The sequence below is a fragment of the Rhopalosiphum maidis genome, chromosome 1, assembly GCF_003676215.2.
Source record: "Rhopalosiphum maidis isolate BTI-1 chromosome 1, ASM367621v3, whole genome shotgun sequence".
Lineage (NCBI taxonomy): Eukaryota > Metazoa > Arthropoda > Insecta > Hemiptera > Aphididae > Rhopalosiphum > Rhopalosiphum maidis.
Window position 1 is genome coordinate 84,816,767 of NC_040877.1, and position 121,896 is coordinate 84,938,662.

The window sequence follows — 121,896 nt, forward strand, 5'->3', positions numbered from 1 at the left end:
GTAAGTAATTTAAAAAAAGTATTTCTTAAAGCACCTCAGAGAGTAGATGTATACAAAGAAATAATGCCCAGTATACCTTTGCCGCCAGAACCAGTACTAACCAGATGGGGGACATGGATTAAAGCAGCTAATTTTTGTGCAGATCATTTTGATGATCTTAAAATAATTTTAGAGAAATTAGAAGATAAAAATGTTGTTAGTATACAAAAATGTATTAATATGCTAAATCTGGAATCTGTTAAAAGTGACCTTACATTTATTCAATCTCATTTTTTTATACTAGTGAAAAGTATAACAAATTTGGAACATTCTAGTTTAACTTTGTGTGATTCTACTCAAATTGTAAATAATGTTATTTTGGCTATGGAAAAAGTACCAGGACAAAAAGGAAAAATAATTCAAGAAAAATTGTTTTATTTAATTGAAAAAAATGTTGGATTCCAAACCGCGAAGCAGATAACAGCAATTTTGTCAGGGAAAGAAAACAGTATCATGCCATCAAACTTAACTCCTTCTATGTGTTCATGTATGAAGTTTGCACCAATAACTTCGGTGAATTTGGAAAGGTCGTTTAGTACGTATAAATCAATTCTAACTGAAAAAAGAACTTCAATGACATCAGAAAATATGGAAAAATATATTATTGTTCACTGTTTTGAAAATTATTAAAAGAACCTATTTTAATATTTTAATTATATTGTTCTGACAAGTTTTAAAATTTATATTATTATTTACTAATGTTTAAAATATTTAATTTTTTAAATATTTGTAATTTTTTTAAGTTATCAATTATTTTTTGAGAGTAATTTCAAATGATCTAAAATATTTATAGAGGATTTTAGTTTTTTTTTATTTGTATTCTCTTTTTTAAGTTTCCTAAAAGTTTTAGATTGATTTAATATATAGCAGTGGATATTTTCAATATTTTTTTTGTTTTTGATAAAATATTTAGAATTTTCTTTGGGTAAAAGTATGGGTTTTAAAAAAAAAAAACACATTTTTTAAAGTTTAAAATAATGCATATAATTGCATATTTAGCCACTTTTTCTTTGCATATTTGCATCATATTTGACACTTTTTAAATGCATATAAATCCGGGCTCTAATAATCATAAACGTTTTAAAATCATTACGGTCATTGGTAATTTTATAATTACCATAATAAATATATTTATTTGTTCATGTAAAATCAACGCGTAAATCATTTTTCGCTTAAGAACGTCTAACGGAATTTTAAAACAACACAGAAAAGATTAATCTTAAACCCGCCGGGGTTCACGTCGAATAGTATCAGTGAACGATGTACTTGAATTATCCCCGTAAACTCCGAGGAATCTTTCACAGTAATCTTTGGCTATCTTTGTACCGAATAAAATCCATGAAACGACTGAAATCCCCAAACAATACAATAATAAGTTTACGGACATACAATCACCAGACAAAATTTCTGTCTTATCTTTATGACGGGGCTAACCAAAGGAAAGTACAACGGGAAAATATAAACTTGTAGTTATGTTTTGTGTTTGAAATTAAAACATGAGATCAATCAAATTAGATACATACAAACATGAAATAATTGTATGTACTGGTGAGGAAGACCATCATCCAGTAATACAACTAAACATTTTTATTTATTTTTACTGAAGATTCTTAAAAATACATTTTGTAAGACTATACATAAAATATGATTAAATTTTAACAGCTTATCTATTGTATGACTAAAAGTTAATGAACAATTCTGAAAGTATAATTGAAAAAAAGTCAAAAGAAAATACAAATTATATAATAAATATTACAATATAATAATTCAAAAATAGTGCTGCTTTTGAAAATTCTATTAATTGATCAAATACAACCATACAAATTAGAATTAAATGAATGTAAGTTTTTATATTGGTGGTAATGAATAAATGGTGATGAATCAACAAAAATAAACTTTAAATGTACAGCTCTTGAAAATGATACCTAAAAAAAATAAGCTATTAAAAGAGCTGTATGAAAGTGTTTAAATGTAGGTAATAATAAGTCCTTTATTTTAAAAACATACATTTAAAAAGTTACTAAAAATATAATACATTTGATTAATATATAGGCATCTTACATCTCTATTTTCACTTTTGTGCCAAATATGTTTAATACCTACCTCAAAATTAATTATTGTTATATATGTCCATAGTTATTTCTTTTTGACCGTCCAGCCAATAGCCATCCTCACGGATCACGATAAACTCGTTTATTAATCGTTATCAAAATAATGATAAATCGACTAATAAACAATTTTTTTATTTTTATATTATTCTGAAAACCATAATTTATAACAGGTTCCCAAACCCCGTTACATAGGTAGTTTTAAATGGACGTCATAAACCCACTCACAAATTTACAACATACCAAATGTATGTTTAGCAGAACCAATGTTATATTATTAGTTTTAAATGGTTTAAGTAAATTGATCTATTATCAATATAATTTAAATATTAAAGACAATTTCGAACATTTTTATATTGTTTTATTTTACATAGTTGGGTACTAATTTTAAAACAAAAATGTTAGATAAATAATAGTCTTATCGTTAAATTGGATAATGAGTCATTTAAAGCAAATAACATTGGTGTTCAACTGAACTTAAATTTGCTATTGTTATCGAAGTATAATTATTAAACAAAATATTTATTACTTTTATAAAGTATAATATATTTTATATACGTTTAACGGTTTAATTGTTTAAGGAATCATAGATATGCTTTTAGGTATAAAACATAAGCCGTATAAATTCTTGGCCACTAATAGATTTTAAATTAATATTTTGATTACTGCCAAGAATGATATATATATAAATATGTAGTCGCAGCAGTAACAAAATTCAATAAATATCATCGCACAAAACACTTACACGAAATGAATTCCGTGTAATTGATTAGAAAAAAATAGTTGTTTTATCCGTCCAAAAAACATAGATATGTAAAAAAAAAAAACATTTAATAATTTATTTAAAAATACTTACAATCCTTATCCTTAATTTTCTTTACTATCTCAATCTGAAAATAACAAATTTACAAAATTCAATTGAATACGTTTTGTGAATTGTGATGTTTATTTGTGATATAATTAAAAACTTTCATACTTACCTATAGCTATAATATTATATTTTTATAAGACCCTTTTCCGTAATTATGACAAAATATTGATGGTTTTCCCCAACCTTCTCATAAAAACAAGAATTACAGTTTATTAATATTATAGGTATAGTACAATAGTACATAATATTATATTTATAGAATAAGTTTTATATTATTTGTCCGATTTATGTAATATAAATTATAACTCCGATTACGTACTGCTAACATCATTTTTATTCGCATTCCATACATAACTCTGTACTGGTTCTGTAAACGATTTGAATTAGATTAAAATAAATATTCAATGTTACTTTATTGGTGATACATATTATCTTTGCATAATTATACAAAGTCATAAATATACATGGATTGTAACTGCTTTACATTGTAAATATTTTATTGATTAAAAAATAATATTATAATTACAAATAATAAAAAATTGAAAATAATAACTTACCATCGTAATCTTCTGGATCTAAATTAATTAAGTAATATAATACAAATAAATATCAATTTATTATGAATTAGTTCCCTGTTTACTAATGCAATAGTATACGTATTTATACTAGTATTGTCGTGAAAAATTAGACTATAGTCAAAATATGCTTCCGAAGAGTACGGTTGGCCGTTTTGAAATAGTTTTGCCACTTTCTATTCCAAAGATTTAACAACTCTGTTGATAGTGAATACAAGTCCTAAAATCTAAATACTAAAAAAAATCACTCGCGACAATTGTCTATTGATAAATTTACACATTTATTCGAGAGCAATAATATAATATAATTTTTTTTTATAACTAGTAAAAAATTCTTTTAATTTATTAATTAAATCGTTAACAAATGACATTTTATTGGCAGGTTATTTTTCAGGGTAATTACGTTATATTGATCAAAATTTTAACTTAAAGTGGATATAAAAAGTTGTGCCTATATGTATTTTTAATATTTGTACATCGATATAATCTTCTTTTCACAGTATTCATGACAACATATTTAAACAAAACGCTATAAATAATAATTAATATATTATACTTAAGTACGTACTTAATTTTAAAACAATTTCTTCCCAATTACATATATCCTCAGGAACATAAACTATAAAAAGGTAAAATGTATTACAAAAAAGTACATAATAATTATTCAACTCTCAGTTTCGAACTTTTTTTATTTCATTATAATTAACTAACTGTGTACCTACTTGTATAATTACCATTTAAAAATAAATGCAACCATTTAAATTTTTTATAAAATTAACTATTTCAGAAAAATGCCTACAAATTGTCTCGATTGGTTATGGAATTTTAACATTTATTAAACAAAAAAAATAATAATCAATTTATTCAATTTGTAAAGGCGAATTTAGTTTTAAATCTTATATAGCTTTTATTCGTGACGATCGGTATGTTAGAATACTGATCGTATGTGGAAAGATCATGTATTATGCAATGACTGTTGTTCGAGGACGAAACACGACAGATATATTATAACGTTTATTATAAATTCTTTTATATTTAGTATTTGTTATCAATGATTCTAAATAATTAGGTTAATATCTATATATTACTTTATAAAGAATTACATAATGACAAAATAAAGCATTTTACATTTCACACACACACACATATAATACAATATAACTTCGAATTGTGAGAACGACGTGTGGTATATAAACATAAGTCACATATCTATCTATTTTTATATCTGTTGCTTATACATAAGAAAATATTCAGATTTCTTAGGATCCGGCGTTATATTTACTATAATTAAATTATAATTATATTTATCATTTATAATTACACTATTTAGACAACATATGAAATAGATGAATATACAAATATAGAAAACCTATGCATTTATTGTACCTAAATAAAAATTGTGCATTTATATAAGACATTTTCATAGAATTTTATATAATACTAGATAAGGTAAACCATTGCAAACTATGAAGCCAGCTGATTAAACGGCATACATGTTTTCAGTTGTCAAAACAATACATTCATTATACATGCAGAATTTAGGTCGGAATAACAGTTTTTAATGGTAAAATAAAACAATAATTTTAGAAAAAATCATGAAAATAATTTGTATTTTTAAAAAGAAACAATTCTATATTAAACAAAAAAACATAAGTTAATAATTTCCAAATATACTTATATATATATATATATATTATTTTAAATAATATAATAATACAAATGGCATTTTTTGTTGATTCACAAATTTTAATTTTTAAATTATTTATTAAAAAAAAATAATGTTCTATTTAAAGTATATAAATTACATCTCATACCATGGTATATATATATAAAATAAATTAAAATAAAAGATAATATTATTAAATAAAAACTAACAGGTGTTAACACACGACGTTTATACTAACAACCATGGAGTTTTTTGTCTTATAGCAACAAATAGTGCAAACAAATTTTAAGTATTCTTGACATGTAAATATATAATTGACACCAAATCTAATTTATGACTATCCAATAAACTTTCTTCAGAACATCTAATATTTTTAATAATAATTAAAAACATAATTTTTTGTTAAAATAATTATTTTAGATGTTAAAAGCGAGGTAATTAAAGTAAAATTTCTTGTAAATCAATAAGTAAACAAATCGAACTATTTTCGATTTTTAGATACCTAACCTAACCTAACATAGTATCTTAATATTTAAATAACCCTCCTCTATTTCTTACATCTAATCAAATTGAATACTTATATTATAATACTTATACTTATACTTATATTTATGATTATAATAATGCTCATTAATCATTATAATATTTAAAATGTAAATATGTGCCATCTCTCGCGACCTCTCAGTCCTGACTGGTTTCGCTCCGCCACCGCGAGTCTCGCCGCCATAGTGTTATGCATTACCTTTATTAACCTAAGTGCAATCAGTCCCGGTTCAAGTGTTTAAACACACCTATCAAACTAGAGTTTTGCCGTACCTTATACATGTAAATACAACACCAAATTCCGCCCTATGTATGGGCCTATGTCGCCTACCCTTTGAGTCTTGCTTGAGGGCAATCAAACTAAAATGAGTGCAATTCGACACTTCGACCTTACCCATAATATTGATATAAAATAATCACTAACCTAACCTGTTAAGTATATTATCATATTATTTTAAATCGTTATTATCATTTAGTTTTGAATAATTTTCATTATTTATTATCAATACATCGTATCACGAATATTTATTAATATTTTGATTTTACTGTCAGCATTGTGCATCTATCCCACTATCCTCGGTACATTATTTTTATTTTTGAAAACTGTTTCTAATATTTTCTATACTCGATAATTTCCTTCCATTTTGTCTCACAAAAACTCTATGAATTACAGTCCATGGCACAGCTAGTGCCATTACAGTTCCAAGACGAGCAGTAACCACCAGCCACAATCGATCGCCCGAGAGTCGACAATACCTGGTGACGTAAACTATTACGTCATCGATCTACCACAGCTCGTCACACCGCGTTGCCCCTCACAGAAATTTATTGTATCGATATTTCTAGAAAAAATTAAAATAAATTAAATATAATGTTATTATATTATTATTATTATATGTATTTTGTTTTTAATTAAATGTTTTCGAATAATAAATATAAAAATGTTAAGACACGTACACACATCATATATCACATGTCTTATGAACACTTGGTCGGCTGGTCGACTACAGAAAAGCGGATAGATCTTTGCCCGTTGAGCGTGCAGGACGATGACGGAACGCGACGCAGCCGTTACAATGAGAACAGTGAAGATGCTTCATCGGTAGTGGTCGTGGCTGCAGTTGTCGCAGTGCTCGAACTCGTCGAACTTGTTCGTGATATTTGCAACAGTTTCCATTAAAGCTCACATTGTATATATATTATCGATCCACGTGATCATTGTCGTCTGTCCTCAATCGACATAGTCCTCACTCGTCAGTGGACGATACGACAATAAACGCTCGAGCCCATCGCGGTCACCTCGCGTCGTCCCTGTCAAATACGGGGAGCGTGTGCCTACACTAGACAACGACAATGTCGTGTATTATAGTACATAATAATAATTGTAAAATATAATAATCATAATAGTATTAATTAAACTGTCATAAAAATATTTTATATTGCTAGTAAAAAAAAAAAAAAGTGGGCAAGTGGGTATCGCTCTGCTGTATAGTAGAGATGGAGAGTAAGTCACCGGTCATTATAATGGATGTGTTAAATTTGAATGCAATGACGGTATCATTATATACGAAAAACGATTCTGAACAGAGATGATTTGTCAGCCAATGATAATTAGTTGGATATATCATAATTTTTTTTTACAGTTCCTTAAAGGAAAACTTATGAATAACCTTGTATTGGATTTTTGAACCTTAAGTATAAATCACAAAAATGTTATGAATTTTCAATTTCAAAATTCCTTGCAAATTTTCGCAATTTTGATATATTTCGTAAATATTTTAACTTTAAATGCTTATAAACAAAAATTGTGACATTTTTTTTTTACTACAATAAGTACAGCTTATAATAAACCTTGTATTAAATTTTAAAGATTTTTTTGGATAGCCAAAATGTTTTTATCGGCATTTCAAGAAAAAAAATTAAAAATTTCAATGTCTATATATAGTTTAAAAAAATTCTAAATATTTTGAAAATATAATCGTAAATAAATAACGTTAATATAAATATTTGGTGAATTAAATATTTACAATGATTGGTTTTAGAGTTACAGCAAAATCAAAAAATCGATTTTGTCGAAAAGTGGTTATGCGTAAAAATTTACAGTTTTCCGTTATTTTTTCAGGGTTTTTCACGACGCTTTTGAAAACTACTTGAAATTTTTTACTTTTGACTCCCCCAAAGTACCAACTAGATGAATTTTCCTTTTCAAAGAGGGGCTGAAGTCAAAAATCGAAACATTATTATTACTCCAAAACGTGATGACAGACACAAAAATAAAAAAAAAATATAAAAAAAAAACACACACACATCATTGTAAAATCAATACATTCATCACTCCGTTCAGAATCTAATAAATTAAAAATAATGAATTCCATCCATAACATACCAGCTATTATACTACCTACGATTATCAAATATACATAATCAATTGTGTTAATTTGTACTACACGGGGTGATCTATTTAACGCAAGGAGTTTGACGAACTTTGATATTATTAAAATTACTCTTTGCTCGTATCTAGTTTATAAATATGGTTGGATTTGAATGTTTGATTGAAACTTCATCGAAACAAATGGTTGTTCCAAGAAGTATTGAAAAAAGATCTTCGACTTCGTTAGATTCAGAAAGAACGAGATTTTTATGTCCAAGATATTTTAACAACGCTTAGATTTAAAGAAAAAACATAGCACATAAAGTTTATAGAGTCACAAATCTCAGATCATTGTGATGTAGAAATCGTATTTTATGAGATTATAATATTATAACGCAGTTTTACACTACAGCCAGAGAAAAGAGACGAATTAAAATCTATTACCTAAAAAATAAAACTATACTACTAGAGATGCGTTAGTGCATTACTAACCACTTATTAAATAGTTAGAAGTTGATTACAGTGTATTTATATAGCTATGTTCTTTTAACACCGAATACCAATTTAATTTAGTTCAATACAAGTTGTTGGATACACTTTTAATATTTTAATTTGGCGCGGTGACAAGTGTTGCGTCGTAACGTTTGCCACCCTGACGATGCACAACAGGCACAGCTCCGTGTAGACTTTGTCCCTCCGGGGAGGGACCGTACCGCCGCGGTCTAGCCGATGACCGCTGATGCTGCCGCCGTGTCTTTGTCTTTTACCGTCCGTCTAGCGAAGCAGTCTTTTGTTTTCGTCGGTCATCGCAAAACCGTTGCGCCATCGCCGTATTCCACCTTTGGTTTACGCGCATCCGATCTCTCGCGCTCATCGTCGTGCCGCACACGTACCGTTTCCGCGATTTATTATTTGTATTTTGTTCCGGCTTTTGCGCCTAGCAAATAACCCTTTTTTCGCTTCGTGCCATCGCCCGTCCGAATTCTCGCAGTGCGACCGAAACCGTTCGCGACTTCAAGTGCGAACACGGTTGATTGTTGTTTTCGCCGTATTATATTATTAAGAGGCCGTAACACCTGCATGTGTTGTCTCCGTCTTACAAGTACGTAACATGGCAAATTTACGCTCAGCAGACCACGTTTAGCTCAGTTAGTTTAAAAATTAGAGTGAATCGACCTATTATGAAACTTGATGGTAAGAACATTATCTGTGTTTGCATGTGGTTTTTTACGACTATTAAGTTTTTAAGTGAGTTATAAGCATTTTTAATCTACGCTATGTTGTATACGCATAACTTGCTAAAAAAATTGAACTATCGTAAAAAACCAACATACAAACACAGATAATTTTCTTACCATCAAGTATCATAATAGGTCGATTCATTCTAATTTTTAAACTGATACGGAAAAACTGAACCGGAGCTAAACGTGATCTGCTGAGCGTAAATTTGCTATGTTACGTACTTGTAAGACGGAGACAACACATGCGGGTGTGACGCCTTCTTAACACCGGAATACAGTCAATCGCGATTCAGCTCTGTAAATCTTGTGTCCGCGATATAAGGTTTGCTGTATAAACCCCCGTACGCTCGTACGCAATACTTATACGCGGTCGTTGACCCGTGTTGCCCAACCGACGTTCGGCGGAGTGTCGCCGTATGGTCGTCCCTGCTTGCAGTTCCATCGATGTGCCGGGACAACGGCAACAACAGCCACAGTCATCACCAACGCCTGCCATCAGCTGTTATCAGGTCGTACATAAACGTTTTCTTTTGTTTATTATTTTTTTATTATTATTATTATTATTCTGTTCGTCGCCAATGCGGTACGGCATAATATATTTATGTCTTACATATATTTAATCTATCCGATCGGGTTTTGATTGTTCTATACAATTGACTAACACTGGTTATAACATATTATTTTATTAATTGTGGAACATCAATGATTTTGTTCTATTCTTTTTCTATACCACTAAATATTGTTATAGACATCTTAGGGACCTCGCACTCGACACCGATCTTGTAGTTAAATACATCTATTTGAATCAACCTTAATATTATACAGCCCAGTCCACTCTTCCCATCCAACAGAGTTACCGACAATCGACGTAAGTATTCACGTACGACGGGTTACGTGTAGGCCGTCGTCGTTGCGCGCACACACACGTACACTCGTCCGCCGGCTTCTTGTGCTGCTTCTCGCACACAAATGTATTAAACACCTACATTTTTGGGAGGGGGATTCTTGATTATTTTGACCATTTTGCTAATTCCTGTCCATCAATCCCATTAAACTGCTGCTACAGAACTACAACTTTTAGAACTTATATCTGGTTGTATACGTATTTTTCTCATTGTTTTCCTACTGTATTCTTACAACTATACTCTTCGATAGTTCAAACTACTAACTATTGAACCTACTTCACCACTTATTCTTTAAAATCTTTCTTGCAATAAAATACGAAAAACAACAATTTATTGTGTAAATACAATTTTCAATTTATTAATATTATAATAACAACTTAAGGTATATATGATTGATATAAATAAGGAAAAATCAATAACCTTCAAAATAAGCTTGCCTACAAGGTTTACAACATTATAAATTTTGATCATAAAAAAGTGTAAACGAATAAGGCACAAATTAATTTCATAAAAAAACTTGCCATAAGAGCTGTCAAAAATGTAATACATTTTGATAAGAAAAAAAATTGTCATATGGGCTAACAGTAGATATAACACATTTTGATAAATAAAAAAGTGTAAAAAATGGTATAAAAAATTTTGATAAGTAGTAAAGTGAAACGGATGAAAAAAAAAACTCCGGAAAAAAACTTGCCATATGAGCTAACAATAATAACAATGTATATGAATGAAAAAAAAAATAAAAAAATTCGACGACAGGATGACACGAAACTAGGCAGGGGGGGATACGAGATGGCGATTAGGTGCAAAAAAAAAGCAATGTACTGTAGGCCACTGGTCGCCTCCGCAACGTTTTCCGACCTGACCCACGAACAGACGAGTGTCACGAGATCGTTTTGCTCGGCCGCACGATACGACGACCACTAGACGATAAGGCGAAGCCCGACAGATTCGGCCGCGGGAGCGATGGTTGACGGCGAGCGGCTAGTGCGCGATGTCATGCGCGCGTCAGACGGCGGTGCAGGCGATGCACTCTTCGACGAGCGACGTGCACGGGGCGAGCGAAGAAGATTTGAGTCTGCGGAATCGGCGGCTTCGGTTCGCCTCGCGACGAAAATGAGAGGTATGCTCTCCCTCTCGCCACTGGCGTGTCCCGTAGTCGGCCGCGTGTCTGCCATCAGCGGTAGCAGCCGCGGGAAGTCGCGCGCCGCCGGATCCTGTGAAACGCACAGTCTCCACGGGCAACATACCGCCGCGCACCGTCCGTGCTCTGTCTCGTATCCCCTCTCCCTTATATGATTCATCCTGTCATCCTGCCGACGTCTTCGGTGGTGTGGGAGGGGTGGTTTCTGCGGACGCCGTCTCAACGCACGCAGCAGCACAAACGTAGAGCGGAACGTTTAATCCGCTGCCAAATGCCAGACGCTAAACGCCTTCTACGAGGCAACGGATCGACGCTTTCGTCTGTCACCACTACGTGCGGATCAGGCTTACCTGCCAGGACACGCACCTCCTCGCCCAACTCCTAAATCACCACCGAGCAGTCCACGTCATCGCTTACTATGGCGTCTGGCACGTTTTCTGTGTCCGAGTTATCGAAATCCGGTGTCCTCATTTCATCTTCTGGCTCACCCGCGCCTATTCGTAAGATTTCTACAACTATGTTTTCTGACGTGTAGGTGTTCGCGTCAGATGTATCACAGTTGTTCTCCATTCGTTGTACAATCGTTTGTTGAATATCATTCAAAGCGCGTATCATATGAATTGATATATCGTTCTCGTTAATGACGCCAAATCCGTTGTTAATTAACTCGAATTTTATAAAACCTACTGTAGTGTAAAGAGCTTGTGTGTTTAATATAAATAATATGAGACTGTGTAGAGAAAAAATAGTTTTTTGTCTACAGTGATCAGATCGGGTGTCACGATAATACATAATGTGCCAATAATACGTGTTTAAAACATTTGCGCGTGTATACCCGAAGTCATATAATAATTATGAAAATTAGTAAAAATGGTTTTGCTGACGAATGTGTAATAGCTACAGTGCAGGCAAATTCTACTTAGACTGAACCAATGGTGACGAGTTAATATGAACTAAAATGATATTATATTGCAGAATTCACGCATATTATATGAACCTCCCCATGCGTAAATTAAATCATTTTATCTTATGTACCTATACAAATATATGTCGATAAAACGCCGTTCCATTATTTATGTGAATACTTATTTTTTTTTCCATTTTTAGTCATTATTTCCCGTAAACTATATAATTGTTTGTGTTAAAAATTTTTTCTCAGACAAAATATTAAATTTTGTTTTAAAATAATATTAATACGGTCAACAGTAATCTATTTATCCATTTTATCCATAGATAATCAACGCATAAGACATTAAAACATTCATATTACAACGTATAACAACATTTTTATTTTTTTAATTAACAACACAAGAAACGATTAATTTTGTATTCAATTTTGTAGATTTATGTGTTATAGAAATTCACTGTCAGTGTCAAGTCGATCTTACAAATTAATCAAAAAGAATGTTAAAGACGTTCGGCGGTTTCCGGTCTCGGATTTGGTTTAATTGAACGCACCACCCGAGAACTCGGCCCTTTGACATTATCCAATTATTCGACGGTTTTTCGACGAACAGTATCCGTGAACGATGTGCATAGTACATGAATCATTCCCGGAAACTTCGAGGAGTTTTTCACAGTCATCTTTGCGCCGAATAGAAGGTATGAAACGACCAGAATCCCTCAATAATACGGTAATAAGTTTACAAACATAAAACGCCGGGCACAATTCCTGCCAAACCTTTCTTACGTGGAACAATAATACATTTTAACCCGTATCGCAGGAATACTCCAATTTGCGGCACTTATAAGTTATAACTGGCTGTTAATGCAATTATGGTATAAGCACGACGACTTCAATTCAGGACAATTTTATATACTTGGCGAACAGCTCAAGAGCAGCAATATAAAGGAGACAGGATAAACCTATGCACGACTCGACTAACTGTGTGTAAAATTTAAAATTAATTATAAAACTTTACTATTTTTAACATAATATCTAATCTTATTATTTAATCAAACGTAACAATTTCATCTTTGACGTTCGCAGTGGCTATTCATTTTTACCCATGTATAATGTGTACAAGATTGTCGAATTTCTATGTTTCTAATAAGTATAAAATATTATGGAAGTATTAAAATAGTTGAAATAGTAAACCCGTTTTATTTATCAAAACCATAAGATGTTTTTAATTTCCACACGTCTTTGTAAAAGTTATAGAGTTTTATACATTATACTCATAGTGGTTTACGAATTATTCGTAAAAATAAAATATCTTTTATAAAAATATCGTTTAATCAACAAGCATTAAGTATAGAAAAGAAACGAATACTTAATAATAGATTTATTTATCATTATTGTGGTTAACATGACAACGAGTTTACCGTGGTCCGCGGGATGGATGGACAGTCTGAAAGAAAGTACAACGGGGAAAAATCATAAGAATTTCTTATAGAATTTAATATGAAACATTACAGATGGCGTTATAAAATTGAAAACTTTGTGATGTGGCGTGAGATAATACCTATATAATATTCATATTTATTCCATTATAATAATTGTGCAATGTTATACAAAGCAGTTTAGAACTTATCACTTTAATTTTTTCGTTAATGTATAACGAATATTAATATAGTTGATTATTTAAAATTAATAAGTTAATATGAACTCAATAAGTCAATATCCAATTGTTTTAATAATAATATAATTTAGTTTACCTATTTGATAAAAAAAACTTTGTCCGTGTGTAATAGTACATATCACAATTCGTGCTATAGTTGCATATTTTATACAAATTAATCAATTGGTAATTTTAGCACTATTTATATAACTACAAAATAATTTACTTTTTAATTCCTGATTTATTTAAATATTGTACATACTTACATACAGAAAGCATATGATAAAATTATTTTAATATTTACCTTTTTATATTTTTATATGTATGTTTTTAAAATAATCGACTTGCCTACATTAAGCTTATTTCCATTCATTTAGCACTATTTTATATTACCAATAAAGAATCTGTTGTATTTGTTTTATTGTATTTTGTATCTGAAAACCTAATTTATGCAACTTTCAAAATCAGTACTTACCATTTTTTTTTTTTTTAATAATTTTGTTGTAATACTGATTATGTTATGTAATATGTTTTTTTGATTTTGAAATTATAGCTTCAGAATAAACCATTACTAGTTAATCGTTTCATAGTTTAATTGTTAAATTTTTAATAATCTTTTAAATAATATCTAATAAAATGTATTTTTAAGAACCTTTTGTAAAAAAATTAGCGTCAGGTTCTATTACTGGATAGGTTCGCTCCCCGTGTACATATTATAATAATATCATTGTTATATATTCATTCATCTTATGTATGTATCTGATTTGTTTATTATGCCTTGAAGTATAAATTTTAAATATTTTTTTAAGAATAGTAATACTAATAAAAAAATGTCTTCCTTTTGGTAGATATGTAAAAACAAATAAATGTTATGAATAATTCCATTAAATGCTTTAATAGGTACCGGTATTATACATGAAAATTGTATACTTATTTAGTGGCGTTTACTACATTTGCAAAATTGTTTTAATAAGTTTTTTTTTTATTTTTATGTTCAAATAATTTCATGTTATTCCTAATATTACACTTAGTCCATTTTAAATTTAAAACTTACCTCATCTAATCTAATTATTTACTTTACCTCTTCTATGATTGAAACCTGTAAACAATAGTTTAAACAAATCACGTGAAAAATGAATTATAAAAGTTACTTAATGGTCACGATAACTCGATAATAATTAACCAACTTGAATATTATTTAAATTTTAATTGAAAAATTAAATTAAATTTTAAAAATCGTTTCTTATAGTTTCACTCAAAATCCAAGACTCTTAACGTTTTAGTATTTTATTCATATGCTAAATTATAAACATAAAATAATATATTTATTGTAAAGGTTCATAATAATTAATAACTTAATAATTATATACCTACAGACATACAACATTATTATTAATCTTTTCTAGTTAAGCTTTTTTTTTTAGAAAGAGTCCAGTCGTTCAATATTATAATATGTGCTTATAACTTAATAATTTTAATTACATTTTCTCCATATCACTAAATAAAAGTTCAAAATCTACAATTTACATTTAGTTCAATTAAAAATATTTTATTTAATTAAAAATATTATTAAATAGATACTATAATTATTTCAATAATAAATTCGTAGGTAATTTATAATTAATCGTTTAAGAATATTAGGCCAGCAAAAGTAAAAACTATTAATATTACACACGAATACACGATTCGTTAATAATAACCGTGTTCAACACTTAAATATTAAAAATGAAAAATAGATGTAACGATTTCTAAAGAGACGAGTCCAGCTATTTATTCCAATATAATATAATTTAATATATATTTAAATACACCTTCCAAACATAGGCTTACGACTATCGAACAAACTATGGGTCAATTCCATTTGCGTAAGGTCACAATGATTCACTTACTTAGAAACCGTCCGTCATTTGCTATTCAGCATTACCATTTAACTGCCTCACAGGTAAGTGTATGTTATCTCATCAATGATTATTGTATAAAAAAAAAAATCACTGGGCAGTTGTCACTAATTGCAATATCGTGTATTATAAGACTGCATCATAAAATTAACTAGTTTTTGTATCATATTTCATTAAAACAATTTATTACTATATAAACGTATTGTTATTATTATTTACGTTGCAAATAGTCCAATAATTTTGAATGAAAAATGATTTTATAATAAATGTATAAAAATAAAATGATGCATGTTTACAGCTTTAAAATTTAATTTAAAATTATCATTTGACCTATGCTTAATCTTGGAATATCTATTTTCATTTTTAAAAAAAAAACACCTTTGGTATTGTTATTAATCATTATTATAAGTAGGTAGATACTTTATAATGTAGTACATTATCATTTTTACTACTATATATAATTCTATAATAAAATTTAAATTATATTTAGTACCACAATATAAATTTATAGGCATTTACACATACAAGTATACTTTACGTGTATTTATTGAATGCAGTATGCTAATCGTTTTAAAAATGTATGTTCGGCTAGTTCGTCATTCATAATCATGGACTAAAATGACGTCATTAAACATTTTTTTTTTTATTTCTAGTAAGATGAATGAGAAATCTTGTAAAAATGTTTAAACTTTAGGTGTTATAATCAAACATAAATCAAATGCATTTTTAAATACAAAATAATTTTCAAATTATTTCTTCTAAATTCTATCTTTGTTATTTTAATAAATTTGGTTAATACTTGAACTTTAAACAATAAATTATAAAAAAAAATTGCAACTATGTCTTTTCAATTTTTTATAGGTATAGTAGGAATAAATAGCGAGAAAAATCGTAATAAATTGTCAAGTTTCTTCGCTAAAAATAAAAATCTAATCATATTGTATATATACATATAGATCATAAATTAACTTTAAAAAAAATGAAAAATTTCAATTGTCCATAAATATTGCAAATAACACAAAATATTTTGAAATTTATATTTCTATTTTTAAAAAATGCTAATGCAAATGTTTTAAGAAAACTTAGAATCTAAAAACGTAATATCTATTTATTTTTGAATTATCACAAGTACGAAATAGATTTTGTCAAAAACTAATTTTGCATAAACATTTTAATTCTTAATTAATTTTTTTTTCTATTACCAATTAATTTGAAAAATATTTGAACTTGATTATTTAAACCTGCAGTGTTTTCCTTTCTGAGAACTAACTATTACCAATATTCTTTGTAGAACTAATACATTTATCACTCCAATAGCGTAGCATACAATATAATATTATCTTCCATTTTTGGTGTATAGATAATTTACTATTCACACACATACACTATCAGGTTAGGTTAAAGAACTACACTTTTGATGACGATTATTAAACGAAAAAAGTAACTATTTTGTATACATCATAGCGTATTATTTTATTCTTAGATTAACATTTTAAAAACAGATATCAATTTTTCAATAACTTGACTTTATTACGACTTTTTCTTTTTTTTTTTCTCTAGGTTAGGTAAGATCATAGTAAGTATTAATTAAAATTACAAAATCATTAATATTTTTGGCCTAAATTTGAGTTTTAAAATTAGGTGGGAAAGTGAAAGCATAAATTAAATTTTACATGCTGTTAAGTTTAAAAATATATTTCAATGGCATGTGCAATATTTCTTAAAGACTTGAAAGTAATAAAATTATTATTATAAATGGTAGGCATCTCTAATGAGTATACCACTCTTCTGTATATTAGTTGTCAAATAAGTTACTGTAATGGAAGTATTAAATTTAAATTCGATGATATATCATTGCATATGAAAAACGATTCAAAGTTGAGACCTATTAGCTTTTATATCACTTAGTTAATATGTTTTTTTTATATTTCTATTAAAGTAATCTGTTTAACTATTAGTATAATATAAGGTAAATTTAATTTTTACCAAAAATATTGAATTTATAATATTATTGATATTTTCTTTTGAGTAAATACTAAGTTGGTAAAAAAAGGTATTAATATCTTAATATTAATCTACATATTTCGAAAATACCATTACGTAATCCAAAATTGATATTTTTGGAAAAGCTTCCCACAGTAATTTTTTCTCCATCAAAAACTTTAAAAATGTTTAATAAGAATCTTCATAATTTTTTATTAAAAGAAATAAAAAAAAAGTTAAACGTGACTCCGTAAAAAAATCCATAAAAGTATTTGAGTTAAAAATGTTTAGAACATTGTATTTTCTCTCATAAAATAACTATTTTTATTTGACGTTGTAATTTAATTATGAATCGCCATAGATTAATACAATTTTCACTAAATGTTTATATTTTCATTTTTTATAAATAGTAGAATTTTTAAACTATTTTGACTCTTTTTGAACTATTTATACATAGGCATATAAAATTGTCTATATTTTTTTTTTCCAAAAATAATGTTGTCCAAAAATATGTCGCTCTTATATCTGTATAAAATATAAAGTATTTATATTATATATTTTAATATTTGTATGCATTTGAACAGTGTCGTTTGTCTAATGCAATTGATTAGCTCTTGATAATTATGTTGAACTTATTAATTAAAATTTGTGTGGATGAATGTATAGTTAATTAAAATAATATTTTTTGTATTAAATTCTTGATGGCCTATGTCCTATAATAAAAATTCTAAATTACCATACATTTTTAGATTATATATTATGTTATAGGAGGTATACTGTAGAGTAGGTAATTATTTAAATACCTTGCTTGAGGTTTGAAATATGATCATCACGCCACTGCATTTGAAGTTAAAATGTTTATAAAATTTGTCAAAATAACAAAAAATACAACTACAAATTATTTGCAGAATACAATTGATAAAATCTTAAATTTTTAGTAATTCATACTAAAACTAAAAAAAAAAATATCTAAGCACAATTTTTTTTATATAGTTCTAAAACAATATTCACTGGAACATAGAATTTATAAGTATGTAACATATTATTATATTGTTATTTTTTGTACATACAATAATGTTTGAAAATGCAATATTTTCGCTTTACCTAATAATAATAATAATATCAAAAAACATAACATGAAATATATTTAGTGAAAAGTTTCAATTCTTTCTTGAATTCCAGCGTTGCGTAATACCAACAAAAACAAAATACTTGAACAAGGACGCGCTGCTAGTTAGGTTATATACTATAATATAAAGTAACGATATGCGATTAAAATGTGTCATTTCTATGTTTTCAGTCCCTCGTCGCAGGTTAATGGTTAATGTAATATTCATTCATAAATTGCCTGTTAAAGTGATAATAATATAAGATCATTATTATTTATTATATATATATATATATATATATATATTTATAGGCACGGTGCTTCCATTTATTCGTTACGAAAATATGTTATTTTCGTACCCTCGGAATTCTAAGCGCCGGTCGAGATGTATATTATTCTAATATCATTCAGCGCGCGTTGCCCGGCACGAGAAAACCACTTGTAAAACAAACATTCTTCGTGATCACGGTTCCACCTTAAAACGCTTAGCTAATATTATGTCGTAGTGTCCTGTTCCTCAAAATCGTCGTCCATTATTAGTCCAGAAATAATAACGATATAGCAATAACAATAATTATACGAATATTAACATATTATGTACATTATAATGCATATACACCAATAAAATAAAAAATAACATCTCGTTATTATTTCGAACACGTACATTTTGAAAGGAGGGATTACGCAATTATCTATATAATATATTTTGTTATCATCTCGTTATGGATGCGGTACATTATCGTCTCTAACACGGAAACATGACATTAAAAATGTTATTTTATCACACCTGGTTATACGTTTTAAACTATTTTTAGATATGCTGTAATAATATAAAACACGATTATTCACACACCGACTTTTCCATTAATAATGCATTTACTCCAATTCTGATTATTGAAATTGGTAAATATATAAGTATCCTCAAGATGTTATACCTACCTCAGGACTATGTTTTCAAATATTAAATTAAATTAAATTAATACTAGCATTTTATGTATGCAATTTTAGGAGTCTCTTATAGAGTAACTATTTAATATTTTTTAATGAAAATCGTCTTTTTTATTGTAAATGTATAACAAGACATTATTATAAATCAAAACCAAAATTCTCTAATCAGTACTTATAGAAATTGAGTTAAATAGCTTTGTATATTAATGAATCATCAATAATGATCATAGGCCTGTGGTAATAACTAATAGATTAGGAATAGACATCAAGACATGAGGATTTGAAAATGATAAACATTAATATTTTAAAGTATCGCCACTTTTTATATTCTATATATATTGTGTAAATATAATTAGTACTAGACTAATGCAAAATTAAAGAAAAAATCGCAAAATATTAAATTAATCAATAATCAGCTATTTGTCTATTCATCTATATGATTTATTGACGCATTATTTGCTCATTAAATTTAAGAGATCATCTAAATAATTTGTTTTATAACATGCCATCAATGTTTCATATATTTTATATTTCATGAAAAATTACCAGAAACTTATAATTTCGTAAAACATCGTAGTACTTGTTTGAAAATATAGACAAAAAGTATACTCTAGATGATGTGAATAGGCTCATTGGATAAGAGGTTTAAATTGTTTAAAATTGGATTAAATATTTTTAAAATTACATTTCGTAGACAAAGTTTACAAAACGCATTGCAAAAGTCCCGATTTTTTGAATGGCAATAAAATAACCAAAGTAATAAGAGGAATATCGTAATTATTCGTTAAAATATCTAATTTTTTCAAAATTTAAACTATAGACTAACTATAGAATAACTAGAAAAAGAAGTGTATATGTGTGTATTTCTAATATTTTTTAATTGCTTTAAATAAAATTTATAAAAAACTATAGTGTAATAAATTTTCAATTATTAGCTATTAAAATTTAAAATTTTGTAATTTACTAACTATTTTAAATAAATAACAAATTTTTGATAAAAACCATATCGGGGATCTAGTCTTCTCGAAAACTATATGATAGTAAGCACTAAACCACTAAATATTTGTGACATATGAATATATAATGTATTACTGCAAACCGAAATATGAATATTTTTCAATTAATCTTAAATTATTTTATTTTCCAGGAGTCTGGGGAGGGGGGGGGTTCCAGAATAATTCGGTTATACCATTTGTTGAAAAAATTACTTATCCTCCTGATGAGATATTGCGTGAATCACTGGAATATTATTCAATATATACCTATGATATGTGTATGTGATTTCCGAGAAGGAAATCGTAAAATTTTCCAATAAAAAAAGAAAACACCTAACTAAACCTACAAACCAATATCATCGTATCTATGGCCGTGTGTGGAAAATACCAGACATTTTTCTTTTTTTCACGCCAAACAATAAAAATATGACGACAGTTACATTAATACAGGCGACTACGTCTGCAGTCGTATAATACCAGCTGTACGGTTTGCGGGACTTATTATTATTATTATATGGTAATTGGAGACGAAAAACAGGATAATTATTTAGAGGCGCATCATGCGATGTCTAATAATAATAATACGACGTGCGATAATATTGACCGCGTGCTGTGTCTCTTCGATGAAACATTACCTCGTGTATACCTATAACGGCTATAACCTGCATTTACCTGCAGTGTAAGACACGCCGTATGTGCACGTTATTTTCGAATACCTATCATATGAGCCATTTGGTTTGTGTGTGTGAAGGTGGTGTATTATTTTTTCCTAGAAATTCCACCAGATCATATTTTCACGATAAACGAGCGCGCCGAGCTGCTGCAACCTGTGAGTTCTGAAATGTTTTCGTGTTTCCGACGTGAATATTTTTATAATTTTCAAAACTACGCGATAAAACTTGACGATCGTATACACTATTATAATATTATTGGAACACGGCAGCATAGATAATTTTGGTTTTTTATTATGTTCTTTTGAAATCAGCGGATTCTATACTTATGTGTCGTACACGTGTACAATAGTATTAGTATTATTACGCTACACGTCGGCCGTAATACCCAATATTATTATACTGTAGTAGTGTAGTTGTATACTACGTGTATAGATACCTCCTAACAGATAATATACATACGAGCTAACGACAGCGCTGTGATACTGAAAGGAATCATTTCGAATGGCACATCAAAATATTTACAAATTATTCGAATACCTACGCGTTAACCGTCAGCCTTGGTCCCCTAACTGAAATTTATCGTAAAAACGTATAGTTACATAACAAACATACGTATCTAATACAATACAGTAATTATTTCTATTGGTATATTTTTTATCTCGTTGTTGCTCGAAGTAATCTCCGCAATTATTAAAGTCATTGTCAATGTATTTGTGTTATATAACATAGTAAACGGGGTCATGTTCCGGGAACGCGGATTACAATTTATCGCTTCCGAGTTCAGAAAAACGACACAATCGAATAATCTGGCTATAAGTCCATTCTCGCGAAACTGATATTCAGAAGTCAGAAGAAACCAGATAGTACAATAATTTTTGTGCACGTCGTTATGTGAATGGTTATATAATATTATGCTCAGTAATAATGAAACATTCTTGAAAAAATAAGATTAATGTCATGAAATCGATTAATTATAAATAATAATTATAATAATTTGTTAAAATATTATATACTTGTAATGTTTTAGCCCACATGGCATAAAGCCCGGGAAAAATTGTGACGAGTGTTAAGAGGACGTTATAATCGCATGTGTTATCTCTGTCTTACTAATGTAGATCATAGCAAATTCTCGTTCAGCAGAACACATTTTGTGATGTTAGCTTTAATATTAGAGTAAATTTACCTATTATCAAATTTAAAGGAAAAAATATTATCTAGAAAATGTCATATGTTTTTATTGATTTTATCATTTAAAAGTGAGTTATAGCTATGTAAAATATTACAGCTTAACAATATTCATAACTCACTTTAAAATGATAATATCAATTAAAACATATGACATTTTCTAGATAATATTCTTACCTTTAAATTTGATGATAGGTAAATTTAATCTGATATTAAAGCTGACATCACAAAATGTGTTCTGCTGAACGAAAATTTGCTATGATCTACGTTAGTAAGACAGAGACACCACATGCGGGTATAACGTATTCTTATGGTAAGGCGATGTCAATTTTAGATTAAAAACAATGTATACTTAATCAATATAATGTTAAAACTGACGACACGAAATGAGATCTGTTGAACGTAAATTTGATATGTTCCTTGTGGGTCAGAAAACAAACGGTACGCCGACATCCTCTTAAGTAGTGTCCATAGTAAGTATAGTTAATATTTTCAATAAAGTATAGTTATTTAAAATTTTAAATACTTTGCGGTTTTAACACAGTAAAAATGTATTCAATGCTTTAGAATCAATTTATATATTTTTTTCTATGCCTAGCCACTATGAAAAAAAAAAAATGTATGAAAGTCAAATTAAAAATGAATGTGATAACTGATAACATTATTAATAATCATGCGTTTTTAGTATATTAGTGACACTCTTTAGACGTTCAGTTATAAAAACTACAAGCAGTATAGGTAATTAAGAGTTGCAAAACAACTGTTAATAATTTAAAAGAAGTAGAGAAAGATAATGATGAAATATTAGTCGAGATATTGGTAAATATTAAAAATATATTAAAGTTATGGTAATAAATTATGACATAATATGTCATATATTATTTTTATACGAATAGTGGCCATAATATTGAAAGGAGAGTTTGTTGTATATTTACATTTTTATTATGAATTATGTATTAGTTAATATTCAAATTTGGAATTATAATAAATCACAAATGAAAATTGAAACTTTATGAAAAACTGATATAATAATGTTATTGTAAATAAAAACATTTGAGACCTACGTGTTAACCATCAACCTTAATCTCCTAACTAAAATTTATCATAAATGTAGTATTATAGTTACATAATAAACGCAAGGCATATTATATACAACAGTACAAATTCAGAAAGTTTTCAATAAAAAATAGCATAAATTTGAAAATGCCTGGTAAATAGTATGTTTTTATTTACTACGTACCACTGATTTTACTAAAGTCTAAATCTAAAAGTTCACCAAGTTCAGAATTAGCTAAGTGAGTTGAAAACTTTTCAGAACTCGACTTTGAAAAAAGGGAATCAATAAAAAGCATCCAATTAATACTATAGTAATAATTTACATAATATGTTGCATACTATTTTATACATTCTACGTGTAAATAATATTTTGTTGACATAAACGTAGTTTTATTTTAAACTAAAAAGTAATATAAATAAAAATAAATTGAAGCGTGTACCAAGAGTAACAAAACAATATGTTTGAAATATTCTCTATAAATGTTATCGATTTTGAAGTCAAAATCCGATCCTAACTTTTAAAATCAGTTATAGTTATACCTTATACACTAATCTTGTTGTATATAACAGGAATTCTATCCAAATATGTGTGTACTATTAAAGACCACACAACCGATCTTTTTATTGTATAAGAAGAATAAAAACATACGTCTGGTCGACTATGATTCGAAATACATTCATCTATCTGGCTATAATAATAAATAATGATATTTTAAAAACATTTTAATCTAAATATAAATTATACTTATTTTATTATTATGATTAATGACGGGTGTGGGATTTTGGCTCTAAAATATTTATTTTATACTTTGATTTTAAAGGTACCCTTGTGACTACTAAAATCTAATTACGTTGATAAACACGATGCAGTAATATTAATTTAATTTGTTCGTCTTTCCATGGGCAATAATCAAAATTATGTATAATTATGGGTTACCTGTAGTGATTTAAATTTTGAATTAGAATCTCTACAATTTAATAACAAAGATGCAATATTTAATATTAATTGGTGAGTTTAACACAGAAGCAATAGTGTTATTTGAAAGTAGTGTCGTAAATCGTAATGATATACATATTAAAATCGTAAATATATTAATCATTAATAAATCGTCGAGTTTAAAATTATAGTCTAAATAGAAATTGGTATATAATTTGAGAACATTTTATTTTTTAAAAGGTCAATGATTAATAATACTAATATAACTAACACGGTACGGATACAGACACTTTATATGACATAACTCATGATAAACATTCTAACGAACTTGTTAGTTATTATTATAAGTGAATATGATTATTAACAACCATAGTGATATAAAATCTAATCATAATAATTGCACATAAAATAATATGATATCAATAATACCTAATTATTGATTATATAAATAATATATGCAGTTATCACATATAATTTTTATCGGTAGGAATTCTGCGTCAATAAATATAATAAAACAATACTATAGAACACAATATTGTACTTTAGGTTATCAAAATACTTTTTTTTATAAGTATATTGGACGTCGCTTTATATGACTCGCATTGGAAACAGCAAAAAGTATCTTATAACCGAATGAATGTTATAGGCGAAGTGGTGAAAAAAAACAAAAATGTTAATTGCATATTATTATTTATACATTTTATTTTACTACATATTTAGTTTTTATTTTAATCAACTTTAATACATACTACATTGTACTATTAATAAATAAATGAAAAAATTATAATCAAAAATTAAAATTATATGATTATAGAAATTATTACATGTTAGAAAAAAAATATTAATTTTGTATGTACATATTTATTATTTCTGAAAACAATTTGTAATTTTGATTTGTTTCGAATTATGTTTTAATAATTCCAAAAATATACTCTTCATACTCATAAAAACTAATTTATTTCTAAATTTTAACCAACAATTTTTTATTTTCTTTCTATCACTTTTTTTTTACTAAGTTTGAGTCTTATAATCGAATTATTTATAATGTATTTGAATACGTTCGGATCGTTACAGACGATTTTGAGTCTAATAAGCGACTGAACCTTATTTTTGTTAGTCTTATAAGCGCACATCCTCTGTACAAATAAATATTACGTTAAAAAGATGACTTGCCCACACGTATTGTCTCCGTCTTTCAAGTAATCATATAACATTGTAAATTTGCATTCAGTCGTTTAAACCTTAATAATTTTAATACTACAGTGAATTTAATGAAGGTAGTGTTTTGATATTTTTATTTTAAATCGAGTTTTGCGCATTTTTAGATCCATCACTTCAAAATTAAAATATCAACAAAAAAATACCTTCAACAAAACACAGAAATTTTACTTTTAAGTTTAATAATTGGTAAATTCATTCTGTAACATTAATAAAAGCAAAGCTAAATGAGTATTGATGAATGTAAATGTACTATGCTCCGCACCTTCAATTTACACAAGAAATGCATCGAAAAAATTGAATTTTAAATAATACCTAATAAGTACAATTATACGATTTCGGGTGTATAAAAGTATAATGTGAAATTAAATAGCGACAAGATAATTCTATTCCATTCATGTGGTGCGCTCTGGAAGGCCATCGATCTGACTCGCTTGCCTGGATGATATTGCCGGTAGATAGCTATGTTGTTACTGTTGTACATTGAATGCTTCAGTAGCCGGCCGTATCTATCTAAAAATATAATAAAATGTAAATTTTTAGTAACTTTAAACTGGTATTTATGTTATGATTTATGACATAAAATCTCTTCACTATAAATTTTAAATTTTGAAGTAGTTTAACAAACATGTAAAAATATGACAAGTAGAACAAAATTATATAGAATAAAAATTAATAATAAAATATATATTTAAAAATTAAACATATACCCCAGGAATTTGTAGACTAATATTTTATAAAATTAAAAAGAAATTAAAAATTTCGCTTATGGGCTCCCTATAACACCCACAATGTAATTTTTTTTTAATTTAAATATAATAAGATCTGAATCTCCGATAGTTTCAAATTTAATTTTATAAAAAATATTACATTCAATATTCTTACATAAATGTATTATAAAAATTAATTTTCTCAAATTATGACATTCTATACTTAAGATCTTAATTTACTAGAAAATCATTTTTAATTCATTAAAAAAATCATTTTTCAAAAACAATTTTACTTTTTACTATTTTTTATATGCACTTATTACTTTTTAAGCTGCTTACTTTGTATATACTATTTTATGAATAATTTTCGGGGTATCTTTACATATAAAAATGAAATTTTCAACGATAATAGTTAAGTAAGCAAAGCAATAATTTAATAGTACCTATTTTACGTTTTGATGAACGCGTATACATATAAAAGCTAAAATTTAATAGAGTACCTTAATATCATTTCACACCCTTTATCGTTCGATTAAAAATTAATTTTAAGATTCTTTAACTAAATAACTATTCCTTTAAAATATAATATAATATAAAATAACTCCCAAATATATTCTTCATTTAAAAAAAAGTTAATTCAAAAAAGTAGAAACTTAAAAAACAGATAATGATCAAAAAATAAAATAAAATTGTTTTTAATGTTATTTTTTATGACTTCAAGTTATGACCATGTATTCGGCCCACCGGCCTTGTCTTATAGATTTAAAAAATGTCTTAATATTTTGCAAACTAATTGTGATTAATTGAAAATTGGTTTTTAAAATTTTTAAACCAATGTTTTATTTTTCTTTGTTGAATTGTATGTTGATATTAAATTGTATTTATTTATTTGCTTAATTTTTCAATGGCAACGTTTTTTGATGGATATACTAGTATTTAGGTACTAGTAAAAATTGAAGGCTAAAAATAAAAAATAAAACTAAATTAACTAATGTCAATAACAAATATAATCAATTGATGGAATAAATGGTTATAGGAGATAGATGATAGGGGGTGGAGTCAGTTGAAATAGGATAAACTTATAAAGGTATTTTTGCTTACATTTAATATTTTATTATTTTAATGACTTATTTATAAATTCTAAAACCAATTACAAATAAATTAATTATTTAAAATTAAAATGCAATTCAATTGCACATTTTTCAAATCCATAGAACAAATTCGATGCAAACTTACTTCACAAAACTTGTTCAAATTAAATAAAAATTTTTTTTAAACATTTATAGTTTTTGATGTAATAAGTCTTTCACATTTGAAAAAATTATTTTGATTTAATCGATAATCTTTAATATAAGCATTGAATTTAATGTACTTTAAAACTATGGGGCATGCATATTATATACCTTATACTTCTTTGGGCATAAGCATGGGAATACAATTTCAAACATAGATTATTTATTTTATTTTATAAGAACAACTTTGAATTTGTCTCTTTCTTGTTTTAAATTCTGAACAAAATGCATTAATATTATTATTACTAAGTTATAAGTTGTAAGTATGGGTAACTGACCTTAAGTGAATTAAGTAGTGTTTTATTAAATATTTGAACAAAAACAACAAATTTCCAATAAAAGATATAGGACCTTTTCAAAAACGTCTTACAAAAACTGTTGGGTTGGTTTAAATTATGTATTTTGGATAACATATACAAGCTTATGTTTAAGGGTAAAGCTATTGGTTTTGATATTGTATTGAATTAACTTAACGTGGGAATATAATTTTCTATATTTGTAGGTATGTTAGTTGTTATAAAATTAACATTTTCAAGTGAATTATATTATCTTATAAGAGTACCAACGTGTAAAATAATGCAATTTAAAAATAACTTATATTATTTTATTTAGAGCAATGTCGAAATGGAATAACAATAATTGAACAATTGTTCTATAGATTTTTTGTCTTTAATATGACTATAGTCTATGGATATCTGTTATAGTTACATATTGTCAAAGTTCCACATAAATTCATAAGAGTAAACTTTAAGATTTATTTTAATATAACGTGAGCTAAACTGATTTCAAATAAATTACGTTTTTTCATGTTAACTTTTTGATTTTTTATTTAATGAATATATTTTTATTTTTGTTATTATATTATGATTTATACAGGTAGACATTAGTTGGTTAAAAATTAGAACTTATACATAAGAAATTCATTACACAAATTTAATGATTTTAAATAAAGTTAAACAAATTTCTAGTTTTAATAGTATAACGAAAAGTGTACAACAAATCGTAATAACTTTAGCGCGAGATTTGTGAAAAATAAAATAGGTAATTACTTAACTTATTTTTAACTATATTCATAAGTAAATATTTTTCTTTGTAGTAACTTAACACTTTTTTAGCTTATTATTTAAATATATTGTTTGTAAACTATTTATAAATTATAATATGTAACATTTTAAAGTTAATTTAATTAACTCAACTTGAAAAAAAATGACTAATTTACAAGTAAAAAAAGACTAATTTGTAGTAATAACACTGAAAAAAAAATCGTGTTTCGTTTTAAATTATTTTTATAAAATCAGGATATGGAGTTTCATAATAATGAACTATACAATACGATCGAGTGCCTTTAAATTTGAAATCAAATTTTTACAATGACATTTTTTGTAGTAAACTACAAAAAAATATTATCATTATTATATTTGATGTAAGTAAAACTACAGTGTTGTTTTTAAAACCAATGACATAGTATTGATCACCCGTTCTGTTTAGAGTTTAGATTCCAATTAATCTCATGTTTTTGTAATATGATGTAATAGTCCATAATGTATCAATATCGTATATATTTGAAAATGAACAACGCTACAATCGTGTCGAATTTAGAACTCTTGAACAGTATATTGTGTACCTAATTTAAGTGGTACATATATTCTATTATTATTGATTTAAAACCCTCGTGTCGTGCCATTTGTTTGTCTTTGTACTAAAAACAACTCTATGTGAAGGTCTTATAATTTTTTATAAATATATACACATCAAACACACAGTCAACCTACTGCAGTGCAGCAGCCATGTACACGTGATTGTTTTCGAAAATAAGAGCTATTCCAAGTTTAACAAATACACAATTAATGTGCGCTATACGTATATGTTTCACAGCGTACCACATACATCGTAGAAGAAGTAATTGAAATTGAAATTGTGTCAGCTTACACATTATATACATTATATTAACTCTACAGAATGATATTGTACCCAGTATCGGTTCTCTCGTGTTATAGAATTTATTTTCACTGGTTTTCGAGAAATCTGTGGACATTTTTATCATTTTTTTTATACTGACTAAACTAGAATAAATGTAATTTGAGATTAAAACGCGAGTATAAATAATTTTGATGGAATCGCGTACTATGAAAAAATACAATTGTTAAAAATATTTTGTAAATATTAATACGATCAATAAATTAAGTGTCAAGGAGGTAATTTTTTTTTTTTTTTTGTTAGGTAAAGGTCAATTACATGTAAATTTTAAATTACAAAAAGTAAAAAAATGATCAATGTTAAATATTATTGAAATGCTGTGAGTAATTTTTTACAATATCAAATCATAAAAAAAAAAAAAAATTAAATCAATAGATTTAATTATTTTAGTTATTAATTTTAATTCAATACTTAGCAATTGTTTGAATACTTGTTTAAAAAATAAAACAATACGTTTTGTAAAATTGTATATCATTTAGAAAATTTTATCTTCATCATATGTACTTCATATATCATATCATATTATAAATAATAAATTAATCTATTACAGTGATACGTGGTTAATTATAAATAGGTATATCGTTCTCGTTGATAATTAACATTGATATGGTTTTTTTCGTGTTATATGGATTCAATCTAACTGGTTTTTTTTTTATATATATAATTAATTTACTATTTTATTTTAATTATATGTTTATATTGTATCATAGTATTAAATAAAATAAATTACACTCAACGTTTAATTTTAGATACATAGTCCTATTATAATATTCATGATAATATATCGTGATATATATAATATCGTTGATTACGAATATCAGTCATAAAAAATACCAAAACCATTGAATAAATTATAAATATGATTATTTTAAAATTTTACATTATATATATTTTAAAGTACCTAACATCTATTATGATGTGGAATAATAATTTGTATTCAATACGGTAAGTTTGTATTATTACGAATACGTAAGTTTATATGTTTTACTTTTATCCTTTACAAAATTACCAGAATTTAATACATTTTCATTTTATTTGTATGTAATACACACAGAATATTCCTATTCCACAACACAAACAAACTTCATAAAAAATAATATATAATCTTCAGATTCAGTGCTGCAATGAATGTATTGATTTTACAATGATGTACCTATATTTTTTATTTTTTTTTTTTTTTTAGGTATTTGAAGAGCGAAGAAACATTTTATATATGAAAAAAATGCTTTGATTATTACTTTGAGGGTGATCTCTAATAGAAAATGACTTTTTATTAATACTTTAGAGATTCAAAAGTAATAATTTCTCAATATGTTTCTACTTTCAAAACTATCAGGAATTATAAAAAAATGATACTAACATTTGTTAAAATTTGAATGTTATTATTAAAATAAAATTTGTTTGGTAATCTTGGTAAATCATTGAACTAATAAATTTAACACATCTATTACAGTGACCTACTATAACTGGGAACTTGGCAACTACTGTACAGTAAAATGGCTACCTATTTGTTGGCCTTTTTTTTTTATTTAAGATAAAAAATTAATAAATTTAATTTTTAATTTTCATACAATCAAAAATATAAATTCTTAAATGACTTTTGAAAGTAATTCATAAACTGTATGTAATTTATATTATAATTTTAACTATTAAATGGTACAAAATGGTATTCGATATTCGGTATACTTTCTTGATCAGTTAAATTATACTAACAAAATATTATTTAAAAATAATATAATAATTACTTACGGCGAATTTAAAATATATAAATATCATAAGTTATACGAATAATATGGTAATTCAGTTTATATTGTACGGTGTAGGTACATGACTAGTATTATCTATATAGCCATAAAGGTATATTAAAGATTATGATTATGTGCTAAATTTAATGTTATAAAAAAAATATGTATTAAAACGTGTTTGTTACTGTCCACTGCATGTGGAAACAAATCCAACAAACGAGGATATTTAATATTTATACATTAGGCATACTCGTATAATCACAATACCTGAACATTAATGCAGTAATTATTGTGTTTTTAGATAATCGAATTCAAAGATTATATTAAACAATTATTATGTTAAATAATCATACATAGTACAAAAAGTATTTTATTTTCAAACTTTTAGTATAGATATCAAATTTATAGTTTTAATTTTATTAATGTATACATAAAAACACGTGAGTACTTATTATTATTTTCCTTTTACTTTTACCATAAGAAATTGAAAATTTTGAGCAGTTAAACTAATGTTTTAGCGGTACGACATGTTCATTTTAAATAATGAAAAAAAAATCCCAATAATTTCCTTGATAAATTACTCAATACAGTTGTAGGTAAGGTGTATTTAAAATTTTGATTACATTTTGGCGGCAACAATGTTTTACTAATATTAATGTGCCAAGGACTTTAAATGCAAGTACGATATTGCACTCTCATCAAAATAACATCAATTACGTTATCGTCAAGAGATTTAATCGCGTGACAGCCACACGCACGTATGTACACGTTACAATATCAATTCAAACAATAATGATAATTAATCATTTAATTATTACATTACATGTAAAATAAACATTACTTTTTTTAGAACAAAACTATCGAACTGTTTCGATGTGGAAATTTGTCAACGTTCAGGCAGTGTCCAATCATATTAAATTATACTCGGTGGATATATACGGTTCCGTTGTTTATGCGTAAATGTACGTAATTTATATAGTTTCCAAACGTATTAAACTTATAAAACTTATCGAACTTACATGATCCTGTTGGATCACTGGACTACATGTTGAAACTGCCTATTCAAGACATTTGAGTTGGTAGATAAGACACAGTTTTAAATAGCGTTGTCATTGTAATTGCAGCATTTTATTAGAGTTGTGTCGAATATTTTTTAGATTTATCCGTAAATCACCAAATGAAGCAAACCGGGTGTTGAAAAATGTTTTACTCTTGTACACCATGGTGTGGTGAGCTATATAGTGAGGGGTGAACAAATATAACATGTTCTGTGTATACAGTCGATAAAGTAAATTTGCTACAACATGTTTCGTCTAAAACTATTATTTATACAACATATTTAACAACGCGTAGATACATTTCAAGAAAAATATAATAACAAAACACATACCTACAATAATTGGTTAATATTAAATGGTTATATCTATAAGTACTTGTTAAAGGATTACAGTAGAACAGTATATACTTGACTTGAAGATAAAACGAATAATAACTATTGAATATATCGAATTCAATAACAGTATGTACAGATTACTTTTTTCGAGAGAGAGTTTTTTTTAAGTTATATACACAATGTACAACCAAAACATAAATTATTTTTATTTCATTTAATATTTGTTTTTGAACTAGTCATTATAATATTATGCAGGTGCACATCCAATGAAAACAACACCAACATTGCAGTTTAAATGCGTAATTTTATGAACCCGACTGGTTTTAAATAATTTACAACTTGCAATATTATGTGATGACAAATTCAATCAAATTAAAAGCATTTTTTAAGTAGTCCAAAACTTTTCACACATGGTGGTGTGTTAGCTCGGTTTTCGTGACTTTTATTATAAACTGAAAAGAAAATGATTCAGTTAACGAATTCCATTCTTATAGTTTTTAACACGTACAATTATTATTCATTATATATTTTAATTAATGATAGTGTGTATAATTTATTATATATATGCTATAATATTATCATATTTTATGACTATAATGTAAGTATTATATATCAAATGTAATATCACAATTATTTTTAATTATCATTAAATGATATAGTCGAATGTGCAAAAAACCAAACTAATTAAAAAAATATATATCACACCTACTCCTTCAATAAGATTTTACTTTGCATAGTTTTGTACATGGGCCATATTTTATATTAAAAACAAATCATCCACTCGCCCTTTCATTAAAAATAAACAACAATTGTCGAATATTTATCGGGAAATGAGTGTTTTAGATGAGAGGGAAAGGAGAGGGATGATAAATGCACTGGTTTTATAGTAATGTCTGTTTATAATTATATACTTATGTTTTTTTAAATTTCTGAAGATACTTTTTATAACGAAAATAAAATGATTCATTTTTTATTATTGATGGCAGTTTTAATATAAAATTGGATCTAGATTGGAGACATTAGAGAAATACAAAAAAATAATCTCCAGTACTTTTATAAATTATCTAGAAAAATTGAAATAATAATATGGACGAACGTTAATATTTAAATGTCTATATTTTTTATTCAATAATGATTAATCATAAATAATTATTTTTAATATATTAAATTTATAGACATAATATAATCATCAAAATATTTTTACGTAGACGTTAGAAATTTTGACTTTTTAGTTTTCAATCTATTTATATTGATCGAAATTCTGCCGTATAAAAACTAAAAAAATATATATTCACAATAGCTTATAGACGTTAACATTCAAATTTTGAAAACCCTTTACAAACATGTACAAATTTATCGTTTTGTACATAGTTGAGAATTCATAACATTGTTAATTTTTATATGCTTTCATTTTTTCGTAACTTGCGTTCAGAGTCAGTCATCAAAATTTCATATCTATTACTTCAATCGTATTAAAATATCTATTCATACAATCTGCATAGCTGTCGTGTGTATACAAGTCGAGGTAATTATCGTTAGTTAGTCAATATTCGGCGGTCAAAGAGCAAAGCCCTGACTTAAATATTTTCTTGGTGACCGAAGTCCCCGTGTTTAGATCGCTGTCCTAAGTTCCTTTTGTTTCTATAAACGTATTGTAACTGTCTCTTGGATAGGCTAAGACATGGCACAATATCGACAACCACGGTAAATGGTAATGATTTATACCGTGGCAACAATTATTAATTGTAGACGTTTACGGACAAACTATACGCGTGTAGGTAATGTAGGAACACGTCATAGTGTACGGTGATCGCGCATGCAATTCAATCAATATAGAAACTTCTGAAAAAAGGAATGATTGTAATTATGATTTATGACTTAGTTGTAATTTTTGTAAATGTAAGTTGTCAAAATACTAGTGACGAAATAGTGATGGAAATTTATTATTATTATTATTATTGAGAAGAGTCATGAACAGTGCTGTCTATTGATTGCATAATTTAAAAACAAATTGAGTTACTTTCTAACGAAAGTCAACACAATACAATATTATTAAAGAACAATTATTATTTATTATTACCTACGATTTTGTTATTTTGAATTCTTAACCTAACCTGTTTTCCATAAGCAAAGAGAGTCAATAAAAGAAATAACTATAGTATTTAAAAGCCTTTTTAAATGCGTTTTAACTAGTTTAACTAATTTGATAGATCAATGACAGTATATTCAACTGAAGAAACTTTAAATTAAATAATACGTGGAGACAAATATTAAATTCTAACTAACAATAAGTTAATTCATTTGTTTAAATCAACCATCTCTATAGTGTTTTTAGAAGATGATTATACGTTTCTATAAATTGAATTATTAAATCAAAAAGCATTTGACACAACTAAACGTATACATGTTTATTTTAATTCTCAAAATCAATGTAAACAATGTGATAAGACATAGATAGAAATTATTTATTTATTTATTTATAAGTAACAGATAATATGAGTAGATTAAACGTGATTATAACTTTAACTCGTAAAACGTAACAAGCTAAATTGATGGGTGCATAATTATTTTACAATTAAATCATGTATGTTATAATGTATATAGACATTGTACGTAAAATGTACGTATCACATTATCGCAGTGTAAATAATTCGTTTAAACGTGTTTTTACACAATTACATTAATAGTTGCCTTGCACACAATTACGTACAATAAACTACAAACTATATCGGTTCATATAGGTATAATAGTAGTATAGGTTGCACTCGTATGTTCGTGTGTATATTACACAAGTGCTCGTACACACAGATAATAAGTAAACGATTTGATGTCTATATCTACGGTATAATAGTTCATTGTCCGGTCGCATTAAATTGGCTTAACATTTCGGTGTATTATTATGATATTCGACGATAAATCACGCACCCTTGAGTGTATTGTGTAAGTTGTAGTTATCATAAGGTAGCCGGCAGTTTATACATAGGTATTATGATATGTGTGCGTTAACCAGCCGCAATGCGTCCTTTGGGCCATCGAGTGTATATGAACTAGGTATACCCGGTACCGTGGTATATAATTTACATATGGGGTATCTATAGATACCTAGCTATTTTAGAGAAAAAAATTGCGTCACAATATTATCAAAACAATACGGCTAAACGGCTTATTTGAATTATTACAATTTTTATATACCTAGTTTATTTTTGGACTCTCGTAACGATCGTGAAAAATTAATCTTTCATGAGCAGATAATATTCGAGATTATGATTTTATTCGTATATATTTACCGATTAATTATTCTACTGTAGAAGATATATCGCGACTTTTATACACGTTTAACAAAAAAAAATCGAATAAAATAATGTAGTAACCAAAGTCGAATATACATTGCCAATGTACATGACAATTCATCTCCTTGTTATCCTTTCATATTAAATGTTATCGAAATCTGATTTATGGAAATTTAAACATCCTTATTGAGATAATATTTTTAAATTTTTAAATTATTTTACCATTTAAGATGTATCCTGTAGTGATTCAAATTCCTATTTTCAAATGAGAACCATTAAATCACATTCTAGGTAGAATTTCAAAAATCGAAATTTGAATAATATTAATTATTAAAGGAAAACGTAAGTGGTAAGCACGCTTGGTTGAATCATTCTATATAAAAAGACTACTATTGGACAAAATCTCTATTAACCCAATCTATATGCTGTATAGTTAAAAACGGTCTTACACCTTAATATAAACAGTTTAGTTATACATCTCTCTATAAGAAAATACACTTTTTTTCTAATATTATATTAGTCAAATTAAATAACAGTAGTACATATTTTAGTACACTTAAACTCCATGTATTATGCACTCTGCATCGATATATTACACTAGAATATGATTATATTGATTAGTATAATATATAGTATGTTTTTAAATAATGATTTATGATGCTTTGTAATGAAAACGTAAAACAAATTGCACATTGCACGCACAATGATACAATACTATGATATACTTTATAAAGGCATTATTTTCTCTTTTCATATATTTTAAAAATCTAAAAATATTTAAATTTTTAAATAGAAAATACATTTGCATTGACTAACGAAAAATAAATTTTAAAAACCTCTATGCATCATTAATAATTAAAAATTCATTTTTTTTTTTTTTTTACTATTATTAGCAATACCTATTATTTATTTTATTGAGAAAATTTGTTTTTTAATCTCACGAATCTGTATATAGTATTTTAGAAAATTTAAATTTACAAATATAATATATATGCCCATAAATTAGAATTTGGACAAATAATTTTTGAATATTATTAAACGTTATGTATATTTACTAAGTATAATAATTCCTGATAATAGGCTTGAAGATATGATTTATAATTTAAAATTCGTAATAATTTATTAATTTTGTTTAATCTATAAATTCGATTAAACACTATGATTAAAAACTATTTTCAATTTAATAACCCAAAGATTCTCATTTAGGTTTTTATTTAGATGCATTAACATTTTCAAAAATAATTTATAGATAGTATTGGTAATTAGTATTCTGTATTATCTGTGCTTGTTTATTAAGAATGATATAAAATATAATTACTAATTAACAACGATTTAAATAATTTATTATATGTGTTTGTCGTATATAATATGTTGGTACTCATATAGCTCGCAACTTTTTTAACTCTAACAGCCATCAATAAACACAAGACAATTCTTTGAGTATTTCGAGATAAAAAAAAATAAGTTTGTGCATTTTTACAATATTTAATTGACACCAGTTCCTATTATACAGTGCCACAAAAAATTACTGCAAATTTAAAACAACTTAATTGCATATATTTGATACAAACTATTTAATCGGATTTACATGTCCGTGAGATGGAAATACAAAATAAAATGTGCCTTGACATCGTATCTCCTGTATGTGACGACGTGTTCAGATAATAATATAACGAGTAAATAAAGACGACAGCATAAAATTAAAATTATAACATGACGAATAAGATATCTAATTAATACGACAAAAATAAGTAATAACACATCAATTTAGGTACAATTTGACTGTAATTTAATAATAATAATAATAGTAATAATCTAATCTTAAATTTTTCAAAAACCATTTGATATTTATTTGAGATAAGAAAAGATTAAACATATAAACCCATGTTTGATTAGGTACAATGTCCTTACAAAAGTATATCGAAAGAATGTGTTAAGTTTATAATGTGTACTGCCTGTTTTAATTTATAAAATTTAAACGAAGCCGATTTAATTAGACGAAATTTATAGTAACATTAATATAAATATTGATTACAATAGACGTATATACAATCAAATTAATTAATTATTATGCCAAAGAAATGTTAAATAAAAAATACAATTTCTTGGAAAGAAGAGACGTATTTAATATTGCAACAAATAAAAATCATTTTAAAGCTATTAACATACTATAAAAAATGAGCGATTTTACGTTAATATTTTTGCTTTTAAATTATATTATATTCACAGTCAAACAATCGCGTTCGTGTAAAAAATATATTTATCTAATTAATACTAATTAATGCACTTCAGCAGCCAGCATTTTATTTAATTTAAATTTGAAACAAATACTAACTCAGAGATAATATTTTTTACAATAATTGGCTTTGGCTAATCTATTCTTGGCCTCTCAGTGCATTTATTATTATAGACAATTTTTTACAACTTAATAATATTTTTTAAATCGGTACGCCACAAACGCCTATACATCTTAAGTCCTTCTAATCAGTATAGTTTTATTATTATAAGTTATCTACTCCGTTGTTTATATCTCTATTTTAAAGTACAATAGTTATTAATATCACTGGTTTATATATTTTTTCTCTTGATTATCAATTTAAGTGGACTAAAGGGTACTCTAAAACATAACATTTTAAACCCCAAAAAATGATGTAATAGATAGCCTTGTAAGGATATTTTTACCGCAAATGAACCTTCTTACTTCAGATCTTAAAACTAGTATAACACTATTTTACTTTAATTTATATTTGAAAATGATGTAACCCTTTGTGGCTAAACACCGTACTTAAATATACCAATGAAAAATATCTGCGTTTTTGACCTGAAATATATTTTTAAACTGGTTTTCTTGTATAATATATTATTAAATGCTTTGTTTGGCTATCGTATACTATTGTCGACTGTAACAATCAATTTAGATTTCTAATTCTTCTTGTAAAGTTTCAGTAATGTCAGTTTTCAATTTACTTTGTATGTTGTAAGTTTTCACCAATTATAAGTTAAACACGTCGTAATAATTATAGATTAATTAACAAATTAACACGTGAACGGTGTTCGTCGACTTGTATATTTTAATCACTATAAATGGCAAATATAAGACATAATTCACGGTTGCTTCAAAGTTCAGAATATTTATTTAGTATACAACATATGTACACTGTACACGTTGTCTAGTGCATACAATATAGCGTAGTACACATTTTGTAGTCTCACATTTTGTTTACTCGTGATAAGCATTATACTTATAACGATTCGATGCGGACATCGTAAGCGCTATAGATACTAATGAAACCGAGAACAAAGTTCGTAGACCTTATCCTAACCTAGCACAGTGTATTTTATTAACATGATTTCAGCTTAATTGAACAGAAAATATTATAATGCAACTTATACTACTATTGATGTTAACAATCTTATATTATAAATTAATAACTGTTATAATACAACTGTACATTTTTAAATGTAGGTAACTATAACGTTACATATATAATATCAGGTTAATTGGTTTTAATAATATGACAAATGTCCATGTATATTAAAGAAAAATTACGTTTGTTCTATAGAGCCTATATACCGTCTAGACCAAATAAGTTAACCATTTTAAACCTAAAATGTGCACTCCTTACCGATTTTCGTTTTCGCTTTCTATATTTTAATGCTTTTTACCCCTAATCATTTAGGTTTTCACCCCAGTAGCTATTATATATGTATTTTTATAAAAATGTGTTGATTAGTAATATAGGTACGCATTTTCAAGGATCTCTTGTTATTATATAGATATGCATTTATCCCATTGTTAAGGGATAAAATTATTACTAAAAAGTAAACTAGAAGTTTTAAAATATTTATAATATTTTACTACGCCAATTATATAACATTATTGAAAAAAAATATTTGAAGATCAATGAGTGTTTAATATAAATATAGATGTATAGTTATTCAAATATATATATGAAAAAATGTTAAAAAAAATGTTTATAATATTATAATCACACATTTTTTAAAAACAAACAATTCAATCAGTCGATTCATAAAACAAAAGAGAGAATGATTATAAAATAGTTCCAAACTAACAATCAGTAACAAAACTTCGGATTACAAAAATTGCATTTCGCAGAAATGTATTTTATGTTAACATTAAAAAATCTTATTAATTTCAATGCAATTAATAATTATGATTCATTGCACCCATTTATAATATACCATATACTTATATAACACATGAATAATAAACAGACTTTATTTTAAATAAAATGTTGTAAGTACAATTTTAATAACTTTTAATATCGGTAATCGTTCAAAAATATTAAAATGCGAGACTAATGAAAAACTAGTATAATATTATATTGGTTCATATGATATAATAAATAGATTTTATTTACGAAAAGGAAAAATAAACTGAAAAAACTACAAAACACGAAATTTTTAAACATTCCTTATTATATACGAGTATATATACATTTTTTACTTCAAAATTAAATGCATTTCATTTAGTCATTTAAGATCTATTTACTTAATACATGTTTTTTTCTATCTGTAAATTTATATCAGGACAATAATTATGTCTGAAAAAAACTAGGTTAGGCAGCTTCTAAGGAAGTAAATGTTGTTATTATTTAACGAATAAAGGTATAGATTTATTTCAAATTTTCAATTTATCCCTTTTCTGATATTTAAATGAACGATCATATATAATGACAAAATCGTATCATAATAAAAATTAATTTTGAGAGAAGTCAGAGACTCAGCGTTAACATAATACATATATATATATTTTAATATTTATTTTATTGATAAAATAAAAACTTTTACTTAACAACATTAAATAACGAATTCATGGTTATTTACAGACAATTATCGATCGTGGTCAAGTAACCGCATACTATTTTTGGAACGATAAGAACCACTAATCATCTGTGCGTTAACCACTAATACAATTTTGTAAAGGTGAAATTATGTAAAACAACTTTTTAACGTTTTTTTTTTTTGAAGTACTGGAAGTAGATAAGAATCTTATGACGTTCGATTGTAAAACAAAATATTAATAAACGACAGTATTTGACTAAGATCGATGACTAACCGATGCGCGATGGTGTAAAAGTTTATAAAGATTAAAATATATAATATTATTATTAGTTTAAAATTTTATAAAAATAAAAATATTTTATTCTTTATGAAAAAAAAACTGGTCAGTGAACTTTATCATATTTTAAAGTTAAGAACCTAAATAGTCTTTTTAAATTAATTTTATTTAACTTTATATTTTTATTTATTTATAAAATATTACTATATTATATTGTTATCTATAATCTATATACTAAAATATTTTGAGAAATTTATGTATTTAAATAAATCGGAAAATGTTCCTTAAGCAATATTTTTTTCGTATAGAGAGATAGGTTTTTAGTCTTAAATACGGTTTATTATTCCCCTTGTTTTCAACCTTATTATTTTTTTTTATTATTTCTCCATTCTCACGATCGTATAAATTCAGGAGTCAAATTTACTTTTGCTGTGGCAACAAATCACCAACAATACAACTAATGTTTATTTTATGGAATAAATATTTAACGATATTAATCAGTCCACGACTCCACGTTCCAATTAAACATGACGTGTTACATAATAAGCAATTTAATTTTCTACTTTATGTTTAATTTGATCGTAAATTTAGCCAGTAATTACCCACGTGACATTCAGATATATATATAGAGTGATTTATTATGTGTGCTAAACCTCTTTTACGCTTTGATAATACATTTATTCAAAATATCATTTTTGGATTTTAAAAATATACTTCATTTTATTTATTTGTAAAAGATATTTGGAATTTGTATAGGTACATAGGATAATACAATGAGCAGATAAGATAACATTGAGTACTAGACGTGGCAACGTGATGGATTATATATATAATATTCATTTCAAATGCTTGATTTTTTTATGTAATTTAAAGAGTGCCAGCCTCACTGAATCCAGGCGGTGATACGAACCTTATTTTTAGGTTCTCCATCGCCCTTTTTACTATAAATTATTTGACAAATCATTTTACTACAAATTTTAAATCATCAAAATCAAAGTTCAAACGAACATTTTTAGATGATTAGAAATTATGTATGATAACAGTCCATAAGAATAGGTTTAATAATTAATATGGAGGCTATAATGTTTTTAAAATGTTACAATATTTTTAAAATATAGACCACGGTTAACTACTCAAAAGCAGATAACTATAGTCTGTATGTTAGATACATCTGAATTTTTAAAACTTATTTAAATCGATAAAAAAAGGGTAAAAACCATTTTAAAAAGTTTCTTTCTCAACAGTACCACCTAAACTGTATAAAAATCTAAATGGTTTTGAAATTATAGTATTTAAATGTAAATTAAAAATTCTAAAAATCGTAATTTAAATAAGTTCGTTATTAAAGGATAAGATCCGGGATGGCAATATACTTCGTAAATCACACTCAATCATATTGTAAAGTAGTAACCGAACGATATTCTAAATGCTGCCTAAATTCATTGTTTTTTATGGCTCAAGCTAACTCGATCGAAGAAGATTTTTATTTATGATTCATCACATTATTGGTATAATTTTACTCGTGTTCGCTTTTAAATTGCGAGTTATTATACTTAAGATCAGTTCTCAATCGATGTATATTTTATTGTTACAGTTTTACGCGTGTACTTGTGTACACTTTTATTGTTAAAACGTTATGTACGATAGTACGTAATCGCTAATTAATTTCAAATTATTTTATTATGTTACGTCTAGATGTATACTCATCACTTGTAATTATAATAATATGCTATCAAGACGTGACAGTGAATTGTGCAAATATTGACGAAAAATGTAAACAAACTTATTTTATTACGTAATCTTAATACTCATTAGTTATTACAATATACGAAAGGTTTTTTTTGTACATTACTTGCGAATAATAATAATAACTATGTATCGGACGAAGGTTTGCATAAAAATGGCTTACGCAGTCTTATATTATGTTATATGCTCATTACTCACCTACATATCGACGTATGCATCGCGCTAATTATAACGCTAACGTGATTTAAATTTATTGAGGTATTAATCATTTTTATTTTTGATACTTTTTACTTTTTTTTTTTTTATTTGTGACGGTATCGCTATTACGGGGGCACTAATTTAATACACTTAAATAGTAGGTAGGTAGTAAAAAGTTATTACATTTTTGAACTTTTATCTAATCTCAAAATAATGATGCAATTTACATTGATAGTAACTTCATTTTACTATCGAGTATTTTTATACTTTTGTACATTAAAATATCTAATCTATACTTAAAATAATCCTAGTGCATACAGCTGATTTTACCTACTTGTGTATATTTTCGGTCAAAAAAAAGCTTAAATCTATTTTATTTATATATAACCAAATAAGATAATAAGATATCAAACTAAAGTTAAATTTTTTATTTATTGGCTTTTCAAAGTTTAAGCTTTACTTTGTATACACAACGTCATCATTAATAGTTTATAACCAGTCTTAAAATCTCACTTCCAATAAAATTGTACTGCACATCACGATTAACCATGAAATATGAATTATAAATTCTTCCAAGCGTATAATTATTAAAAATTTTCACATGCTGTAAAAAAAATGTTCATCTTGAATTTTCGAAGTTTTTATCAATTATATTAAAATTGTTAAATCTGTTCTGTTAACTTAACTATATTCATACCAACAAATAAACAATCGGTAGTCGTTATTAATTAAGGTATTTAAATTTCGAAGTATTAGTATTATTTTGAATTCATCAATTTTTTTTTAGATGAATACAAATTCCTCCAGGTTTTAGGTAATAAAATTTATACTCAGGTTTATAGCATGTAAGGTCAACCGGTACTGATTTTTTAACTTATAAAAATAAATGTCAACTCCATTAGCACTAAACTAATTTAAATCCCACCAATATTAATTACAAAAAAAAAAAAAATCCACACTTTTATGTATAATTAAAATTGGTATTTTTAATAAACAAAAACTGATTAAATTGTTCAACTAAGATTAGGTATACATGAGAAAATGTATTATTAAGCTTTCTATGTTTAATACGTTTAAAGCTTAAACAGAATAGAACGTCAACTTTATAATTTAAATGTATTTCTATCATAATCTATACAATAATAATACAGAAAAAATACGAAAAAAAATCGAACGTTTAAACAATAAATAATAATAGGCTATAACATTAAACGAGTCATTTTTTTTAATTTACTGTAATTAAGCTAAAAAACGTGATAACTGAAAAACTTGAAATCCGAACGGTCTTATACTATTGGATCGTAATTTATTAAATTATATTTTAATAAAATCTATATTTTACAATATTATACTAACAGGCTCATATATTTACCTTTTCACTACCTATATAATTATTATAAGATCTATTACATTAGTAATTCGTTTAAAATAGTTATATACCTAAGTTAAATAACCTCGAAAACTCGTATGAATTTTAACTTTGATGCTTTAAAATTTTAAGAAAAATTATCGACTGAATAATTAATATAAAAAAAAAGGATTTTTTATTTGTTAAACAGATGTTTGTCTCCTCACAAGACATCCCTTAAAAATTTGAAAATATAGTCTTAAAGTACATATAATTAAGAATTCCAAAAACCAGAAAATTAATAATTGCATTATTGAAAAAAAAGATCTGAGTATACTTGGTGAATCACTGTGTATTATGAGTACCTCTGTGTTATATAAATTTGGTCTTACATTAAAAGCTCCCTCATATACGAACTTTTTTCCAAAAATGGTGGATTTTTGAAAGTTAGAAGTTTAATATCTTACAGAACACCGTAAAATATAGTATTATATTTTTTATATTTTTTCAAAATCTACTTCAATTATATATAGCTGTTTCTACGGTGCTGAAATCATAATAATTTATAATCAATAAATTATCATACAAATATTAACTACGTATAATGCTCATCATTAAAAAATAATAACACTTTGACACTCACGATAATATTAATGAATATTATTACTATTATTTATTATTTTGGCCAAATTCCAAAATCCCAATAAGTTTGCAATGAAAATAGTTCTTTATGTGAAAAACTGATTTGGAAATAAAATAAATTTTTCTAATAATACATTTTATAGTTAACAAGTTTTTATGCAGAAAAATATTGTAATGAAGTGAATTCTCGTAGTAAAAGGTTATATCATTTAAGATAAGTTTATAAATTAAAAAATAAACGTTTTAACTCGAACTCATTATATTTATAGTTCATAGTTCATAGATTTCATATTTCATACAGTAAAAAATATATTGTTTCCAAATAAAATCATCCGTGACCTTGAGAATCGACATACATAATTTTGTAGACATACACTTGATTTTTTTTTTTTTTAACAAGTAATGTTTATGTGTTGCACGTGAAAATTTATCATATGTCAGTATTTCGCAAAATATAACTAATATATATATATGTGATACTAAATTCGCTTTCTGAAATAAAATATGTATAATAAACATTTTAAGCATATTCGCTTAATTTAAAATCAAAAAACACATCGATCGTATGCGTGAAACTTGGCTATATAATAAAATCACGTGTTAGATGTCTGTGAATATTGTGAAACCGTTTAATCCGATTATAATCCCATTAGATCATCGTGTAAATTTATAAGCAAAAAAAAAAAAATCAAAATTATAAGTTCCTCAATCCGGAGTGGTCGGCAGGCTGTTATATTTTGCGTCCGTGGGTGGGATATAGGCATTAGGCACCATAGATTACAGGGTTACTGGGTTACACACGGCTCGACAATGATACACGTAAATCGTATGGATTTTATGTGTTTCGCATTTGCGGAATAATTTAACATTGAGCATAATTGTATTCCGTTTACCTTCATGATATAATTGGCGTCAACTCCATTTCCGCATACACATCACTTGTCGCCGTTAAACTAACAGTCATATTATTATTATAGGTAGTTTTTTTTTTTTTTTTTCAAATAAAATAATAAACTCACTATATTTTACATAGGTGTATGGGATCGATGATAGGTATGTCATTTTTAAATGTCGACGCTTTTAAATTTAAAAAAAAACGATCGTGTGTAAGAAAATGTATTAAACACACGCATATCATAATAATAAATTAGACGTACAGCCGCGTCTTGTTGTTATAGGTACGCGTCAAACGAACACAATAGTAATTAATATCGTAGTACTCGCAAAACGTGCGTAAAAACCGAAAGCGTGATAAGTGATAACCCTGCAGCTGCACATGTAGTCGTTTAGTCACATCACAATAGTCGAACGAGTTCAATCGCATGATTTACGCGTATCTTTAAAACATATGACACGTATTTAAGACTATACATAGGTCGTATACAATACTACCTATGTAATATATACCTAAGCAATATACGCATATTATTCGCGTTCGACTATTGTGTACCGCTTCGACACCCGCAACACTGATACATCTTACTCGGTTGGAATAAATGCAGACGTCTGCAGTATGCGTAGATGACGTAGGTGAGAATTTCGTGAGGTGATCGTTGTTATAATATCATTTGGTATAATACGACCGTAACGCGTCGCGCGTCGTTTAAAATAGTTGTAATGATGTGTGTGTGTGTGTGTGTGTGTTTTCAGCGTTGTAGAAAAAATGCAAGAAGACAGGTTGTAACCATGTAACCTCCCTTATGCGACCGTATTATAGTGAATTTCATTTTTACCGTTTTAAAAAAATAAGAAGAAATAGAAAGTCGAACGAATTATTAATAGTGCAAGTGCAGAAGGGTCGAGCGACGATCAGACGACTACGTGTTTTTTCAAATCGTTTTATCCGGTAACACTTATTACGATAGAGACAATAATATTAATACTTATATGTTGCAGAAGCGCGTGCAAAAACCTCGTACTTCTATCGGTTCTCCGTTATTTAATGACCAAATTATTCGTAAATAATTAATAACATTTAGTTGTCTGTAAACTTCTGTTACTTGAACTATAAACATTATATGATTTGTATATTTTAATATTTCTCGTCGGATTTGACAGAACGGCTGCTGTTGCATTTTCCGCGATTAAACCAAACACCTACCTATACTCACGAGAACTGCGGGCGACGATGATATTTCGCGGTGTAAAAACCGCTGCTCGTCATATTCGCGTCGTGTTTATTATGCGTTCATTGACGATTCGCTACTATGCGATATTTTTTGTAATAATATTGTCACGTGGCCGTATCGTACCACAATTGTTTTCACGTCGATCACGCGAATCGATCGTACAAAAAAACGGTGTGCTGTCGGAATTTTTTATTTTATTTTTTTTTTCATCTTTGCGGCGCACCCGTGTGACTGGTAAAAACGTCAACGGACGAAACAAGCTGTGACTTGCACGGGATAATAAAAAAAAATCACCGACGACGAAAGAATAACCCCGCGCGGTGTGTGCGTTTGCCGAGAATTTCGCCCGAAAACGACGAAAAAAAACTGACGATCTCTGCCGCACCGCGTAGTCGGATGCGGTCTCAAGGTCCGCTAGCAATATCATATTTTTATTATTATTATTATAATACCCGTATGGCGTACGCACATACACATTATATACAGGGTGATTATTTTAAATGTAAGCATTTATTACCTCAAAAATTGTTAACGTCTTTAGATTTTTTGATGTACGTCTACATAATAATTTAAGTGATCGCATACAAATGGTTTTGAAAAAATTGTTCAAATGACAGCGTACATTTTTAATTTTTAATTTCAAACGAATATATAGTTAAATGGTTATAACTACTTATCTCAACGAGCCGTGTGTAGCAGCATTGGCCGTGGGGGGGAGTGTATCAGACAAAATTATATATTGGCCCCACACTCCGTGCTTATCTATACGCTAAATACTCATGACTAATCATAGCGATTACAATTACTGGTTTTGAAATTCGATTTTTATATCGTATTATACCGAAATTCTCAGAAAAATCACACGAAATTAAAACCATACGCTGTCATACGTAAAAATAAAAAGTTGTAGAAAAAAAAAGATCAAAAAAAAAAAATGTAACTATTTTGGTTTTTTCTATCGAAAATGTCGTTTTATCGTAACACGTAGCCGCGCGATTTTCGAAAAGTGCAATAATTTTTCCAGGAATATCAGTGTTAGTTAACCGTGATTCCATCAACGAAATCACCTTGTACACGATTATGTATCGCGGTCGAGAGATAATCCCACTACCGCCGCGGCCCAGTACGAATACACACAATATAATAACTATATACACAACTGCACTATCTATCTGCCTGTCTATATAATAACACATTGTATAGTTACGATTTGTTATTGCTATCGAATTATTGTCGGCGGGCGACCTGCGAACACGCTGTAGTAGAGCCGATACCGCCGGATTTTTATTTTAATAACAACAATATTAATTTAAACACATAAAATAATAATATATCGTACGTTGAGCGATCCGCTGTGTTCGCGCCGCACTCCGACCGCGGTGTATAGGACGTGTTTAATGCGCTTATATTGTAGTGCACATTTCAGTATATAATCGTCGCCATCGTTCTTGGACGTATACAATATCTGTATACGCGCGCACCACAGCACGCCGGCCGTTTTGTATTATTATTACATATATACCACGTTCTGTTATTGTTGTAGAGACAATCGTGAGCCCGCGCTCGCACCGGTTTTTGCTCGTCTCCGTTTATCGCGCCGATTTCACAGCAATAGCTGTAACGCATCAAAAACGAACAAACGCGATCAATTAATACGGCTAGTAAATTAGAAAAAAATTTAAAAAATACGATTCGGTCGTGCGTATAGGTTTTTTACGCGGTTCTGCAACCGGTTCGGCTGTTGCGAAAATAATAATTCCTCGTCGCACGCGATGCGTTGACCGAGACACCACCGGTGTCGGCAAACGAACGGTCTACGGCGCGTTTTATTTTACTGCACAGCGGCGACGTCCGCGCACACTTTTCGATACGGTAAGTGCTTTATTTTGTTCTCATCAGGTTTTACCTCGAAGAATAACCGAAAATAAAACTGTCTTTTCCGTTGGCCCCTGCGTGTTTCTACTATGTATTAACGTTGATAATTCGTGATATTATACGCACAACGCGTTTATTTAGGATTTAGTTGATTTTAACTCGTAATAACTAGACTTTGAACACCAATAAATTATAATTTAGAAAAATGAATTTTCAGTGTAGTTATATTTTTTTTTGCTATGAATAGGTAGCACTAATGATAGCTATTATATTCGTTGAATATTTAAATATAAGTCATAAATACATCTAAAAAAAAATATACAATAAAATGTATGATTATATATCAACCTACACCATACATAAACTACAATGTTATATAGCACATTAATTAACCTTAAGCGATTTCGTTCATAGACCAGCTACTATTTTTTCATGAAATAAAAATTACTAAAAAACCAACGTTTTTGATTATATTTAATTTAAAAACAATCAAAAGTATACAATATATTTCTCTATGTTCTACGCGTGTCTTTTAAGTATAATTGAAATTATTTTAATCTGTAAAATATCTATTTAAAAAGATGAATATTAAAAATAAATAACTATCAAGTATAAATTCAAAATTTATAATAATTGTATAATATCATGGTTTATATTTGGCTTGTTGGTACTGAAGCGTGGATCGAAACTTAGCGCCATCTCGTAATTAATAAACACCTGGAACCTATACGTAAACAATACAATACAGACCCAATGTTACACAAATCATGAAAGTTAATACAACATAATATTTAATAATATTTTCACAATAAATTATAAACTGATTAATATTAAATTATTTAAAAATAAAAAATTATAGGGTTCAATTTCGAAAAAATTTTAAAAATAAAATATGATTTTATAAAATACATTATCTTTACGTATATTATAAAATTTAATTAAACAAAAAACTACGTTTTAATGCTTCGTGTTATTCAAAAGACCTTATTGAATTCCCATAAAAGCACAAAGTTTTCAAAATATAGACTTATAATTGGTTATTTATTTATCACTATTATAATTAATAATCGGTGAAAGTTTCAAGTTATTGAAATATTTTATTCTATTGATAATTTTCAAATTAAAAAAAAAAATAACTAACTGTAAATTGGAGCATTTTTTTTCTGAAATTTATCCTTACTCATCATGTTTTGAATATAACAAAAGAGAAAATTAAAAAATAAACTCTTTAATATATAAAATTTCCTTTTGGTATCATGATAAGCGTATAACACGTTGTTACTGGTTATACCGAAAAAATATAATAAAAAATTAATATAAAAAAAATACTAAATTTATCTACTTAAAGATCTAAACATTAATTTCCGATGTTTATTGGATAATTGTATTTATAATTTTAAAAAAAATTGGCAAAGTACCTATAGCCCCAACAGATAATCAAACTTTTGTGCAATTGGAGTTTAGTGTAGATACATCATTGAACAGCTAGATCACTAAAAAAAAAAATTACCAATTAGATTCACTTCCCTATAAAAGATTGTATTAAATATAAATATTTAAGCATTTTTAATTAATTAAAAGGCAACAACCAATTAGTTACGCTACGACTTCCTTACATTTATATAATTTATGAATGAATTGAAATATGATACAAATGCATAAAAAAAATAATTTGTTCAATTTACTGAAATGATTTACACCTCAAAACAAATGAGCGTTGACAAGTACTTACTGCTAATAAATATTGACTTTTATCTATGTATAGTACTCTTATTTTCCGTGTGTAAATTGATAAATAATAGTACTTACTGTATGTAAATGAGATTTCCTATTATATGTTTGTTTCCGTCGTCAATATTTATTTTCGGTTTTTTTTTTAAATCTAACATTTTAAATTTGATTTAATCACTAAATAGACGGTGGAAATAAAATATAATTAATTTGTTTACAATTCCAAGCCAGTAGTTTTTCAAGATAGATTTGTCTATGTAAAAAAAATAAAATTTAAATATTAATCACCATCAAGTATAACTAAACTACCTAATTTATTTTAAGAATTTTCTTACGAATAACAAAAGTATTTTTCCCACAAGAAAAAATCAATTAATTAAATATATTTTAGATTTTTAAACCGAACAATGTTACAATGATGTGTGATTTTTTATGTATCTGATGTCGCCCTTAAAATCAGAAACACTGATTAGATCTAGTTGGTATTATGGGAGTTAAACATTTTAAAAAATCCCAGTCGTTTTTAAAATAATCAGGAAGAACAGGAATATTTACGCAAAACCAGTTAGTGATAAAATCAATTTTAAATGCTTATTGTTATTCAAAAATGAATAACATTTGATACAAACTTGAAATTTTTAACAATTAGCATTTACTATTTTACTAAAAATTAATTTATTTCTAAAATTTTTTGCCGTTTATTACTTTTGTGCTAATAATAGGTGATAGGTAAATAATAGGTACCTATTAGAAATTGTTGATTTTTTTAAGCTTATTTTTGATTTATCAACGTTAACATTTCTATTAGTGAGTAAAACCACTCGAGACACTTCAAATTCATAATATTTTTCATTTCAACACAAAAAGCACAAAAATTTAGTACAATACTTCTCATAATATATTGTTTTAATTGGAATAAGAAAAATAACGTATAATGTAACATACTTTCGTTTCGAGTTCAGTAAAGACAAATTCAAATATATTATATTTAATTTTGCGAATTGATGAAAAAATTCAACCATGAGGAAAACGATAGAAGAGATATAATATTAAAATAGTATATTAAACGACAGAATATTTTCATAAAAACCTACGAGGAAATTGATAATCGTAATGGTGACGGATAATAAGTATGAGCGATAAACCGATAAACGAGTATAACGGGTTCATACGTAACAAGGTATTATATAAACACACAATTATCCGTTTTTCCAAATAATTGATTTAATCGTACGTAGATAACTTATATGGCAAACAGCTGATGTACAATATATGTCATTATAACTCATGAGCAATTATAAATTTCATATATTTTACGCTTCGTTGTTTTTTAAAATGTGTGCTGTGTTCTATTTGCTAGTGGCGAGGATTTCTATTATTTTAAAATGCACGGCGCATCAAAAGTGACCGTAACGTTCCTATACGTTATACTGGGAGGCTATAATAGTAATTGGGACGAAATAATCTCAAATTTTCATAAGACCCTGTTGAATATCAATTATTATTGAATAGGTTTAGTTGATTGTCCGCGTTGGAACGTTAATATACCTACTTCAAGCACAAATACAGCATAAGTGTAAACAATGAGACTTTAAAATATTGACATTTTTCCCAAGTTTAAAAAGAAAAAAAAATTATAAATATTAATTATTAATTTACTACAAAAATAGTTAATCTTTTTCGATGAAACTACATTATATCTATGATAAATTGGTGTTTAATTTGTCTGTTTAAATTCGATAATAAATATTTTATGATAATTCACACATCGAGGTATCCGCTTTGCCCTCACATTGCTCTGCCACAGCTTATAGGTAGTTTATCAACAATAATCATGATTAAAATTCGGAAGAAAAAAAGTGTCTAAATCTAAACTTTATTCAATAAAGGGTGTGTCAAGGCGTTTTTCTTAAAAACTAATATTGACGATTTGCCATATCTTACTAATACATAAGTAATATTAACCCGTAAATAAAGAGAAGTCTACCTACATTGGTCATCTCACGTCTACTATTATCGATGGCATTTTATTTTTTGTAAATAATAAGACATTAGGTATATTCATCTATACAATTTGATAAAATAGAAATTTTCTTTTGCGTTTATTATATTAATTGTACGATCTACGATTTAAAAGTTTTATTTTTTTATCTTGTATTGACTTTAAAAAAATAAAACCCAATGGGTCATCACAGTAATTGTTTAACCCAGAACAAACTAAAACGAAGTTTACCTACTATTTATTATTATTAAAATAAAAATCGTTTAATCTTAATAAAAAAAAAAAAAAAAACAAACGTAAAAATTCCAAATATCACAAGTAGTGCACAGACTTTATATTTAAATACAATACAATGATGTATTTTTTGTATACCTACTTGAATAATGTCATTGATTGTATTTTATTCAAATTTTACATTGAAATTGATAATTCAAATACACATATTATAGACCAACAGACCGACATACATAAGAATATAATTAAAAATAATATATATGCCTCAAAACACACATTTACATCGTACATTTTATTTTAAAATAGTATAGTATACAGAAAAAGTATTATTATTATTATTATTATTATTATTATAGGCTTGTTTATTTCTTTTTCTTAAAAAAAAATAATATACATAGATGTTTATAATACATTTATACACGGTATTTGTTACTATAGATGATAAGGTCCTTACACAACAAGCAAATGTTTTTATCTATACAATTTAATAATTACAACTTCAGAGAAAAATACAAGCTAAAGTTGAAAAGGAAGAATATAGTATAATGAAGCTAAGACAGGCATTTCTTAATAACGGTTGAATAAATATAATACAGAGCAAATACTTCAAATTTAAATAAATATAGAATACCTATGCTAATCTGTCTTTCGCAAATAGAATACACTTGTTACATAACCTAAAGAAAAAGTGATTAAACATAATTTAAACCATTGCTTAAAAAAAATATGACATTTTACTTTTTTTTTCAAGTACAGATTAAATTTTCAGAATTTTTTATTGTAGCAAATTATTTTTAAATTTTATATTCCTATGCAAAATGTTTAATTTAAATTAGAAGCCAATAACGTTAAAAAAATATATTATATGAAAAGTAAAATGAAAATAAAATATAGATGCAAATTGTGGACTAGTCAATGGTGTAGTCAACGTTTCTTAATTTTTTTTCTTTGGAACACTTTTTAATGTCCACTTTTATCGTAGAACCCCTACTTTTATTTTTTAGTGACGACGTTCAAATATTATTTCTGTATACCGTATAAGCACTATAAGTACGCAATAGATTATGGAAGAACCTACATTTATTTTATAATACAAACATCTTCCCAATAGCCGCTACTAATCATTAGTAGGATATTTTAAAGTAATTTTTTTGAAAATTTTGAAAATAATTACATAAACTTCGCGGAAACCTGAAGTGATCTCCGCGGAACACAGTTTAAGAAACAATAAGTAGTAAGTAGTAGTGTTCTATCAGCTGCAATCATCCTGGGTAAGACCAAATAGTTATAGTGAATAAATTAATTAAATATTGAATGTTAATTTTTATATATTTCTTCTTTTAAGTTTTTTTTTTTTTTTTGAACATTTTTACTAGAAGTTTTGAAAGTTTATTATTTATTTATATTTGTGTTTATATATACTGAAAATAGTTTACGATATAACTAGCATAATACTTAAAATTTGTAAGATTTATTAAGATTCTAAAAAAATTATTTTTACATGTCTAGTTATATTTATTGATTAATAATAATAATAAAGGTACTTATATTCTGTTTGATAGGTATAAAATCTTAAAATTCATATTTCAAATCTGTTACCTAGTTTATTCTATAATTATGAAAGCGAAAAATCAAAAATTAAAAATTGTTGTACCAACAATATTAGAATATGTGCGGATAGTAATTAATTTAGGTACTGATTTTAGAATGATATGTGATTTTTTCTATCTACATCACCTTTTGTGATACTAAAATGACTTCTATTTTTCAATTCTTAGCATGGTTCCTGATAGAAAATGTAATTTAGTTATTGATTTATGGTGTCAAAAGTAAAATTGTATTCATAGAAAAAAATATTTTAAAATCTAAAAAAAAATGATCGAAACAATTTTCGCGGTGACACGTCCTCATACTACATACACGGTACATCACGCGTCATACCGGTATATAACCAAGGACAATAGTTATACTTCGTCATTTGGATGCTAACTGTTATAGAACGTTATCATTAAATAATAATAAATATTAAATAAACACTGATTAATAGTACAAATAAAAAAACAAAAGTTTATACAGGTAGTAGTAATCGAACATAAGAATAATTTTAAAGCAGAAAAAAATAATGATATAAATTAATCGGCCATGTTTATTGTTTTTATTCACAGTGCATACATGAGATAAATCCAATTAATTTTTACAAAAATATGCTACTGAAATGAACACATTCAACTCGTTTATCTGATTATTAAATAAAACATTACGAAAACACGTGCCGTGAGGGGAATTTACGTATTTTTGTTTGTGAGTATACGAATACAGATTGTCCAAAGTCATTCAAGATTAACAGCGTAGTCGTAGCACTGCTGATTGTATGTTAGGTTAGGTTATGGTGTAGGTATATAGCTACAATCTGTAAGATATGTAAAACGAGATGAATTTGCCAATCATACAAATGTGATTTTATTTACCGTCCAGCGTCGAAATATTTTTACGAATAAGTGTCAACCATTTACAATCAAGCGGATAAATAGCACATTATATAGATAAATTCGCGAAAATGCACAATGCACTTACAAATGGTGCCAAGATGATTATTTCATATCGTTAATGAACAATGTCTGTCTTGTAATAATGTGTTATACCAATTAACTACATGGTTAGGTTAGGTATGTGTAGTTAGTATAACCGTCATATTATTAGAGAATCAAAATATATCCCAGTAGAGTCTACGTGGATTTCCTTAAATTGTTTGCATTTAATCATTAAAAAATGTATTATTTAGAATAACAGTCTAAACGGATTAAAAATGAGGATTCAAATAAATTTTAAGAAAAGTGATTTCGATATTTTTCCACATTCTCGCAGGAAATCTTCTAGACACTGTATATTCTGACAAAAAAAAAAAATAAAATAAACATTAAGTTCTAAATGAAAGTAATTACAATTTATAATACGTGTTTACATAGATACCCATCATGAAACTGTAATAGCTATTCTATTGAGATGAATGTATTTGTTTTTTAGTAACGTATTTATGTATTTTTTTAATGTCGATCCTTGAAATATAATAACATAATACTGAGCATTACTGTAAAATTTAGAATACTAAAAAAAAAATAATAATAATAATAACAATATTATATAAGGTCATTAATACATTTAACAAAGACTCATCTTAGATATTTAAAAATAATAATGATTATCATAAATTGATAACTACTGCTAATCCAAACCACAAATATTTATTCCTATTATGTATATATATTATTAAAAACAGTCCTTGAATGGTTTACATTACACCTGATTAAAAATTGACATAGACCACGACCATAAGATTGTATAATTTGTAAAATTTTAACATTTAAAATAAAATAAATTAATACAAAAATAAAATAGAACAGTCTTACTATAAATATTTCTTTTTTTATGGTTAGTCATATTATTACAGTAGAATTTGTCTTATTGTATCAAGTTTCAGTCCAAACCGGAGAACAAAAGTATACCTACTAAAATACCATCCAAAATGCAAATACTCGATAAACTATAGATAGGAAACAACCAATATAGAATTAGTATCATTATAATATTATTACATCACAATATTATAACTATTATGATAGTGTTCAAACAATCAATCGTATTGTAAAAATTATGTAAGTAATATGCTTTAATCTTGAGTTCGTTCTATTGATTTTATTCCTTATTATTCAAGTACAACTTGTTAATAAGTACACTTATATCTTAAGAACATGTTCGCGTAGCACTAATAATGGCCTAGTTGTCAAAGCTGAATATTCATGATCAATAAAATGAAAACTATACATATATATATTTATAATACACTAGAACGCCAATTATTCTGCCTGCCAATATTATAAACACTAAGAATAATATTATATATTCTCTACTATAGGTAGTTAATGTGATAATAATATGTTTGTTCAATAATTTTAAATACGCTCTTTAAGTTCATTGATTAATATACTTTCAGAAATAATCATACTTAATCGCATGTAATAAACGACAAACATTCAGACAATATAATATGTATGACGTGTATATTATGTATGTAAATAAATTGGCATTTGGCCGACAGTCAAATAGCTGTCTTCTAGCCGACAAGGTTGAAATTGTGTAAAACCGACAGTAAATACGAAAATTATTAATTAAATCAATAAAATTTTCCTCTAAAAAAATAATAAAAAACACTGCACCACTGAGTTATCTTTTACGAGTAGATACTATAGTACACTCATAACTCGTAGGGAACATATAAATAGATAGTATATAGACTCAAACTGTTACTTCTAAGTATAATATAAGTTTAAACTGAACCGATTTTTTCTTATTCATCACACAATTAATGTTTCATGTTCAATTATTGTTATATGTTTCACTCAGCATACTTGTTTTGCACATAAAATTTTGAAAAAATATTATTTACCATATTAGATTATTATATTAGTTAAACAAAGTAGGTACAAAGTGTAGCTGTGCGCGTACTAAGTCGCAGTCGCAAATCGAATTTTTTACAACTAAATATTAATTAAAACGACGAGTACCTATAAAAACATAAATGCCTTAAAAACAATTTCTTCCAGAAATCGTGTGATTGAAAGCATATCACCTCATATGAGATTAGTATATACCATATATGGACATGTTCTAATTTTTAAAATTTGTTGCGTGTAAAATATAAAATCGATTAATTTTTCTTTCGTATTTTAGTTCATCACCGCTTGTAATTTTACGTCCGTTTTGTATTTCGACCTATTGAGTATCGGCTGTTTGTATTACACCTGCATAAATAAAACATTTAAATTAAATGCCCGTAGAAACATTAGAGTGGGTACATTTTTAGACATTGAAAGACTATTCTCGCAAATAAACTGATTGTCTAACTACTCGGCTACTCTTTATAATACCTATACACACTACTTGTATTATATATGATAATGTGTAGACAAATGTAATAAATCAAAAAGTTTATTAAAACTTAAACATAGTGAGACTAATTCACATACTATTATACTAAAATTATACGGAACTCTAATTGATAAAAGTACGTAAATAAACAGCAGAATCGTAATATTGTAATGACGTATAATCGGAGTTGATCTAGTATAGAAATAAATTAATAACACATTTTTAATCGTCTTAATTATGCGCGTTTAAATTGAATAAAACGCAACTAAATCCAATGGCTTAATTTGTCGTGTTTATTTTACTATAATTAATTCGAATTTATAGTTGCCGATAAGAAAGCTCTTTTGTCAATTTCAAAATATTAAATACTCACATAATCTGCTCAAATATTTAAATAATTATTTCAATGATAAAACTTTACGATTTATCGCAAATTGGGTTTAATAATAACTACTGTATTGACCAAAATTTACAATTTTCTACACACTTATGTTGGTGTATAATATATGAACAAAATTATTATGCTTTAAAAACAATATAGACTGCACATTATATCAATTGTATCTATTATCTATTGTTAATTATTAAAAAATAAAACAATTTACAATGGAAATTTGTTTTATGCGTAATAGCTTAAATAAAATATTATGCTGAAAATTATTCACCAAATTATCCATTGCCATTTTACGTAAATTACCTACTTTATTCTTTTATTTGTTTTTATCTTAAAACTATTCGCTGTTGATCGTGTTAATGACATGCTTACGTGTTAACTTATTCCTTTAAATTTTCTCGACGCTCCATAGTGGGTAGGTGCATTGTAGCTAAATTTAAAACAATTATTTGTCCATGCTTACTTGGAACAAATGAAAGACAATACTCAATAATCATTTCTTTTATTTTTTGCTCAGTAAACTATAAACAAATATTTGACAAATTATTTATTTTAAAAATACACTTTATACTTAACAGTTTTTTTTTTTACAGAATTTAAATTTTAAAAAATATGTATTTACATGTAAAAAGTAAAATTTCTATTTATTGTTTTAAAAGCAATCACCTATAATTGTACAGTAAACAATAGTTTAGATTTTGAATGTATATGTAGAGATGAACACGTGTAAACAGTTATTAGTTCCATTTAATTTTCAAACATTAGACGTTATACATTATTTAGTAGCATTTATAAAGACTTACAACGCCCAAAACGTGAAATTATTATTTAAAAAATTGCAACTTAAGTAATTTTAATTCATATTATATAGAATGTATGGATCTTGAGTTCTTATTATTTTATAATGTTTTGCGTATCAATAACTATGAGAAATTTGACAATAAATCGATAAAAAAAAAAACTAAACTAAATGTTTTTAATTTTTTTAGATTTAAAATTCTATATAAATACTTCCATGCACATTTCATACATAAAGCGATAACATATTATTATTAGTCATATAGATACCTACAATGTGGACTCTTTCAACAATCTTCAGTTGTTGTAATGTATTATTATAACGGACGAAATTAATTTATTATTTCGTCCGTAATGAGGTATTTTAAATTTCATCTATCCGATCTATCTATTACGTTTTTGAATAACTTTAAATATTATGTTGTGCAATCGTATATAATAATTTCGTCATACAAGAATAATAATTCAACTCGCGGATCCCTGGTTGTTTTCGCATAACATTATACCCGTATACATATTATAAATTATAAAACGATCGAATGCAATGAAAAATATCCAACAAGGCAGTAAAACTTATTGAATACACACGCTAACACACACATTACGCTTCCGTCACGCAATAATATGAGGAAAAAATAAGAAAAATCTAATCAAAATCCAACGAAACTTGGCTAAGCCATAGTGGTTCATACTACCGTCCGACGAAACTCGATGAAATTGAAATATCGAAAATAAAGTAATAATATTATATCATTTATAACACTATTCAACGGTCGACCCCTTTGAACGTCATCGTATTCGACTGGAAACAAAGCTAAATTTTGTAGTCACGGTACTGATCGCAGTAAATAAACGATAGAGAACGGTAGGCAGTTTTGATAAAACAATTGGAGTCGAGGGTGTATTTACTATAACTAATAGCTGTTTGCTACATGAGGTCATCACCGATATATATTAAAAATGTAAACTATTGTTTCATTTACAATTATAGGTAAATTCTTTTAAAGTATTTTCGTACTGAATAGCAATTTAACTTCATTTTACGTGAAAATAATATACATAAATTTAAAATTTCAAAACCAATAAGCTATAAAATAGTTTCTTTAAAATAATATATTATAATATTTGTTTGAAATTCCCTGTGCGAAAATAAGAAATGATTATTTTTCAACGACATATCAATTTTAATAAAATATGCAAAAACGTTGTTTTTATTATCCTACCGAAGTCTGTCCAGACATGTATATTACTTACGTTTTATTATTTTTATATTATAAAACCTCTATAATGTTAAAAATTGGGAATTATTTTATTAAATTATTATTTTTTTAAATATTTATATATTTTAAAAGATTAACCAAGTACCAAGAGAGGTGGATAATGATATACATTTTAAATCAAATACGCATAATGCATATCCTTTATAGCTACTATAATAATAGTATGGAACACGTGAGATTAATTGGCCATCAGTTATGATATGTAATTTGACATATTGAGTGTTCTTGTAGTATATCTAATGTCTATACGATGTAAAAATTATTCTTTCTTTTCACTTTTCAGGCATCGATAATAAATGATTAGCCGTCGTTAAACTTGTTTTGATCGTCTACCTTATCTCTTCACCTTTACTAACTAATTATAATTTACTCCTATACAACTTAATTAATCAATGACTAATGAATGATACATTATTGATTTTTATGGACTGATTAATTTTCATTAGGAAAAAAATGTTCATTAGCATTTTAGTCAACATAGTGCCAGCATACTGTGTAGTTTCGTTTTACGTTTTTACGTTAAAGATAATATTATATTTTATTATTTTTGTTAGCGTTTACCGAATATTTATACTGTAAACTGTTTTTTATTGTTTGCGTGTGCGTTTGATACAAGTTTTATTATTATTTTTTTTATTGATACAAGTCGAACCGTTGCTTTAAAATAATTGATATTGCCATTGAATGTCTGTGAAATGCATTAATTGTTAATATTTAAGTTGGATACAATAATATTTAATATTTGTAATATTTATTTTAACCTTTTTTAAGCAGAAATAGTTTTATTGAATTTTAAAATAAAAATCATATTTCAAATGAAAACTATTTGTATAACAGAATCTTTGGACAAATTTAATTCAAAAGGTTAGTTTCTAGACTATATTCTCATTAAAAAATATTAATTTGCTATTAATTTTTTCTCTTTCTATCACACACACACACACACACACACTCTCTCTCTCTCTCTCTATCTAACCTAACAAGACATATATACTAGACGCATTCGTGTAAAATTGTAGTTTATGGTTGAAAATGACTAATAACAATAAGATAGTAATATTTTTAAACATTTGATACATCGGTTGTATTTTTTTTTTTTTTTGAAATTAAAATATGTTTATTTGTTTTTTTAATTTAAATAAGTATAAGTATTAAGAATTTTTGAGACAATATTTAGGCAAAGTGACATATGAAATCCCAACAATGCTATTCTTCATATTTTTTTTTATAAGTGTTTTCTCTCTAATCATCTAATCATCTATCTAAAACCATAAAATCAATTTTGCGTAAATTAATTTTATCTAAGTGGTGGAGGGTTAGAGAAAGCAAATAAATAGTGGGCAGCTGACATCCTCTTAATGCCTTCTAATAGTTGTTAGGAATTTCAAATATTTACAAGGTAATTTTTTATCAAAACATTTCAATTAAATTGTTGTTATTTTTTATAAATCATAAATTTTTCAGTTTTATCTAATTCAAATTCAACATGTCCAGTAATCCAGTTTAATAAACACAAATGTTTATATTAGATAAAATAAAAATACCTATTAGAAATATATTATCTTTTTATTGTTTCGTGTATGTTATATACCTATTATTTTGGAACATAGTAAGTTTAGAATTGCAAAATTTTTTTTTGCTACGAATAAATCCAACAATTAAAAATTATAATTAGAGAAGCATGTTTATTATTATTATTTTGCTAAGTTATATAAGATCTATAGTGAAAAATATAAGACTTCGAGCTACATAATGAGATTACAGTTTTAAATCTATGAATTTTATAATTCAGCATTCGTTATATTATAACGAATCAGGAGTTTGATATTATGATAAATTAACTGTATATGCAGAATTTTTCAATATTTCTGCACAAGCTATTGTAATCATTAGTTATTTAATTTTATTGTATTAATACAAGCTATTATACAGCTATTATAAAAATAATAAACAGTGTCTTTTAATATATTATGCGGAGTACGATTAATCGGTTACGTGTAAAAATACATTAATAACATAGGTTATTGCGACGTTTATATCATTATTAATTTAATGATAATAATAAATTATGAAAAGTATTATAGGATTAGCTTATTATATGAACAATTTTAATTGTTTACGAATTATTAGTCGAAGAAACGATTGAAATACAAATTATAAATTTATTTTTCTAAAAAATAAATAAACTTAGGTCTGTTTACCCATAGTATATAATATAATATACGATATTGTAATGTATAATATAATCACATCGAAAATAAATATTATAATACGAAAACTATGGCATTAGAATCGTTAGGTGATTAAATATAAAGTTTTAAATTTAAAACTATTTATTTTAATTAAAATAAATGTAACTATAGTTTAAAAAAAATTGTCTGTTAAAGTGTAATAAAAATTACAGACATGCAAAAGGCTATAGCAATCTAATAATAATATTCAATAAAATATAAATGCAACACATTTTATAAATCATAATATACATTTGAGAAGAATACGAAGAAAAATTAATAACGAAACGTCAACACATTATCTTACAAAAAGTATTTTACTTAAAATCGTGTAAAAAATTAAAAAATATTTTTAGTATTATTTCATTTTTAGTTAAATAGTTAAACAGTTGCTTCGATGAATTGCTGAATTTTTAATTAATAATTATTATAAATTATTGCGTTTTAAATTTAAAACATTTACTATTAAAATATATTACATTATTATGTAATGCCTAAAAACACTATTTACACGTCGATAAAGAAGGAAATAATAATAATAATAATAATAATATTGAACTCTGAACTCAAATACGATTTAGAGTCCCGTGGAATCGGGTTGCCTTCTACCATTAGAGATTTGGTTTCAATAAAATCATAATTCAATACATAGTTACATTTTTAGAGCGATAATATTCCATGATGAGTCCACCACTTTCCACGGATATCGCTTTTTATTGATTATTTAGTAATTTTATATATATTTTAAACATAAAAAAAAAAAAACAATCTACTCTGTTCGTAAACAGCGATTGTTTCACCGTCGCATTTTTGATTTTCGATTTTTTTTTTTTCTGTTACAGTCGACTGTTCGTACGGAAACCGCTCGTCGACATCGCCGTCCGGAGAATTGGGCGCCGTAACACCGCACGACCAGCGAGCGATTGATGCGCAACGGGCAGTGCGTCGCTGCACCAAGGAAAACAACACGCCATCATGGTGCACACGGGATCTTGTGGCGACCGACTGCACGACATACTGGTCAGGTATTTGCCGATACTCACGTGGATGCCCAGGTACAAGAAGTCGGACTTGCTGTACGACGCCGTGTCGGGTATCACGGTCGCGCTCACGCTGATGCCTCAGTCCATAGCGTACGCGTCGCTGGCGGGACTGGACCCACTCGTAAGTGCTAGTGCCGCGTACGAGTAGCACGTATACACCCGTCAGGGAGATTCGTCATCCGTCCTCTTCGTCCTTTTTATGTATTCGATAAGAAAGATTTTTAGAGTTTAAAAATTCTACGTTTTTAAATATACTTAAACGCCATATTTTCGAATGCTCGAGATTTAGGCGGTGTACAGTTCTGTTTTACAAATCAAAACCAATTTTTGTTTAACCAATTATTCGGCAGACGATTTTTCTGTAAATTTTGATGTATTCAAATCCGAATACTTTTCGATACGTCATTGCTAGTCTTTATAATATTTTACTACCTAGAATTTATAATTTCACACCCACCCCCACACGAGGAAATTCTCTGTTGTATGAAATAAAACTGTAAGAAAGGTATTTTAGTTTAGATTCCTTTAGATTTCGATTTAATTGGCTTATCGATACATCGTTATAACGCACTCATTCGCATTAACTTTTTCGACTTACACAAGAAAAACGTACAAATTTACGTTCCACCTTTTCAACTCACTAGTTTAGTAGTTTTTGTTATTAAAAGAAATGAACTTGCTATGGAACTCAAACACAATATAGTAATATTTTTTTCGTTCTGTTGTTGGTTTTTTTCGATGCTTATTTTAGTTTCAAAACAAATTATAAATATTTTTAATTGCTGTTCTGTATATACTCATAATTTACAGTATAAACTTTAAAGTTAAAGAATCGACAATCATAACCGATGAGAGAAATAAAAGTTCATTTTCGCAATGATTAGGGTGCCTTGTTATTTCTAAAATTATAAATTCTCGGTTGAAATATGTCCCGCTGTAAATGCGTACATCATATTATGTGTTGTTTTATCAAATTTTTGACCATAAAAATATATCAATATTAATAGATTAAAACAGTTTTTAATAATATATAAGCTATTTAAATGATATTATATTGTAAATATACTAATATTTCAATTTTCATCCAATAAAACCAAATTCTCATCAACCGATAATTTTTATGGTATTTATTACGTAAATTTATGTATAAGAACATAAAAATATAATAATAATTGACAAATACCGATTTTCGAACGGATTATAAAACTTAAAAGTGATTTAAATATTTACAAGGAATAAAAACAACAAATATACCTATAAATTTTTTTTTTTAATGATTTATCAACAAAGAGCATGTACTATTCACGCAGATTAATCATTATAATAACTAAAAATATTATTCTAACTTTTCTACACATTATTATTAAATAAATTGTCTTCCACGGCTTTAATGACGTATTTTAAAATTTGACAAAATCGTGTCTAAATAAATTCGACACAAATTAATGCATAATCAATTTTAATATTTTAATTACTTTCGATGTGTTATTGATCATTATGAATTGTTTTGTTAGTTTGGATTGTATGCTGCATGCTTCGGTAGCGTGATGTACATAATATTTGGATCAGTACGGCAAATTACTATCGGTCCTGCGTCCGTCGTTGCGTTGCTCACATTCAACTACGTCAATCCAGCGTTACCAACTACGGCGGTAATTCTCTGTTTCGTGTCTGGAATTGTCGAGCTCATATGTGGACTTTTGCGCTTAGGTACAGCAAGTTTGTTATCGAATAAAATTCGATCGAACCACGATTTATTTCCATTCCATTTGACGGTGTGGTTAGAAATCATAATAACGTACAGAAAAAAAAAAAAATTGAAAAATGTATTGTTTTATCAGTGTAAATATCATCGTTTATTGATGTCGTTGTCGTTACGTCTCTTCGAATAGGCTTAAACGAATCGCATGTTTAGAGACTGATTAGATACTACGTCTCAATAATTCACATGCGATTCGCATAGTTAGTGGTTTTCTAAATAATCTAATTCTCTAATCGGGTATAAGACATATTATTATAAGGACATACATTAAATAGTAGCGCTCGCGCGGAATAAAACAATGCTCTCCGACTGTGCCGACTCTGTGCCAGCAACCGTGTAAAATATTTTATTACACGGTGCTACACTTGCTAAATAAATTCATACGGCATTTACTCTATTGGTTCGCGGAAGACTATAAAATAATGGAATAAAAATCATCACGAAAATGATCTAAAAGTGCTATAAAAACACAACAGCGGTCACATGCAATAATTATAAGTACAATTTCACACAGATAACACGATGGCGTAATACACCGAACAATTTACGTAAATCTATAACTGACTAAAGTTACATGAAATTCCCTCGTTTTACGTATCTGAATTAAAATACCTTTCGAGTATGTTTTTCTAACCTAATCGGTTTTTCATTAATTTTTGAAATGAATCGGTATACTCGTAAAAGTTCCACATAGCCCTTTCATTGATCGAAACTCTAATGCGGAAGTTTACTTTCGATTTCCTCGACACTATTTTATAGAGTCTGCCTGACAATCCATCACATTTCGATTCTCTAGCCTGTGGACAATAACTATAAAAATTAGCACGCGGTACGCGGAACTTATTTACACCGACCCGTACGCACTTCTATTCACACACTAAAGTAAATAACGTCTAAATCGGTTTTTTTTTCTTCTTCTTCTCACGTGTTGTGTAGGATTCGTCGTGGAATTCGTTTCGATGCCAGTGACGGGTGGATTTACATCGGCGGCGGCTATTATCATGGCATCGTCGCAATTGAAAGGATTGTTCGGCATTTCGTTTGACGCCAAAAACTGTATGGAAATGTGGATAAAGTTTGTTGAAAACATTGAACACTTTCGAATAGCAGACACCGCTATGGGACTGATATGTATATTCGTACTGATAGGACTTAAGGTGAGTATACTTCGTGTATAAATATATATATATATATATATATATTACAAGTCAAACGTCAGATTAAAGACCACGCATCGTTTGTAGAGCTTAAAAACAATAAAAGTCAATGCTAAAGGAATGAAAGCAAAAACGTATTCGGTGTTATTGTTTTTATTGACCACCGGAAGCAATGTTCTCGTGGTCATCGTATCGTCGACAATCGCATATTTTTCAATTAGACAAGGCCAGTCGCCATTGGTATTGACAGGTAGATATGACGTTACATTATAGCTATATAGTACTTGATTGTAAACAAAATATATTCATTACACCGTACGCCGTTTCTTTTATTTAGGTAATATAGCTAGTGGGATACCACAATTTCGGTTTCCGTTTTTGGACTATGAAGACGAAGACGAGAAGTTTACATTTTTCGAAGGTCTGTCCAGGTTATGGCCTGGTGCGATAGTTGTTCCGTTGGTGTCAATTTTGAGCACGGTGTCAGTCGCTAAGGCATTCAGTAAGTTAATCCTATTTTCAATATTTAAAATCAGCGCCTAATTGTATACACCGTGTTAGGCAAATCCTATATGCCTGTATGCCTCCAAGCCATCTTGAAAATAATATGTCTGTAGTTTTGTACCTACTGGCTACTTGGGTATCGTCACATTCAATTTTTGTTCGCGATACCTATTCGACTTTACTGCATCACCCATTTCTCACGTATTTTATGTCATGTATACAAGCCTAATATAGTTTTAGATTTAAAACTACGCGTTGTGTATGTTTACTAAAACTATATTATACGAGGACTGCCAGACGGTAGGTTTGATTCCCTGACTTTCAATTTTAAAGTTCCTCAGCGCACCACTCGTTCGACTACAACATTTTATGTTCCTCTGTGTTTCACCAACTACTTGTCAAATGAGTCCATCAGACGTATGATGCGTAATGCCAATTTGGACGCAACTTTTCTTTGATAACACCTTTTAGTTAGCTCTTTTATCATATTCAATTGTATTGTAATTTTGTTGTAAATTAAGTTCACATCCGTCTTTATTTATCAATTATTTCCACTTTGTTGTAAAACACTATTAACATCTTCACGTATTTATCTATTAATAAGTAATTTTATGTATTTTTTTTTCTTCTTTTTGTTTTGTAAACCATAATATTATATATCTGTCATGTTTATATACAAAAGGGCTCATCCCGTATATTTTAAAATAAAATAAAATAAGTAATGCTAAATTATAATAAAATGTATACTTGTTAAAAGACTACTTTCAAAAGTGTTAACCTAACTTGTAGTGTATCTAATGAACGATAAATAATATTCGAAATCATCTATTGGGCATAAGAACTAGTTCATTTTAATATCACATTGACAAATCATCATTACTTATTAATAAAAGAAAAATAATTTGACCATTTTTTTTTTCGTAGGCGGTGGAAGGGTCGTCGATGCATCTCAAGAGATGATAGCGTTGGGTTTTTGTAATATTTTCAGCTCGTTTATGGGATCCATGCCGGTCGCGGGAAGTATGACCCGGTCTGCTCTTAACCATACTACCGGTGTCCGTACAACGTTCAGCTCAATATTTACCAGTAAATAACTAAACATTAAACGGAACGTTTTGCACACTTTTAACGTTTTAAAAACCGATTTATAGCTATACTAGGCATGCTGTCGTTGTTGTTTTTAACTCCACTTCTCTATTACATACCCAAGTCTAGTTTGTCCGCTGTACTTATATGTGCGGTGACTTCAATGTTTCGATACGACATGGTGATTTCGTTGTGGAAAACCAACAGTAAGTAACCGTTAATTTTTGTGTGATCTGAAACAATGCAATCGACCTAAAATTAAACCTGCAAAAGTGTTTAGCTCATTCTTGAGTTTATACTTTAACAATGAATAAGATCTTCATGCAAAAGATTTAAAGGCTTTCTAATATTTGATTTATAATTATTTAGTGACCAACCGTCTAGACCAAAACTAAATTGACTACATCTATATAATTAAACTTGTAGGTAACGCATTTCAACATTATGTAAACTCGTTTTAAGCTGGTCGCCATGATAAAAAATTAATAATTAAAAGTTTGATTTGTTTATGTATCCGAATTTTAGGTATATATATAATATAATATATAAGTACTTCAAATTATACTCAAATCAATTTTATTAAAAATCAATATAGGTACTTACTACAATATTAATGGAAAAAATTAAAAATATTGCTCTTTACAACATTATCGCAATAAAAACAGTTTAATATTGGATAATTTGGAATATAATTTAAGTAATTTAACAGATTGTTGTTATATAAAAAGTTTTGTAAATTATTACATATATTTCTAACTATAGTACCTATTGTTAGAATTGTTAATTGAATTTTATTATATAATAGTAAAACCATACATTTATTCTTTCATTTATTAACTTCACAAGTTTTATAATTCGATGTAATTTTAATTATAACATCGTGATTTTAAAGGCTATAATAATCTTTGAACTAAGAACAAAATGTATATTTTTAAATTAATCAAAACTTAAAAATGTTATTTGTTATCCATTTATTAACTTTTTTCGATTTATAATATAAAGTACCTATATTTATTACATTTTATCCAATATAACTTAATTACTTTTCAACTAAGTAAAGGTAGTATTGTTATTATATATATATATGAATAATTTAATAGCAGTGTACGAGTTAAGTATTGAATTTACAAATTGAAAACAAAAGTATACAACTCAAATATCGCGATCACAATAGGTTTCTAGATCACGTTGTAAGTTTGCTTCTATATGAGTTCTTTACGGGTATAATGTATATGATGTCTACATACATAATGTGTACCTACTACTATCTCCGTCCGACGGGTACTAAAAAAAAAATCAAAATTATGTCATCTACGAGTATATTAGAGTCTAAAGACCTTTTATTACTTCAACTTATGAATACTATTGTCTAACGAAGTAGTTAAAGCGTTGAGCATTTTACGTTTTCTCGTATCATTCGCTATTATGCTTTCAAAATGCAACATTTGACAAAAATTATATCATTATGACATTATCTTAAAATTATAATTCTCTCCAAATTCAGAAATATGTCTTTAGACTCTCCTCCCTTGTACATGCCTCTATTTGGCATAAATGGAATTTTGATATATATATATAATTGTTCATGATAGATATATGGTTACGAGGATATATTATTACGTCTTCCGAATTTTGGACTTATCTTTTTCTCTATTACCATAATACCACTGTATATTATAATATTACTTACATCATTGATCTTTCGTGTATAATAATACATTGTTATAATATCGTATGCAGAAACACAATATGTACCGTATACACATATTATTATATATTAGGTACGTCACTGGTTCGTGTAATGGGACGCTTTATATACTGTTCGTTTATTATAACAAATGTATATACGTACAAATATAGTTTGAAACGGAACAATGTTAACAATGCTGACAGTACACGTTAAGGCTTCAATTATATTATCTAATACTTTGGGTTCTATTACACAGGACGTGATCTAATACCGTTTGCCACCGCGTTCGTCGCATGTTTGATATTCGACGTGGAACTGGGACTCCTGTTCGGCATCTGTGTCGACTTGCTGTGCGTGCTCTATCGCAGCGCCAGACCATCGATTTCTATCGAAAAGGAAACTGTGAGTAAACTCAAAAATTAAGTCTTTTTCGTTTCTACCGTGAATTGTTTTATATTTTACCAGCCTTTTAATTCACGAGTTTTCTTTTTATATTATTATTATTCATGTCAATCTAAATTTTTTTTACAAGTAATTCGCTACAACTAGTAAAAAAAATTCTAGTTCAATCGTATACAGTAAAAGTTAAGAACTTAATTTGTTATGTATTTATTACTACTTAAATTTAAAAAACAAATTTTTTTAAGTCTTACAGATAAAACAGGCGATTTTATTTTTATCAACTAAAATAATAATCGCAATATAATTTTAGTTTATACTTATTTTTAATGTTCAGACAAATAATATAACTATTTTAAATTATAATTAAAAATATAATAATGTTACTATTAAATTGTAAGTGAAATAAATTAATGATTTTAAATTTAAAAATAAATACGAACAAATAATAATATTTAAAATACTACCATTTATATTAAATATATATTTTTTTGGTAGACAATTGTGTGTTCTACATGAATTAACAATAATACCTGATTATAATGTTTCAGCTGTAATTACGAAACTTTATTACAACATATTAATATTATTACATTGTATTATAACTGCATAATTTGAACAGTAAACTTATTTTTTTTTTTTTTTTTAGAACTCGGGTTACGTAAAATGGGTGGTCAGGCCCAGCAGCGGACTACTATTCCCAGCCGTAGACTACATGCGACAGAGGGTGATTGCCGAGATGTCGTCTTCGGAACGCCCGAACAAACCGAATCTCATAGTTGTAGACTGCACGCATTTTGACAAGACCGATTTCACGGCTGCCCAAGTACGTGCACTTGCCCTGCCCTTTGTAAAATATTATTATAATAGAGCCGTTTTAATTAACCCAATTATTATTATGGTGACCGTTCTCTTGTCAGACGACCCATAAGAAAAATTCTAATTGAATTGCTATATTTTACATTAATATTGGTTTTAGTATAACAATATCGTAATATGTATAATACAGCTTAATATTTTATTCTTTTTATCGTCTTGTGACAAATCAAAAAAAAAAAAAATCACGATCCAAATTAGTTGGAAATCATAAGTGTAAAATAATATTATATAATGTGATTTGTGTTATATTTACAACCGTTAAATTTTAATCTCTGATTTTTTATTTTGCAGGGAATCAAATCCTTGATAAATGAACTAAAATCCGAGTCATGTCAACTCGAACTGATGAACGCCAAAGAATGTGTAGCGGCCATACTGGAAGCCACGCTAAACATTAAAATCTTATCTATGGCTCCGCTACAAGATTCCACTAAGAAACTTAATTTTAGTATGTGCACATAATAATATACTACATACGATGCATTTCGTAGTCATCGATTAGTAAACTCAACTATTTCGCTGAATCTGAATTTTGAAACTTTGTAAAATATGAAAAAATCTATAAAGTACACACTTTTTTTGCGAAAATATAGCTCAAATTATACATCATATAGTTTTTTGTCGAGTTATCCGTCTACTTCTCATTATATGGTTTATTATTTTTCATCAAGTCGCTGAAATTCTTGTCTTTCAAGAGAATCTTTGGGGATATTGAATTTCATAATATGTAAATTAAAAAATACTGTTATTTCTATGCAGCAATTCATAATAATATATTATTATTGCAGACTTATGTATCTCACATTTTTATTCAAAAACAATAAGTATTTTTAAATTTTAAATTTTTAAGAGAATAAAGAATGTAGGTATTAAGTTTTTTTCTATTTATCACAGCATTGGAGCAGAAAATTGCTTTTAATCTTCAACTTTGATATTGGTTTTTATATGTAGCAAATTTTATCAAATGCTTTTAAACAAAATTTGTGACTGTTGATTCTCGGTATTTTTTCATTGGAAGTTGTTCTCAATCTTAATAATATTGATTATTTTGAAAAGTTGGTTTAGTAAATTTTTGATTCTTGAACCCAAAAAGTACCAACTAGATGCAATTTTGCTAGAAACCACTAAAAAACTGAAAATTATTATTGTTTCAAAAGATGATGATAGAATAAAACAAAATAAAAAAATAAAAACACACATCATTATAAAATCGATAAGCTTATTACTTCATTCAAACTCTTTAATCTAACCTTTTTAATAATGGTTATTTATTTATTTTAATAACGTTGGAATTAATATAACAAAAAGTGTATGGCCAAATCGTAAAATAATTTCAAATATGAGCGTTGTAAATGTAATTTTAAAAAAACGTCCACGCAGTGACCTTTTTCAAAAACATTGTTTTTATTTCACGAAATAGTTATTTTAATCTGAAAAAGCCTTTCACTATGTGGCTCTGACATGTCACGTGTATGTATAATAACTACATAATACACAATCGATTAGAGCCATAGACAAAAGTAGCGAAGAGAGACATTCCCCACATTTTCCTAAATCTGTATTTGTTCGTGATACCTAATAATTTAATTCCGATTTATAGGTAAAAATGTATGTTCTACGATAACTGTTTCATAACTGAAACTAAAATAACTGTATGATAGCTTATAATATTATATCTTCAACTGCAATCAATGTGTACATCATGGTTCTACTATTTAAATATTCAAACTTATTTTTGTTCGGTTCTGTCATCATCACAATATTATTTAATACATATTTAACCCATAGTCACTGGTTATTATATTGTTTTAAATAATTAGATTACATTTTCGCATTTGATCGGATAACTGTCTTCCAGTTTTCAGACACTGACTTTTTAACTATTTATATTCGCGGTAGGAAATATGTTAGATCAGTATAATTGAGTGAATTTTAGTGCACCCAACAATAAAGTTCTAGTTTAATTTTTATTCTTTAAACTATTCGTCCTCTTCTCCAAAAAATAGATTAAACATTTTGGCTACCGACAGCCTATACTACAATTACATTTCATGATTTGTATTTTGATATTTCTATTTCAGTAATTAATTTTACTATTAAATTTTTACAAAAATCGTTGCATTTATCATATTATTTGTATTTATTTATTATAATAATTTAAATGTATACCATATTATTAACTTTTAAGTTAATACTACTGTGCTGTAGAACAGTTTGAATAGATTCTTAGTAAAAATAAATAATATTTTAAAATTAATCTACGTATTTTAAAAATGTCATTGCGTATATAGTGAAATTCATAATATACATAAAAGTTAGAAGTCCCCAAACTAGATCCAATTTGTTACCGGAAACCACCCTCAAAGTTGAAGATTGAACAATTTTATCGATTACGCATCATGTATACAGACACAAAATAATTGAATAATAAATTGATAAAAAAGTAGTAGGTACCAATGTAAAAAAATGCATTCGATAACATTTTAATAAACACATCGATTGACTCGAAATCCTTAATTTTTCATTAATTAAAGGCATAGTTTATAATAAATATGTAATTTATTTCACGTATTTTTAATCATTCATATGTTTTTATTTATACAGTTCAACCTGATCTCAATGGAATTGAATCGATGACATTGCACGAGATGAAAATGAAAAATATTTGTGAACGTAAAACGTGATTGTTTCTCTTATAATGTAATTTTACTTTTGTATACTATATTTATAAACTTGTAAGTTACTATATATTTTTTTTACTACTTTACTTATTGTTAACTTATTATTTATATTCTAGGAATATTTATAAATAATGTATATTATTATAAAATATTGTGAAAAACTAATAAATGTTTTATTATTATTTTTATGTTTTGTTAGAATTAGTATTGATAATGACACATTTAAACTACATACAGACTTTATTTTATTTCTCGAACTTTAATGGTGTCCGCAAAATGTCAAAATATGAAATATAATCCGTTAATAAACTTTTAAAATGCACTTATTAATCATGGTACGTTTTTTATTCGGTGTTTATATTACTTTTTAGAATAATATTAAAGTGTTAACCTGACTTGTGAAGCATAATTAAATTTATTTTATTTTATCATAGAAAATATATATTTTAAAATAAGTTTAAAAATTGATTTCTATTAAAATCGATTTTATAATTTGTATATATATAGTTTTATTTAAATTGTCATTGTTATAAAATTTGAAAAAACCCTAATCTATAACATGAATAGTAATTATTTTAATTCGTATGTAAAAATATTGGTTTCTTTTAAATATTAACTACATATTTGTTCTTTGGATCACTTTAAAGTTTTAAACCCAATTCATAATTTAAAAAAAATAAAGAATACATCCTCTAAAGTATTTAGTTAATTTTATATTATATACGAAAATGGTTTATTTAAAAAAAAATCTGGATATTTTTAAATAGAAAAACATTTAATCATATTAAAACACATCATAACTTATATCATATTCTTATCTGAAAAACAATATTAAATGTATAATCAGAGTATTAACTAATAAATTATTGCCTACAGCTCAACAATTTGATTGCTTAACATGGCTTAGTAAAATTATACGGGAGTTTCCTTTTGCATCAATTGTCATCCAGTATTGTAAAATATATAATTTAAAATTATTCGTTGATGTTCCGATCACATACGACTTAAAAGAAATTATACGTCAGATACTCATAAACAAAACTTCATAGAATTATTTTTGGCTTTTTTTTTATAATTCTTATAATCAAAATCTACATGAAACATTGTGTTACATTTCAAAATCTTAGGTTTGAATATTAAACAATTTATTAATCCAATAGATATTCATCGTTCTTAACTCCGATTGCGATTTTCCTATACAGTATAAGATTGTAGATCAACACTGGGCAGTATGGTTGCTATATATTTCCCGGATTTATATAAACTTGTGACACGTGTTGATCATTAGCCTCAATGATATAACACAATGTTTTTTTATATCCTGGTTGTAAAACAATACAGACAGTTCTTTGATCGGTCATTAAATACAATTAAACGCTTATAGACGTTTTTGTTTTTTTCCCCAAAATAAACTCGCGAAAATAATTAAAAATATTATTAGTGTAATTTATTTAATTACGGTTATTTCTTATTATACATTTTTAACGTATAACAATAGTTATTTTTACTGTATTTAAACGTTCAGATAGGCACATATTATATACATATTTTCTCTGCAAATGATATCCGAAAATATATGTCCTTTGTTCGTTTAATTAATTATTAAATAATTTAATAATAATCGATATTCAAACTGTAAATAGATATATGCGCTTTAGTCATTAATCATTATTTAATATTTTAATTACATAAATGCTGGACATAATTCGTTCATCGGTGTTACGAGTTTTCTCATTTCTTAACGATAAGACGAGCCAATATGTATGATATATCCCTACCTTACTAGACCTTAAACTTTGACTTACTAATGCTGACGTGCCACTGATTACTCAACAGTTGCAAACATAGTAACTGTCCGGCAAAAGAAATAGACTCTATAATATTTTAAATAATCAAATTGACAAAATTTTTTTTTATATATTTTTAAATATCGTGTTTAACAGTGCAGATGTTTATTATTCCAATATTATTATATATTTTATGAGTGACAACGATTAAAAGTGGTAACAGTAAACAATCTCAGACTTTGTATGGTAAGTCCATTGAATTTGTACTTCAATATGAATCCTATCATTATGTTAGACATCTGACAAATAATATAAAACAATTAAAACTAATCAAATATTTTTTAGCCAACAAATATTATTGTTTAAATAAGAAAAAATGTTTGTTTTAATCAACAAATTTTATTTTGTTTTTATTTAATAACGATAAACTTATTAAAAAAAAAAAAAACATTGCATCACTAATAATATCGTAAATAATTTATTTTAAAAATGAATAAATACATTTATATTATTGCTATAAATAATGCCGAAAACTGATAACAATATTGATAGTATGTTGATACTCAGACTGATAGAATTGATACTAAACAACATTTAAATTTACAATATATTCATATGATCAAATATAATAATATAATATCGCAAATATTGTTAAGAACCACTTTTTTAAATATGGATAAGGATTTTGGGTATTGATAGTTTAAAAAAAATGATCCACATACTGCTCGATTTCTAGAAAATTTAGATTCTATGTTTACAACGGCAGATAATAGCGAATGCGCATTTATTTTTCTTTTATTGTATTTTATTAAGAATTAAGAATTCAATAATTATTATGGTTATTAATTTATTATAGCTTACTTTAAATACTTTCCATACTTATTAGGTCGTATACACTTTAAAGTCCTTTTCATAATGCTGATTTTGCAAAAAAACTTACTCCTCTCTAAAGCTATGTTTCTTCAGTAAATTATAAATTATTCTCACTTTGATCTCTTTTCTGGTCCATTAAATATGAAAACTAAGTATCTGAAGTATCTCATTAAGTTCTGATACATTATATTGTTTTCTATAATCTTACCATTACATATATATATATATATTTATATATTATTACAAATTACCTACTGTAGTTTTATTTTTCATATCATACTATACCCAAATTTTCTGCTGAAAATCTATCGCGACCTACGTGTTTTCAACTCTTAAAGGATCAATAAGTAGTTCTAAAAAATCAAACTTTGTCTATTCCTTTATACTATAAAGTTTATAGGCTTAAAATGAATATAATTTTACAAATGTATTTATAATAATGAGGCCTACAGTGTACAAATTTTTCTTCTATGTCCATCTCATTTTATTTATAAACATGTTAGATTTAATTTAAGTGTATTATCCGTTATTAAAAATAAGGCTTATGTGTTCATCTATTCGTCGTGTTTAAATGAATAATTAAAAAAAATTTGTATAACTAAGTTTTAAAACAAATTACAGTATTTAAGATTTTTGGCTCAAGTTAATTTTTATGTATTGTTTAGAAGTTTTCTTCCTTGGTAATCTATTAGATAAAAATGCTTGTTTTTTTTATTATTATTCAAATTATATTTTAGATGCATCAAACATTTTGAAAAAGATTATTTTAATACGTATTCTGAATACTTTTTTTTAAACTTTCATTAAATAATACTGATAAATGGTTTTAAATTTGTGACAAACAGATTTTTCCGATAAATTTATTTATATATTTTTTTTACTTACTAATATTATTATTTATATTTTATTGTGATATAAAAACAATACTTCTTTGTTCTTAACCTTTATTTAATATTATATTATCTATAAATTTTAATTTACAACCATTCCAAAACTAGCATTAATTTTCAATAAAATATATTTAAAAGTATTAAAATTCATTTTTAACCATTTATTCAATACAAAATAAAAAAATTAGATAGCTTAGTTATTTTGATTTTAATAATGTGATCAGTTTCTAAAATAAATATCTTACAATTTGGCCTTTTTTTTTTGTCTTTGTTAGATAACCGTATTATCTTTGTGTAACATGTGCTAATGTGTGATGAATATATTCATCTCGTATTAATGATATTGAATAATGCACATTTATTCGTCTTGCTCAAATATTTTCCTTAAAATATAATACGATACCTATTATGTTTTTTTTCAATTTTATACATAATATCTATTCTTATTCTATAGGTATATGTTTTTGGAAACAGTTGAATTTTCAATAAACGTTGATCATATAATTACTTATCACTAATTACGATCTTCGATGACATTAAATATCTATTAGAACAGAACCGATCGTTACATTCAAATTAATTTGTATTGCCTATTAAGTTAATATAAAATTAAGGTAAACATTATTAAACAATAACAACTCGAATTTAAAGCATTTAATTATTATTAAATAAAAATAAAAACAATATAAATTATTGAACATTAAAATGATTAGTAGTAGGCTAATGATTAGACTAATGATATCTCTGATGTATGTGATTTCTTCTTAATACATTCGATATCCAAGAATAATTTTACTGTCAAAAACATTACGATATCGCTAAAAGTTTTATTTTTTTTCTTAACAGTCAAAAACGGTACAGAAAATATAATACAATTTATAACAGCCAATAAAAATAAATATTTACATCTAACACTCTAATCTTAAATAGTTTTCATGGATTGTGATATTGCTAGATAATACTATTACGTTTTGTAAATTTATACAGCTATAACATACAATTTGTGTAATATGTGTACTGAGTGATTTTTTTATCAAACAAAATATTATTTCAATACATATTAATCTTTTTGATATTGAATAATATTTTCACATAATTTCTAGTTAAAATACAACATTTTTTTTTTTAAATAATATTTTTTAATATTTTTTCTATCGTTATTGTTTATTAAGTTTTTACTTTTTTGAATAATAACATACATTTTTATTTCATATTCTAAAACTAAATATATTCCAGAATATTTCGATACGTCGAAATCGAAATTCTATCAAGGAGTTTACGATTTTTTTAAAGTTTACTCGAAATGCCCCGCAAAATTTTAGTCTATTAATCAGTTCACCTTAATTTCAAACACGTCTTACAACTCGCCAACTACTCGTCAAAATTTCAATATCAACAAAGAAACTCATTATTTTGAATTTCTACGATGTATTTACTATTAAATTATTAGAACTATTAATAAATATTTATAAATAAACTCATTATTTTGTGTTTATTATGGAAGGCGAGGAGATAACAAACCTGCGTGGCGGTGCTATAAAGTTTTCGCTCGCCGCAGCGGGGTTATAACAAACCACCACAAGTGCGTATTTAGGGGGCTGATATGAATGTTAAAACACCACTTTCGGCCGTATTTTGTTATATTTGATCAAACTCCAAAATTCCTCACGGAGTGCAAGAAATAATCATTCATAATAATTGTAGTTCTATTTTTCCCAGGTGATTTTTGTAAACAACGCATTAAATGTCCTATGCCCCTCTATCACAGTTCACAATTATAACTCTCCTCTAAATGTAAAAATATTTATTAGATAATATAGTTATTTTATATTAATTTTTTTTTCCCAATAGCTTTTTTTGATAATATTAAAATTAATTAATTTTTACTCATCATGTACCTAAACTACTTATGAATACTTTAAAATAATTACATAATAGTATTACTTTTCAACAGATTTTGAGATTATATGGATTTTAATAAACTAATTCATATGTTATTAATTAGTTTATAAAATATATGGATGGATTTCGTGAGAAAGTGGTTATCAGATTTTAAAATTTTTCCATCTTAGATAAATCAATTTCATTTGAAATTTTCTTGATTTAGTGTTATTTTGACTAGAAATTACGTAAAAATAATATTTTTAAAAATGCAGATTTTTAAATAATGATTTTCGTACGATAAAATAATCACCCTGTATATACCAAATATATTATCTTCATATCGTAGCTCATTAGTAAGAAATATATTTATTAATATTAACTTATTGTCGTAATGTTATTTTTACTTGACAATTATTTGTGTTTAATGTTTACTATTATATTATATTATTGTAAAAACGTATCAGTACTTGTTATTCTTTCTGACGAAAAGTTGTAAATAATAACATGAAAAAATGTCAGTTATAGGTAGTAGGTACACGATTATATAAAAATAAATATTAGTGATATAATTTCTAAATTTTAATATCGGTATCAATTTTTTAGTTTTTTATATATCGATAATCTCTAGAAAATAAGAACGATATCAATAATTAAATATTATGATATCTCTTTTTCTGTTGGCCAACATGATAAGCATTATCCATCCATTTACATGATTAAGAATAACCGTTAACCTCGTCCATCTTCAAGTACTACTTAAAAATTGCGTTGTACAACATTATTCCAAAATTAAAAGCAAATTTACAATCCTGATGATTGTTCGAAACATTATAATCATTACGAAGGTTAAATATTCTTTTTATATACTATATCTATTATAATATTGTATACACTATACAGTATAAACAAATTAACAAAAAATAAAACTTGCTCTATAATACGTAATACGCATACGGCATTCCGCATGCCGTATTATTCAGTGTACTGGTAATGTTTAGGATTTAGTGCATCAGGTAATAATTGCATTTTATATAAAAACGGTAATGAATAAAAATATAACCGAATTAATTGATAGTACTACCTTTATATTTCTATAAATTGAGATACATCGCAAATATTTTCGATATACTGATGTTGTTATTCATAAATCGCGGACATTCCCCCCCCCCAAATCAATATATTTGTGATGTAGACATCTTCATCTCATTTTTTTTTTTATATTATTTAATATTAAATTATTATTTTTTTTTTTGCTCATGGTCTAATATTTCCAACAATTTTCATAAATATAATAAATTATAGATATAATTTTTATCAACTGAACTACTTGAAACAATAAAATAATAGTAATACTTAAAAGATTTTTTAAATAAAAAATAACAGTACTAATATACTGTATTAGCTTGTTACATTTAAATCTAAAATTGTTACAAAAATCCAATGAATTTCTAGGTTGCCATTTTGTCAATAACTATGTAGCCGTAATATTATAAATTATTTGATTTGTTTAGATGTATTGAGATTACATTATTTTACAACCTCGCATCATTATGGACGAAGATATTTTAATTATTTATTAATTTTTAATCAGAGATCAAATATTTTTTTACAAAATGTATCATTTACATGTCAGAATTTTTAGTAATTTTTTATTAATTGTTCGTTATAAAATATATCGATGAGAAAATATCCGTTTACCATTATTCATTTGTACGTAAAACTTTCAAATACTCGTTAGACACTGTAAAAGTGTAAATTATTGGTGGCCAAATGGTCGACCGCGGTCAATCCGTCAGTAATTTGAAAGGATTTATATTTTTGTACGTACATTTATTGCTACGACTGTGATTTGCATAATAATTTTCATTAATAATTCAAAATGCCTGATATAACGGCAACTAATGAACATTAACGAGCAGTTTTTCTTCGTTTATCAGTCGTGAAAACTATACGCTAGCTTTTAATCGTCTAATAAACAAATACGCAATACCATGTTTTAACATTAAATTAATTTTTCATTTATATATTTATAGACTTATTTATTACCAACAATAATATTAAACACCTCTTATTCTTAACCCTTAAGCAATAATTATTGTATGTATTTCGTTTTAATTATAAACAAAATTATAATAAAATTACCACATTTATTTATTATGAATGCACGCAAAAATTATAAATATTTAATTATAAAATGAAGTAGTATGTAATCGAATGATCTTAAATTTTTTCGTTAAGCCACTCCTGATACACATTACACGACTATGTGTGACGATAATTTTTTTATTTATTTATTTATAGAGATAAACGCCCTAAGTTGGCTCAATTATAGAATTATAAATACATATCAAATAATAACATAACAAAATGCAATAACATAAATAACATATTATATACTGTATAGCAGCATTCAATTTAATAATAAGATTAGCTAAAATACGGTTAAACTTTAAATGTATAAGAATTGCGGAGCCGGTTAACTCATAATATACAGTAAATACTTACAAACAAAAGAAATCGAGTCCAGATTCATTTCCCGCCCTCAACATTGTTTCTAAGGGGTTATTTTACTCATAATTAGTACGGTAGTTTTTGGTATAAAATGTAGAACATGTTCATGAGTAATATCGAGGAACAATGAAAGAAATACGGAAATACGGTCTAAGAGAGAGAAACATACAATTTTGCCGCTAATTAATTTAGAGAGGAAAGATATTATGTCGGTTTTTTTTTTACGAATAAGACGATAATATTTTCATGCATTTAATTGTAACCGCTGTTTGCAACTCAAAATACACGTAAAAAACCTTGATTGCAATGAGAAGTTCGGACGGCGCCCTTGCGAATCAAAAAAATATCAAAAATATTACACACGTTCTTTAAAAATTAAAACGGTTACAAGCATGTTCCGCGAGTACTATCCACTGATCGTAGACGAGTCGTTCAAATTAAAAAGATCCATATTATACATACGCTTATGTTAAAAAATGTATTATTCAATTTTTTTTTTTTTTTACAATAACAATAATCATTTTGTAGGTAATACTCTTCACCGATTAAGTACAGCCGTTTCGTTATGGTTTACTGACACATTTTAAATATCGCAAAAAAAAAAAAAAAAGTACGCGAGTACTACGAAATGATTATAATATATTATTATGATAATTTTTTTTTTTTTTTTCGTTTTCCGCGACGCAGACGCGGGACGTTCGCAATCGAAGTGCGAACGTTGTGTGACAAGACGTCATATTGTGACGTTACAACAGTAACAGTAACAATGTCAATCGTTTTCATTAATGCAAAAAACGTGGACGGTGTGACGCGTAATAATATAACGCCGCTCGATGCCGTAATATAGCCAATATGGGACGGTGTACCTGCACATTTAATGATTTCACCGTGTACAATTAATACCATGGTTGTTATATGGTTGCTCGGCGGTCGTACGATATCGCTGTTATTATTTATAGCGCACGACGATGGTACAGGGGGAGTGCGTCGAAAACAATCAAACAGCCAAACGCCCTATACATTACAATTACGCGTTACGTACGTACAATTCGTCGGAACTTTAGGGTCAGTGAAACAGTGCACGGCATCCAAGGCGATTGGGATATACACAATGATGTGTTCGATGTGTTTTATTATTACTGCCGCGCACCATAACATCGCCGTTGCGTAATACGTTATACAGTATGTTTATCTTATACTCGCGGTTTAGTTACACGGTTGTACCTATCGCGTGCACGGGACACGTGAACCGGCGATTTTCGGCCGTTCCGTTCGACATTACACCCACGTGTCCCGCGGCGTATTTACCCGCCGACGAACGCGCTCCCGAGTCCCGATACGATATTCGTGTACCTGCTCGTGACACCGCGTGACACATAATTTCGAGCCACGTGTTTTCCGTTTTCTCTTGGACCCTCTTTTCTCACACTCGCCGTCATTCTCTCTCGCTCTCTCTCTCTCTCACTCTGCCCTCCCACTCTTGTGCACACACGGTCATTCGCCGAAACCGGGTGGACCGAGTGGACTGCGGCCCGACGTTGTCGTGTTCAGAAAAAAAAACCAAAAAAATCATCTAGATATACGTTCAGTTATGATGGATAGGGAATACGCTTTTTTAACTGAATTCAGATAAGATATATAAATATAATACGGTTATTATCTAAATGATAAAACGGATGTATTTAATTTTTAACTATCGTAATAACAATTAAAATATCGTTTTAAAATGATAAAATAAATACTAATATATTACCTATGCACAATAAAATATATATAATATAGTACAATTTATATAATAGTTATTATTAGTTATTAGTAATACTATTGATTTGTATATACATGTATACATGTACAATATTTTACTCGATGGCAATATACCTATAAAACGTAGTTCCATCTTACATAACATCATGATAAGTATACCATATGGAAAAGAGATAGTACTTAAACCTACGAAGGTATGTAGAACAAAGGCAGCCGACTTATATATTCGTAGTTTTGAATTCAGAGTTAAAAAGTATTTTAAACAAATGGTTTTATCTAAAACGGTTTGATCGATGTTCAAAATAATTTATATTTGGATTTAAAAAAAATCTATTACTTATGAGTTAGAATTAATAATAATAGTTGACTTTACTTCAGATAAATAAATAATTTATTATTTTGTATTTATAAAAAATTGATTTTTTTTTTTTAACTGAAAAAGGATATCAACGAGTTGCTTTAAACTTATTTAAAACAATTAAGAAACACTTTTAAACGTTTGTTTTATTTAATTTCAAAAAAAACCTGTGCATTTCCAACCAACATTTTTAGCGAATTGAGAAGACAATATATTATAATTATATTATACTTTTTATGATCAAAATTTAAATTTTGCCAAATTTTTAAATTTTATAACTTACAGCTTCGCAGGAGAATACCGTGATTCATTTATACGTAAGTTATCTTTTGCGATGTTCTCATATGTATACTTATATCTCGTAACTCGTATATTCTACCAACATAACTATCTATCATACCAAATGACTAAATGGATCGTAGCGCAACTAAATTTAGGTAGATACTTATTTATATGACACTGGACTTTTTCTTATACTGTGAATCTGTAAACTAAAAAATATCTTATTTTTATTACTAAAAAATCAAGATTTAACCTTAGACAAAATTTCACTTAAATCATATATATTTATGTATGTATATGTCGTGGGCATATAGGCAAATCAGACGTAGACGATAGTACGAGTAGTGGCGAGTACTATATAGGAAAGCAGCAATGTAAAACCAATCGGTGTTTATGTTTTTGAAAAAATATTAAATTTTCCAGCAAATGCCACCAAAAAACAACAAGTAATAAATAAAAATTAACAAAAGTTTGTAATTATAATACAGCCTTTTTATTCATTTTTTATACTTGTAGGTACTATTACATCTGATTAGTCATTACTTATATATATATTTATGATTTAAATTATAAAACAATAGTACCGATGAACACCAAATTAAACATATTTCCCACATGTTTTACATGTTTATAAATAATACATAGTTTTTTTTTTTATTTAAAATAACAATAAATAATTAATAAAAGAGATAGTTAAATTTTTAAAATAATACAATATGTTTCATTTTTATTATTTGCCTAACTCGAAATAGGCATTTGACTAAATGTCTAGGTGGATAGAAAAATTGCATAACAATTAAATTCTTTGACTACATGCCTATGACATATATATCACTCTGTATTAGAATAGGTACCGTATAGGATAAATAAATACAAAAATACAATTAACTATACTTTTAATATGATTAAAACTTGCATTCTTAACATTTTTGATTTATAAAACAATTATTAATCGTAAGTACTTATAACCCGACCAATTCACTGGGCAACCGTTAATAATTGAAAATAACAGTGGTCCGAAAACTATATTGTATTCTCACTTTATACCTTAATCCGTGGGTTTATTATTTTTTTTCTAATATAATATGGTTCTCGGATCAATCGTTTTCAAATTTTTACGATTACTTGAGTGCCAATAGGAATTCAACAAGTTAAATTTACCGTCTATACACCATACTGCATGCCATAATATAGGTTCGATTTATTATGATGATATTATGTCCAAGTATTTTTGATTAAAAATCGTTAATTTTTTTTCATCAACTCGATTATAATAAATGTCCATTTTGACTTAGAGTACGGTACAACATTTTGTATATGCAATCTTTTACTATTATTGATAAGTACCAGCTTGAGCGAGTTAACCAAAGTTATGTGTATTTATTTAAATAGCGGAATGATGCCCTTATTCACACTATTGTCTATGATACTCTTCTTTTCTATTGATATAGTAATATTACATTATTTTTGTCAAAAATAATCTATTTGGACTTAGATCCTCCAGTATCTATAATTGAGCAATGTCCATTTTCTTTTCTTTAAAAGGAACTTCCACCGTTCCCATGACTTTTCCTCTCCTATCTATCCTACGCGTGTTATTAAATGTTACTATTATTAAAATTATTTCATTATCGTTTTTACTATTTTTATTGTTAATTAGATAAATATTTTGAATCGGTTTGAAATTGTTAACATACATAATATACATATATATTAATATATGCAATAATAATAACCTGCAAACTTCAATAATAATGTAATTTTATATTTAATTAATGATTATAATAAGTTATTATCAATAACTTTGTATACTCACTGGCTCACAATAATGTAATCTATATTATAGTTACAGAAATGTCCACCACCGTTAAAACACCCCTTCTCTTAAACGTCACGCCGAATTTCGAACCCCTCCACACTCGTTCCAGCATCAGTTGTATATAAGTAGCTAGCCGACTTCTACGACCACGCACACGCATCACGGCCGAATCTTGAACTGCTGCATTGGCTAATAACGAGCGGCCGTTCACGGTATACCTGTTCGCTATTCATAACCAGGTAAAATTATCATATTTTTAACAAATATTTTATAATGTATCGTTTCTAGAAAATTATTACCAATTCAAATCACGTTCTGGCTGTGAGACGCATGTCTTAAATTATTCAATTGTTATCTTACCAGGCCTACTGGAAAACCCATACTGTTATCCGAGTTTATACGATCATATTATTATAGTACCATTATCCGCATGTGTATGTATACGTATATTGTATATGTAACCTAGAGATGTATGATTTCAGAAATGTATAAAATTTAAAAATTTGACTTTTTATTTTAAGTACAGCCTTAACTTGAACATTGGTATCATAAAAATTAGAAATATTTTTTTATTAAATTCAGGGATATATTTCACTAGTTTGACTTTGTTAATTATTTATTTATATATTTTGATTTTTTTTAAATAAACAAGATTCTTTTATATTAATCATACGTAAACAAAATATACATCAACAAAATCATTAAAATATTGTTCTTATGAAATTTCTAGTATCCGGAATTTTCATTTAAAAAATTTATAAAATAGAAATTTCTTACAAACATCTTGAGTTCTTGAATAAATACAATAATAATATCGTGGTCCAAAAATAACGTGGATGCAGGATGGAGCATCATCGAGAAACTTTCCGACATTAAATCTCATCATAGATCAAACCTATTATGTACCAGCAATCAGCATATATATATATTATTGTATTACTTTAACAAAGCAAAATTATATTGTTTTAGAGTCAACATATTAACCTGGCTTACCTAACTGTTAATCGATAGTTGATCAAATTTCAATTAAAAGCAATATTATAAACTATGCAAGTATTAGTGTATTACTGTTAAAATGAACTGTTTTCTTTTTTGAAATTTTCACCAATAAGGATCGCTATTCACCAATTTTGACGGCTTTTAAAATATTTTGATGGACAACGAATGATAATAATAATAATATGTTACATCACCCAGCCCAATAACTTTTAATCGTGACAATCGAAATTCTTAAATTCCCAACTGGAATGGGGAAAATCGTTTTTACATGATACGTCTATCATTAAAATTATTATAAAATCATGTAAAATCCTATAAACGTTGTTAATACGTCTGATGATTATTACCTTGAGTATAATATATTATAATAATATTGTAAATTTCAATCTGTTGCAATGTATATACCTAGTATGCAACCGTTTTATGTTACAGGAAACACTGTTAATATTATCCGTTGTAGTAATGCGTTGTTAAGACTAGTTTTAAATTTAATTAAAAATATTTGATTTTTAAATTATTTTTATTTATTTATTAATTCAACACAAATCATAAACGAAAGACGAGAATTTCGATTGTAAACTACAAACATTTTCAATCAATTTATAAATTTTACTGTATACATATCACGTGACAACGTACGTATACATTATTACACGTGTTTGAACGAAAATAAACTCAAGTTATAATTACACAACACTTCTCTGCTATACTGTTTTTTTTTATCGTAGGTAGTGATTCTAAGGCAACCAATTTTTTTCAATTGAAACTTGAATTTATTGTTTATTTTATATTTTAAAAGAAAACTGAATCTAAATTTATATGGAATATTATACCGGTATTACAGAATTTTATACATTTCAGACGAATTATTTATTATGATAAACTTTTATGAGCAATATAAATTACTACTATACTAGGTAGTTGTTTTCACTAAAAGAATGATAAGCCATTGTTCCATTAAAAATTAGAATTTTTAATTTTGGAAAAAGGTGAATTTTAGTGTATCGATAAATGTTAAAAAGAAATAATTTAAATTGTGTATAAAATTAAAAATTAAAAAAAAGTTAACATTGAAAAATGTAGTCACTTACTGTATTTAATACTCATATTATACTAGGGTAATATATAGTTACATTTTTATTTTATATAAATGCTTTGACATTTTTAACACAAATTAAATAAATTACAAAAATTAATGAAAACATGTAGCATTAAGTTGACGTTTCAAACAAAAAAACGTTCTACAGTTGATTAATTGATGTATATTATACTGTACTGTCTGTACTAGAAAAAAGTTAAGTAACTGTTCACTGGACTTCGGAGAAAACACGGTGAAGTCTCACAATTTGTATCTTTACTGGGTACCTATCCAAAGTATTAAATTGAATAAAAATGTATTATATTATACATTATAATGACCGTCATATTATAATATTATTTGAATAAAACAATATACCTTACTTAGAGACGATGGGGATAGGTTTCTAATTTTTTCTTTCTAAAAACGACGACTCAAATTAACTTTAAATTGTAATACACTAAATTTGAACATTTGATAGCTTAAGTAGTATAGATAATATCTAATAATACAAAAACAGTAGATAAGCAAATACACAAAAAGAATTGACGGTTTATGCATCAAACAAAAAGTTAAATGAGACGTAACAATAAAACTTAAAAACTACTTCAAACATATAATCTAACTATGTAAACAAGATAACATAATATATTGTACAATGTAATAAGTGGTAAATATCATATACTTTTCACATACATATTAAATACGCATATATATTATTTAAGTGTTAAATTTAACTAAAATAGTGAAAAATCAAATCTTAACTCATTTCTAATCTTTGTGGTTATTACACGATCCATTATAATATAGTCCTGTCGCCTGTTAACGATATAAATCCATTTGTTGTATTATTTTTATACTGATAGGTACTGTTATACGAGTATCTAAACATATACAATGCACATGTATTTAATAATATATTCGTGTATTATGCGACTCTATAAAATTATATTTTCACATGAGCTCATCGTAAATGTGTATTACAATACTCTAAATTAGTCCAAACTTAAATGTTTATAATTAAAACAATTATTTGTTAAGAATTTGATTTTTATATGATAGTTTAAGATAAGATTAGAAAATTATTACCTATTGTATAAGATGATAATTACAATTATAAATTTAAAAAAAGTTTAATAAAAGTTAACAATAACTTTGATGAAAATAAAAATAGTATAATAACTTGTATTTTGTTGTCAAAATGTAGTGTTATATAGTGTTTAATTAAATCCAATATTTTGCGAAAAACATTTCATTTATCATTATAATAAAACTTGACTTTTTAACATTTATATTAAGTGTAAACATAGGCATTTAACGTTAATTTTATGCATGTTAAAACACTATACGAGAAAAGTAAGAACCAAGTATTAATTGTTAAAAAATAAGTTAATCTAATCTGTGATAATAGGAAAATGGCAAATTTTTATAATCTTGAATAACAGGATTGTGACGTTTCATAATACGAGATGATCTCGTAAAACAGGAAAATACTACAATTTGTTCACGCGCCCATTTGCGGGCCAAGTGTTGAATGCTCTCGCCATATACATATGATAATTTAATATACGTTACCACCGCCCAAAACCAAAATTCTTATGTTGAAAATGTTTTAAATACGACTTATTTATTATAGGTAATTATATAATATGGTATTCTTTTTACAGGTCGTAAAACAGTAATTATGACTATCGCCGTCCATTGGTTTAGAAACGGCTTAAGGTTGCATGACAACCCAGCCTTGGTTGAAGCTCAAAACAATGCCGAAAGTCTTGTTACTCTGTTCATTTTTGATGAAACAACGTTCAGTAAGTCGATCAATAAAGTAATAATTCGTTAAGTAATAATTATACACGGAATATGTATATCACGTACTAATATTGTGTTTTCATACAAAATATAAATATTTAAAATTCAAATCATTACCTACTACAACTGTTATAATATCACTGATCGCATAATAATTCAGTAAATTGTATATAATATAATAGTGGCATTAGTAAATCAGTGATCACATTATAGTCTATTAAATTATTAAATGAGTCATGAATATTTGTTTTTATTAACAATCCAAAATCTATTACTACCGGTATACACGATAAATAATATATAGTTATTCAAAACTATTTAAAAAGGTACACATATGAATAATTAATAATATTATAAGACATATCAAAAAATGCAATTAAATGTACGATACAAATAACTATAAGAATTGTTGTTTTAGCCATACATAGGTAATTAAAAAAAAAATGGGTACTTACCATATTTTTTAGTAGAATTTATTGTTTAAACGGTTAATACATTATTGGCTTTCGTTAAATAACCGTTTGGTTTTGTTTTTCATTAGACGTTAATGACATGTTTAGTATCGTAATATGATTAAATTTCTTTTGCAAAAATTATTTTGTGTAAATAGTGTAGTATTTTGTATTACAATATTAACAGTTATATAGTGCAAATAGAGATTTAGAATATAAATCTTAACTTTTTTTTTAATAAGATTAGTTTTTTGTTCATTTTTTAAATAAAAATGTTAATTTATAATCTTATCATTTAAAATTGCAAATCAAAATTGAAATATCTTATAATTTAAGTGTCAACCTTACATACACTCTTTGTTTACTATACCTCATTTAAATCGTTGTACAGGTATATGTATGAATAAAATGTTGTAAGTTAAATATTTATACCTGTTAATTCTTGATAAAATAACTAATATTGTACATATTTAACTTAACCTAATATTTTGTATTATGCATTTTGTTTATTTAGATGCAAAATGGTATGGGTATAATCGAATGCGTTTTCTTCTGGAAAGTTTAAAAGACCTGAATAATAATTTAACTTTGCTTGGAGGACATTTGTATATACTTCAAGGAACCCCAGTTAAAATATTTCAAGTAATAAAAGAAAAGATAGGCCTAGATTTTATTTCTTTTGAACAGGTATCATTTTTATTATTATTATTATTATATCATTTATTGATGAACATATTTATTTGAGTAATATTAAAAAAATCTTGGAAATTCATAATTTTAGGATTGTGATCATATTGGTAAAAATCGTGATGATAAGGTGAAGACGTTTTGTAATGAAAATGAAATAAAATACATTGAGAAAGTTTCACATACACTGTGGAATCCAAAATTAGTAATCGAAAAAAACGGCGGAGTACCTCCATTCACTTATAAACAGTTCCAAGTGAGTAGTTAATGATGTTAATAATATTTTTTTTACAATAAATAATTATGCACATCCAATTTGTTAGAATACAGTGAACAAAATTGGTCAACCTCCAAAACCAGTAGGTAATATTGATTGGTTAAGTACAATTTTTGAAGAACTTCCTACTTCTGTTCTAGACGAATTTAAGGTATTTTCATTTAAAAAATGTATAATAATCATGTTAGTATCTAAATTTAATATATTTAAATATTTTATTTTTTTATCATTTTTTTTTTATCACTGATTACTCATGGCATTAATTAATTTTAAGGTCTTACACAATCCAACTCCGGACACTTTTGGAATTTATCCAGAATTTCCAGAAAATTTAACATCTTCACATCGCTGGTACGGTGGTGAGACTAGAGCTTTAGAACAGTTGAAAGAACGACTTAAATATGAAAAAGAAGCATTCGTTAATGGGTTTTACTTGCCAAACCAAGTAAATCCTGACCTTTTGAGCTCATCTTCCAGCCTCAGTGCCGCTTTACGATATGGATGCTTATCCATAAGAAAGTAATGAATATGATTTTAGAAACAAAATATATTAGTTTCTAAATGTATACAATGATTTATTGTTAGGTTTTACTGGGATCTTTCAAAACTCTTTATCAAAGAATTCGAAGGAGATTTATTACCTCAGTACAGCGTGACCAGCCAACTCATTTGGAGAGATTACTTTTATACTATGTCTATTGATAACAAAAACTTCGGCCAGATGGAAGATAATCCAGCGTGCATTTCAATACCTTGGAACGATATTAATATTCCGGAAAATAAAAAAATGTTGGAATGTTGGAAATCCGGCAAAACTGGATATCCTTTCATCGACGCTGGAATGAGACAATTGATGCAGGTGCTAACATTTAACTGTTTCGCGTATTTTAATTTACCTGCTCATATTATAGAAATATCATTTTCCGTTTCACACCATTCTCGTTGTTTTTCTAGGAAGGATGGGTTCATCACGTGGTACGAAATTCGTTAGCGTGTTTTTTAACAAGAGGTGATCTATGGATTAGCTGGGTTGAAGGGTTGAATCATTTTATGAAGTATTTGCTTGATGCTGATTTTTCTGTGTGCGCCGGTAATTGGATTTGGGTGTCAAGCTCTACATTTGAACAACTTTTGGACTGCCCTTTGTGCGTTTGCCCGGTAAATTACGGCTTAAGGCTTGACCCGTCTGGTGAATACATTAAGTAAGATCGTTAAATAAGGACATTTTCAAAATAAACATCTATATTAATCTCGTATTCACAGACGATATATTCCTGAATTAAAAAACATGCCCATTGAATATCTGTACGAACCGTGGAAGTGTCCTGAATCAGTTCAAAAACAGGTGGGATGCATTATTGGCAAGGACTATCCAAATTGCATTGTCAACCATATAAAAGTTTCTCGAGGAAACAGAAAGGTATACAAATCTATTCGTTTAGACAAGTCTTTTACGGGCAGTTAAAGTCTGCCGATTCTCGTAATCTCAATCACTTATAAATGTGCAATTTACTTGTAAAATTTTGCGTGTTTTAAACAAAGTTCTTTCTCGCACGGCATGTATTGTCTTTAAATAAAATATAAAATATTAATTATAATACATCGGTCTTCCCTCTAAAAATGTGAATAAAATTTTTTTTTATATCATACTGTACATTTATATTAATAAATAAATTGTTGTATTGAAGATATATCTAAGCATCTATTTATTACGTAATTTAGAAATTAATGATAATTATTTTAATGAAATACAATATTATATAATCAATTTTACAATATTTTTAAATTATTTTAATTTTAGAAAATGCTGGCATTACGCGTTTCGATGACAAACGAGCACATGGTACCACATTGCTGTCCTTCAGACCGCGAAGAAGTTCAAAAATTTATGTTCCTTCCTGATGAATGCATGCAACAACTGCTTCCTTTGGACAACGAAGATAGTGAAATGTATGATTTCTACAAATGTAATTGAATCATAGAAGAAATTATTAACTATAAGCCCACGCTATTCCTGCGCAGTACGATTCCGTTTTGTTTCTCATAACAACTATTTATTAAATACTTTATAAGATATTATGTCAAAATATTTTTTTTGCCTCTACGATAAGTCTTATAAGTCACACTTAATATTTTTACTATTCTACCTATTATAATTATGTGTGTTCATATACTACTTTAATTATTTTTATTACTTAGTCGTGTAGTTGTGTTACAACCTATTAGTGTTAAATTACTTATTTATTATTATAGAATGGTACAAATGACATAACAAAATATAACGATAAAAATTAATTTAAGTAAATTACTAAACACGTATATTAGGTGTGTATAATTCTAAAATTAAGGGATACTAGTTTAAATTTTGAAAACACTTCATCACTCAATCGAATAACATATTAATTGTTTTGATATACTATTAGTTTTGAATTTACAATTTAAATTGCATTTTTCTTGGTGAATAGACAATATAGATTTTTAAAAATAATAATATTCATACAATATTTTAACTAAAAATATAATAATATAATAATTGCTTTCATACAAATAATATATATATATATATTAAACGATATTCATAAATAGTACATGTATTATCCATATAAGTCTTTTAATTTTAATATTAATGTTTTTAGAATTCACATATTAAAAATGTTTATAGTATAGAATTAACAGAAATGTTCTATAGATAACTATATTTCTATACAAGTATATACGGAAATATTATCCTATATTTGTAAAATGTAATTATTGTTTCTTTTTCCACGATATATATTTAATATTAAAACATGTATTTATCATTAAGTATCTTAAAAAGAAATTACCATCATTATTTAAACTTAACTAATTTTTATTACTTCCTCCTACTCTGTCAATTTTAGATTATCGCTTAGTTTTATTTTATATATAAAATATTATTATTTATGTGATCAAATCTACCTACTTACAATATTCGTGTAGATATTCATTATTATAAGTGTAACCTAATTATTTATATAAAATGGAATTTTTATCTGATTGTTTTAAATTTTAAATCCTCATTTTTCAGTAGTATCAATAGTATTCAAATTATTTAATAAATATATAACATTTATGTAGTGATATAACACCGCAGTGCTTATTATCAACGTACATCGAATCCCTTTTCTATCATTATTAGTACGTCTGTATTAATTATTTGAAATCGACCGTTACTATAAAACGAGTATGTCACGGTCGAACGGTTAACAATGCGTTGTGTGAATACTAAGTACTAACTACCGGTCACTATTGTACGTCGAGGCCTACGAACCTATAATATGATCTAATCATCTAAAACAGTCAATTGTACAGTCACTGATCATCAATAAATATTAATTGTTATATTAATAGTAATAAAAGTATATTGAATAAATGAGGTTAAAGAATAATATTATGTTGTTAACGTTCCTTGATAGTTCGATATTCTAAAACATTAGACGTATGGTCTATTGGTCCATCTTAATTTGAAACAGTAGACAATAATTACACTCGATATAGTCAAATGTACTTTTTAACTATTTATTCCTGTTGCAAAAAAATTTTATATTTAATCTAATTAATTTTTCAAAAACTACTTATTGAAGTATAACTTGAAGCAGTGTGCAAACTGCTGTTATAGAAATAATTAATCGTTTACAAATTCGAATGTACATAAACAAAATAAGTTGAAATAACTACGAACTTTTACGAACTTGGTTCGTCGAACCTGTTTCCTCATCCATCCTGATTGAAATCAGTATTTGATCACATTTATTTGATTTATGCGGCCATATACTAAAATATTTTATACCTTGTAAACTTTATTTTTATCAAATATATTCAATTCAAAACAAAAACCACTAAAAAATTATACTAAGATTTATTTATCTTTTTTCTGTAGTTTTATATTTGTTGCAAGTCACGCGTAAACCGCGTTAACTATCTTTTGTCGGTGGTGTCGGGGGTTTTGTACGACTGCAATTATAATAGGTCAGTAATAAGTATAACATAATAAAATTGTTTTTATATGTTCAAGGAGTACTATGCAGACGCTACACCTCTCTAAAGCTCCACATATATGCATCGATCATTATGTAAATGTATTAAGAATTTATTCATATAATATCACGAAGAACGATCTTTAAGACTGGTTATGAAAGACTAAAAACTAAAAACTTGAAATATTATGTCATTCCTTAACACTCGAATATCTAGGTATCTACTACTTGTCTACCTACTAAAAAGAGTAAGAATAAGTTATGAGTCACCAGTAACGAAAACGTCGTCTTCGTATTTTGTATCCGCGCAACTGTTTGCTCCACCGCCACTGCCACCGACATCCTCAGTACCTAGTGCATCTCTGCCGCCATCTCCCGATGACCCTAAGTAAACCAGGATTGATGACGGATTCGGGCAAGACAAGCTCTTACTCGGTCACAGCGACCGGAAAGAAAATGTATCACCGAATCCCAATAACAACGGGATAACTAAACTCTGTTATCCTTAAGTCGCCTAGTGAGAGGAAGCTCAGAGAATGAAAATCGATGACGATGTAACTGTGTTATAAAAAAAATTTAAGACATTTAAAAAATGTATGTAATCATTGTTCGAAATATATACTCATTGATAGTAAATAAAATTGAATTTACAAATTTCAATTATTTTTTTCAATACGAATAAATTTAATAATTTATACCTATGCAAAATAATAAATTAAATCAAAATCAAAGATTACCTAACTTATTTGTATGATACTTATAATAAAAATAATCATTTTTTCAATACCATAATGGTTGAATTATATGAAAAATCTCATTACCTACAGCTCTTTGCTAACATAAGGCCTTTAGACTTAGTCACATTTATGTATAAACAAAAGCACGTATGGACAGTATCTAAGATATATATCTTAGATAAATGCTTTGTATCTCATCATTTAGGTATTATAATTTTATTATTAACTATTATTCCTAATAATTCTAAAGTAAGACCGCTAACCGTTTACCAGCGTAAAGTACGTTACTTAAAAACATATTTTATTATATCACTTCTAAATCTATTCAAATTGAATGTACGTTTATTTCAGAAACTTTTAATTATGTAGTATATTTAAAATTATTTCCTACTAACTTAATGCTTAAACATCATCATCTACTACACTACCCTTAGATAATGAAAAATGTTGATTCATTACCACATTTATTGTCAATGCGATTTGAATCCAAGCATAGAGACTCTAAACTATCAATCAACCCTATATCAAAAAAAAAAAAAAAAATATTTGTTGTTTATTATGTATTAAATATAAACTTAGAATTGCATATCGATTACTTTCGAAGATATCATTTTTTTTTTTTTTACATTAAACTTAAGAAAAGTCGTAGAAATATTCAGTAATACACTTAATATCAGGACAACTTTTGATTACATGCATCTGTAAATGTTCGTCGTAATTAATATTTTAACAATGTGTACCTACTAAATATGGAATATCACATAACAATTAAAAATATATATACATAATATTTTATACATTTATTAGTCATATTTTTTTGTTGCAGATACCCTAGATACAAATCATGCTGAAATAAAATTGATGATATTAGGATATTAACTTTATTCTGAATATAATTAATTGTATTTCTTTTGACAAACTGCCAACTTAAAACAGTTGTATTCTTTATATATATAAAAAAAAAACAATTGTAAATAAATTACATGTAATTTTCAAAATAAATATTTTATTTTCCTATAATAATATTTAAAATAAACTAAATTGTATGCATTATTCATGTTTGTTTAATAAGTTTTTCAAGAACGGTATTTTGTATTTGTTATTTATTAATTTACTTATTTGTTTACCTATTTGTATACATATTTTTACAAATATAAATATTTTTGTTTCCATTCAATGTGTGGATATTATTGAAACCATTATCTCCGAGCATACTACATACTTTAATAGTTACATCAATAACAGCCATGTTATTGATGGAACAACAAACTAGTTTGGAGTAACATGCTTAAATATATTGTCAAAATACTAAATAGCTATATTTTCAACAAGAATATATGACGGAGTAACAAAAAAATTAAAGTTACTTCACATAATAAAAACAATTTTGTTAGGTTATCTCAACAAATTTGTTCGGTTGTTGCAGCAAATTTAATAGCAGTGGTAGATTAACAATAAATAAATGTTTCTTCAAACACTTAGTGTTGTATAGATAGATAAGCGGACGGACATTACGTTATTCCAACAAAATTATTTTAGAATAATGAATTTAGTACTCATAACTCAACAATAAAGTTATCCCTATAGCTACAATAGAATATTATTAAGATAATTATTTAAATATTTGTAGTAACTTTATATTTTTTTTCGTGGCATTGTATTCAAATTTAGTACGTCCGTTATAGTGACTCTCTCAAAACCTACTGTACAGCAGAACAGTACCTATTTGACCATTTTTTTTTTCATTAATTATAAAAGGACTTGTACTTTAATTTAAAAATTTGCTGTGATAATATTTTATTTTGAATAAGTATACAAAAAACTGCGATTGTTGAAATTTTTAAATGAAAATTAAGTAATATTATTAAAAAAAAAATAAACATCAAATAGAACCTTCTATAGAAAAAAATATTTAAATTTTGAGGAAGAAATAATATATAAATTCATATAATTAATAGCATTTTAAGAATTGTAAAAATAGTTAGTCTGACTATAATGCTAAATTATGTATTACAATATGATATTCTATGTAAATATGTAAAACAGCTATTGTAAATTATCATCATTAATGTATTAATTAAGAAACTACCAATTTTTATTTTTATTTAGATATTAGTTAAATATTCAAATAAAAAACAAATTATTTTTATTTGGCAAAAAAAATGTTTTTTCACAGATCATTATAAAATCAACACATTTATTGCTCTTTTCTACAAAATCTAAAATTTTGTTTAATTATCTTAATTTTCAGTATGTAATAAAGCAAAGTTCATCAACTACGAGTTTTAGATGATAATAGACATGGCATGACTGCAGCTTCCTGTAATATTTTCATATACACTAGGACTAGGAAATAATACCTATACTATAAACATTAATTCAGTTTTCACCTTTTTGCTTTAAATAATAAATAGATAGTTGATTTTGAAAAATAGTGGTACTTACATTATACATACAAAAAATAAATTAACTTACGTGTAAATATCAATGTATTTAATTAATTTAAAATTAATTATTACAAATTATTATTACTACTGTAGTATTGTACAAGCAAATTGTTAAGGAGAATTTTGGAAACTTAATTGTCTAGAATTTACTTATCGTTTGTATATAAGATCTTTTCATAATATTTACAGCTTATTTCTCATAATATTAACATTATTTACACATTTATCATTTATTTTATTCTGTACAATTTGTTGGTGGGACAAGATTTAATGTAAATATCGATGTTATAATGTCAGCGTTTGCATTCTGCTATAATAATATCCTGAAACAAATACAAACAATATAAAAATATGTGGTTTTATTCAACTAAATATAATAATAATTATTAGATATTGTAGTAAAACACCATATACCCAGTACGGCAGTATCTACAGCAGTATATACTATAGACTTATAGACTATAGTGTATTGTTTAATTGATTTGCTTATAAAATTACTTAATTTCAAATTAATATCCTGTACGCTTTGTTCTACATATAATAAAACATAATAGAAATTATAGTATTTAATAACGCCGTTTTCGAAACTTATCGAAAATAATTTTAAGGGAAACAAAAATAATCATTATGCATTATTGTTGAATACTTTAATCATTATATACATTACTCCTACAGCGATACGGTTTCCGTGTGGCTTTGACAAACTTATAGTGTAATATATTATACTCTGTAATACAAAATGAAAAACGATCTCTACGCAAATTTTTTTTCGACCTCTCGCAAAACGAACAATGCAACACACCTCAAACGTAACGCTCACGACAAAGTACGTCGACCTATGTCCTACCCGGACAATGACTTACCTACTCGTGTGCAGTTGAAGTCGCATACATTTACTATGCTTAAATAATGTACGCGTTATGATATAGTAATTAATTTAAGTATCGATACTGATTCGGTTAAGCTACCAGTACGAAGATCATTTGCAAAATGTGTTAATCCGTCGAAACGCTCCGAAGGCCGTTCATAGGTAACTTAATATTATATTCACCAGCTTACATAAAAAAAAAAAACAGATAATGTTCTTTTCTTTAAGTTAAATAATAGGTCAGTTCGTGAAGTTCTATTAGACACAAATTTGCCAGGTATGTTGTAACGAGTAAGACAAACGTGGGATATGATATGTCTTCTAAATCACACGTTTTGTTACACAAATAAAAATTATAATGTATGAAAACTTATACAGTGTAATTGAGTAGCTGCGTTTAAATGAGCTTCAGTTTCAATAAACAAATAAATTATATTAATTATTAATAAATACCTTTTAGTCTTTCGTGCAATTGCTGTTCGGTGACACAACAATTGAACTCGGTCGGTCGTACTCCTTGGAAAATGGATATCACGCTAGGTTTGACGTTGTAGAACACCAGTGGTTGATTTCTCCTGACAAAGTCGTCTATGAGAGACTTGACGCCCTGTAACCAAAAAAAAAAATATTTAATTATCCACACTATTTACAGAACATCCACGAGGTATACGTATAATATTATAAGCGCAACGCGCACGTACTTTAGCCGCGGTAAAGTCAGCTCCTTGTATGTGTCTGCAGTCCATCACAACCGGTATTGAACTCAGACCTTGTTTAAGTCCAGCTTTGGACACCACTGCCCTCACGTACTCCACGGACGGAAAAACTAAACTGCGGTCCGGCGTTATCACTAAGTACTCGTAGCCGAATTCACTCTGAAAGTTTCAAAACAATCGGGACATTATACACAACGTGATTTACAAATCGTTTTGACTATTGGAACTCAAATTATTTATAGGTACATTTTATACCGTTTAAAAATTATCGTTTGGCAATACAAGCTTATTATTTTACAAACGAGAACCAATAAGTGGCAAGTGGCGAACAACATTTTTTACAGTAAATTATTAGCCAATTATTTATTTTGATAAATGTTGATGTATCCAAACCGAAATCAGGACTATTAGTTTCTGAATCATTAATATGTGTACCTATACTAAGGATATAACTAAATCGTTTAAATTGATTTACCCAAATATAAAATAGACGTAATATTAGATCTATAGTATGTATTATACTCGAACAATAATTTTTAAAATTGATAGATTAATATTAGTTACTAAAATAGTTTCCAAATCCATTACCAATTACCATTCAGATATATTGTCCTAAGTACACAAAGTTAAATAAATCTAAAACTACTCATTCAAATTTCGATTTAGATACATCAGAAAGTTCGTAAAATTCATCTGAAAAAAAATAACTTAGCATCACCACAGGACACTCTTATGGCATTAAAAAAATGCAAATATTTTAAAACATAGATGAATTAATTTAAAAGTTCGAAAAGTAATATTGTACATAGTACAGAATAAATTCAATATTAAAGGAAAAATAAGGAGCGAGCATGCTTGGTGAAACCCAGTATCTATTAAATTACAATAATATTATGTTTGATCGTGTTATTCGGGAATATAGGTATTGAATTTATCGTGTTTACTGACTTGTTGTTTCTCTACGTGGACGCTGGGCCTTGCCAAGGTGTAAAGCAGTATTATGACGTTAATAGCTATGCCGACAACGATCCCGACTTCCAGGCGTATCAACAGCGAACAAAGGAACGTGGCGAACGCCGGTATCAAATCGATTTCTGAAAATGTAAATCGTTCACTAGTCGTTCGTAAAAAATGTCTAGTATACGTCGACACGTCGTACGCGTAAAACAAATGTCAACAGAATAATAATATATTTTTGATAATTTTTTTATTATATTTTAATGTCGATGATGCATTTACGACACACGTACTTTTCGTTCGCCACATCGGTTTGACAACTTGTAGTTCGACCATGAATACGACGGCGGCTATTATCACAGCGGCCAAAGCAGCTTTGGGTATGTACACGAGATACGGTGTGAAAAACTGCAAGGCTATTATGACGATTATTCCTAGAAAATAAAATCATTTCTTTCCTTTATATTGTTATTTATATATAGTTGACGGTATAAAATGAATTTTAAGCGCAAATCGTCGTAATGAGTACGTTTATTAAGGGTGGTTAAGCACCGGATTAAATGTAAGGGAGCGCGAGTTTTATAATGCTTTAGATGTTTATCGATAAAAATAATTTATATGATTATATTGCTATTGTATACTCAATAATATATTATTAAATTTTATGGTATTAAACAAAGCTGATCCGCGATAATATTTGAACATCGACATTTAAAAAAAAAGTATCCCGCTTCAGAGTATTAAATTAAAAATTATTATTCAACTAACAGTGTTTTTATACTAAAAAGTGTTAATTATCAAATAAATAATCAGATGAACTACAGTAAATAAATATACTTATAAAATGTATATTTCTTCAGCTTTATCCCCTGAATTTGTGTACAAATACACAAATAATGTTTATAGGTAAAAAAAGAATTAAATTATTTTATTAAATTTTATTTCAATATATATTTCTTTATATCTCTCACTATTTACAAAATATTATAATAGACTTATTTGATGTAAAAAAATATTAAAAATATTGTTTTCTCAAAACACTTGATAAAATATTCGTATGCGTAGATAACGCAAATTATATTTCTAAATATGATTTTATAAATATTTTCTGACGTAAATTGAAAAAACGTAAACACAAATAATTATTTATGATATTATATTATTATAAAACCTATGTGTCGAATAGGATTCGTGGCGTTCGCCCTATAGAATTCGGAGTAAGATTTTCGCTAAAACGATCATGTGCGCACATAATATATTATGACATACAAATAATAACCCAATCGTTGAACCGTGATGTTGTCAACGAAATCGTAACAGAAACAAATTTTTTACCTGTATAGACTCCTCCGAACGTGGTCTTTACTCCGCTGGCGTTGTTCACGGCACCCCGCGATAGAGCGCCAGATATGGGCATGGACCCAACAAAAGATGAGATCAAATTGCATGCGCCCAAGGCGAGCATTTCTTGAGTGGCGTCGACGGTCTTACCGTCAGCTAAACGAAACAATAGAACATATTATTATTTTCATAATTTTAAGCTAATATAATTTCACTTGACTGCGGGCAAGCGATTCGTGACTAATCAATATTATATACTATACTGTCGTATTAAAAACGCTCGTTGACGACATTGTGCACGCCTGCAATATGAGTCTATACCGAGAAAATAAACGCACCCACGACCTACGCGCGTGCGTCAAAAGTAAAAATGTAAAATCGACTTACAGAAAAATTTAGCTAGCGAGATGTTTTCTAAAATCGACAGAAGTGGCACTACCAGAATCCCTGAACCTAATTTGGACGCCATCTCGACGAAATTGTACGTCTCGTTCCCGACCCGGCTCTCGAACGGCGGTGGCCTGAAGCTCGGGAGACCGGATTCCACGTGACCTGGAAACAGACAAAAATTAATCGACTCGTCGAATCGCTGTACGAGTTGTGTATGTAAAAAAAAAAAATGGGCCGTTGAATTTACTCGACAGTTTAAACGGCAAATCTCCGTGCTCCTTGTACATGTAACCCAGCGCGGCGCAAAAGACCACGACTATGATATTTCTCGCCGTCGATATGAGCCAAATGACCGACGAAATCATTCGCTGTCCGGTCGTTTTATCCTTCGCGTCCAAAGGGCCGATTTGTATGTCTTTCATTTTCTGTAAAATATAAACATAAATGTTACTATATATGATAATATTAAACGGCTGCTCATATTCTACTACGACGGGCTTACCCTCAACAGTAACAGGACAATCATGCACGTAATGCCAAGCGTCCCGTCGCCAACGCTAATCTCCCTGATGTGCATGGCCAATTGGTCCCAGAAGCCTATGAACGAATTGGCTTTTATGTTTATGCCGAGCAGATCTTTCAGTTGGGATGTGGCTATCACGATCGCCGCAGCTGACGTGAAGCCAGCCGACACCGGTCCGGATATGAAATCGATTAGGAACCCTGTAAAACCAGCGGAGTTGACAAATAGGTAATAATAATTATGTAATAATATCGCGGTTATCGACTGCGCGTCGGTTAGTATATTGACAAACCATTTTTTGATTGGGTAAAAAACCGCGATCGACGCGCATTTAAACCGTCGATGATTTAATGTCTGACAAAAGGCATCACGTCAAATATTTTATGATAACACGAGTTTACATAGCGTAGGTAAGTACACAAGCTATTTGCATATATTATCATACACTCGCGGTGCAGTATGGGTGCACTCGAAATTACCTAATTGCGCAAAGCCCATGATGAGTTGCACGATGCCGGTGATAAAACATAACAGGATTGCGAATTCCGGTCCCATATCGTGAATGTTTTCGCGGGTCATGATGGCCATTATGGCCGTAGGACCCAACGCCGGGTCTTTACAGCTACCGAAGATCGTGTACACGAAGCATGCCATGAACGAAGAGTACAGTCCGATCTAAAAAAATAATCATTAGATCACAGTCTGCAGTTCTATAAGAGTGTGATAATTAGATCTAAAAAATATATCAAGGATAATATTATCACCGGCGATATACCTTTATATATTTATATAATATCATCATAAATCATAATATTATTATCAAAATGTTGTACTCTCCCGACCCGAATTAAAATTTAAAATATTATGTAATTTAAATATATATATATACATTAAATTATATTAGAATTAGTATATTCGATGTACTTATCAAGGTTAGATTGGCGTAGGTAAACGCGCGTAAATTTATATCATAATACATACATATTATAACTCGATCACTCTTTTTGTTTTTTAATGTGTAATTTTGTGTTTAATTTTTGTCGGAAGACCTGACCTCGAACTTGCGACGCAATCACACGATCGTTAACATTATACGTTTGGGTGTAATGTATAGATGTCACTTGGTTAGCAGATTAACCACAAATTATGACCGTGACAATATCGAAATTTATTTTTAACTCATCTTTTACATTGTCGTTTATTCATTTACGAGCGAAAACCATTGGACAAAACACAATCGAAGTATATTATGTCGAATGCTACACGTAGGTACTGTACGATTCTAATAACATTCGTTTATAATTAAAATTTTAACCGGATGCTGATATTAATGATATTGCAATATTGTTGGTGCCTATACAATGGCACTCGCATTTCATGACGAACGACAAAACGTGTTGTATAAAAGAAATACGAACATTTTAATAGGTTGATTATTATTACTCGCGCGCACCAAACGGCAAACACGACCGTACAGATTTAAGTTTTCCTAAAAAAAAAAAAAATCAAAACTATAATTTATTTCGACATGTTCGAAGGAGTTATATTCTATTGTATTCTAAGTACAGTAGACTTCTTCGCCGTAAAAATACATTTCATTAACTAAATTGCATATGGTCATCAATATATTAGTGATCAAGCACAATCTATAGGCAGAATGAAATAACAAGTATTAAGCATAAGATACCTACACGATAAATTATCTGCAGTTCATTTAAATATTGTAGTCAGAGTAGTCAGACTTGACGTATTATAAGTAATCACTAATCGCTTGATTTTGAACTCTCCGTTAAGAGTTGTATAATATGTCTTACGAGATACCTAAACACGTAAATCCATAGACACGCGCAATCATCATAATTATTACACAAAACATAATAATAATAATTGCCTATTATAATTAATTATTATCTTTAAACATAGGAGGAGGTACTTATAATACATTTAATATTCACTATCGTTGCTCATATTATTGTGTATTGATGTAACATCGATAAAAATAAATTACATTTGAAATTTCTACGACCCGCCCCGTTTCTTTGGGCCTTTTAACCATTATATTTATGCAAATAACATATTATTAATATTTATCCAGTTTTAGGGAATTTTCGCGATAGCCTACTAAACAAAATATAACGCTTATTAAATAGACTACTTTCCAGAAAGATCATTAAGATAATATTATATCAAGAAATTTAATTTAAGTCGTCACATTCTACATAAAAAAAAAAAAAATAAATAATTATAATTCTGAGTAATTACCTCTAGATAACATTTAGTTTTTTAAAACTAGAATATAATTTTTAAATTTTCAACAAAATGTAATTTGACCGATTTATCTATACTCAGAACTTTGATGGCATAACTATACATAACTGAATGAAAACAGAAAGATTCATAGTAATTTAATGTATTAATCGTGAAAATGGGACAGAGACTTTTTCCTTCATACATTTAAATTATACTCCCCTATACTCCTTTAATCTAAACTTAAAATAGTTCAAATTAATGATTTGGTATTAAGTTAATGCGCATATAATAATTCTCTGGACAATACACATTATATTGAAAATAAAAAAAAAAATTAAATTTGAGTATATAATATTGAATGAACTAAATATAGATCAATAAGAAGTGTTAAAAAATAAATATAGAACACGTGGTAGCAAATAAAAAATAATTAAAAAAATTTCGATTTTTGCTTTAAAAACAAAAAACTAGAATAATAATAATAATATATTGTGTAAAATTAGCTCATTTTATCATAGCCCACGGTTTAAATGGTAATCGATTCATTATATTTTTATTTTCGTTTATTTGTAATGTTCTGGAAACGGCCTTTGGGTATAGCGGACGTCTGGGTGTGAGAGGTATATAATAAGGAAGAAGAATAATTTAAGACATGTGTGTATAACCTCGCAATATTACGGATCGGTTACATAAAACAATATATTTTATGTTTATACGAAAGAATTAATGTAGTCATACTAGCCGGGACGGTAATAATTTTTATGTAAAAAATATATATTATAATAATCGATATTGCGCAGTAATCGTCCATATCTTATGGTCATTTCCGAGTTAAGTTTTCTGCGGGCTGCCCCACACGCACTACCTGTTGCGTGTGCGTAGGATTGGGGGGGATATAATCGTCAATAGAAACAACTATATAGTGAGTAAGTAAGTAAATAATAATAATAATAATAATAATAATAATAATAAATAATATTATTTATGAACGACTTATAATCGATTCACGATTCGCAAAGATTCGCAGACCCGACCGACTTACCTGTGGAGGTAATCCGGCTACGTTCGCGAACGCTATGGCCTGTGGTATAACGGTCAGCCCGACCGTGATGCCGGCCACGAGGTCGGATATACCGTGTTCGCCGATCGTGTACTTGGGTAGCCATTGGAGGATCGGTAAGCGTTTGTACAACACTTTTCTCGTACAGCACCGATTCACCGAATCCGGGTAGACGGGCACCGACGTGTCGCCGCCCGAAACTTTACCTAGACGAATACAAATTAACGAATTAGGACTTGAGACAATAATTATTTATAAATTTTTATTTTTTCAATGACAATATTGAAAGTAACAATTTCGGCAGTTTAGTGCATTTCGGCAAATACGACAATTATTTTACACGGGTTACATCCGTAGCGAGTCTATTCGTCGAAACATATTTATTTTTATGCATATTAATATGTACAAATATATTTTTCTCTTTGATTTATCTACTGTGCCTTTAAGCATATCGTGTGCTGGATAAAAATATTTAATGATAACAATTACTTAAAATACGTATGTGTGTTATTGTGATGCTTACGTTTGCGATTACAGGATACATAATATTTAGTAGATTATAAACAATAGTTAATAGTTAGAAAAGTAATATGATATAAAAAGAAAACCAATAAATAATATAAAAATTACACTGATAACATAAACTAAAGACAAAGAAAATTACCTGTATATCATACAAATTAATATATGCAATATCCATATTCTGCATTTTTTTTAAAAATATTTTTATTTAGGATTACAATTGTACATTTTTTTTAAAACTTAGACTTATTGAAAAGTAAAAATTTGTATCTAGATAATTCTTAAATCTTTGGCCAAAAAAAATATTTGTGTACTTTATTTTATTACCCTTACTATTATAGGCGGTGATAGGGGTGCTTAAAAGGGTTGTCCCAACTCATCAAAAAAAAATTTAAATTCCCATCCCTAAAAATATATTTAATTAATTGGTTGATTTTTGTAGAAACATGTTTAGTCTCCCTAAAATTAAATTCTTTTTTAATGCTATTCTCCCTATCTTTCTTTATATTTTCTTTATACCGATTATTGGTATTTTTAATATGTAAATTAATAAGTAGGTATTAGGGCTATTAAGTATACATGTTATATTGTTATTAGCTATCAGTGCTATCATCGATTACATTAACAGTTATTTATAGTTTTTATAGATTTATTTCCACCGACCAAATTTATGTTTGTTGTTTATAATTGAATATTTCTGATACAACTACATAGATAGGATATTGTTTTCGTTCATGTTCTAATACTACCCTTAACTAAATCTAGTGATGGCATAGTATTCACAAAAAATATTACGAAATTTAAAAATACAAAAATTTGATTTATGTATTTCATTTTGTCGACAATAACTTTTTATGCGACACTTCGTTTATCGTATTTAATCATCAATAAAAAGAAAATCGTTTATACATATATTAGAAGAGTCTTTAAAAATAATATCTATATTATTCTATGATGTAATTACGAAAACACAGCAGCATATTATTGTTAATCAAGTTTACTGACTCGTGTTGTTATCAATGTTGATCAGTCAACTATATCGCGATCGTAGTACTGAAAACAAAACATACTCATGGAGAAGAAGAAGATTTTAAAATATAATATATAAACATATTGTACGCTTATAAAACCGGTCAAACTTGGGTCATGGTTAATTCCGGTCAAGTATATTATAATATATATTATACAATACACACGAGTTAGATATATTAATATCGTTGCAAATTTAAAAAAACAAAATTTAACGAACCATAATACCTACACATCTATATTTAAAGTAACTACTACTCGGTAGTTTTTTATATTTATTTTTACAATGAACATCGCCCTAATGTCCTTGAATAATAATTAGCACGTGTTTGTGTTAACTGGAAACAAGATAACAAAAGATCCACTGCGTGATAAATCATTTTGATCATCTAAAATATATTTAATTTCAATAAAAAAATTATATTTTTAGTATAAAGGAACAATCTTATATAACCATATACTCAACTACGTAAGATGTGTATTGTTCTAAATTAAATTAAAAAATTTAATTTTAAATTTTATAACTTTTAACATATTGACAGCTATGTTTGTCGAAGCCAAACGAATAATATTAGGTTGTTATTAAATATAAATATCCATTGACAGAAAAAATATAGGTACGTTATTCTTTTTATAAAATATACACTTTAAGCTCAAACAAAAAATTAGTAGTACCTATATATATATGTATGTATTATATCTATGTTTATTTAAATATTCGTATTTTTAGTAAGTGAATGTTCTTTATGAGAGAAGTACAGATAATACAGTCAGGTAAAAGTTTATGGAATACTGTTTTACTAATAAAGTTTTGGATTAGGTAGATGATGCAATTAATTATACTAATTATTTCGTTTAAACGTAACTTGGTGCTATTAAAATAGTGTTTACAAATACGAGACTTTCACTATATGTATACTGGAGTGTTTTACTTTATCGGTATTTACATTATTTACAAAAATGTTTAACTTTGATTTTTTATTTATTGTTATTCTTTTAACCTTAATGGATTTGAGAATAATTATTCGGAGAAATTTCGTCTCAGTGCATATTTTTAAAACCACACATAATAATAATCATCCATAAAATAAATGCAAGTAATATAATAAAATAATCGTCGGAATATATTAAGTATTATAATAATAATACAATTTAATTAGGTAATTTTTTTTTTTTTTTATACTTTGAACAAGCTATTTTTGTAAATACGTATTCGTTATGATTATTTGAAAATCTTAATAATCAAAATTAATCTATTATATTTTATAATATAATATATTATATTTTAACTATCGAAGTATAATAAATATTAGATTCAATATGATATCTATTTTATATTATCATAAAATAATTTTTAAGGATTATTTATTTTAGTATATAAGTTTCAAATTCAGAAACTACTCATTTAAATTTTGAATCAGATACATCTACATTTTCAAAAAAAAAAATCATAATATTATGAAAATATCAATTTGTAGTAAAAAAGGAATGATTCTCATATTTTACAAAAAAAAAATAGTATCGTCACAGGACACTCCTTAAATGGTATAAAAATCATTTGTCAAAACATTGTCCTTAATAATTATACTTATACTGCTATCACTCTGCAGTTTAACATATTATCTGAACATCATTTGTATGTTATTGTGTATTGTATTTGGTATCAGAGCTTAGAATATAATTAATTTACTTAATAAGTAGGTAAACAACTTGTAATGCATAGCAATTTTGAGAAATGTGTATTATATGTACTTAGTTTTATATAGGCCCCTTCCATCTGTTAATTTTTATCACAATATCACACAACATTTTTTAAGATTCTGACGATTTTGTGTATTTGAAGAAATTGAAAATTAAGCATGCACATATACTAAAATGAAATATCAAAGTTCCGCGATAATTGTTCCATTAATCTTGTTTAAAGATTACTTTTAGATCAGTAAATAGATTTTCATCCTATAGTTTAAAATATAAAAATAGGATCGAAAAAATGTGTATCGCTCATAAATCATATGCATTATTACACAAAATAATTCCCCGAAAAATGTTTCTATTTTCAAGACGTCACGGATAATAATTTCTTTCATAACTTTATTACCTATATTCAGTAGTTCGTGAGGATAAAAAAAAATCTGTAATTAACTAGATGAAATTGAATAAATAATAAACGTTCAACTCACATGTTTGACGCCTATAACTTGAACACGATAATCATATTACGTTATAATATTACGATTTACGACGGGTTAACAGTGGGTATTTCAGATGACGCAGTATACAAAACATTATTACTTACAAGTTAATTGGTTTTAGCAGTCTCTATTTATTTATTTTTTTTTTTTTTTGCAAGAAGAAATCGACGTTACTAAGAACAAGCTAGAAGCGGAGGTTTGAATTTGAAAACGTACGCGTAAAAACGACTTTAATTAATAATATACGCAAAATAATATTTGCAACTCTAAAAAATCCGGTTATCTCTTAAGTTTATAATTCTTTAGTTTCTCCATTCGTCTTAATCATACAACCTATAGGAAAAGTATAATTTAACAAACATAACATATTTATATTCATATAAATGAATAAATTACTGTCAAGAGTCAACTGCGAATTGTGATAAATGAATAACGTAGTCATTCACTTTTAACGGTACGGCATATGATGGTAAATAAGAAAATATGAATCCAGTTCTATGACGGTTGTGTTTTTTTTTTTTTTTTGTTCAATTTGGATATGATGCAAAATTCAAGCGAATTATGGAGACCATCAGAAGCCTATACATCATTAATAATTTCAGCAAAATCTTATAAATCGTTGTTTTGTTTAATAAACTAAATATATTGTTCGGACATAAGTCGTAAAATTAATAGAAATATACAATACACTCGTACATAATTAAAAAAATTTAATATTTTATCAGATGAATTTTTAAAATATTGCTGTTCAAAACCGTGTTTTGAACGCGGTGTTTTATTATTTTATTCAAATGTGATATCATAAAACTCATTTACACTCACACGTTACACTTATAACGGCTATCGCCATAATCTGTAGCCTTGTCCGGTTTATTTTAGTTACCTACCGCACTCTGCTGAAACACGCAATATTGTTCTACGCCTACAACTTCTACAGACGTCATATTGTAATAGTACCTAAATTATATTATTGATAAGAATAATAATTAAATATTTTTAAATAATAAACTAGTGGTCAATGATAATACGTCAATAATCAATTAAATATATCTCACAAGCACACGTGATAATCGCACGACTTTATCATGACATAATTATTTAATAATACCAGCTGTTTATAATTTGAATAACTAAAAAATTGACTAAATATTGTATTAGTGTTAATAAAATAACTTTTTATATTATTTTATATTCCATTATAACATAATATATAACATTATATTATATTCTATTTAACCTTCATATCAAATTGGACTTAAATAAACGTATAGTTAGTTGTCAGACGACAGTAAGTTAACCTACGACTATAATACTGGCTACGAATCCACTTCTACGAAGAACTTGGGTGCTGATACCCCGCCGTTTAATAACATACGTGTACAAATACAACATTCCAATGAAGGATCGATTACAAGATTATAATTGTTCGAAGTATTTTACCCTTATCTAACAAAAACATATTTCACAAGCAATAATACAGCATCAAAATGAAAGCATAAAAAGATAAACGTTTCTGTAACTATATCAAGTATAATTAATATTTTTATCGCACGATTGAGGATCGATTACAATGTATATAATATTATATCATGTGAATTTAAAATGTAAATAATACATGTGGAAGTTTATAAAAAAAAATTAAAATATAGTTTAATAAACCCTATTTGCCTGAATTCATCTTGCATAATAATATAAAAAATCGTGTCCAAGGTCTCGGCTCAAAAGAAAACAACTAAAAAATTAAGCGTTTTATGATTTTTTTCAAAACGAAAAATCAGCGTCCAAAAAACTTCTTATCAAGAATTAATTTTTTGTAAAAAAAAAAAAAATTTGAAAAACGATGTTCCAAGTTATTCAATGCCGCAATACCTATGACAATATATTGTTGCTTAATGTAGGTATATGCGTCCGGTTACTACGTCTGCAGTGACGCAGTGGAAGTGGTTACTGATTAGGTGCCAACCGCCGCGGCCGTCACAATGAACTCAAAACGTGTGCACGTTCTTGTGCGTATAATATAGATATTAGATATTCGTTTTTTAGGCGGGAATCTTACCTACATGTTATTACGTATAATAATTAGTAGAACGGGTAAAAAAATTTTGGAAAACCCGAGTACGCGTAGATAGGTATTCCCCGAGAATGTCTTGCACCTAACCAGATGCGGTAATTTTAAAATTCCCAACTAGGCATGATGTACACATTGTACACGACTACGTCGGGCGTATAATGAATAATCGTAATTACCGTTGTCGAGTCATCTGCGAACGGACGATACCAACTCGTTTTTCGCGAATGTTTAAGCTATTAAAATATACTTAAGGAGATAATATCATCGTTTGAGTTATGATCGCATTAACAGACACACTGTTATTATAATAATCGTAATTACTCGCTATACTTGTCGAAAGATCCTATACTATAAATTCCATACAACCGCAATAATGCCATTATGGTTTGAGAATGATATTTGAAGTCGGTAATAATATCAACATTATAAGATTAAATATTAAATTTATTTTTAAAGCTTCTCCGTGCATTAATGATAAAGCTAACCGTCAGGTAAAATCGTTTATTAAATTCAATTTTTAAATTAAAAGAGTATGTATAGTGATTTTATTTTCCAGACTCACAGAGTACCTACTATAAATTAGAACTAAACAATTTAACGTCGACATATTATGATAATAGTATTGGGCGATACCTGCCTATCTGATTTATTTTTATATCTCAAATTCGATTTGAATTTCGCATAATATTAGAATAAGAAGCACACAATATACACAGATATACATTACGTGGTTAGCGGTCACATTAAGTCTTAAAGACTATATTCAAATTATCTAGGTAATTCGCTACCAATTAGGTACAATAATAATAATCAGTTATGATCATGCTAGTCTGTGCTAACATTCTCACACCTTGGTTTTATTTAACAATGCAGTTATTCAAAATCTGTTTTTTTGCAACTTTATATTTTAAGAATATACTTTAGAACACTTGAGATATTTTTTGTACCATTTAATAAGTATTCTAGGACAACACAAACTTGAGTTTATCAAAGGAAAATTACCCTTCCTTTTTTATTTTATATTATTCATCGGATCATTGTTTATTTTTTTAATTTTGATGTATCTAAACCAAAATGTAAACGGGTAAGTTATTAGTTTCTGGTAATCAAAAAAAAATTAAATCGTGGTAAATTTAATATTTATTCGGTCGTGTTCTTATTAGTTATAACCGAGACTATTATCACAAATTGTAAAATGCTAATAGATTAATATAATTTACCTACTCCACTTAAAAAAAAACACAATAATAATAATAATAATAGATAAGTATATTATTTTTATAAAAATTCAAAAAATCAAATTTGGAATAACTGCATTACTAAAGAAAAAAGGAATGCGCGTGCTTGGTTAATTATCTTTATCTTGTATGGCTATATTATAATATGGACAATAATAATGCTTATATATTGCTAATATGTGTAATATGTAGTGTAATACTCACTAGAAGATATGATGTCGTTTTCTCTATGGTAAGACGATGGGTAACTGGACAAATTGTCTGCCGAGCTCCATTGAAACCCATCGTTCTTATATCCGGACAGTGTTTCGGAGTCTGTCTTTACGAATCCTACTAGCTTAACGTTCTTATAGTAATCGTCACTGTTATCAGTCGACTTGTCACCTTCCATTTTGTAGCTCAAATGGTTGTTCATTTTATTCATATTTCCACTGCAGTGACTCACAGCGTCAATGGGATTATCCGTTTATAATGACTGCACGACATCGATACAATCTATGAAAACAAATTATTAAAATCATTATAACGTTGGTACATAATTATTAGACCATAGGTAAATGAACTATTTCGGAGTTCTAACACTGCTCTGTTCCCAGCAATCATGATTTACATAATGTTTAGGAAGTGCGGGCACTCTGCCAATAATCATAATATACGATATTGTTATTAAACATAGTGTATAATACTTAATAAATAGTTCTGCTTGAATGATACACGGCCAGATTTCGACGCGAATATCATAAGCGTGATTCGCACGAAATTTGCATATTGTAGTGGCGTAGGAGAAGGGTGGGCAGAATGGGTAATTGACCCCTCAGATATAATCCAAGGGGGCATAAGTATTATTTCCCCCCCCCAACCGCATTAAAATTAAAACGTATACCATATGGTAAATTACATTTAATTTATACGTTTAAATATTTAAAATTGAACTAATTTTCATTAATGTGCGCAATAGTATTTTTATTATCGATATATTATTTATTATTATAACATAATACATAATATTGTGTAATTTAAAACTGTAAAAATAAAAATAGACATTTCCAATTCGGAGTGCTCAATCTAATTAGGTATTGGAAAATTCCTTCAGTCCCGGTGTTCTTACAACGTATCGTGTTGTTTATTATTGTAATATTACTATAAACTATTTATGGGTTTATACGGGTTTTTTTTGTTTTTGCTTTTAAATAAAACGATGCTTTTTTTACTACTGCAATACATATCTTTGGTTGAGTAGAACAGTTAGTAAAAGTACTACTAAATCCTTAATTTTATGTATCAGATTCTATTCAAGCTGCAAAGAGTAGGTACATTACAATCATTCAGAACTAATGAACATTTTGATTAATGATATTAAATACCGTGAATTTACTTGCTAAAATATGTGTATTAGAACCACTTGATGACACATTTGAAGTTATTTGCCAAAGAATTTGTTTCCAGTATTTCACAAGGAAAATCAATATTTGGAAATTTTTATTAATCTAACAGGTAAAAATGTTCTTTAAATATTTCAAAATGTTGATTTACTTTGTAAAATTTAGGTTTTATTTAATTTATTTATATATTGTAAAATTTTTGAATATAACTACAGATATAAAATAAGTATGTTTTCTGTTTTATTTCAATACATAAATGCAATATATTTATATTATACTAAATATTATTTAATACATTTATATAATTCTTATATTATAATACACTACCTATAGATATATTAACAATAAAAAAATATATATAATAAGAAAGGTTTTCTGTTATAAATCACAAATAAATATAAAATAGTGGTTATGGTTTTTATATTTGGTCCCCCTCCCCCTCATGAAAAATAGTTCCTGCACCACTATAGCATGTGACAAATATATAAATATACATCGTTACATTAACGACAATACCACCACATACATATCTAGATTTTTTACAAGTTTCCGGGTGAACAGAAAAACCAGAAATGATTATGCTAAAGAAACACCTCATTGTATACTTATAAAATATAAAAATATTTCACATAATATTTTATAATTATTATATTTAGATTGATGATGCTGATTTTTATTGTATTAAATAGACTTAAAACCGAGCAAATATATCGTACAGTTACGTTTTATTACTTATTATGTAGTATGAAATTGTAATAAGTAGAAAAAATGGCATATTATGAAAACAATTCTGAAAAATATTTGACTAAGCCTATTCGTCCTATATAATATATATTATATTTAGTGACCTTTTTAGGTATAAATGCATATAAGTAATATTAATAAATAAAACAACTCATACATGGTACATGGTTTTTTTTATAGTTTTTAAGTCTAATGTAATTTTTTTTTCCAAAATCAGGAATGCCTCTAATTATTATTTGTATGAACATCCCACGGCTCGCCGGGAAAACACTTCACAATATCCTGTCAGTATAGTCCGCTAACAATTAGTGGTAGGCAAAAACTCATTACGACAGATATTAATTTCTTAAATATTATAGCAACTGGATTTTCACCAAATAAAATTAATGACAAACATAATTCTTTTTTATATTTAATAAATAAAAACATTAAATTATTTATAAACTATAATAAATATTATTTTTTTAGTTTTAAAAAGTAGTGTTAAAAAGAATACAACAAAATATTTAAACTTAAAAAGAATTATAATTAAACACATATTTGTTTTAGAAAAAGTGTTTCATATAACGAATGAACTTTGAGTTTAAAACTCAAGTTAAATATTTTCATTTCAAAATGTACAATGTACCTATGAATATTTACAAACATACATTAATTAATATAATATGTATTTTTAAAAATTTAAATTTTTAATTTATTAAGATTTTTGCTTTACAAAAATAGGTTTGTTATTTTAAATATAGAATTTAAAATTTTAACATGATGTTTCGAATTAGCGAGGAGGATTGTTTTTAAAATAAAATAAACTCAAAATAAAATATTGCATAATATTCTAAATTGGTAAGCACCTGAACAGTAATAAAAACACTTGATTACATATTTTATGTGTTCATTTAAAATGTATATTCCATGAAGGACAAGAATTGTATTGTGTGTTCTTAATTTCTTATAAAATACGTTTTTCCTGGTTTGAGCATTTATTCAATAAACATCATAATTTATGTACCCGTGTACTTATGTACCATAAGTATAATTATAGTTTATTGCCCAATTCTCAAATTTGGTTTGATATTAAAGTACTTTTAGTCAAATACATAAAACATAAGAATAGCTTTTATGATATACAATCCTCATTATCATTATATGATATTGTATTGATTGGGATTTAAAAAATATTATTATATTATATTATTATTACCATATTATATTATTTAATATTCATAAACATAACAATTTAATAATAACAATCGGTAGGGCGCAATCACAGTAATAGGCACAAAATAATTATCCTAGAAGGTTAACTTTAAAATAAGTTGAATTAATTTTTTTTTTTTACAAATAATTACTTACATCATTTATAAAAATTATTTTTTATCTAAACACAATTAATATTAAATTGTATAGTACGCAAACATATTTTTTGTAATTATATTAGTATAAGTATAACAAAATTCAACACATATAACACAATTTTCACAATTTTAAATGTTATAGGTACATAGAATATAGCCGTATAGGAAATAAGAATTAATGCTTTAAATTTGATTACATTCATCGTATATACGTATCGTATGATATAAATTTATTTATTTTTATCATTCCAAATTGTCATTTTAATTATTAAAACATATTTTCATTTTAATCATGAAATATTTTATAAAATACATTTTAGCGATAAAATTACTATTTTTGTTTATATTTTATTATTTTGATATGCACATGTACTTATACAATTTATTTGTTATTAGATATTTTGATTATTTTTAACACTTTCGAAATGATTAAAAATCGTAAACTGTAATTCGTAGAAGACGACAGTCCTTGAATTAAATACATGAAATAAAATAATAGTAATAATTTATAATATAGGCAATATATTTTATTATGTTGTTCAACTACTTTTTTTATGGCACGAATATTATATTATTATGAATAATAGTTAGGTATTATACATATAATTTATTCTAGGATGTACCTGAAATATATTGAATATATTAAGACATATTAATATCGTATATTATACGAGTGTAATTAAACTAATAATAACTGACTTATACAACACGTTCTATATTGATACTTAATTACAAACGATAGATTAAATTTCATTGAATTAATTCAAAAATTTAGGGATAAAAGTTAAATTGCTAAATATTTTTAATCCGTTAAAAATTAAAATATTAAAAACACGAATTTGTATTTTACCTGGAACAATTGTAACTATAAACCTGTTATTAACAATATTCTATGTTTTACATTAAAGATAAATGAATATTGATATTTTTATTTTTATTATGTTGGTCTGAATCGAAGATAGTAGTTTATTTACGAAAATAAGGAAAATATCATCAATATTATAGGTATATACAATTGAATACTTATAAATACATAAATAAATATTAATAGTTGAAATACAATTATAAGGAACACCTAATGTAAAAATTTAAATTGATTAACGCAAAAATTATTGATTTTAATAGTCATAATTCAACCATGGTTAAAAATTTTATAAAATACATCTATTATTGTAGTTAAATAAAATAAAAATTATTATTATTTGTAGCTACTACCTATGCATTTTTAATGTTTATTTATAATATAATAGGTATAATGTATAAAGGTTTTTATAATTATATAGAAATGAAAACGCAGTAAATATTATTTAAATTAATCAGATATTTTCAGAGTGTCATTTTTATAATGAAACGATGAGAACAATCTTTTTGAATAAACTATGTATTTACAATAAAAATATAGGTTAATAACACATATTGTATTGTAGCTTGGAACACAAACCTGTCCTACCTATTCAATTCAACAATTCGAAGTGTACATAAGATTATATATCATCTGCATCCGTTCAATTTATGAATGCAGGTCTAAAATAATTGTTTTCTATGCCTAGGGGCTAATATAATATCGATGATCATCAACCAGCCTATTATTTTGTATCATTTTATAAACATTTGCATTTTTGTAACGGTAATAACTAATAAGTATTATACAAGTTTTATCAATAAAACCCAAATTTAATCGGTATAACCTAGGTTTTACCAACTACTCCTGCATATTGGATGAATTATGAACATTCACCGATTGACCTTAGTGTACGTTCAAAAATACCCCGAATTGATACAGTAAACCTACTAATAGTTTATAAAGTATTGAAATAAAAAATAAATATGAGATATTGCTATAATGTGTACTAATATAACCTACTATTTAATATTTATATTATTAATTGTTCAGTACCACTCATTTATACTTCTATAACGTATTATTATTGACAATTTTAATTTATTGAAACTTAATTATAGTAGTTTACTAATCATAAAAATAAGCACAAAAACCTGGTATTTATAACATTTGATTTGGGTTATTAAGTAATTTATTTTTTATTTGTTCAAAATTTGAAATAATTGTTTAGATATATGTAATTTTTCTTTTGATTTTAATTCTATTTAACTACAGATATAACCTTATTTATTTTTGAATAATAAACCTTACTTTATAACTCGATATAGAATAATGTTAATCTATAATAAATTAATAACAGTTAAAAATGTTATAGAAACTCTAAAAAAAATACCAAAAATATGACAAAATTAAATTAATTTTACAGGGACTACCAAAGTCCTTTCTCTGCTTACAATCTATCACTTCGGACATGATACGAAATAAAATAATAATAATTTAAATAAATTTTCATTATTTCAAATTGTAAAATGATGTAATATTCACAATTAAATAATATTATAATAATTACTTGTATTTTAGTAATCATAATGTAGCATGTTATACTGTTGTAAATATCTAATAACTTTTATCATGCATAAAAAATTAAACTATGTACAATCAATGTTAAGCAATGTAAGTATCTAAAAAATAATTATAATATGCTTATACAGATAATAAATTAATAACTAATAATAAGTAACTGCACCGTCTATAAAGATTTTAGAAAGGCGTTTCGTGTAGGCAAAGTACGTACACATAAATTGAGATTTCCAACAGCTGAGCAAAAACAACATCATGGTATTTAGAGATTACATTACAAAACTATTAAGACACTCTGAACAGTTAAGGAATATAATTTTTATTTTTTATTTCATGATAATTAATTAATAATATAACACATCATTCCGAATACATTTTAATGTGCAGTACGCATGCCGTACCCTATCTGCCAAAAAATTGTAACTATGTAAAACAATATTATACGTTTACCTTGCGTTCTAAATTCGCACAGTATTTTAAAATATTTTGTGCAATATCTAACTATAATAATTTATATTTTTATTGTTTATTTTATAAATTATATACGAAAATACAAAATACGTTGTTTACATTTTTTCAAGAAATGACGATAAATGTCATTCTACCAAATGTTGGAAGAAATATTTTTATTTTTTATCATTTTCAAAAACACGTTCGCGAAACTACAACTGATATTGAAAAAATTCTGTGTTTCGGCAGTTATAACTAATATAACTCACTTGGACGAACTTAGATGTTGGAGAATATACATGGGAGAATATGTCCACGAAACTACTGACCACTGCGCATTCATTTCGACATTATATGTCTATTACGTACTCCTACACTGAAACCTATTCAATCGTACACTTATTGAGACATAGTAGACAACGATCGATTTTCGTATCCGCATCGTTCAATCGTTCAAAAAATTAAAAAAAAAAAAAACATTAGCCGACGTGAATATTAACGCAAAGCGGATAAGGCCGAGTAAATTTTGCGAGCTGTAAGTAGACAGCACAATATTATATTTTAATATACGTATAACACCACTAAACGGACGTCGAAATAGTTTGCGGTACGACGGTAGCGACAAACGAACACATTCCGAACGATGTCTGTACGATGAGAAAACTATTGAACAATTTTCAAACAAAAAACGAATTAACTTTCGAAATACTTTTTCTATCGACAACTGCAGTGAATACGAGTCCATTTACAGAGGTGGGGTTTCCAACAGCGCGACTGTTTACGTATATATTGTTAGTGACAATAAAGAGTCGGCAACAGTACAAAAAAGTACAATATTATTATCGAGGCGTTGGATTTAATTTGTTCAACTCTATCGTTTCGCACTTGAATGTGGCACAATGTGGCGAATTCACCGTTTTACGACTAACCCGTCAACGCGACTATTGAAATTAATGGTATTTTATTTTCGCACTCGCTACAATTTGGATTGTATTATATTACAACAATATTAGTATTAAACTCACCGTTTAAATCCTGGAAACGTGCACTCGATTTGTTGAACAGCGTACAAGATAAAACACTGTTTTGAGAAAACTACGATTTTGGATTTGACGATATTATTAGTGGACCATTAAGCAGACACTGCAGTAGTAGTGCGGTAGGTACTGCGAACCCAAAGCGAGTAAACGCTGATTTCAGGTTCAGGTAGCGTATAGGTACACAACCGGTACGCAGATAGGTACGCCAAAACAAGTGGATATGGAACGGTCGTCGGTGGTGGGATGGACTTGGGGGGCGGAGGGGGAAACCGAAGGTCAAGGGACCGTGTAGTAGCGCTTTGATGACCGAGTCATCAATGGTAGTTATGATATACACAAGACGTTTGGGTTATTTTTGTTTTTTTTTTTTTTTACGTACATACCTAACAAGTCATTACTTTTTCTTTCGTTGTTACATGTACCATGCAAACCCAGATGAAAATTAT

The 121,896-nt window shown here is 27.1% G+C and overlaps 3 protein-coding genes across 6 annotated transcripts; 2 read left to right on the top strand and 1 right to left on the bottom strand.

Moving 5' to 3' along the window:
• The first annotated feature begins 48,845 nt into the window (after positions 1-48,845).
• LOC113558499 (sodium-independent sulfate anion transporter-like) lies at positions 48,846-74,379 on the top strand. 3 transcript variants are annotated; one of them, XM_026963973.2, is made up of 11 exons: positions 48,846-49,451; positions 63,893-64,214; positions 66,792-67,012; positions 67,100-67,262; positions 67,350-67,514; positions 68,441-68,602; positions 68,668-68,808; positions 70,549-70,694; positions 71,341-71,517; positions 71,862-72,018; positions 74,175-74,379. In XM_026963973.2, the coding sequence occupies exons 2-11, from the start codon at positions 63,977-63,979 to the stop codon at positions 74,252-74,254; spliced, it is 1,650 nt and encodes a 549-aa protein (XP_026819774.1). In that variant the 5' UTR covers positions 48,846-49,451; positions 63,893-63,976; the 3' UTR covers positions 74,255-74,379. The 3 variants fall into 3 exon arrangements, with proteins under 3 accessions (XP_026819774.1, XP_026819775.1, XP_026819773.1); XM_026963974.2 differs by lacking the exon at positions 48,846-49,451 and adding an exon at positions 61,533-61,683; XM_026963972.2 differs by lacking the exon at positions 48,846-49,451 and adding an exon at positions 65,608-65,803 and having other exon boundaries at positions 63,894-64,214; positions 74,175-74,378.
• A 1,708-nt stretch (positions 74,380-76,087) lies between these two features.
• Positions 76,088-94,123, top strand: LOC113555856 (cryptochrome-1). Its single transcript, XM_026960426.1, has 11 exons — positions 76,088-76,284; positions 86,447-86,658; positions 90,164-90,304; positions 91,272-91,444; positions 91,539-91,700; positions 91,768-91,872; positions 91,996-92,240; positions 92,307-92,580; positions 92,676-92,923; positions 92,985-93,141; positions 93,523-94,123. Exons 3-11 carry the CDS (start codon positions 90,181-90,183, stop codon positions 93,694-93,696), a joined length of 1,662 nt encoding a protein of 553 aa, XP_026816227.1. The 5' UTR covers positions 76,088-76,284; positions 86,447-86,658; positions 90,164-90,180; the 3' UTR covers positions 93,697-94,123.
• Positions 94,124-98,927: 4,804 nt separating this feature from the next.
• LOC113556143 (sodium-independent sulfate anion transporter-like) lies at positions 98,928-121,604 on the bottom strand. Of its 2 annotated transcripts, none has more exons than XM_026960912.2 (13): positions 121,436-121,604; positions 114,265-114,555; positions 106,991-107,214; positions 104,178-104,373; positions 103,678-103,898; positions 103,423-103,600; positions 103,173-103,337; positions 102,780-102,941; positions 101,738-101,878; positions 101,436-101,581; positions 100,473-100,646; positions 100,225-100,378; positions 98,928-99,226 (listed from the first exon to the last, which is right to left on the bottom strand). In XM_026960912.2, the coding sequence occupies exons 2-13, from the start codon at positions 114,482-114,484 to the stop codon at positions 99,189-99,191; spliced, it is 2,019 nt and encodes a 672-aa protein (XP_026816713.1). In that variant the 5' UTR covers positions 114,485-114,555; positions 121,436-121,604; the 3' UTR covers positions 98,928-99,188. The 2 variants fall into 2 exon arrangements, with proteins under 2 accessions (XP_026816713.1, XP_026816714.1); XM_026960913.1 differs by lacking the exon at positions 121,436-121,604 and adding an exon at positions 114,641-114,752.
• Between the last annotated feature and the right edge of the window lie 292 nt (positions 121,605-121,896).

What these genes read in the sequence shown, in the direction of transcription:
- LOC113558499 (XM_026963972.2), top strand. Translation starts at nt 64,026, where the DNA reads ATGGTGCACACGGGATCTTGTGGCGACCGACTGCACGACATACTGGTC. An exon ending in TCGTACTGATAGGACTTAAG is followed by an intron (nt 67,013 to 67,099) that starts GTGAGTATACTT and finishes CATCGTTTGTAG; the next exon opens with AGCTTAAAAACAATAAAAGT. An exon ending in CCGATTTCACGGCTGCCCAA is followed by an intron (nt 71,518 to 71,861) that starts GTACGTGCACTT and finishes TTTATTTTGCAG; the next exon opens with GGAATCAAATCCTTGATAAA.
- LOC113555856 (XM_026960426.1), top strand. Translation starts at nt 90,181, where the DNA reads ATGACTATCGCCGTCCATTGGTTTAGAAACGGCTTAAGGTTGCATGAC. An exon ending in GAATGAGACAATTGATGCAG is followed by an intron (nt 92,581 to 92,675) that starts GTGCTAACATTT and finishes TTGTTTTTCTAG; the next exon opens with GAAGGATGGGTTCATCACGT. An exon ending in CCGTCTGGTGAATACATTAA is followed by an intron (nt 92,924 to 92,984) that starts GTAAGATCGTTA and finishes TCGTATTCACAG; the next exon opens with ACGATATATTCCTGAATTAA.
- LOC113556143 (XM_026960912.2), bottom strand. Translation starts at nt 114,484, where the DNA reads ATGAATAAAATGAACAACCATTTGAGCTACAAAATGGAAGGTGACAAG. An exon ending in GTTCGGAGGAGTCTATACAG is followed by an intron (nt 101,879 to 102,779) that starts GTAAAAAATTTG and finishes TTTATTTTCTAG; the next exon opens with GAATAATCGTCATAATAGCC. An exon ending in CTGACTTTACCGCGGCTAAA is followed by an intron (nt 100,379 to 100,472) that starts GTACGTGCGCGT and finishes TTTTGGTTACAG; the next exon opens with GGCGTCAAGTCTCTCATAGA.